The 144,179-nt window shown below is 40.8% G+C and overlaps 6 protein-coding genes across 6 annotated transcripts; 1 reads left to right on the top strand and 5 right to left on the bottom strand.

The window, feature by feature from the left end:
• Positions 1-75,915: 75,915 nt before the first annotated feature.
• Positions 75,916-97,213, bottom strand: LOC122319544. Its single transcript, XM_043206927.1, has 3 exons — positions 97,111-97,213; positions 96,135-96,347; positions 75,916-76,171 (listed from the first exon to the last, which is right to left on the bottom strand). The coding sequence occupies exons 1-3, from the start codon at positions 97,211-97,213 to the stop codon at positions 76,029-76,031; spliced, it is 459 nt and encodes a 152-aa protein (XP_043062862.1). The 3' UTR covers positions 75,916-76,028.
• LOC6539238 (centrin-1) lies at positions 79,084-79,536 on the bottom strand. The gene has a single exon (XM_002086092.3). It carries the CDS (start codon positions 79,484-79,486, stop codon positions 79,091-79,093), a length of 396 nt encoding a protein of 131 aa, XP_002086128.2. The 5' UTR covers positions 79,487-79,536; the 3' UTR covers positions 79,084-79,090.
• Positions 97,214-101,708: 4,495 nt separating the features above from the next.
• On the bottom strand, positions 101,709-121,590 carry LOC122319543. Its single transcript, XM_043206926.1, has 3 exons — positions 121,488-121,590; positions 120,485-120,688; positions 101,709-102,309 (listed from the first exon to the last, which is right to left on the bottom strand). The coding sequence occupies exons 1-3, from the start codon at positions 121,588-121,590 to the stop codon at positions 102,167-102,169; spliced, it is 450 nt and encodes a 149-aa protein (XP_043062861.1). The 3' UTR covers positions 101,709-102,166.
• Positions 104,872-105,878, bottom strand: LOC120321067 (caltractin-like). The gene has a single exon (XM_039372387.2). It carries the CDS (start codon positions 105,861-105,863, stop codon positions 105,315-105,317), a length of 549 nt encoding a protein of 182 aa, XP_039228321.1. The 5' UTR covers positions 105,864-105,878; the 3' UTR covers positions 104,872-105,314.
• Positions 121,591-133,350: 11,760 nt separating the features above from the next.
• LOC122319522 lies at positions 133,351-134,577 on the top strand. Its single transcript, XM_043206903.1, has 2 exons — positions 133,351-133,416; positions 133,755-134,577. The coding sequence occupies exons 1-2, from the start codon at positions 133,411-133,413 to the stop codon at positions 134,205-134,207; spliced, it is 459 nt and encodes a 152-aa protein (XP_043062838.1). The 5' UTR covers positions 133,351-133,410; the 3' UTR covers positions 134,208-134,577.
• Positions 134,578-135,468: 891 nt separating this feature from the next.
• On the bottom strand, positions 135,469-136,460 carry LOC6539072 (caltractin). Its single transcript, XM_002085951.4, has one exon. It carries the CDS (start codon positions 136,458-136,460, stop codon positions 135,912-135,914), a length of 549 nt encoding a protein of 182 aa, XP_002085987.1. The 3' UTR covers positions 135,469-135,911.
• Positions 136,461-144,179: the final 7,719 nt, after the last annotated feature.

The following is a 144,179-nucleotide window of genomic DNA, read 5'->3' as shown; positions in this document are numbered from 1 at the left end:
AGCTCTTCCAGTCGCTCTTTGTAGCGTTGCCGGGACGTCTTGTCTCTGGCCAACTGGATCATTTTCTTGACCAGTCGGCGTTGTTGTAGTAGCTTTACCCTTTTTCCGGAGCGTTTGTGCTTCTTTGGTTCCTTCCTTTCCTGCTTTGCCTGGTACTCAGGTATTGTGAGTGGGCGTGGTCCATCTGCACGGTTTTGCTGCTGAGCTTCTTCTAACGTTGGCAAGTCCCTTTGTATCGTGGGCTGCGCGTTTAAAAATTGTGCCTCCTCTACACTTGAGCTCAAAGTGCATGCTCAGCATTACCACACTCCGCGATCGGCTTAAGCGTTAGATCATATTACTTGAGCGCTGGAACACAATGACAATGACAAAGTGCCACAATGTTTTGAAGATAAGTTTAACCCATTAATTTAGTATATTTATAGGGTAGATATGCTACAGTGCAGTACAGAAAAGGAAATATGAACACAGTAGGGGATGCGCTGTCCAATATCCCCAATACCCATTTGAAGACAATTGAGACGAAGAACTGGTGAGAACAAAAGTTCAGGGAAGTGGACAATAACCAGGACAACAAGGAGTTCCGGATAGAAGAGGGTAGGCTATATAAACTAAACGCGGACCGAGGAGGCCAGCAGCCTTGGAAGCTGTTTGTGAAGATGAACGAGGTACAACAGGTGCTAGCGGACACCTGGGAACCTTTAAGACGTTGAAAAGGGTAAGAGACCGATACTTCTGGCCACGGCTCGTGAGAGACGTCAAAAAATTCATAGAAGGGTGCCTGTGCTGTCAAAGATACAAAGTCTCACAACAGAAAGGAGCAGGGAAAATTCTGACGAAGGTTGCGGAAGCGCCGTTCGAAACCATTTGCGTAGACTTCGTGGGTCCGCTGCTGAAAGAGGTACGAACTAAAGCAACAATACACATAAAGGACGCCGCAGAACAACAAAAGCGCCACTATAACTTGCGGAAAATAGAGTGGAAACCGGCCGTCGGGGATTTAATCTGGTGCAAGACTCATCTATTGTCAAATGCAGCAGACAAATTCAACGCGAAATTGGCACCGAAATACGATGGACCGTGGAAGGTGGATAAATTTGTGTCACCAGTAATCATCCAGGCAAAGGATCCGAAAACACGGAAAACGAAACGGGCATATATTGGGGATTCGAAACCATATATCAATAGCCACGACGCATTACGACCCGCAGTAGACAACACTAAAGCTTCATTACAAAGCAACACTAATTCATTCACACCTTCACACTAACCAATGTACATCACAGTAATACGTTGCACAACACTACATAACAAGAAGAATAACGACGCCATTAAATTCTTTTACAGCGCACACGCAAGTAAGATGCAACGATTCCAAGAAAGCGTAAGGAAGTTTCGAGAAACGCACCGGAAGATAGAGGCCGCTACTGGCAGAACCCAGCTGGTGGAGACAACGGTAAAACCAGGCGGGGCTCGGAATACTACCCGCTGAGACCACAACGGCAAGAACGGCCAGCGGGAGACAAAGAGTGGCGCACTCGCTGCGGGCGACCACGAACCCCAGGATGCCTCAGCTAGGCAACCGGGTGGCAGTCACACCCCAACCGCAGTCGAGACCGATATCGCAGACGCGCCGAAACGCGCACATAGTCTCGTAAGGAAAACATGAAGTGAATACATTGAGTTAAAACATATATTATATTTAAGCAGAGAAACATGGAGTCAATAAATGAAGTAAATTCAATTCATTCAAATTCAAACACAATGCGCGCGCGCGAGTTATGATTAGTAGGTCCTTGTGGATTTGATGGAGGTTATGGGGGAGTTGGTGAGTGATTTCGATTTTGGTAGTTGAATTGAATTTGTTAAAGAATTGAACGTCTGATCTTTTTGCTTTCTATTTTCGGACTGAATCTTTATTTCTATTTTTTTGTTCTTCACAACTCTGGGTTTACATTTTATTACTTAAAGTGCTGATCTGCTCGAAAGGGTGGAGTTTGAGCGGATGCATTTCTATGGTTCGAGGGGTATCGGGTGAACCCCGATGTTGTAGCGACTCAGCATTCCACGTGCCGTTCGATACCAATACTTATAAGTGTCGTCTAAGTCTCAGATGTCAAGAGGGGTCTCGGCGGCAATTGCTGAGGCGACACTTAAGTATCTGATTGACGAGGGGGTTTCGGCGGGGGACCGCCGAGGGCGTATGGTGAGGCGGTAACTCCTCCCTTCTCAGACTGAACTACCGACCATAGCGGGGACAAGGTTGCTGTTACTGTAACAGGTGACGCGATGGTGGGAGTGAAGGTGGCATGCAGTCTCTGGTGTGAAAATTGTTGTCCTCCTCGGAAAACAGGCCACGGCGAATACTGCTAAATATTAATACGTCAAGCATCGTGTAAGTCGCTGTTGTATAGATAGTGGTTCCCCACTGTATCTTGTTGATCTGTATTTTTAGCAATAAGATCCACAGCGCATTTATATCGTCTGTGTGATCTATCATTTTTACGTTATTAACTACATTGGCAGTATTGTCTTTTGCCTGACTAAAATCGCTAAACCATCCCATTTTTATACCCGTTACTCGTAGAGTAAAAGGGTATACTAGATTTTTTGAAAAGTATGTAACAGGTAGAAGGAATTGTTTCCGACCATATAAAGTATATATATTCTTGATCAGGATCAATAGCGTCCGTATGAACGCTGTGATCTCAGGAACTACAAAAGCTAGAAAGTTGAGGCATACAGACTCCAGAGACATAGACGCAGCGCAAGTTTGTCGAATCATGTTGCCACGCTCACTTTTACGCCCACAAACCGCCCAAAACTGCCACGCCCACACTTTTAAAAAATGTTTTGATATTTTTTCATTTTTGTATTGGTCTTGTAAATTTCTATCGATTTGCCAAAAAACGTTTTGCCACGCCCACTCTAACGCCTACAATCCGCCCAAAGCTGCTACGCCCACACTTTTGAAAAATGTGTTGATATTTTTTCATTTTTGAATTGGTCTTCTAAATTTCTATCGATTTGCCAAAGAACTTTCTGCCACGCCCACTATAACGCCTACAAACCGCCCAAAACTGCGTTTAAGACCCTCCTTCTCCCTTCCACTAGCTGAGTAACGGGTATCAGATGGTCGGGGAACTCGACTATAGCGTTCTCTCTTGTTTAGTTTATATTCAATGAAACGTTTTTTGAAGGAAAAAGTGAGAGTTTTTCCACTCATTATTGTTATTGTTTAGCTATTGAGCTTTTTCAATAGCTGTTGCGAATAATAAGTAGCCGAAGAAAGTTTGTTTATTTTCCGATACTATTTATTTTGCGAATTGGTTACGGCAGCTAGGGCCAACAAAGAGCGATATAAAATGCACAAATTGAGTCTTTGCGGAAAAACGAAGAAGTGACAATTGGCGGGACAGACAGCCGAAATGCAGCGCCCAAGCTTAACGTAGGCAGATAACAAAGAGAACAAGGAATGAGCGCCGTACAGATAAATGCGTGCGAGAACAGCGGTTTGCACTATGGGCATCGCAACTGCTACCACTGAATACTTCGGCTTACAATATTAAGAGTATGAGATTAGTCTACTGCACAGTTTTGGCGGCTGCATGACCCAACAATTATATTATTTTCTTCTTCTAGAAAATCAATAAAAATTTGTACGTTTAAGAATTAAGAACTGTTATATTTTGTCATTTAAAAAAAAATATTCAGACGTGGAAATATTAGTTGTTAATAAATGTGGTTGGCTCACATATTTGTTTACAAGAATAAAAAGAAATGTTCAATCGCATTGTTAGTAAAAAGCCTAACAGATATTTGTGTTTTTCAAGCAGCGTTTTCCCCCTCGGCTTGGATTCAGAAATTAAAACTAAGCCAAATTGGGTCATTGGCATTTATTTATGCAGCCCGTTTGCGTTGTTTCGCACCTTGCGAAAGCTCTTCCAGACGCTCTTTGTAGCGTTGCCGGGACGTCTCGTCTCTGGCCACTGGGTCATTTTCTTGACCAGTCGGCGTTGTTGTAGTAGATTTACCCTTTTTCCGGAGCGTTTGTGCTTCTTTGGTGTCACGGTCGCCATATGATGTTTGCAAGGATCCCAAAGAAGGTTTACTGTTTTAGAGTCAGAGCGTCTGCTCAGTTAGAGTTACTTTATTCGAATGTTTCTTATGCGCTCAGCTTGGGCTGAGCTGACCCGTATATATAGTACTTATTATTATATACATATAGTTCCATATACATATACATATGTATGCAGAAGGCATGCATATGTCATGTATGGTCTGACGACTTGAGCTCAAAGTGCATGCTCAGCATTACCACGCTCCGCGATCGGCTTATGTTTAAGCGTTAGATCATATTACGTGAGCGCTGGAACACTTGTGTAATTGTTGGTGGTCTTTTGGGGACTTGAACGTTATGTTTATTATGACAAAGTGTCACAATGTTTTGAAGATAAGTTGTACCCATTAATTTAGTATATTTATAGGGTAGATATGCTACAGTGCAGTACAGAAAAGGAAATGTTCATGCCGAACAGCTGAGCCCGGTATCCCGCCAGCAGAGCATCGCTGTTGGCGGAATGTTTCGGAAGTGGGACACGAAGCCGTTATTTTATGTGAAGAAATCACTCGAAAATAAACCCCGACCAGAGAAGGACGAATTTCAACACCCCTTGTGTTTCTATTAAATTCTGGGACATTTAGCGACATCAGCTTTTTCGGCCCCCGACGTCTACATTTTGGTCCTTCGAGCCGGATCATCCAGCGCTTTGCCGAGATAATTACGGTGCCAAAATCCCCACCATATATGTATATACATACGCATATATATTGCTGCAATCAAAATCCGCTCACTATCAACTAGTGGCCACCTGCGCAATAATATATGTTCGTGTGTATATTCTGTATGCATCCTTTCCCTTTTATGTTATCAACCAATCATCAACTTTCCAATAAAAACACCAAATAAAAAACAAAATTCGCCACCCAAACTTTCACATACACAAAAACATACCGACATTCCATGTATGTTGGCCGATCGATGTACATACATATGTCCATTGCATCTGCATACATTGCGTACATGGCACATACGCAACGTCGTACATCTGCATGGTCATAGGGTGTTTCATTAATTGCCAAAACATTCAAAACATTCAAACAGACATTAATATCATCCAACATATAAACATACATATATTAATGTTATTGTTTATTTTCACATACACGAAAGCTTCCACACACACGACAAGCACAGACGATTTGTTGGACCGGCAGATAAGAACCGGCTGCAGCCAACACTAACGACGAACACATCCACGAACACAACCTCCAGCGCAGTAAGAAAAAAGAATAACAAAAAAAAAACAAATTTTAAAAACAACCATCGGCGCTAATATTTACATATTGCATATATATATGTGTGTACCAGCATATGTACGTATGTGTCAAGGTAGCCACTCTAGCGCCTATTCCAATAAGGGACCGTTCACACTGACACTACTTTTTTCTAGTTTCCCATAGATGGTGTCAATGTGTGTTTATTTTTGTTTCTTTAATACTTTTTTTTAACTCCGTTCTTGATTTATTTGCATATCCGATTCGCATATATCGTCTCAAAACCGAACATCCACGCTTATCCAGCGTCCCACATCAACAATTATAGTCCAGCGTGATCCAGCGCCCTCATATCTGTTTATTTTCTCAATCGATAGCAACATTTATTCCGATTATTGTGTATTCCGCGCTTAATCCAGCGGCCCCAGGTTTTATATAAAACGATAACATAATTTGTAACGATTACCATTGGTTTTTTCAAGCGCAATCCGGCGCCCCCTTACCTTTGTCTAAATCGATTAATTCCGATTATTCATATTTCTTTTGATTTTGTCTCTCGCTCAATACAGCGACCCCGGTGTTTTTTTTTTTTTTGTTCCGATTGTCACATCTTTTTCACGCGTTGTCCTGCGCCCCCACACCCTGTCTAAATTGATGCGATAATTTGGTTCTTAAATTACTTTTGTGCGCCTTATCGAGCGACCCAGTATAACTCCAAATCAACAATCCTTAGCTTTCGATTATTTTGGGTGTCCGCTTTATCTAGCGACTTCAGTTATTTTTTCCAAATACGGAACATTCCGATTGATCCAACTGGTCGCACGCTTATCCAGCGTCCCAATATATAAGTTGTTTCGATCTGGGTTGCACGCTTTTTCCAGCGTCCCAATATATAAGTTGTTTCGAGCTTGGTTGCACGCTTATCCAGCACCCCAATATATAAGTTGTTTTCGATCTTGGTTGCACGCTTTTTCCAGCGTCCCAATATATAAGTTATTTTGATCTTGGTTGCACGCTTTATCCAGCGTCCCAAATACATAAGTTGTTGCGTTTTTTCCATTGGTTGCACGCTTTATCCAGCGTCCCCGTATTTGTCCAAGTGGACAGACTGTTTCGCCCCGCACGGTTTTCGGCTCCTCCGAGAGCTTAATATGCCAATTGGCCACGGTGAGGAGGTAAAAACCCTTTTGACTGTTTCTAAAACGTCTCAACGAGTTAGAGCCAAGAGCGAGTCCTCTGTGCCCTTCAAAAGCCCAAGTCCCACTCGAAGTAAAAGCCCATCGACAACTCCACGAAAATCCACGAGCACGTCGCTCCAAGTTCCACGGTCAGCACCGAACACGAAACCGAATTCAGACTTCTCACCCCAAATTACTAGAGCAACCGCAAAAATGGCGCAAGCTGAGGCTGACAGGGCCTTGATGAAATTCATGACCATAACCGATAGAGTAGGTCAGTTCGGGGCCAGAGTCAACACCCCAGCAGTCACAAGTCCGTCAATCTACACAAGTAGGGTGCGACTCGAGCAGATCAGGGCCCTATGGGACAAGGTGGAGAAGGAATACGAGGCGTGCTCCGAAGCTCTGTCCGGTCTGGGATCCACAGACACAATAACAGCCATGCAGTCCAAGTATGACTACTGTTATGCCGTTTACGAGCGGTGCGCAGCGAGCCTCAACGAGATCATTGAAGAAGGTTCACGCTCGCAACAGGCCTTTCAGGCCTCCATTCCGGCGCCTCCTCAGGGAGGGTGTCGCTTACCCCCAGTCGAGTGCGACAGTTTCAGTGGGGACTATGTTCACTGGCCCACGTTTCGGGATCTTTTCTCAGCCATCTACATACACAACCCTCGGCTTTCAGAAGTTTAAAAGTTGTTCCATCTCAATGCTAAAACTAGTGGTGAAGCTAAATCCATTGTGGCCTTATCACCCTTAACCAATGATGGATTCGAATCAGCATGGAGAAACTTGCAGAATCGTTTCGAAAACAAGAGGCTACTGGTCAACAGTCAGCTTAAGATTTTGTTTAATTTACCTTCTGTTGCCCTTGAATGCGGCAATTCCTTGAAACAGTTAGAGAGCACAATTCAAGGTTGTTTAACAGCTTTGAAAATAGCAAAAATCGACACCTCTAACTGGGATTGCCTGCTCGTTTTTCTGTGCTCTGCCAAGTTGCCAAAGCTAACGCTGTCTCTATGGGAACAATCCCTTATGAGTAAGACAGATATTCCACTTTGGGCTGAATTCCAGGCTTTCTTACAAGATCGTCATCGAACGCTCGAGGCGATTGAAGATTTTAAGCCAAACGCTCAATCCAGAGCACTGCGGACTGACAATAGCCCGCGGGCGATCCAGACCTTTGAGAATAGAGTGACGGTAACTCCACAATCCTGTAAACTTTGTTCGCAAGAGAAACATCCTATCCGAGTATGTCCGATATTCTTACGAATGCCAGTCGGAGAGCGGGAGAAATATATAAAACAGCAGAAGTTGTGCTTAAACTGTTTTGCTAGAACGCAACGGGATTGCACTAGCACGCATAATTGCAATACTTGTAAAGGGCGCCACAACACTCTCCTGCACCGAAACGGCACTCCACCAGTCCAGTTAGCGGTCAATCCTGACCACCAGGCCCACGTATCCACATTTAACCACCAGCAAGATATACAGTCCACTCCATTAACGAATCAACCGAGTGTGCAAACGTTTCTGGCTGTAAACACTCAAGGGGTCTTCCTGAGTACAGCTTTAATAGAGATTTGCCATTTAGGTATCAAATACTCAGCACGGGCACTTATTGACTCGGGTTCTGAGGCAACCTTTATTTCAGAACGCTTGTTCAACTTGATTAAGTTGCCTTATGAATCCATCCATGCTCAAGTTTCAGGGCTCAACCTCATGTTGCGGGTCAGCCCCGTAAGCGCTGTCAACTCAGCATAGGTTCTCCGGTCAAGCCCCACATCCAAATTAAGACTTCTGCATATGTACTACCACAACTGGTCGGGAGTCTCCCATCCTTTACTTTACTTGAGGACTCTTTGAAGCATCTGCCGCCTTTGCAACTAGCAGACCCAAATTTCTACCGGAGTTCGCAGATCGACGTTCTGATCGGTGCCGATATCCTGCCATCGATCGTTCTCAGCGGCTCCCATCCCAATATCTGTGGCGCGCTTTTTGGCCAGGAGACCATATTCGGATTGATTCTTTGCGGTCCGATCGCAACGAATCCCACAAGCAGAATATGCTCATTTTCGTCCCGACTAGCTGTCACCGAGTCCAGACTGGACAACATTCTCACAAAATTTTGGGAGGTGGAGGATGTTTCAGTAAAGCGGGTTAGGGAATCCACCTCGATTTGCGAGGAAAACTTTGTCCAATCTACCAAAACGAACGAGGATGGGAGGTATGTGGTTTCGTTGCCCTTTAAAGAGCCTAACAATATCAATCTTGGGCACTCCAGGTCGATCGCACTGGCTCAGTTCCTCCGAAACGAGATTCGACTGAATAAAGACGTTGCGTCAAAAAAGCAGTACGACTCAGTCATTCAAGAGTATTTAAATTTATGTCATATGCACCAAGTCTCTCCGAACGACTCTAATAATTTTTATTTGCCCCATCATGCTGTCATTAAACCAGACAGCACCACAACGAAGGTTCGCGTTGTGTTTAATGCTTCCAATCCTTCATCAAACGGGAAAAGCCTCAATGATATCCTTCATGCGGGGCCCGTACTGCAGTCCGATCTGACTATCCAGATTCTAAAATGGCGTTTCTTCAAGTATGTGTTCAATGCGGACATCACAAAGATGTACAGGCAAATTCGGGTAAATTCAACCCATACGCGCTTTCAGAGAATCCTCTTTCGCAATAAGGATGGACTATGAACTCGATACAGTCACCTTCGGCGTAAACTGTGCGCCTTTCCTAGCCATCCGCGTACTACAACAGTTGGCTCAGGATATCCGAGGCCAATATCCTTTGGCAAGTGACATCATCTCGAACTTCATGTACGTCGACGATGTGCTCGCAGGCACTCACACTAAGCAGTCGGCAGTTTTAGCCATCGAGGAGCTTCGGCTGGCTCTTGAGAGTGCTGGTTTTCCATTACGGAAGTGGACCTCGAACGAAAGAAAACTCCTACAAGAGGTTCCAAAGAAGCACTTGATTAGCTCAGACTTTGTTGAGCTTGAAGAGGCTAGTACGGCGAAAACTCTTGGGATCCATTGGCAAGCTACATCTGATAGTTTCTTTTTTATTCCAATGGTGATCCACCTCCAAACTGCTTACACAAAACGAGAGGTTTTATCTCAGATAGCCAAGCTGTTCGACCCAGCAGGATGGCTATCCCCTTTCGTAGTCCGAGCCAAGATTTTTATGCAGAAAATTTGGCTACGGGAGCTGGGATGGGATCAGCCACTCCCCAGGGATCTCGCGACCCAGTGGCGGGAGTTCCTAGAAGGGTATCCTGCCCTGAAGGAGATTCGTATTCCGAGATGGGTACGTTTCCATCCAGCTGCGAAACTTCAGTACCATGCGTTTTGCGACGCGTCACAGGACGCCTATGGGGCTGCTATTTTCGTCCGAATCGAAACGAAGGAAGGCTGTTGTACCCATCTACTTACATCCAAAACCCGAGTCGCTCCTGTCAGATCCATCTCCATACCACGGTTGGAATTGTGCGGAGCAGTGCTGCTCACGGAGCTGGCAGCTCTAGTAATTTCTGAAATGCCTCCTCATGTTTATGAGACCTTTTACTGGACCGACTCCACGATCGTTCTTGCATGGCTGAGTATGCCAGCGTGCACCTGGACAACATTCGTTGCCAACAGGGTCGCAAAAATCGAACAGTGTACCGACGGAAGCAAGTGGGGACATGTACGATCCGAAGACAATCCAGCTGATCTTGAAGCCGGGGCGTCTCACCCCAAGAGCTGAAGGACAGCGTACTGTGGTGACGTGGGCCAGCTTGGGTGCACCTCAAACAGGAGCAGTGACCGAGTGAGTTGTTGGTCCATCCGGAGACTGAGCTTGAGCAGCGCCCCGTCAAGTGTCACACGGTCGCAGTGCCCTCAGCAGTTGAAATCCTAGAGAGGTTCTCAGCCTTTGACCGAGCTCTGCGAGTTCTTGCTTATGTGTTTCGTTTTGTGAAAAGTTGCCGGAGGGAAGGTGTAGCCTCATCGGCAGAACTCACTGCGGCGGAGTTGTCGGAGGTGCCGGAGCGGTTAATTGTGCTCACTCAGAAGAATGAGTTTCCCGCCGAATATAAGGTTTTGAGCAACAAGCAACCAGTTCCACCCGCAAGCGCAATTTCTAACCTAAACACCTTTCTTGACGGGAATGGTGTCTTGAGAGCAAGCGGCAGGTTACAAGCATCTGAAATGCTTAGTTATGATGAAAAACATCCGATCATCCTTCCTGCACGGTGTAGGTTCGCCGAACTTCAAGTCTTGTTTATCCATCGCATATCCTTGCATGGGGGGAATCAATTAATGATTCGACTGATCCGTTCCAAATTCTGGATTCCCAAGCTTAAAATGTTGGTGAAACGAACAATACATTCGTGCCGAGTGTGTGTCATTCACAAGAAGAGACTGCAGATGCAGTTGATGGGGAATTTGCCCCGTGCGAGGTCCACGTTCTCCAGACCGTTCACCCATACAGGAGTGGACTTCGCAGGACCATTTGACGTCAAGAGTTACGTCGGTCGAGCCTGCAAAATCACAAAGGGGTACGTGTGCGTTTTTGTGTGTTTTACTACCCGGGCTATCCACCTCGAAGCGACCTCGGACTTGACTACAGAGAAGTTCTTGGCCGCATTCTCCCGTTTTTTCGCTCGGCGTGGGTGTCCACAACACGTCTACTCTGACAACGGGAAGCTTCCACGTCCTTATCAAAGGATTTCATTGAAGCTACCAGAACATCGGTTTTATCGCAGCACAGTCTTCAGAATGTGTCCTGGCATTTCAACCCTCCTGGCGCACCTCATATGGGAGGGCTTTGGGAAGCAGGTGTGAAGAGCTTCAAGTCGCATTTATTCAAGTACACAGCCGCTGGGAAATACACGTTCGAGGAACTGACTACCCTCCTGGCGAAGATTGAGGCCTGTTTGAATTCCAGGCCCATCTTGCCAATGTCCGAAGATCCCACGGACCTTATCGCTCTGAGCCCTGGGCATTTTCTAATCGGTGGACCATTACTTGCGGTAGCAGAACCTGAGGTTAAAGAAGGTCCCAGCTCCATTATCAATCGGTGGCAGAGGTTGAAAGCCCTGAATCAGCAGTTCTGCCTGCGTTGGAAGGAGGAATACCTAAAGGAACTCCACAAAAGGAATAAATGGAAGTTCCCAACGCGAGATCTCCAGGCTGGAGACATGGTGGTGATCAAAGAGGAGAACTTGCCATCCAACGAGTGGCGACTTGGGCGTATCCAAGTGGTCTGTCCCGGCGTGGACGGCAAGGTCAGAGTGGCAGACGCTCTCACAGCACGGGGGGTCGTCCGAAGACCAGTGGCAAAAATGATCCGCCTTCCAATGGACAGCCCGAATGAGTCGAGAGACTCCTCCATACTTTAAGTATTTGAAAACCTTATACTGACGAGTCCTAAGTTGTGTCGTCCTACGTCGTCCATGTGTCATGATCATCCGCATCTATCTCATCTAATTTTTTATTTTGCCCATTTCTTATGTTGCCGCATATACAATGGCTCCAGCGATCCGCCACGATGTATACCGCTGTCGATTGTGCAGGGGGGTTCACCAGCTGCCAGCGATTCCTGCAACTGCCGGCTGTGAAAAGGCTCCGGGCAGTCTTGATTAACAAGTACTGCGCTAACTGTCTGGCCCACGAGCATTCGGGTCGGTCGTGTTGCAGCAAAGCGAGGTGCCGCATCTGCCGAGAGGCCCACCACACTCTGCTGCACATCCGCGGTGAACAGCCAGGGTCTTCCAGGCCTCAACGGAAGCGTGAGCCACAACCAGCGCCTCAGCCTCAACGGCGTTAGGAGATGGGTTCGACCGGGTCACGACGCTCAGCCTCGCCGATGGATAGTTCCCCACCCCGCAGCTCCTTGTCAACGTCGACGGGCGCGCCTAGTTTGGTGCGGACGAGCGTCAGCATCCTTCCGACCGCTGCCGTGCTCATTGGGTCCGAGCAGAAGAGATGTGCGAGTCTTGGTGGATCCGTGCTGCCCCGTGAGTCGCATCTACGTCTCGCTGGTGAAGGCCCTCAACTTGGCCGTCACGGGCGTGGGCAACGAACGGCTGTGCACCACCGAGATTCGCTCAAAAACGTCCCTGATGAGCAAACAGCTGCTGATGCTGGTGGACGAGCAGATGCAGAGCCGGACGCCGGCACAGCCCCTGGATCCGAAGGTGCAGGACATGTTCCACAACATGACGCTAGCGGATGACCGGTGGTTCCACCCAGCGCTTGTCTCGGCTGTCCTTGGAGCAGACGTTTACGCCGACCTGATGCTGCCGGGTATCATCGCGAGCCAGGACGGCCTGCCCATGGCACAACATTCCAAGCTGGGATGGATTCTTTCGGGACGCTGTTCTCTGTCCTAAATTTGCAAGTATTCCTCTTGCAAGGGGGGGAGAATGTTCATGCCGAACAGCTGAGTCCGGTATCCCGCCAGCAGAGCATCGCTGTTGGCGGAATGTTTCGGAAGTGGGACACGAAGCCGTTATTTTATGTGAAGAAATCACTCGAAAATAAACCCCGACCAGAGAAGGACGAATTTCAACACCCCTTGTGTTTCTATTAAATTCTGGGACATTTTGCGACATCAGCTTTTCCGGCCCCCGACGTCTACAGGAAAGATGAACGCAGTAGAGGATGCGCTGTCCAATATCCCCAATCCCCAGTTGAAGACAATTGAGACGAAGAACTGGTGGGAACAAAAGTTCAGGGAAGTGGACAATAACCAGGACAACAAGGAGTTCCGGATAGAAGAGGGTAGGCTATATAAACTAAACGCGGACCGAGGAGACCAGCAGCCTTGGAAGCTGTGTGTGAAGGAGAACGAGGTACAACAGGTGCTAACGGAGAACCATAACACGGCGGAAGCAGGACACCTGGGAACCTTTAAGACGTTGAAAAGGGTAAGAGACCGATACTTCTGGCAACGGCTCGTGAGAGACGTCAAATAATTCATAGAAGGGTGCCTGTGATGTCAAAGATACAAAGTCTCACAACAGAAAGGAGCAGAGAAAATTCTGACGAAGGTTGCGGAAGCGCCGTTCGAAACCATTTGCGTAGACTTCGTGGGTCCGCTGCCACGAACTAAGCACGGAAACACTATTCTGCTGGTCATAGTGGACAAGTTTTCGAAATGGGTAGAGCTGAAGGAAATTCGGCAAACAACGGCAGAATCGAGAACGGATTATATCGAGGATTGGAGCACCAAAAATTCTGATATCAGACTAACCAGAACGGCCATGGAAAAATGGGGCATCCAACAACAATTCACGGCGCCATACACACCCCAGGAGAACCCAAGGGATCGGACAAACAGAACGATAAAAACGATGATCGCGCAGCTTTCGGGAGAAGAGCAAACGACATGGGACGAGCAGGTACCAGAGCTAATGTTGACATATAATAGCAGCGCTTCAGAATCTACGTCAAATGCAGCGGACAAATTCAACGCGAAATTGGCACCGAAATACGATGGACCGTGGAAGGTGGATATATTTGTGTCACCAGTGATCATCCAGGCAAAGGATCCGAAAACACGGAAAACGAAACAAGCATATATTGGGGATACGAAACCATATATCGATAGCCACGACGCATTACGACCCGCAGTAGACAACACTAAAGCTTCATTACAAACCAACACTAATTCATTCACACCTTCACACTAACCAATGTACATCATAGTATACAATACACAACACTAATACGTTGCACAACACTACATAACAAGAAGAATAACGACGCCATTAAATTCTTTTACACCGCACACGCAAGCAAGATGCAACGATTCCAAGAAAGCGTAAGGAAGTTTCGAGAAACGCACCGGAAGATAGAGGCCGCTACGGGCAGAACCCAGCTGGTGGAGACAACGGTAAAACCAGGCGGGGCTCGGAATACCACCCGCTGAGACCACGACGGCAAGAACGGCCAGCGGGAGACAAAGAGTGGCGCACTCGCTGCGGGCGACCACGAACCCCAGGATGCCTCAGCTAGGCAACCGGGTGGCAGTCACACCCCAACCGCAGTCGAGACCGATATCGCAGACGCGCCGAAACGCGCACATAGTCTCGTAAGGAAAACATGAAGTGAATACATTGAGTTAAAACATATATTATATTTAAGCAGAGAAACATGGAGTCAATAAATGAAGTAAATTCAATTCATTCAAATTCAAACACAATGCGCGCGCGCGAGTTATGATTAGTAGGTCCTTGTGGATTTGATGGAGGTTATGGGGGAGTTGGTGAGTGATTTCGATTTTGGTAGTTGAATTGAATTTGTTAAAGAACTGAACGTCTGATCTTTTTGCTTTCTATTTTCGGACTGAATCTTTATTTCTATTTTTTTGTTCTCCACAACTCTGGGTTTACATTTTATTACTTAAAGTGCTGATCTGCTCGAAAGGGTGAAATTGGAGCGGATGCTTGGTTTCTATGGTTCGAGGGGTATCGGGTGAACCCCGATGTTGTAGCGACTCAGCATTCCACGTGCCGTTCGATACCAATACTTATAAGTGTCGTCTAAGTCTTAGATGTCAAGAGGGGTCTCGGCGGCAATTGCTGAGGCGACACTTAAGTATCTGATTGACGAGGGGGTTTCGGCGGGGGACCGCCGAGGGCGTATGGTGAGGCGGTAACTCCTCCCTTCTCAGACTGAATTACCGACCATAGCGGGGACAAGGTTGCTGTTACTGTAACAGGTGACGCGATGGTGGGAGTGAGGGTGGCATGTGGTGCAGTCTCTGGTGTGAAAATTGTTGTCCTCCTCAGAAAACAGGCCACGGCGAAAACTGCTATTAATAACACGCCAAGCATCGTGTTAGTCGCTGTTGTATAGATAGTGGTTTATCTGTATCTTGTTTATCTGTATTTTTGTTTCCAGATCCTCCATCCTCAGCTAGTTTATACCCAACTCCTGGGTTGTCCTGTTCCTCATAATCGTTTCTATCCGCGGTATGTCCAACTTCAATTCTGCTGTGCCAAGCCTCTCCACCGGTTTGTACTGCACGTTGTTCACCATCACCTTGCAATTGGCAAATTTAATCACAACTGATCCATTCAATGTTTTGCTGCCTCCGCAATCCGTCTGCAGTTTGACATTTCTTCCGTTGAAGACTGCGACGTATCCGGCCTCTGGTTCGAAGATTGTTGCGAGTAATCCGACGTCCTTCGTCTCTCATTCTGCTTCCCTTCCACTTAACAGCCTTGTAATACATTTTGAATTAATTTGACTTATACTTCTATCATTTTTACCTTTTTAACTGACATTTTTCCTTATAATAATGTATTTCATTCCCATGAATCGCCACATTATTTGGAGTTATCACAAATTCTGCGCTGTTCATGGGAAGTGGTATTAATCCACTGAATGAAAATATTTCCTTCTTAAATAACGGTAACCTTATTAAAAATACATAATCATTATTGTTCATAATTGCTTTCAACTTTAAAAATTCATACATGTGCTCTTCTGATAAGAGTTGTTACCCCTGACTCTCTAATTCGTGGACACACTTGTTTGTTTCTTCCTTGTCGAATAGTAACCTGGAAATCGCTCCTAGCTTAGCCAATAACAGGCTCTCAGCAATGTCGTTCAAGTTCGATCCTAACATGTCTATCGTAAGCGGGATTCTATTAATATATTCTAGCCTATAAATCCTCCTATCCTCTTCTACAAATGACTTACTTATACCATCGTTGTAATTATTAATAAATGTATTTACCCTACTCTGTTCTTCGTTGATATACCTAGTCAAATTTTTAAACATAAAGTTGACCTTATTGCCTGTTTTCTCTTGTGCGTTTATGCTTTTCGTTAGGCTTTCCCTTTTCTCTCTTATCCCTCTTATTTCTTCCTCTAACTTCTCGGCGTCGTCTGCGTCTAAATTCCCTATTATTGCTTTCACCACGGGACCTGTAAAAATGTTATTCGTTCGATTTATTATTTTCCTTGTGAATTTTCTGCGGTTTGGTTATTGGTAGTGTTATGTTATTGTCTTCCAACACCTTGTTTTTAGAGAACCTAGGAGTGAGTTTATCTCTCCTAAATATCGTATTTCTAACTTGAATTGGATCCGGTTCCTGCCTATCTGTGTTTGCTGCCTCGATTCTCCTAGTTTTCTGATCGTGTACCCGTTGCTTAGTTATGGGATATACTTCTGCCTGGAACGCATTGATTTTTTGTAAATAATCCTGTTCATTATTGAATCACACGTTATTAAGGAATTCGTTTGTTCTGTCTGTAAATAATTCCTGAGGAGTCAGCTTTGTTCCTGCTTTCCAATATTACCAGGTATATTTCCGTAGTAGTGGAGTGCAGTCTTTCGACTGTGGAGTTGCTCGACGATTGTTGAAAAGACGTTGTATGCAGTTCGAGTTCGTACTGCCTACACAAATCCTTAAAGAGGTTCGACGAGAACTCAACTCCTTGATCGCAAATTACATTTTTTGATATTCCGAATAGGGCCATAAAGTTCTTCATTGCTTTGATAATGTTGATACTTCCCTTGGCTGGAATAGTTATTCCCCATGCATATCTTGAGAATTTGTCGATAATCGTGAAAACGTTCTTCCTGTTGACAAAGTACAAGTCAATGTGCACTATTTCCATTGGCTTTCCTGGAGTTTCGGTTACACTATATTTGATCTTGTGGGGTCTTCTGTCGTATTTTTGAATTTGGCAGGTATTGCAATTGTTAACTGTTTGTGCTATCAACTGCTTCATGTGAGGGAAAAACTCCCTTCTTTTTAAATGCGTACTGTCTCCTCTATCCCCCTGTGGTTACTTTTCTGGTGATAATCCTTTATAGCTTCTTCCTGTTGCCCTCTCTCCGTTATATCTGGCAATAAGATTGTACATCTTATAATCTTGTACATCTTATAAGATTATAAGATTGTACATCTTATTGCCCTATACAACTTACTGTACGCAAAAAATTTACAATATACCTCTTGGATGGTTAAGACCAGCTCCTCCGGTATCAGTAATGCTACCGTTCTCTTTGGTTTTAGAATTTCCTTGAGTTTACGGCCAATTGTCTCATCGTCAAAGTTATTTTCTGTCCAAGTTATCCGCATCTTGTTCCAAAATGGAACTTGTTTCGCAACCTTAGACGCTCCCCCCTTTTCTATAACCACCTCAATGTTATATTCATTCAACAGTTTTTCCGAAATTGGGAAGCCCAACTACAAGTCTTCCTCCGCGGAGTGTATTGTCTCCCCGTTTGTTGCCACTTCTGAGGCATTTTCCAGTACGTTCAATTCTGGCTGTACTCTGCTCAAAGCATCGGGCACTACGTTCAACGAACCCTTTTTATATACAATTTCATAGTGTATTCTTCATCTACCTGCACTGGTTTCTTTCCCTTAAGTTGTTTCGTCAACGGCTTTGTTATAGCCGCGAAATCCTTAATAAACTTCCTGTAGTAGCCCAATAACCCTAGGAAGGACTTTATCTGCTTCCTGGTCTTCGGGACGGTGAATTTTTTAATTGCTTCAATTTTCCCAGGATTGGGTTTAATTCCTAGTGGGGTCACTACGTGCTCTAAGTACTCCACCTCTGTAATTTAAAATTGGCTTCCGTGAGCTTTTTAAATACCCTTTTCAAGTCTGTAATGTGCTCTTGCAATGATGCTGAAAACACCATGATGTCGTCCATGTATATGAGGCAGCATTTGCCCAACAATTCTCCAAAAATGTTATTCATTAATCTCTGGAAGGTCGCGGGAGCGTTGTTTAAGCCAAACGGCATTCGAACATACTCGAAGTGACCTCCCTCTGCGGAAAAGGCCGTCTTTGGAATGTCTGCCTCCTGAACTTCGATTTGGTAATACCCGCTTGCTAAATCCAACGTCGAGAAGTATTTAGCCCTTCCTATGTTGTCCAACACGTCGCTTATTATCGGTAATCGATACGATTACCTTTTCATTCAACTTCCTATAATCCACTACCATTCGCCATTTCCTTTCCCCTGAGGCATCCTTCTTCTTAGGCACCAACCATACTGGTGCACTCCATGGTGAATGGCTATGTCTGATAATGTTCTGGTCTAGCAACTTGTCGAATTGGCTTTTCACCTCTTGTCTTTTCTTAAACGCATACCTATACGGTCTAGCATAGATGGGAATGTCACCTCTTGTTCTTATCTGATGTTTGACGGCGTTTGTGAAAGACAAATTGTCTCCTTCCTTATGGAATACCCTTGGGTATTTCCTACAAATTCTAGTCAGTTCTACGAGCTCCTCTCTATTTAAGTGCTCTGTTCTAATCTTGTCCATCGGAACATTACTAACTGAGCTATCAAAGGTTTTTGCTCTTTCTATATTGTTTAGATCGAAATGTTGTGTGATTTTGAATTCTACGACATATATTGGATCCTTTAGGAACACTTTCTGATCCGTCTCTGCATAATTTGTAACTTCCACCAAACTTTGTCCTGACTCTGCCCTGTAAAGGCCTTCTGAAATCTCCACGTCCTTTTTTATTATCGTTCTGTTTAATAGGAATTCTTCCTCTTGCAATTGCACCGGAATAGATATAACTCATTTCGATTCGGCCTCTATTGTATACAGTTCCGATGGTCTATATTTCGCAAACTGAATCCTTTGTTTCATATCTGCTATGTTAAACCATCCGTTCTGTATGTCAATAACCGCCTTCAACTGCTGCCTATAAATCCTCCTATCCTCTTCTACAAATGACTTACTTATACCATCGTTGTAATTATTAATAAATGTATTTACCCGACTCTGTTCTTGGTTGATATACCTAGTCAAATTTTTAAACATAAAGTTGACCTTATTGCCTGTTTTCTCTTGTGCGCTTATGCTTTTCGTTAGGCTTTCCCTTTTCTCTTATTTCTTCCTCTAACTTCTCGGCGTCGTCTGCGTCTAAATTCCCTATTATTGCTTTCACCACGGGACCTGTAAAAATGTTATTCGTTCGATTTATTAATTCCCTGTGAATTTTCTGCGGTTTGGTTGTTGGTAGTGTTATGTTATTGTCTTCCAACACCTTGTTTTTAGAGAACCTAGGAGTGAGTTTATCTCTCCTAAATATCGTATTTCTAACTTGAATTGGATCCGGTTCCTGCCTATCTGTGTTTGCTGCCTCGATTCTCCTAGTTTTCTGATCGTGTACCCGTTGCTTAGTTTTGGGATATACTTCTGCCTGGAACTCTGTAAATAATCGTGTTCATTATTGAATCACACGTTATTAAGGAATTCGTTTGTTCTGTCTGTAAATAATTCCTGAGGAGTCAGCTTCGTTCCTGCTTTCCAATATTACCAGGTATATTTCCGTAGTAGTGGAGTGCAGTCTTTCGACTGTGGAGTTGCTCGACGATTGTTGAAAAGACGTTGTATGCAGTTCGAGTTCGTACTGCCTACACAAATCCTTAAAGAGGTTCGACGAGAACTCAACTCCATGATCGCAAATTACATTTTTTGATATTCCGAATAGGGCCATAAAGTTCTTCATTACTTTGATAATGTTGATACTTCCCTTGGCTGGAATAGTTATTCCCCATGCATATCTTGAGAATTTGTCGATAATCGTGAAAACGTTCTTCCTGTTGACAAAGTATAAGTCAATGTGCACTATTTCCATTGGCTTTCCTGGAGTTTCGGTTACACTATATTTGATCTTGTGGGGTCTTCTGTCGTATTTTTGAATTTGGCGGGTATTGCAATTGTTAACTGTTTGTGCTATCAACTGCTTCATGTGAGGGAAAAACACACTTCTTTTTAAATGCGTACTGTCTCCTCTATCCCCCTGTGGTTACTTTTCTGGTGATAATCCTTTATAGCTTCTTCCTGTTGCCCTCTCTCCGATATATCTGGCAATAAGATTGTACATCTTATAATCTTGTACATCTTATAAGATTAAAAGATTGTACATCTTATTGCCCTATACAACTTACTGTACGCAAAAAATTTACAATATACCTCTTGGATGGTTAAGACCAGCTCCTCCGGTATCAGTAATGCTACCGTTCTCTTTGGTTTTAGAATTTCCTTGAGTTTACGGCCAATTGTCTCATCGTCAAAGTTATTTTCTGTCCAAGTTATCTGCATCTTGTTCCTAAATGGAACTTGTTTCGCAACCTTAGACGCTCCCCCCTTTTCTATAACCACCTCAATGTTATATTCATTCAGCGGTTTTTCCGAAATTGGGAAGCCCAACTACAAGTCTTCCTCCGCGGAGTGTATTGTCTCCCCGTTTGTTGCTACTTCTGAGGCATTTTCCAGTACGTTCAATTCTGGCTATACTCTGCTCAAAGCATCGGGCACTACGTTCAAGGAACCCTTTTTATATACAATTTCATAGTGTATTCTTCATCTACCTGCACTGGTTTCTTTCCCTTAAGTTGTTTCGTCAACGGCTTTGTTATAGCCGCGAAATCCTTAATAAACTTCCTGTAGTAGCCCAATAACCCTAGGAAGGACTTTATCTGCTTCCTGGTCTTCGGGACGGTGAATGTTTTAATTGCTTCAATTTTCCCAGGATTGGGTTTAATTCCTAGTGGGGTCACTACGTGCCCTAAGTATTCCACCTCTGTAATTTAAAATTGGCTTCCGTGAGCTTTTTAAATACCCTTTTCAAGTCTGTAATGTGCTCTTGCAATGATGCTGAAAACACCATGATGTCGTCCATGTATATGAGGCAGCATTTGCCCAACAATTCTCCAAAAATGTTATTCATTAATCTCTGGAAGGTCGCGGGAGCGTTGTTTAAGCCAAACGGCATTCGAACATACTCGAAGTGACCTCCCTCTGCGGAAAAGGCCGTCTTTGGAATGTCTGCCTCCTGAACTTCGATTTGGTAATACCCGCTTGTTAAATCCAACGTCGAGAAGTATTTAGCCCTTCCTATGATGTACAACACGTCGCTTATTATCGGTAATGGATATCTATCTTTTATCACCTTTTCATTCAACTTCCTATAATCCACTACCATTCGCCATTTCCTTTCCCCTGAGGCATCCTTCTTCTTAGGCACCAACCATACTGGTGCACTCCATGGTGAATGGCTATGTCTGATAATGTTCTGGTCTAGCAACTTGTCGAATTGGCTTTTCACCTCTTGTCTTTTCTTAAACGCATACCTAGCGTTATCTAGCATAGATGGGAATGTCACCTCTTGTTCTTATCTGATGTTTGACGGCGTTTGTGAAAGACAAATTGTCTCCTTCCTTATGGAATACCCTTGGGTATTTCCTACAAATTCTAGTCAGTTCTACGAGCTCCTCTCTAATTAAGTGCTCTGTTCTAATCTTGTCCATCGGAACTTTACTAACTGAGCTATCAAAGGTTTTTGCTCTTTCTATATTGTTTAGATCGAAATGTTGTGTGATTTTGAATTCTACGACATTTATTGGATCCTCTAGGAACACTTTCTGATCCGTCTCTGCATAATTTGTAATTTCCACCAAACTTTGTCCTGACTCTGCCATGTAAAGGCCTTCTGAAATCTCCACGTCCTTTTTTATTATCGTTCTGTTTAATAGGAATTCTTCCTCTTGCAATTGCACCGGAATAGAAATAACTCATTTCGATTCGGCCTCTATTGTATACAGTTCCGATGGTCTATATTTCGCAAACTGAATCCTTTGTTTCATATCTGCTATGTTAAACCATCCGTTCTGTATGTCAATAACCGCCTTCAACTGCTGCCTATAAATCCTCCTGTCCTCTTGTACAAATGACTTACTTATACCATCGTTGTAATTATTAATAAATGTATTTACCCTACTCTGTTCTTCGTTGATATACCTAGTCAAATTTTTAAACATAAAGTTGACCTTATTGCCTGTTTTCTCTTGTGCGTTTATGCTTTTCGTTAGGCTTTCCCTTTTCTCTTATTTCTTCCTCTAACTTCTCGGCGTCGTCTGCGTCTAAATTCCCTATTATTGCTTTCACCACGGGACCTGTAAAAATGTTATTCGTTCGATTTATTAATTCCCTGTGAATTTTCTGCGGTTTGGTTGTTGGTAGTGTTATGTTATTGTCTTCCAACACCTTGTTTTTAGAGAACCTAGGAGTGAGTTTATCTCTCCTAAATATCGTATTTCTAACTTGAATTGGATCCGGTTCCTGCCTATCTGTGTTTGCTGCCTCGATTCTCCTAGTTTTCTGATCGTGTACCCGTTGCTTAGTTTTGGGATATACTTCTGCCTGGAACTCTGTAAATAATCGGGTTCATTATTGAATCACACGTTATTAAGGAATTCGTTTGTTCTGTCTGTAAATAATTCCTGAGGAGTCAGCTTCGTTCCTGCTTTCCAATATTACCAGGTATATTTCCGTAGTAGTGGAGTGCAGTCTTTCGACTGTGGAGTTGCTCGACGATTGTTGAAAAGACGTTGTATGCAGTTCGAGTTCGTACTGCCTACACAAATCCTTAAAGAGGTTCGACGAGAACTCAACTCCATGATCGCAAATTACATTTTTTGATATTCCGAATAGGGCCATAAAGTTCTTCATTACTTTGATAATGTTGATACTTCCCTTGGCTGGAATAGTTATTCCCCATGCATATCTTGAGAATTTGTCGATAATCGTGAAAACGTTCTTCCTGTTGACAAAGTATAAGTCAATGTGCACTATTTCCATTGGCTTTCCTGGAGTTTCGGTTACACTATATTTGATCTTGTGGGGTCTTCTGTCGTATTTTTGAATTTGGCGGGTATTGCAATTGTTAACTGTTTGTGCTATCAACTGCTTCATGTGAGGGAAAAACACACTTCTTTTTAAATGCGTACTGTCTCCTCTATCCCCCTGTGGTTACTTTTCTGGTGATAATCCTTTATAGCTTCTTCCTGTTGCCCTCTCTCCGTTATATCTGGCAATAAGATTGTACATCTTATAATCTTGTACATCTTATAAGATTAAAAGATTGTACATCTTATTGCCCTATACAACTTACTGTACGCAAAAAATTTACAATATACCTCTTGGATGGTTAAGACCAGCTCCACCGGTATCAGTAATGCTACCGTTCTCTTTGGTTTTAGAATTTCCTTGAGTTTACGGCCAATTGTCTCATCGTCAAAGTTATTTTCTGTCCAAGTTATCTGCATCTTGTTCCTAAATGGAACTTGTTTCGCAACCTTAGACGCTCCCCCCTTTTCTATAACCACCTCAATGTTATATTCATTCAGCGGTTTTTCCGAAATTGGGAAGCCCAACTACAAGTCTTCCTCCGCGGAGTGTATTGTCTCCCCGTTTGTTGCTACTTCTGAGGCATTTTCCAGTACGTTCAATTCTGGCTATACTCTGCTCAAAGCATCGGGCACTACGTTCAAGGAACCCTTTTTATATACAATTTCATAGTGTATTATTCATCTACCTGCACTGGTTTCTTTCCCTTAAGTTGTTTCGTCAACGGCTTTGTTATAGCCGCGAAATCCTTAATAAACTTCCTGTAGTAGCCCAATAACCCTAGGAAGGACTTTATCTGCTTCCTGGTCTTCGGGACGGTGAATGTTTTAATTGCTTCAATTTTCCCAGGATTGGGTTTAATTCCTAGTGGGGTCACTACGTGCCCTAAGTATTCCACCTCTGTAATTTAAAATTGGCTTCCGTGAGCTTTTTAAATACCCTTTTCAAGTCTGTAATGTGCTCTTGCAATGATGCTGAAAACACCATGATGTCGTCCATGTATATGAGGCAGCATTTGCCCAACAATTCTCCAAAAATGTTATTCATTAATCTCTGGAAGGTCGCGGGAGCGTTGTTTAAGCCAAACGGCATTCGAACATACTCGAAGTGACCTCCCTCTGCGGAAAAGGCCGTCTTTGGAATGTCTGCCTCCTGAACTTCGATTTGGTAATACCCGCTTGTTAAATCCAACGTCGAGAAGTATTTAGCCCTTCCTATGATGTACAACACGTCGCTTATTATCGGTAATGGATATCTATCTTTTATCACCTTTTCATTCAACTTCCTATAATCCACTACCATTCGCCATTTCCTTTCCCCTGAGGCATCCTTCTTCTTAGGCACCAACCATACTGGTGCACTCCATGGTGAATGGCTATGTCTGATAATGTTCTGGTCTATCAACTTGTCGAATTGGCTTTTCACCTCTTGTCTTTTCTTAAACGCATACCTATACGGTCTAGCATAGATGGGAATGTCACCTCTTGTTCTTATCTGATGTTTGACGGCGTTTGTGAAAGACAAATTGTCTCCTTCCTTATGGAATACCCTTGGGTATTTCCTACAAATTCTAGTCAGTTCTACGAGCTCCTCTCTATTTAAGTGCTCTGTTCTAATCTTGTCCATCGGAACTTTACTAACTGAGCTATCAAAGGTTTTTGCTCTTTCTATATTGTTTAGATCGAAATGTTGTGTGATTTTGAATTCTACGACATATATTGGATCCTTTAGGAACACTTTCTGATCCGTCTCTGCATAATTTGTAACTTCCACCAAACTTTGTCCTGACTCTGCCCTGTAAAGGCCTTCTGAAATCTCCACGTCCTTTTTTATTATCGTTCTGTTTAATAGGAATTCTTCCTCTTGCAATTGCACCGGAATAGATATAACTCATTTCGATTCGGCCTCTATTGTATACAGTTCCGATGGTCTATATTTCGCAAACTGAATCCTTTGTTTCATATCTGCTATGTTAAACCATCCGTTCTGTATGTCAATAACCGCCTTCAACTGCTGCCTATAAATCCTCCTATCCTCTTCTACAAATGACTTACTTATACCATCGTTGTAATTATTAATAAATGTATTTACCCGACTCTGTTCTTGGTTGATATACCTAGTCAAATTTTTAAACATAAAGTTGACCTTATTGCCTGTTTTCTCTTGTGCGTTTATGCTTTTCGTTAGGCTTTCCCTTTTCTCTCTTATCCCTCTTATTTCTTCCTCTAACTTCTCGGCGTCGTCTGCGTCTAAATTCCCTATTATTGCTTTCACCACGGGACCTGTAAAAATGTTATTCGTTCGATTTATTAATTCCTTGTGAATTTTCTGCGGTTTGGTTGTTGGTAGTGTTATGTTATTGTCTTCCAACACCTTGTTTTTAGAGAACCTAGGAGTGAGTTTATCTCTCCTAAATATCGTATTTCTAACTTGAATTGGATCCGGTTCCTGCCTATCTGTGTTTGCTGCCTCGATTCTCCTAGTTTTCTGATCGTGTACCCGTTGCTTAGTTTTGGGATATACTTCTGCCTGGAACGCATTGATTTTCTGTAAATAATCGTGTTCATTATTGAATCACACGTTATTAAGGAATTCGTTTGTTCTGTCTGTAAATAATTCCTGAGGAGTCAGCTTCGTTCCTGCTTTCCAATATTACCAGGTATATTTCCGTAATAGTGGAGTGCAGTCTTTCGACTTTGGAGTTGCTCGACGATTGTTGAAAAGACGTTGTATGCAGTTCGAGTTCGTACTGCCTACACAAATCCTTAAAGAGGTTCGACGAGAACTCAACTCCTTGATCGCAAATTACATTTTTTGATATTCCGAATAGGGCCATAAAGTTCTTCATTGCTTTGATAATGTTGATACTTCCCTTGGCTGGAATAGTTATTCCCCATGCATATCTCGAGAATTTGTCGATAATCGTGAAAACGTTCTTCCTGTTGACAAAGTATAAGTCTATGTGCACTATTTCCATTGGCTTTCCTGGAGTTTCGGTTACACTATATTTGATCTTGTGGGGTCTTCTGTCGTATTTTTGAATTTGGCAGGTATTGCAATTGATAACTGTTTGTGCTATCAACTGCTTCATGTGAGGGAAAAACACCCTTCTTTTTAAATGCGTACTGTCTCCTCTATCCCCCTGTGGTTACTTTTCTGGTGATAATCCTTTATAGCTTCTTCCTGTTGCCCTCTCTCCGTTATATCTGGCAATAAGATTGTACATCTTATAATCTTGTACATCTTATAAGATTATAAGATTGTACATCTTATTGCCCTATACAACTTACTGTACGCAAAAAATTTACAATATACCTCTTGGATGGTTAAGACCAGCTCCTCCGGTATCAGTAATGCTACCGTTCTCTTTGGTTTTAGAATTTCCTTGAGTTTACGGCCAATTGTCTCATCGTCAAAGTTATTTTCTGTCCAAGTTATCCGCATCTTGTTCCTAAATGGAACTTGTTTCGCAACCTTAGACGCTCCCCCCTTTTCTATAACCACCTCAATGTTATATTCATTCAGCGGTTTTTCCGAAATTGGGAAGCCCAACTACAAGTCTTCCTCCGCGGAGTGTATTGTCTCCCCGTTTGTTGCCACTTCTGAGGCATTTTCCAGTACGTTCAATTCTGGCTGTACTCTGCTCAAAGCATCGGGCACTACGTTCAAGGAACCCTTTTTATATACAATTTCATAGTGTATTCTTCATCTACCTGCACTGGTTTCTTTCCCTTAAGTTGTTTCGTCAACGGCTTTGTTATAGCCGCGAAATCCTTAATAAACTTCCTGTAGTAGCCCAATAACCCTAGGAAGGACTTTATCTGCTTCCTGGTCTTCGGGACGGTGAATGTTTTAATTGCTTCAATTTTTCCAGGATTGCGTTTAATTCCTAGTGGGGTCACTACGTGCCCTAAGTATTCCACCTCTGTAATTTAAAATTGGCTTCCGTGAGCTTTTTAAATACCCTTTTCAAGTCTGTAATGTGCTCTTGCAATGATGCTGAAAACACCATGATGTCGTCCATGTATATGAGGCAGCATTTGCCCAACAATTCTCCAAAAATGTTATTCATTAATCTCTGGAAGGTCGCGGGAGCGTTGTTTAAGCCAAACGGCATTCGAACATACTCGAAGTGACCTCCCTCTGCGGAAAAGGCCGTCTTTGGAATGTCTGCCTCCTGAACTTCGATTTGGTAATACCCGCTTGCTAAATCCAACGTCGAGAAGTATTTAGCCCTTCCTATGTTGTCCAACACGTCGCTTATTATCGGTAATGGATATCTATCTTTTATCACCTTTTCATTCAACTTCCTATAATCCACTACCATTCGCCATTTCCTTTCCCCTGAGGCATCCTTCTTCTTAGGCACCAACCATACTGGTGCACTCCATGGTGAATGGCTATGTCTGATAATGTTCTGGTCTAGCAACTTGTCGAATTGGCTTTTCACCTCTTGTCTTTTCTTAAACGCATACCTATACGGTCTAGCATAAATGGGAATGTCACCTCTTGTTCTTATCTGATGTTTGACGGCGTTTGTGAAAGACAAATTGTCTCCTTCCTTATGGAATACCCTTGGGTATTTCCTACAAATTCTAGTCAGTTCTACGAGCTCCTCTCTATTTAAGTGCTCTGTTCTAATCTTGTCCATCGGAACTTTACTAACTGAGCTATCAAAGGTTTTTGCTCTTTCTATATTGTTTAGATCGAAATGTTGTGTGATTTTGAATTCTACGACATTTATTGGATCCTCTAGGAACACTTTCTGATCCGTCTCTGCATAATTTGTAACTTCCAGCAAACTTTGTCCTGACTCTGCCCTGTAAAGGCCTTCTGAAATCTCCACGTCCTTTTTTATTATCGTTCTGTTTAATAGGAATTCTTCCTCTTGCAATTGCACCGGAATAGATATAACTCATTTCGATTCGGCCTCTATTGTATACAGTTCCGATGGTCTATATTTCGCAAACTGAATCCTTTGTTTCATATCTGCTATGTTAAACCATCCGTTCTGTATGTCAATAACCGCCTTCAACTGCTGCCTATAAATCCTCCTATCCTCTTCTACAAATGACTTACTTATACCATCGTTGTAATTATTAATAAATGTATTTACCCGACTCTGTTCTTGGTTGATATACCTAGTCAAATTTTTAAACATAAAGTTGACCTTATTGCCTGTTTTCTCTTGTGCGTTTATGCTTTTCGTTAGGCTTTCCCTTTTCTCTCTTATCCCTCTTATTTCTTCCTCTAACTTCTCGGCGTCGTCTGCGTCTAAATTCCCTATTATTGCTTTCACCACGGGACCTGTAAAAATGTTATTCGTTCGATTTATTAATTCCTTGTGAATTTTCTGCGGTTTGGTTGTTGGTAGTGTTATGTTATTGTCTTCCAACACCTTGTTTTTAGAGAACCTAGGAGTGAGTTTATCTCTCCTAAATATCGTATTTCTAACTTGAATTGGATCCGGTTCCTGCCTATCTGTGTTTGCTGCCTCGATTCTCCTAGTTTTCTGATCGTGTACCCGTTGCTTAGTTTTGGGATATACTTCTGCCTGGAACGCATTGATTTTCTGTAAATAATCGTGTTCATTATTGAATCACACGTTATTAAGGAATTCGTTTGTTCTGTCTGTAAATAATTCCTGAGGAGTCAGCTTCGTTCCTGCTTTCCAATATTACCAGGTATATTTCCGTAATAGTGGAGTGCAGTCTTTCGACTTTGGAGTTGCTCGACGATTGTTGAAAAGACGTTGTATGCTGTTCGAGTTCGTACTGCCTACACAAATCCTTAAAGAGGTTCGACGAGAACTCAACTCCTTGATCGCAAATTACATTTTTTGATATTCCGAATAGGGCCATAAAGTTCTTCATTGCTTTGATAATGTTGATACTTCCCTTGGCTGGAATAGTTATTCCCCATGCATATCTTGAGAATTTGTCGATAATCGTGAAAACGTTCTTCCTGTTGACAAAGTATAAGTCTATGTGCACTATTTCCATTGGCTTTCCTGGAGTTTCGGTTACACTATATTTGATCTTGTGGGGTCTTCTGTCGTATTTTTGAATTTGGCAGGTATTGCAATTGATAACTGTTTGTGCTATCAACTGCTTCATGTGAGGGAAAAACACCCTTCTTTTTAAATGCGTACTGTCTCCTCTATCCCCCTGTGGTTACTTTTCTGGTGATAATCCTTTATAGCTTCTTCCTGTTGCCCTCTCTCCGTTATATCTGGCAATAAGATTGTACATCTTATAATCTTGTACATCTTATAAGATTATAAGATTGTACATCTTATTGCCCTATACAACTTACTGTACGCAAAAAATTTACAATATACCTCTTGGATGGTTAAGACCAGCTCCTCCGGTATCAGTAATGCTACCGTTCTCTTTGGTTTTAGAATTTCCTTGAGTTTACGGCCAATTGTCTCATCGTCAAAGTTATTTTCTGTCCAAGTTATCCGCATCTTGTTCCTAAATGGAACTTGTTTCGCAACCTTAGACGCTCCCCCCTTTTCTATAACCACCTCAATGTTATATTCATTCAGCGGTTTTTCCGAAATTGGGAAGCCCAACTACAAGTCTTCCTCCGCGGAGTGTATTGTCTCCCCGTTTGTTGCCACTTCTGAGGCATTTTCCAGTACGTTCAATTCTGGCTGTACTCTGCTCAAAGCATCGGGCACTACGTTCAAGGAACCCTTTTTATATACAATTTCATAGTGTATTCTTCATCTACCTGCACTGGTTTCTTTCCCTTAAGTTGTTTCGTCAACGGCTTTGTTATAGCCGCGAAATCCTTAATAAACTTCCTGTAGTAGCCCAATAACCCTAGGAAGGACTTTATCTGCTTCCTGGTCTTCGGGACGGTGAATGTTTTAATTGCTTCAATTTTTCCAGGATTGCGTTTAATTCCTAGTGGGGTCACTACGTGCCCTAAGTATTCCACCTCTGTAATTTAAAATTGGCTTCCGTGAGCTTTTTAAATACCCTTTTCAAGTCTGTAATGTGCTCTTGCAATGATGCTGAAAACACCATGATGTCGTCCATGTATATGAGGCAGCATTTGCCCAACAATTCTCCAAAAATGTTATTCATTAATCTCTGGAAGGTCGCGGGAGCGTTGTTTAAGCCAAACGGCATTCGAACATACTCGAAGTGACCTCCCTCTGCGGAAAAGGCCGTCTTTGGAATGTCTGCCTCCTGAACTTCGATTTGGTAATACCCGCTTGCTAAATCCAACGTCGAGAAGTATTTAGCCCTTCCTATGTTGTCCAACACGTCGCTTATTATCGGTAATGGATATCTATCTTTTATCACCTTTTCATTCAACTTCCTATAATCCACTACCATTCGCCATTTCCTTTCCCCTGAGGCATCCTTCTTCTTAGGCACCAACCATACTGGTGCACTCCATGGTGAATGGCTATGTCTGATAATGTTCTGGTCTAGCAACTTGTCGAATTGGCTTTTCACCTCTTGTCTTTTCTTAAACGCATACCTATACGGTCTAGCATAAATGGGAATGTCACCTCTTGTTCTTATCTGATGTTTGACGGCGTTTGTGAAAGACAAATTGTCTCCTTCCTTATGGAATACCCTTGGGTATTTCCTACAAATTCTAGTCAGTTCTACGAGCTCCTCTCTATTTAAGTGCTCTGTTCTAATCTTGTCCATCGGAACTTTACTAACTGAGCTATCAAAGGTTTTTGCTCTTTCTATATTGTTTAGATCGAAATGTTGTGTGATTTTGAATTCTACGACATTTATTGGATCCTCTAGGAACACTTTCTGATCCGTCTCTGCATAATTTGTAACTTCCACCAAACTTTGTCCTGACTCTGCCCTGTAAAGGCCTTCTGAAATCTCCACGTCCTTTTTTATTATCGTTCTGTTTAATAGGAATTCTTCCTCTTGCAATTGCACCGGAATAGATATAACTCATTTCGATTCGGCCTCTATTGTATACAGTTCCGATGGTCTATATTTCGCAAACTGAATCCTTTGTTTCATATCTGCTATGTTAAACCATCCGTTCTGTATGTCAATAACCGCCTTCAACTGCTGCCTATAAATCCTCCTATCCTCTTCTACAAATGACTTACTTATACCATCGTTGTAATTATTAATAAATGTATTTACCCGACTCTGTTCTTGGTTGATATACCTAGTCAAATTTTTAAACATAAAGTTGACCTTATTGCCTGTTTTCTCTTGTGCGTTTATGCTTTTCGTTAGGCTTTCCCTTTTCTCTCTTATCCCTCTTATTTCTTCCTCTAACTTCTCGGCGTCGTCTGCGTCTAAATTCCCTATTATTGCTTTCACCACGGGACCTGTAAAAATGTTATTCGTTCGATTTATTAATTCCTTGTGAATTTTCTGCGGTTTGGTTGTTGGTAGTGTTATGTTATTGTCTTCCAACACCTTGTTTTTAGAGAACCTAGGAGTGAGTTTATCTCTCCTAAATATCGTATTTCTAACTTGAATTGGATCCGGTTCCTGCCTATCTGTGTTTGCTGCCTCGATTCTCCTAGTTTTCTGATCGTGTACCCGTTGCTTAGTTTTGGGATATACTTCTGCCTGGAACGCATTGATTTTCTGTAAATAATCGTGTTCATTATTGAATCACACGTTATTAAGGAATTCGTTTGTTCTGTCTGTAAATAATTCCTGAGGAGTCAGCTTCGTTCCTGCTTTCCAATATTACCAGGTATATTTCCGTAATAGTGGAGTGCAGTCTTTCGACTTTGGAGTTGCTCGACGATTGTTGAAAAGACGTTTTATGCAGTTCGAGTTCGTACTGCCTACACAAATCCTTAAAGAGGTTCGACGAGAACTCAACTCCTTGATCGCAAATTACATTTTTTGATATTCCGAATAGGGCCATAAAGTTCTTCATTGCTTTGATAATGTTGATACTTCCCTTGGCTGGAATAGTTATTCCCCATGCATATCTTGAGAATTTGTCGATAATCGTGAAAACGTTCTTCCTGTTGACAAAGTATAAGTCTATGTGCACTATTTCCATTGGCTTTCCTGGAGTTTCGGTTACACTATATTTGATCTTGTGGGGTCTTCTGTCGTATTTTTGAATTTGGCAGGTATTGCAATTGATAACTGTTTGTGCTATCAACTGCTTCATGTGAGGGAAAAACACCCTTCTTTTTAAATGCGTACTGTCTCCTCTATCCCCCTGTGGTTACTTTTCTGGTGATAATCCTTTATAGCTTCTTCCTGTTGCCCTCTCTCCGTTATATCTGGCAATAAGATTGTACATCTTATAATCTTGTACATCTTATAAGATTATAAGATTGTACATCTTATTGCCCTATACAACTTACTGTACGCAAAAAATTTACAATATACCTCTTGGATGGTTAAGACCAGCTCCTCCGGTATCAGTAATGCTACCGTTCTCTTTGGTTTTAGAATTTCCTTGAGTTTACGGCCAATTGTCTCATCGTCAAAGTTATTTTCTGTCCAAGTTATCCGCATCTTGTTCCTAAATGGAACTTGTTTCGCAACCTTAGACGCTCCCCCCTTTTCTATAACCACCTCAATGTTATATTCATTCAGCGGTTTTTCCGAAATTGGGAAGCCCAACTACAAGTCTTCCTCCGCGGAGTGTATTGTCTCCCCGTTTGTTGCCACTTCTGAGGCATTTTCCAGTACGTTCAATTCTGGCTGTACTCTGCTCAAAGCATCGGGCACTACGTTCAAGGAACCCTTTTTATATACAATTTCATAGTGTATTCTTCATCTACCTGCACTGGTTTCTTTCCCTTAAGTTGTTTCGTCAACGGCTTTGTTATAGCCGCGAAATCCTTAATAAACTTCCTGTAGTAGCCCAATAACCCTAGGAAGGACTTTATCTGCTTCCTGGTCTTCGGGACGGTGAATGTTTTAATTGCTTCAATTTTTCCAGGATTGCGTTTAATTCCTAGTGGGGTCACTACGTGCCCTAAGTATTCCACCTCTGTAATTTAAAATTGGCTTCCGTGAGCTTTTTAAATACCCTTTTCAAGTCTGTAATGTGCTCTTGCAATGATGCTGAAAACACCATGATGTCGTCCATGTATATGAGGCAGCATTTGCCCAACAATTCTCCAAAAATGTTATTCATTAATCTCTGGAAGGTCGCGGGAGCGTTGTTTAAGCCAAACGGCATTCGAACATACTCGAAGTGACCTCCCTCTGCGGAAAAGGCCGTCTTTGGAATGTCTGCCTCCTGAACTTCGATTTGGTAATACCCGCTTGCTAAATCCAACGTCGAGAAGTATTTAGCCCTTCCTATGTTGTCCAACACGTCGCTTATTATCGGTAATGGATATCTATCTTTTATCACCTTTTCATTCAACTTCCTATAATCCACTACCATTCGCCATTTCCTTTCCCCTGAGGCATCCTTCTTCTTAGGCACCAACCATACTGGTGCACTCCATGGTGAATGGCTATGTCTGATAATGTTCTGGTCTAGCAACTTGTCGAATTGGCTTTTCACCTCTTGTCTTTTCTTAAACGCATACCTATACGGTCTAGCATAAATGGGAATGTCACCTCTTGTTCTTATCTGATGTTTGACGGCGTTTGTGAAAGACAAATTGTCTCCTTCCTTATGGAATACCCTTGGGTATTTCCTACAAATTCTAGTCAGTTCTACGAGCTCCTCTCTATTTAAGTGCTCTGTTCTAATCTTGTCCATCGGAACTTTACTAACTGAGCTATCAAAGGTTTTTGCTCTTTCTATATTGTTTAGATCGAAATGTTGTGTGATTTTGAATTCTACGACATTTATTGGATCCTCTAGGAACACTTTCTGATCCGTCTCTGCATAATTTGTAACTTCCACCAAACTTTGTCCTGACTCTGCCCTGTAAAGGCCTTCTGAAATCTCCACGTCCTTTTTTATTATCGTTCTGTTTAATAGGAATTCTTCCTCTTGCAATTGCACCGGAATAGATATAACTCATTTCGATTCGGCCTCTATTGTATACAGTTCCGATGGTCTATATTTCGCAAACTGAATCCTTTGTTTCATATCTGCTATGTTAAACCATCCGTTCTGTATGTCAATAACCGCCTTCAACTGCTGCAGCTTATCCATTCCGATCAGTCTTTCAAAGAACTGATGAAATTTAAAGAGAAGCATTCTAATTTTACCGACTCCTCCTAGTTCAGTGAACGTTGGTAAAATTGCCTCTCTCTCGACCTCATGCGCCTGCGTTATGGTCTTAATGGCTATTGGGTCTCTGAGTTTTCTTACGTATTTCGGATGCGCTAGTTCGGGTTGGATAAATGAGAAAGTGGATCCTGTATCTATTAGTAATTTTATTGATTTTCCTGGTTCAACTTTTATCAATAAATAAGGCAGCGTCGAATGACTCTTCCTGGTTCCTAAATATCCTGAGTGTTGTTCGAGGCTGGTTGGGAAAAATTTGAATTGAAAGATCGCTCTGAGTTGTTCGAATTGTTCGAGTTGTACGACTGAATTATTCGAGTTGTGAAAGTTCTTGCACATTCGTGACTGTCCGCTGCCCTCTGTGTTTCTTGGTGCTTCGATTGCTAGCTGACCTCTCTCTGCCATTGTTGTTATTATAGCTATAGTTGTTCCATGGTCGGTCACTGTTTGCCTGTCCCTGATTCCATCTCGAATTCCTATTCTGATAGCTACGATATAGTCTTTGATAATTTGAGGTCTCTCCTTGATTAAAGTTACCTGCCCAAAATGGATTTCCCATGAGAATCCAAATCCAGGCCACCCGTTCATATTTGGCTTAGTAAATGGCATCGGAAACGGAGGTTGGTTGTTTCCTCCCCACTGGTACTGCGACCAGACGGGTCTAGGGTTCTTCTTTCTCCACTTGTTTCTAAACTTCCTCAGTAGCCTTATCTTTTGACTCCGTTGACTCCTGTGCCTTCTGATCTGAGTTGGTTTCTGCCAAGGCTACCAAGTTCTTTCAATGCAAGCTAATTCATAAGCTCTTGCTATGTTCAGCCACTCCATATTCCTAATGGTCACCCCTATCGGACTTTTTAATGATGACACAAAGGCATTTAACTCCATTTCCTCATACCATATAATCTTCTCCCCTTTCAACAGTATATTATGCTCACTAGACTTAACAAGGCTCATCAGCGCCTTTTTCAATGTCATGACCTTGGTATACAAGGCCTCCACTTCCAACTTCCTCTCTTTAATATTGGTCAACTCTATATCAGGTCTTGTTCCGACCTCTTGTCTTTAAAATGGGAAACTAATGTCTTCTAAAACTGGTCCCAATTTAATTCCGTTTCATCTAGATCTAAGACCCTATCTGCTGCTCCTATTATCTTGCTCCTAACTGCTCTGAGCGCTTTAAGTCCCACACTCGACATTTCATCTCCTTTGATTAAACCTAACACCTGTTCCACCGCAGCTATAAATCCGTCTAGCTTACCTCCTTCGCCATCATACTTGGGAATAATCTCTACCAAATCGATCACCTTGATTGCTTCTAGTACACACTGTAGTTGCCATTTTCTGCTAACTCAGCTACCTTTCTACTTGCCTATATGTTTCTTTGAGTGCGTTTGTTTGTGTGTGTGTTACTTAATCTAATATTGTGTCTTATTAATAATTAGTAATGGTAATAGTAACTAAATATGTGTATTTGCCAAAACCGGATCTCCGTGTATATATATGTATGCCAGATATGATAAGTTTATATTGTGAATCCTAAAGTGTCCGTGTGTGAAATGGAGTTTCTGTAATTAATTATCATGAAAAACTCTTTAATATTCACATTATTTTAACAAAATGGGGATTTAAAATTATGTGGCGATTGTTCTATTGTTTTATTCCTGGGTGTTATTTCCCTTTTGCTATTATTTCCCTTCTAATACCTTATTCCTTAAAATACCCTGTATGCTGAAGCTAGCTGTTCAGCTGTGCCATACAGCTTCACAACCAATTGCGGACAGTCATTTCTAAGGCATCCCGTTTGTCTATTCCACTTTGCATGCTGAAGCTAGCTCGTCGGCTGTGCGGTACAGCCTCGGAGCCAAATGCGGACAGTCATTGCACCTCGGTCTTTCCACATACTGGGTATTTTCTTACCCCCTCAGCCATACCTACGGCAGCCGCCCTGTACGTTACAGTGTGCCCAATACATGTGCATGGCTGTGTTGCATATTTTTTTCCTTTATTCTTCTTTTATTAATTTTGTATGCAGTTATTTTTATTTTTATAATTTTTCCATTTCGATATTTATTCCAAATTATTTCTTCGGCTGTATTTTCCTCAATATACGAATATCCATTCCATGCTAAGCAGCCGCCCTGTGCGTTACAGCGCGCCGCCTAATACATGTGAATGTCTATCCTATTCCTACTTGTCTATCTTTGATCTGGTCCTCACGCTAAGCAGCCACCCTGTGCCCCGAACGAGCCCAAAATTTATAAAATTGCTCTACTTCAGGCCCCTGTACTTGTATGCAACGTTCGCTTCCATCGAACCGTTACATACGATCGTTCTCCTACCGTCTCATACCATCAAACTTTCTGTTGCACTGAACCTCGAACTCCGACCGCCCGAGCTGTCCGGCCTGACGTCGACCGACAACCGTCCGCTCGGCGAACTTCCCGTTGCGTCGAACCGCCGATAACCATTATCGCTCGACCGTCGTTCGTCCGCTTGAGCCGTTCGACGCGAACCGCCTGCCAACCTCCGCCACCGACCATTCGTCCGATCGAACCGAACTTCTTCTCCGTGCATTCTATTGTTGATCGAACTTAAAATTGATTAATTTCTTAAACAATTTTATTCGTGTTTTTTTTTTTTCTTTATAATGAACGCTGCTTTTTCTTATTTCTTCGACATATTTAAATTTCTAGATTACTTCCCTTCTATCCTATTTCACCTTGTCATTTTAACTTAATATTTATTATCTATTATTAATTTTTATTCTTATTATAGCAAGCCTTCCTTGCATTTGCTTGTTTTTTTTTTTTTTCATTTGCATTATTTTCTTTTGATTGCGATTTACTATTTCTTTCCATTTCATTCACAATACTCTACTCACTGTTTTTCTATCTTTCCTTACAATGCTATTGTTAAAATAATTTTCCACATCCTTGGTCGTCACGAATCCTTCCTTCCGGTTGAATCCGTCCTTAGGCCAGAGGACTACCGACTGCGCCAGTTATGATTAGTAGGTCCTTGTGGATTTGATGGAGGTTATGGGGGAGTTGGTGAGTGATTTCGATTTTGGTAGTTGAATTGAATTTGTTAAAGAATGGAACGTCTGATCTTTTTGCTTCCTATTTTCCGACTGAATCTTTATTTCTATTCTTTTGTTCTTCACAACTCTGGGTTTACATTTTGATACTTAAAGTGCTGATCTGCTCGAAAGGTTGGAATTGGAGCGGATGCAGTTCTGTGGTTCGAGGGGTATCGGGTGAACGAGCGACTCAGCATTCCAAGTGCCGTTCGATACCAATACTTACGTGTCGTCTTAGTCTCAGATGTCAAGAGGCGGCAATTACTGAGGCGACACTGAAGTCTCTGATTGCCGAGGGGGTTTCGGCGGGGGACCGCCGAGGGCGTATGCTGAGGCGGTAGTTCGCGCCAAGATCACGCGTGAAGGTTCACACTCGCCCCAAATAGATCGGCCACACTAATACAGCATTAAATCAGTTGGGATATGCGGGCACACTATCCTCCGCCAAACTAGTATATAAGGCGCACCCCAGCCCCCTAGAAGGCATTGAGTTCGGCCGGCGATCGGCAAGCTCCAGGAGGAGCTACCAGGACCAGGATCATCGGTAAGGAATCGACAGAGCCATAGGAGGCGGGCAACGACGTGGTAACTAACTAACCATAGTAGTCTTTGCATATTACGTCTCCTTTTCCGCCTCGGTTCACCGACCCGCGTGTACCATTAACAGACCTCATCGGCCTCTAAACTCTTCTTATACATAACAGACCTCATCGGCCTCTAAACTCTTCTCACACTTAACAGACCTCATCGGCCTCTAAGCTCTTCTCACACTTAGCAGACCTCATCGGCCTCTAAACTCTTCTCACACTTAACAGACCTCATCGGCCTCTAAACTCTTCTCACACTTAGCACTCTCTCTCTAAACTCTTCTCATACTTAGGAGACTTAATCGGCCTCTACAACTCTTCTCATAGTTAGCAGACCTAATCGGCCTCTACAACTCTTCTCTCAAATAGCAGACCTAATCGGCCTCTTCCAGCAACCCCACCCGAATCAAATAAATACCTGAGACGACTCCTGGCCATCCTTGAGCCATCCGAGCACCGAACAAGCTCGTCTTTATTCACTTTAAATATTTATTGAACGCGAACGGAGTTTAACGGCAAAAGCTCGAACTTGCCCAGTTCTTATCCGAAAAAAATATTGTCATGCTCCTTCCCAATACACATCTAACAGTAATGCACCATTTGTATATTCCAGGATACCTAATCTGCTCCACCAGGACGGCAAAGCCCATGGCGGCATTTATCAGAAGTCGCATCAAACACCACTTTTGTAACAGAACTTAAACTGGGAAACGTAGTATCTAGTGTATCTGCTTGGAACAGGGGAGGAGCTATTAACATAAATCAACTGGAATAAGGAGATAATATAAGGTTTGCACCCCAAGTTAGGCGTCGTAAGGCAAACAATAAGAAGTTCTTTGAACGGATTCAATGTGGTCCGAGTATTATCGACTTCAAACAGGTCATCCTTACTCATCTTACTCCAATTTAGAAGATCAACAGGTAAACCTAATACCTTCCTTACTAGAAGAGTTAGATTAACAGAGTTGAATGCTTTACTAAAGTCAGTGTAGATGGCATCTATTTAAATATTGTTTTTAAAGCCCTGTATTACCAGGGAAGTTATCTCCAAAAGGTTAGTGGTTGTTTCATAAGACCAAGCTGACATGGTGATAAAATTTACATAAAAAGGTGCTGGATAGTACATTGAAAAACAAGAGTTAAAAAATGTTTTAGGAGCGGTATAAAAATATTTATGGCATTTGCCATTTTGTTGCAGAAGTAAAGATCAGACCAATTAAATCCAGATTAAATTATTGAGTCTCAGAAAGCTTGCCTTTCGAAAACAATGAGATCGTTTAGTTGACTGCTCTGATTTTTCTTTTATCACGGTACCGATGTCAATTGTCACCTCGAAAGTAGAATGAACTTCAGGTTCTGGACAGAAGCACACTTTCAGGACTTGTCACAAGACATAGAAGACTGAGGAATGTAAGAACACGTAAAATAAATAGAGCTCTCAGAAAATGACAGCCGTACGCATATGAATTTAACGTTACAGCAGTCGTCAAAAAGTACTTCCTCTGACGTGAGGGTACCGCAATTAGGACTCCACCTCCCCGTCTTGGGAGACGACCATGCCTGTATATTGTGTTTATACCTGTGAAAACTGGAACCTGGAAGAGGTTAACAATAAAATAATTTTCTTTAAACCTGACACCTTTCGGTTACCATTGTTACAAAAATATTTACTAATGGTGTAAAAATAAAATGAGCACGAGGATACATGTATATATATGAATATAGAGAAAACTCGGGATCAGGGTTCCGTCAAACTTACCCGGAGCGGTAAGATCTCGACGCGTTGGACCCTGGGTGTCTCTATATAAAGATATATCGTGATGGAGTTATACATACATATACCTTCGAGCACCAATTAATTATAACCGAACAATAATAAGATATACACAAGCAAAGATAAATAAATATGCATATATATGAATGAATGAATGAGATGTTTTTTTTTTTCTTTTGTGGCACGCTTTGGCTGCTATTCGGCTCTCAGATTACTTGGAGTATGCACTTGTTAGGAAAGTCTACGCTGTTGCTTGTTTTCGGTGATATATATATTTTAGCGACAATGCACCGGTTCGCTTGTTCTTTATTTAATTGTTTTTCGGATAATATTTTCAATTATGCACTTTGTGGGAAACCGGATGCAATTCTGTCCAGGGTATGGTGATGGTCCCTGCTCCGCTATACGGATCTCTTGTACATTTTCACTAGTTTTAATAGAGCCAGGATGATCAATAAAGCAGGAATGAATTCCGGGGTATGCTGTTCCCCTGATATTTCCTGCTTGTGGTCGACAACCTCCACGGTGTTGATCACATTTGCTGTGTTGTCGGAGGCTTTAGACTCCTTGCCGCCCATCCTAAGAATTTTGTGGAACTATGGTCTTCCTTCAAAGTGGGTTCCTTGTTAGTCCTAGATTTTTCCAAATTAGGTCCTGTTATTTTAAGGTTTGTTAGCGTCCTTGCTCCTCGACATTTTTTTCTCGACTGGAGCTTGAGTCTTCCCGACTATAGACTGACGGATAATTGCCCTGGTATTGACGTACGCATGTTTACCCGGGTATTGACTACGGGTATTTACCCGGGTACTGACTACGGGCCTATTTTATCTGTGGGCCACGGTCTTTTTATACCGGCATAGCGCTTTTGATCTATGATCTATTGGTCTTCTATGCCAAGTGTTCCCACCTAGGAATCATATTTCTAACTTTCCCCTATTTTGGGAGTCAATACGCCTTCGGTGAAGTTTGCCTGGAACTGGTGTTGATTTTTTTTTCTTTCTGCAATATATTGCGGCCGCTGACCGGGTTATCGGAGACTCGTTTATTGCCGACTTGCATTTTTTTTGTCGCAATCCAACTGAGTTAACGCGATGATAGTACCCCTTCCCCTGCTGTTAGACTCTGGTTTTGAATCTTCAAAGTCTTACGATCTCACGAAAAGGGTGTACGTAACAGGCTCGAAGTGTTCGATGCGTTTACGCAAGGAATGACTTCGCAAAGGAAAACCGTACGCCATTTTCTTTTATTTTTGTTGTTTTTTTTAAGTAGATTTTCTTTTCTTGTTCTCATTATGCGCCCATAAGCGTGTGGCTTCGACCCACGACACTCTGCTGACTGCGCTAGCCGGGCTATTATGTATAGATAGATGTTATCGGTTGTAATCCTTTTTTTTTTTGTTCAAGAATGCTTCTGTTAATTTTCAAATTCAACTCGTACTAGCACCGGTATCTAGTTGTGCCAGTATATCTACTCCATCACCCTTAGTGATGTCTTGTTGTACGCTCATCTCCGTGTCCGCGACTTTCTGTTTAAAGCGTAGGTGTTCGGTTATGTTTTCATAAAGTTTTGGTGTCGTGTCAATGTATATTCCTGCTCTCGTTGTGCTTGATCCGTTGTGCTTCATCCATCCACCTCTTCCGGCTGGTTTTCGAAGTTTTGATTAACTTGATAACTCATATAGTCGGGGGGTGTCTCCCGCACTTGCACTTCGCAATGGACGACCCTCTTCTTGTGTTCGCGATCGGGTTACTCTCCCGGTGGCGGGTTGGAACAACACTTTATTTTTTGCCCCCTTCATTTACGTATTTGGATTGCTCTATTTAAGTCTTGTTTTTTGTTCTGCTTGGTATGCAGCTAAATATATGATACGATCACCGTGAACGTTGCTGACTACAACTGTTAAAATAAGATAGGTAAGCCATAGGTTACGCCATTAATAAGTCTCTCCTCAGTCGTTGCTCTGACAAGGTTACACCCGGCCAACATGCCTTCGACTTCCACTACTTAGGGAACTTTTACTAGGTTCCGTAAGTGAACTGGCCCACCTTTTCCAGGGGAGCTTTTACTATGGTTCCATATGTGAACAGGCCCATCTTTTCCAGGGGAGCTTTTACTTGGTTTCATATGTGAACTGGCCCACGTTCTCCTGCAGAGCTTTTACGATGGTTCCATATGTGAACTGGTCCACCTAAGACAGGGTATGTCCGAAAACCCCCTCCCTCCAGGTGTCGCACAATCAGGCTGTTTGACCGATATTTGCGGACTCCACAACCTGCTGCTATTTGACCGATACGTTCGGAATCCACAACAGTTTTCCTATTTCCCTGGTCACGTGCCTCAAACGACCTGGCTACTTGGCCTAGTACGCCGGCAGAGTGAACCAAAGTAACTAAACTCGTCCACCGCCCATCTTAGTCATGGACTCAACCTTCTCGAACGACCTGACTACTTGGCCTAATACGTTGGAAGCGTGAACCACCTTCAAATTATATTTACGTTAATTACATAAAAAAACGTCGATCGGCACTTAGTTGCTTTATATTATAACAAGGAAATCTTCCACATTCTTGATTTAAGGAATTTTTTCAATAGTGCTTGTGGACTCGCGTCGGGGTAAGACGTATTTTCATCGAGCTCTGTATAAAATCAATTTACTTAAGTGAAGTGAATAAATAAAACAAAATAAATTACAAAAATCAGCGAAAAGACGCTATTAGCAATGTTAAATTGCAAATCTATAATATTTGTTGTGTGTGGAAACATTAAATTAAAACAAAAGCTAATTTAAATAGACAACAAACAAATCGACAGTTCCAAAATGAGCCAACGCGATTTGCGCGCTCTGCGGCAAAAAGAGCAAGACGAGCGCCGGCTCTCTCTCCAACGAAACAATGCATACTTCACCGTCGTGCCTGACGCCCGCGAGTGCCAAACAATCCATCGGGTCAATGACCTAGCACCTGCAGAAAGCAAACGATCGCAGTCTTGCTCACCAATGCTTATGACTGCACGATGTGAACCCGAACGCATTAAGAGCGTCTCTCTCGCGCTCTCCTCATTGCAAACGGTGTCAAGCTCTGTAGCTACCAGCACAGTAACTTCGATACTAATATCTACTGCAACTGCACCTATAGCAACAACCACAACAACATCAACACTATGCTCTGTACCGAGAGCTGTGTACATTTCTGCTGAATCAACAACAACCAAAGCAAGTGCACTCTCTCCGACTCTAGAAAACAAAAGCGGACAAGAACCAAAACAAAAAACAAAACTGTTTCAAACAGGGCTGGATCGCTGCATTCAAATAAAGCGAAAGCTAAGCCCACAACACAAACAGGCTGGCAGTCAGCCGAAAATAAATCGCACCAACGTTGAAAACTCAACTTCAAATAGGTTTGCACTACTGGATGACTGCGAAGTGCATCCAATCAAAGAACAGGAGCCGAAGAAGATTAAGCCACCACCAATATTTATACGAGAGAAAACCTCAAGTGCACTGGTTAACAAACTATCTACGATCATCGGAGAAAACAAGTTCCACGTTATACCTCTTACCAAGGGAAACATACATGAAACGAAAGAGCAGACTCCGGATGAGTCTAGCCATCGATCAGTGACCAAGTACCTGGATGAAGCTGGAAAGAGTTACTATACCTACCAGCTTAAAAGTGCCAAAGGATTGCAGATTGTCAATAAAGGAATTGAATCATCAGTGACCCCATCCGAAATTATCGAGGCACTAAAGGAGAAAAACCGAACCGAACTGCGCCAAATATTGCATTTGCAAGTGCACTAAAATCAGGGATCCAAACACCAGCAGCGGACACCCCCATTCATCAAACAAACACTCACGATAACATGCAACAGCAGCCAATTGGCGTTGAAGCGATTATGCTTTCGATGCAGCAAAGCATGAAAGACTTCATGGCCTTCATGCAAACAACTATGCAAGAGCCTATGAGGAACCAAAACATCCTTATTCAAATGCTCGTTTCTTCTAAAACAGTATAATGACTCCCCTAATAATAGCAACCTGGAACGCTAATGGCGTTTCGCGGCACAAGCTAGAACTTGCTCAGTTCTTAGCCGACAGAAACATTGATGTTATGCTACTCTCAGAGACTCACCTTACTGAAAAGTACAATTTTCAAATACCAGGATACAAATTTTACTTTACGAATCACCCGGATGGCAAGGCCCATGGAGGCACTGGCATACTAATACAATCGCGAATCAAACACCACTTTGTTAGTAATTGGCAAGAAGACTGCCTACAATCTACCTCTATAAGCCTCCAATGCTATAACGGTGCTCTCACTCTGGCTGCTGTCTATTGCCCACCCCGCTTCACAATATCAGAGGACAAATTCACAACACTCTTCGACTCGCTTGGTGAAAGGTTTGTTGCAGCTGGTGATTGGAATGCCAAACACATGTACTGGGGATCTCGGATAGCGACCCCTAAAGGAAAACAGCTATACAACGCAATTATTAAACCGCAAAACAAGCTTAATTATGTTTCTCCGGGTACGCCTACATACTGGCCAGCAGATCCTAAAAGCTTCCAGAATTGATTGACTTTGCCATCACCAAAAGGATATCCCAATCAATGATTACAGCTGAGGCACTTTCAGAACTTTCATCTGATCACTGCCCGGTGCTCTTTAATCTTTTGTACCAACTGCAACACATCGAGCGGCCGTATAGACTCACAAGCAACAGGACCAACTGGGAGAGGTACAAAAAATATGTTTGTTAACATACCGACTTCTCTAGCTCATTGAAAACCGAGCAAGACATCGATCAGTTTGCTGGTAGCCTAGAATCAACACTAGTTGCAGCAGCAAAAGCGTCAACTCCACACGACTCCACGGATGCAGTAAAAAGTTCAACATGACAAGTCGAGATACCAAACTCCTAGTGCTTGAAAAACGACGACTTCGAAGGGAGTGGCAGGAGCACAGATCACCTGGCGCAAAGAGTAGATTAGAAGCAGCCTCTCGCAGACTTACTAAAGCGCTTAAGAAAAAAGAAGAGGACGCACAACTGCGTTACATCGAGAATCTCACGCCCATCAACACAAAAAACTCTTTGTGGAAAGCCCACAGTATCTGCAGGCACCAGCAGAAACTGTCGTACCCCTCCGTAACTCTACCGGAAACTGGTCTCGTAGTGACATGGACAGAGCAAGAGTCTTCGCTGATCATCTCAAAAAGGTATTCCAACCAAATCCAGCCACTAACTCATTTACTCTCCCACCCTTAACTGCATCTGACTTAGCACCACAAGATCCCATAGAATTCCGGCCAAGCGAAATAACGAAAGTCATTAGAGAGCAACTGAAGACTGGAAAATCGCCTGGCTTCGATTTAATAACACCGAAGATGATTATCGAGCTTCCAATGTGTGCAGTTCTACAAATCTGCCTACTCTTCAACGCTCTTACCAAAATTGGATACTTTCCTCAAAAGTGGAAGAAATCAGTTATAGTTATGATCCCTAAGCCTGGGAAAGACAAAACACAGCCATCATCATAAAGGCCAATAAGCCTACTTACTTGTCTCTCCAAGTTATTTGAAAAAGTACTGCTGCTACGAATCAGTCCCCACCTTAAAACACACGACACACTCCCATCGCACCAATTTGGTTTTCGGGCAAAAAACTATTAAGCAGGTTAACCGCATCACAACGGAAATTCGCACTGCTTTTGAGCATCGGGAATATTGTACAGCTTTATTCTTAGACGTTGCACAAGCATTCGATAGAGTATGGTTGGATGGACTTATGTTTAAAATAACCAAACTGCTGCCTCAAAACTTACATAAGCTTCTAAAGTCTTAATTATACAAAAGAGTGTTCGCGGTTAGATGTAGTTCAAGCACTACAAGCGATTGTACTATAGAAGCTGGAGTGCCCCAAGGAAGTGTATTAGCTCCTATTCTATACACCGGGCATCCCAATAGACTACCAGTTAACAATATCCACATTCTCTGATGACACTGCAGCTACTGAGTCGATCCAGATGCCCAGTAAAAGCTACGATGCAACTAGCACGCTATTTACCATGTGTAGAGAATTGGCTTGCAAATTGGCGCATACGAGTAAACGAACAAAAATGCAAACAAGTTACGTTTACCCTTAACAAACAAAGCTGTCCGCCCTTGGTTATGAACCACACGCGCATCCCACAAGCCGATGACGTAACATACTTAGGTATTCATCTGGACAAGCGGCTCACCTGGCGGAAACACATAGAGGCCAAGACGACGCACCTGAGACTAAAAGCAAAGGATTTACACTGGCTTATAAACGTTCGGTCTCCCCTAAGCCTGGAGTACAAAGTCCTTTTGTATAACTCCGTTCTTAAACCCATATGGAGCTATGGCTCCGAGCTATGGGGCAATACATCGAGAAGAAACATCGGCATTATACAGCAAGCACAGTCTAGGATTCTGAGAATCATAACTGGAGCTCCATGGCATCTTCGGAACGAGAATATACACAAAGACCTAGAAATAAAACTTGTCATTGAGACAATAACAGAGAGAAAAGTAAAATACAAAGAAAAACTAGGCTCACATCCAAATCCCCTTGCAAGAAAACTTCTTCGAGTATGCAGCCAAAGTCGACTGCACCGCAACGATCAACCAGCCCAGCGTTAAATTTGTTAGGCCACATAGCACAAATCATCTCATAAAATGATAATTAGCTAGCTTAGAATAAGATTTGAATATTTATTGTTAGTCTCTTAAGTAAAAGGGAAGATTCAATAAATAAGAAGATTTAAAAAAAAAAAAGGAATTTTTTCAAACCGATTTTTTTAATGACAAAACAAAGGACTTAAGGACTAAATGGTAAAAGAATTATTAAGCGTACGCTTAAGCGTACGCTCCAATATTCTATATATAGTAAATCTAATTAGGACACTAAAAGATGGAATTTATGCCTATTTTTCGTTTAAACTAATGACACTATTCCTTAACAATTATGACAAATCCTTACGTTGGGCGCCAATTCTGTTACTAATTGAAACTTGTTCGTTTAGACTAAAAATTGTTTGGGGGTATGGAGGGGGATCCATTGGGATTTTTTCCCTTAAAATATTTTTGTATTTTTGCCAGTCTGTTTTCCTTGGGTTTGTGGAAACTGCTGGTTTTGAGAGGTTGGTTGTGAGGGTCGTTTCTATATACTTGTGGTCCGAGAAAGAGTGCTTATCTAGTACCCTCCAGTGAGTTACTGTCTCTAATAGTGGTTTAGACACGAGAGTTATTTCTATTACCTCTTTTTGGTTCTTAATGATAAAGATGGGGTCATTACCTTTATTACATATGAAGAAATTTGAACTAAAGATAAAGGTAAAAAGAGACTCACCGCGGTCGTTTATGTCTGTACTTTCCCATTGTGTATGGTGGCCGTTAGCATCACAGCCTATTAGTAGGCCTATGTTTTGCTTTTCGCTGTCTTCTACCAGTCTCCTTACCAGCTCATCCGGCCGTTCTTACCTTTCGTAGGCCATGTACGATGACAGCACTCGGAACGGAGATGGCTGACTCTCCACAGTGGCTGCCGCGTTATCTGCATCGCTGTAATTATGAAGCAAAAAAATGCTAAGGTGCTTTTTGGCTAAGATGCAGGCCCTTACTTTACCTTCGCTGGGAGCGGTTAGATGCTTACATTCCTTAGTCCTTAATCCTGAAACCTTTCCTTCCACTATCCAAGGTTCCTGGATCAGGACTATGTCGACTCCATCCTCAGCCAGATGAAGTTGAATGGCAGCAGAAGCTGCCTTACTGTGGTGGAGGTTTATTTGCAGAAGCCGTCATTGCACCCATGTTCGCAAGGCTGCGGTTTCCGATGCCTCGATCTCGGAGGCAATCTCCTCGATCACTCCTCCACCGCCTTCCTGATCCTCCTTAGGTGGAGTTCGATTTATAGACCTTTATGGTCACCCCGTGAGCGGCCTTAATGGGAGCTAGGGACTCCTTGCTTAGGAAGAGGATGGCCTGGTTTGTTGGCCCCTCCATCTCGTAAACCTTCACCACTCGCCACTCCGAGGTGGGAAGGTGCGGGTTGCATTGCTGCAGCATGGTGAGGATCTGGTCCGGCGCCTTGATGGATACCGGGATCTAGATCCTTGCACGGGGTCGGCAAGGTACGTCGGACCAGCTCAGCGCAACAAGTCCGGCACCCTCATACACCTCCCCCAGCTCCTTTACTGCGGCTTTGTACAGCTCCACAGAGCGTTCATCGTCATAGGCGATCACCTTGACGCCGCCGTGAAACCATGCCACGTCTTTGCAGACAGGAGGGGCCAGGTTCTTTGGCTACGATCTCGAAACATTTGGTGGCTAGGGCTGCCTCCACCCACTTCCACTTGTTTCGTGGAATCCTGCCACTCGGGTCGTATCTTTCGACCACGTCCAGAAGATCCGCAAAAGATCGCCCTGGCTGTACGCGTTGCCGCTTTGCCGACGGGTCGGAGGGAACGTCCTGGAAGCGCTCCCTCTTAGGTGGAGGGCGGTTTTTGACCTCTGTGGGTTTAGGTGGCTTGGGGGCTTCCTTGCCGAAGTTTGGCCCTTGGCGATGGCTTTGGGCGCCTTGCACTCAGTCGCCTCTGATTTGAGCCGGGGCTCACCCGAACCCGATCCTGTGGTTGGACCAGGCAGTTGGGCTCACTCGCCCACTTCACTGCCTTGAGGGTTGTTCGGCCAGACACAGTCGTCACTGCCGATTGGGTAGGTTTTTTGGGAGACTCCATGCAGGCCCGGCGACAGGGAATACGGGACCGGGGGGAAACACCCCGTCCCCCCCACCGGGCCTGACTCGTGATTCCCACGAGTTGCGGAGAAAAGGAGGATCGACCCGGGCGGAGATCCGCGACGCCCGGGTAAGGCTTCTTAGAACAGGCGGTCGCCAGGTACCCGGTTTGCTTGTTCTTTATTTAATTGTTTTGCCGTTAGTATTTTTCAATTATGTACTTTGAGGAAAACCGGTTGCAATTCTGTCCAGTGTATGGTGGTGATCCCTCCTCTGCCTGCTCCATTTTTACTAGCTTTAATAAAGCGAGGAAGATCAATAAAGCAGCAATGAATGCCAGGGTATGCTGTACCCCTGATATTTCCTGCTTGTGGTCGACAACCTCTACGTTGTTGATCACATTTACTGTCGGAGGCTTTAGACTCCTTGCCGCCCATCCTGAGAGTTTTGTGGAACTATGGTCTTCCTTCAAAGTGCGTTCCTTGTTAGTCCTGGATTCTTCCCAAGTAGGTCCTGTTATTTTAAGGTTTGATAGCGTCGTTGCTCCTCGACATTTTTTTCTCGACTGGAGCTTGAGTCTTCCCGACTCTAGACTGACGGATAATTGCACGGGTATTGACGTACGGAGGATCGAAACTTATTATTGGATAAAAAGCCGCTTCCAAGCCGTTCCCAATTTTAAGAGTTTAAGGCAGAATAAGCAACTCGCAGCTACTGTCAGATGTCAAACATCCTATCTTGCTGCCAAAGTCACATCACAAAGCAACTCGCAGCTACTGTCAGATGTCAAACATCCTATCTTGCTGCCAAAGTCACATTACAAAGATGATTCTAAAGCATGAACACCGGGCAAACCTACATCCAGGAGTTTCTGCACTGTTTGTCATTGTACGGGAAAAATATTGGACCTTTGACGCACGCAATCTAATAAGAAAACGTCCACGACTGCATAAATGCTTTCGGAAACGCACACATACAGCACAAAAATTCATGGCTGATTTACTGAGCATTCGAACTGCAGAGACCCTGCCATTTCAACACTCAGGATGTGATTACGATGGCCCATTTATGCTAAAGAAACAAAAAGTATGCAACATCCGTAAATCAAGCCGATACATATGCCTGCTTGTGTGCCTTGTCACATCAACCATACAACTGGAATTGGCCAAGGATCGCAGCACACTGTTGCCTACACCCTTTTCGTGAGATCGTAAGACTTTGAAGATTCAAAACCAGAATCTAAAAGCTGCGGAAGGGGTAGTATCATCGCGTTGACTTAGTTGGATTGCGACAAAAAAATGCAAGTCGGCAATAAACGAGTCTCCGATAACCCGGTCAGCGGCCGCAATATATTGCAGAAAGAAAAGAAAATAACCATCAGTTCCGGGCACACTTCACCGAAGGAGTATTGACTCCCAAAATAGGGGAAAGTTAGAAATATGCTAAGTGGAAACACTTGGCATAGAAGACCAATAGATCAGAAAAAGCTCTATGCCGGTATAAAAAGACCGTGGCCCAGTCAGTACCCGGGTAATCATCCGTACGTCAATACCCGTGCAATTATCCGTCAGTCTAGAGTCGGGAAGACTCAAGCTCCAGTCGAGAAAAAAATGTCGAGGAGCAAGGACGCTAACAAACCTTAAAATAACAGGACCTAATTTGGAAAAATCTAGGACTAACAAGGAACCCACTTTGAAGGAAGACCATAGTTCCACGAAACTCTCAGGATGGGCGGCAAGGAGTCTAAGGCCTTCGACAACACAGAAAATGTGATAAACACCGTGGAGGTTGTCGACCACAAACAGGAAATAGGAGGAGTACAACATACCCTGGAATTCATCGCTGCTATACTGATGTTCCTGGCTCTGTTAAAGATCGTAAAAATGTACAAGAGATCCGTACAGCGAAGGAGGGACCACCACCATGCCCTGGAAAAGATTGCATTCGGTTTTCCACAAAGTGATTTTTTAAAAATACTAACGGCAAAAGAATTAAAAGAACAATTGAACCGGTGCATGGCCGTTAATGTGAACATCAGCAAAAACAAACAACAGCTAGTGCTCGCTCCAAGTAACCTGAGAGCCGAATAGCCGCCAAAGCGTGCAACAAAATAAAAAAAAAACCGAACTCATTCATACCTTCATATATATGTATACTCCACTTAGTGTATTTTTTTATTTTTGTGTTTGTGTATATCTTACTATTGTTCGATTACAATTAATTGGTGCACGAAGGTATATGTATGTTTAACTCCATCACTATATATAGCAACACCCAGGATCCAACGTGTCGAGATCTTATCGCTCCGGATTAAAGTAGGGTAAGTTTGACGGAACCCTGTTCCTGAGTTTTCTCTATATCCATATATATATACATATATTCTCGTGCTCATTTTATTTCTACACCATTAGTAAATATAAGTATATTTGGGTCAGGTTTAAAGAAAAATATCTTATTGTTAGCCTCTTCCAGGCAATTTATTTCATTAGTATAAGTTAAATATTTTGTGTTCAATTTTGCTTTAAATAAAAAAAAATTACTTTTCAGCGACGAGTATCCGCCTTGTTTTTTGTTGTCAGAGCGATGTTTGTAGTCGTGAATAGCAAACGATTTTTGTTTTTTGTGCCCACCTTTGCTTGGTGATGAATTCGATACTCCTCGCTAACAACAATTATAGCCAACTTATCATAATTTTTGTATGCTAGCTTTTAACTTCTTCTTTTTTGTGTTACATGGCACTAGCCAACAATCTATTACTCAATAAAAGTATGCTATTATTGTAACTGCAACAAAATGAGTAGGTAAACATTTCCAGATGGGGTGTTGACGCGAGAAACAATGACATAACGTTTGACGGACAGCCTTGACAAAAGGGGATCGTATGGCGGGGCCCGCGACGATCCATCAGGCATGCGGATGCGTGAAGTGAAGGGAACGTGGCGGAAACATTGCCCGATCGTTTTACGATCAAGCTAAAGCTTGTGGGGCAGTGAGGACTGCTTACTGACGAACGGTACGAACTTTTTCAGGCACTATTAATATGTTGGAGCAGTAGTTTCAGTTTAAAGTATAAGAGAACTATTATGAAATTCCTTATGTTATGTTCGACCAATTATGTTATCATTCTCATGAAAGCTCTGCTATGTTAAGAAGGGCACTCGTAAAATTGAAGTCGAAGCTGCTGGCTGCGCCAGCGCATTAAAACATTTTGGATCGAACCTCTCGTTTTTTCTATCGGTGGAAATTTCCCAGCTAGGCTGTTAGCGGCCAGTCTTAATTTTCTAACAAATTTTCTTCGGGAAAACTCTCCCGATTTTTCATGGCGCCCGAACAGGGACTACGGCTAACATTTGTTTAATTTTTGCGTGCGAAAAAACGAACAAAATAGTGAATTTTTCGTCGTCTCGGCACTTGTTCTGTTTTTTCTCTATGTTTATGTAGATTGGAAAGGAAAGTCATTGGAAATTATGCCAAATAATAACCAGGTATTCAGTGCCAAAAATTAAAAATAAAAATCACTCCACTTTTTGTGTGTATGGTGTGCGTTATTAATTCTTGGCATATGTGATAAATTGGAAAACCAATTTACATCCCAAACAAACACCACCCCAAAATAAAAATATATAAAAGTGAACTGCCTTTGACAAAACTTATGGTGTTAGTTTCTGTGAAAATTTGGAGAAATTTATGTGCGTTAAATACATACGGTCAAACTGCAAAAGTTCAGTAAACCTACATACATACATATACATAACGCCAGTTGGCATATTGGTACATACTGTGGCAGTGGCTCTCAAACCATACATAGTGGAAAGTTCCTGCAAAACTCGGCAGTGAATTTAAGCCCTGCTCACATTTGTATGTACACCTATGCATTTGCGTGAACATTAATTCGACATATAATATATGGCCTTAGAAAATGGTATTACATTTTTTGAATTTTTCGGCGGTGTTTTGTGGGCATATTTAACCCGAATGGGATCCACTTAAATATTTCGGACAGTTTATGTATCATAAACCTCAAATTTTGTGCATTTCCGGCTTTGGTTTTGCCCATCATCGGTACATACATACACATACAAACTACACATTTTGAGCATTTCGGTGGTTCTTCGGCACAGCTAACCCTCATATAACCCAATTAAATTTATTGTTGAATTGACTTTGGAAATCAAGTTTTTATATTTGGGCATCAATTAAAAAATTGGTTTCGTGCTCATTTACGTGTGTGATTTAACACTTGTTTCGGAAATTTACTAGTATTTGGATTATTTTTATTTATTCCAATTCATTTAAAAAATGGAAAAAGAAAAGGAAGTATCGGCAAAGCTTAATTCTAAATTAATAGTGCTATGCAAAAACACGATAGTGATAAAAAAACTTTAAAGGTCTTTTCGAGAGCTTAGTGCATAATGACCCGTCTCTAACAAATATCGAAAAATTCAACCATTTGCTGACATGTCTAACAGACAATGCACTAGGAACTGTCAAGGCGTTTCAAATTTTGGATTTAAATTATGAGAAGGCATTGGCTAGTCTGAAAAACGTTTACGACAATAAATACTTGATTTTTTTTGACACTATTTCTCAATTGTTTGACCTCCCTCAAGTATCGAAACCATCTGCATCAGGCTTGAGGTCCCTTATTGACGAAATATCGGCCCTTTATTCGTCATTACAGTCGTTGGGTAGTGAAAAGGACATAAATAACGCAATTTTTATTCACATTGCAATGTCCAAGGTAGATCACACTACAAAATCCCGATTTGAAGAACAGCTTAATTATTACACGTTACCGACATGGTCCGATTGTGCGATTCAATTGAATCGAAGATATCAACATCTAGCTGCTGAAGAGTCAACCAAAAGTAAAGGGAAGCCTAGCCAAGCTTCCACTAAGGGATATTCCAAATCCTCCTTCTCATGCATACAGACAGACCGCAGACCGGATTCAAAGGGTCGATATTGCTCAGCCACAAATCACAGTTTAGGCAGTTGTCAACCTTTCATGGCTTTATCGGTAATTCAGCTGTTCGATTTTACAAAACACAATCGATTGTGCATAAATTGTTTAAATCCAGGTCATCCAGTGAAGAAGTGCAAAGCAACAAAGTGTCGTGTTTGCTCTAAGCCTCACAACACACTTCTTCACAGATACGGGGTAGAGCAGCAACCATTTTCGTCGGGATCAGTTCCTCAAGTGCATGTCCAGGCACCTTTAGTAGCAGTTGATCATAATAATCAAGCCCATTCTTGTCATGTTGCAAGTACGGGATAGATTTGGAACACGTTCCTGAGAGATCGAAGGCTGTTTATACAGCTGAACAACTTGCTTGCGAGCAGCACTTTGAGCAAACCGTACATAGGCTTTCGTCTGGTCGTTTTGAGGTGAAGTTGCCATTTAAAAAAGATCCGAGTGTCTTAGGCTTATCCTTCGAATCGACAAAGCACAGATTTCTTGCATTGGAACGCAAGCTTGCAAATAATCGCGAGTTACATGACATGTATCAGGAATTTTTGAAAGAGTACCTTAACCTTGGACACATGTCACTGATTCCAACACCTCCTCCAGAGAAACATTATTACATTCCACTATCAATGTCCTGAGACCTGATAGTAGCACCACAAAGTTGCGAGTTGTTTTTGACGCTTCAAGTAAAACGTCAACCTCGATCTCATTAAATGAGACTCTAATGGTGCAACTATTCAAAGAGAGCTTTACGCCAGTCTGGCAAGATTTCGTTTGCACAAATATGCCTTGACGGCGGATATCTCAAAGATGTATAGGCAAGTTATTATTGCAAATCCGTTAAAACGCTTCGGATGAGATGGAACCCTCAAAATGATGCGTTTCATTATTGCTTGGAGGATTCGTTTCAGTCCTTACCACCAACTAAACGCAACATTTTGTACGCCACAGCTCGTTTGTTTGACCCTTTGGGATTATTATGTCCATTGATTACACGAGCAAAAATCCTGCTTCAGGAACTGTGGCGACAGAAATTGGATTGGGACGAATCGGTTCCCCTGAACTTGCATACCAGTTGGAACGAATTTAAGCAGAATTTACTAGCAATTAACAAGATCTCCATTCCTCGATATATCTGTCTGTCTGGCTATGACACTGTTCAAATCCACGGATTTGCTGATGCATCGAGCCACGCATACGGCTGTTACATTTATATTCGTACCGTGGCTGGGACAAATAGGTTATCAAGACTTCTAACCGCAAAGTCTAGAGTGTCCCCACTAAAAACAAAGTCAATTCCAAGGCTCGAGCTGTGTGCAGCGCATCTGCTGGCCAAATTATGGTCTCAAGTATCTCCTTTGCTTAACAAATTGGAGCATGAAAGCATTAACTTTTGGTCGGACTCACAAGTCACATTATACTGGTTAAGGAGGGATCCATCCACTCTAGCAACATTTGTCGCAAATAGAGTATCTGAAATTCAAGAACTCACAGAGAATGTAGTTTGGCGTCATGTGCCCACGGAAGAAAATCCGGCTAATTTAGTCTCACGTGGAACAGACATAGAAGGTTTGAGGTGTACTCTATGGGAAAATGGACCGGAGTTCTTACTCCGAAATTGAAGCGAGTGGCCTCGGTCCCATCAGATTGAAGTTTCAACGGAGTTACAGTTTTCTGAGAACAAAAAAATCGTGGCAGTATATTCCGTCACAAAAAACAAACCGAATGTCTTTATTGAGCTTGTTGGAAGATGTTCATCATTAAGTAAACTCTTACGGATCATGGCCTACGTAAATCGATTTATTCAAGGGAAGAAGCGTCAACGCGAGGTCGTCATTTCGGCTAACGAACTGAAGTTGTCGTTTCTTAGGATGGTCCAAATATTTCAAAGGGCGGAGTTCAGTTCAGAATACGTCAGGTTGGAGAAGTCTGAATGTTTAAGCCCACATCTACAACGTTTAAAACCTTTTATACATACCAGCGATTTAGAAGGTGTGACGTTCAACCTAATCCGAGTTGGGGGGAGATTGCTAAATGCACCAATTCCGTATGATGCCAAGTTTCCACTATTACTGTCCTCAAAGTCAGAATTTGCGTCGCTATTTCTTCGCAACCTGCATCGGACTTATTATCATGCCGGTGTCAAGGTGATGGTTTCACTTTTGAGGCTGATCAATGCACGAGAATCATGTACAAAAATTGTCCGTAGCTGCGTTCACTGTTTCCGGTATAAACCAGTGCTGATGACCCAGATAATGGGCAATTCACCGCAGTCGGGACGAGCTGAGCGGATACGCAGCTCAGAGAGACGTCGTGTGGTGTTTCATAACGCCGAGGTCACCACACTTCGGAGGACTTTGGGAAGCAGCCGTCAAGTCCGCCAAAACCCGGTTGTTGCGAGGAGTCGGCAACGCCAAGCTCACAACAGACGAGTTGAGCACCCACCTGGTCGACGTAGAGGCGCGTCCAATCCCGTCGCCGGGCAACGATCCCAACGATGGAGAGGCCCTAACACTAGGACACCTACTAATCGGGCAGCCTCTGATCACGCTTCCGTAAAAATTCGGCACAGAAGGAGTTTGCAGCAAGGCCAGTTGCGTGTATTTGAAGCGGTGGCGAATGCTGTCCGCTCTCAAGCAGCAGTTTTGGGACGGCTGGTCCAAGGTCTACATCGCCAGCCTGCAGCAGCGCAACAAATGGAGCGTCGGATACCGCGATCTGGAGGTCGGTTGCCTAGTAGTCGTCCACGAGGACAACGTGCCCCCGCAGCGTTGGCTAACAGGCCGCGTGGTGGCAACAACAGCAGGCGAGGACGGTAGAGTGCGTGTGGCGGAAGTGCGGACGTCAGGAGGCGTCATCAAGCGCGCCATCCACAAGCTGGCATTACTGCCAGTGCATACTGCTCCAGTTGAGGAGGTCAAAGAGCCGGAGGTCTTTAACGGGGCCGGAATGTTGGAGCAGTAGTTTAAATTTAAAGTATAAGAGAACTATTATGAAATTCCTATGTTATGTTATGTTATGTTATGTTATGTTATGTTATGTTCGACCAATTATGCTATCATTCTCATGAAAGCTCTGCTATGTTAAGAAGGGCACTCGTAAAATTGAAGTCGAAGCTGCTGGTTGCGCCAGCGCATTAAAACATTTTGGATCGAACCTCTCCTTGTTTCTATCGGTGGAAATTTCCCAGCTAGGCTGTTAGCCGTCAGTCATAATTTTCTAACAAATTTTTTTCGGGAAAACTCTCCCGATTTTTCAATTATTTTCTTTCGTTATGTTGGAGAGGTTAGGGTCTTACCAAGATCCCACGACCCAAAATCGACGAGCTTACGCCGGCATCTTGGTGCCTGAACATCGGATGCCCCTCCCTCGACCTGAGTCCTTTCCCAGGACACAGGCACGAGTACACCGACGTAACAGGCGGTTCAACGATGTAGCGCCCCCGTATGCAAAGTTGTAGCTGACGATGAATTAGTTCTCATTTTTGATGTGATGACCCATTGGCTAATGTAGAAGTGATTTTACTCAAAACATGTGCCCGTACTTGCATTTTGTTATCTGGGATTCTTGACTGCAACTCCAGTGTGCTGAAGCCTTTAGGGTAACCCTTGTAGGATACTTTAGGAAACACTACCGAAGGAGAAAGAACAAATTTTTTTAAAGCTGCTCGCTTTTCTAAAAAATTAAATATAAATTAAGTGACTGCTACAAAAGGTTGTTTATTATTGCTCTCCTTAGGCCCAAATTAATTAGACCTTAACAATGCTCCAACTTTAAGCATTTAAAGCACAAGAAAGCTCGTCTTTGTTCGATCGATAAGTCAGCAAACTGGGGACATGAGTAGGTCTTGCGTTCTTTCGAATCTTCCTTCAATGATACCAATGCGAGTAAAGATGACTTCTGTTTCAGCTTCACGTTTGCTTAGCTCGAGTTCCTCACAGCGTCTGTCCAAGGACTTGAGCAAGTCGTCAAAAGTTGGAGTATCCAGATCGCGGCTGCCTTTAATCCACTTTCGTCTAATTTCAGCAGTCCCTGTTGTTTTGTCCAGTAGCGTCCAAGCAGCGTACAATTTCAGTAGCTCCATCCCTTACCTTGCGCAAAATTGTGACACTAGTCTTGCTAGCCGAAGATAAGTTTACAAATGTATCTAGCAAAGTGTTCACAATGAGTCGAGGACGGTTCAGTTCGAGGATTATTCAGTTAAACATATATTGAGAGTATCGTAAGCTTAGTCTGTAATAGGCATGTGACGTATTAAATCAGAGGCATATCCTGTGATGTAGGACTTTAAATAGTAATACCTCTGAAAGTCCGTCGAGTGCTGCTTGTTGTAAATAGTACATTCGAAGATGTTTTAAGTGATGCTTATTTCTTGCAGTATCCAGAAAATGTGTTTTTTTTTTTTGGCAAAATCGATCTGAACTCCATTTGCCGCAGAGCTTGCGCACATTATTGTTGCTGTAACTGCTTGTTTATCAGTCAAACGCGCGTTCAGTTCTTTTTGTAAAAAGCGAGCCAAGATCTCGTGATACGTGTGATGCGGCATCATCGAACTCGTCGTTATCCCTATCGTGTAGTTTTTTGTCGGTCTTAGTGGATAGCTCCCGAGACCGCCTTAGGGCTGAAGAGATTAGTACGCTTGCAGGTACTTATCTTCGTATGCCTCGTTGCCGATAGATGAATCAATATACCCTTCATACAAGTCGTAAAAATCATTTGATCTCCCAATTCTTTGAAATCTTTCCGAATTGAACTGAGTCGGTCCAATTGTGAGGTGATTTCCTTTAATGTATATCCATCAGTGACGCCGATAACAGGCGCGTTTTGCTTGTGATTACGTACGAAGTGTCGGGCACCTAGACCTCAAGAGCGGCAAAACAGCAGAAACGAAACCGCCGAGCAGACCATCAAGGTCCGTCCGGGCAAAAAACGGGCGATTGCGCTGAGCGTTTGTAGGTATGAACAGGCATCGGGCGGGACCGCCCGGGACAGAGCGAGGGACAGCAGGTTGCGGCTAGCAAGGCGTTTGCCCTAGTCTGAGAACGGTGACGCTTACCTAAGCCCACAGCTCACCTCCTCGCCACCAATCGCACGTGGTCACGGCAGTACTTGGCAAGCGACTACGTTCACGACGGGGAGAGCAGACTAATCACGAGAACCGAATTACAGTGTGAAATCAAGTTAAATAAAGATCAAGGAACCGAGAACTGCTAGGTGAGACGAACACACAAAATCTTCTGCGCTAGCCGCACGTATCTCGTAGCGAACAGACCAATAAAATCCGTTCGTGACATCTGGCGCCCAAAACGTGATTATCCCGGCAGTATATAAAAACAAGAGAGAACACTATAGTCAAGTTCCCCGAGTATTTGATACCCGTTACTCAGCTAGTGGAAGTGCGAAAGGAGGATCTTCAACACTAACAGTTTTTGGCGGTTTGTGGGCGTTAGAGGGGACGTGGCAAAAAGTTTTTTGGCAAATCGATAGAAATTTCCAAAACTAATATAAAAATGAAAAAATATCAAAACATTTTTTAAAAGTGTGGGCATGGCAGCTTTGGGCGGTAGAGTAGGCGTGACAAAAAGTTTTTTGGCAAATCGATAAAAATTTACAAAACCAACACAAAAATGTAAAAATATATCAATTTTCAAAAGTGTGGGCAGTTTTGGGCGGTTTGTGGGCGTTAGAGTGGGCGTGGCAACATGAATCGACAAACTTGCGCTACGTCTATGTCTCTGGAGTCTGTGTGCTTAATCTTAACATTTAAGCTTTTAGAGTTCCTGAGATCTCGACGTTCATTCGGATGGACAAACAGCCGGACATGGCCAGATCGACTCGGCTTTTGAATATATTGAAGAATATATATGTACTTTATATGGCCGAAAACGTTTCCTTCTGCCTGTTACATATTTTTTAACGGATCTGGTATAATCCCCTTTTACTTTACGAGTAACGGGTATAATTACTAACATTTCTATCATATTTTACTTTTTCATCGGCCTTTGCCTTTTCTATTTATTTAGCTCTTTTTAGCTCTTTTATAGGCTGTTCCTAATCTTAGCTTAACTTATTTTGGATTATTAAATGGGATCTATTCTGTCTATCTCCATAAAATCTATGAACTGTCTTGGTTATCTTGGATGTAGATGGACGCGATAAAGAAGACCGTAAAGGACGGGGAAATTTATATATCCTAGTGAGATCTAATAATTTGTTAAAAACGCTGGTATTGTTCGCTTTAAGAACGGAATTAGGTCCGAATTAGAGATAATAGGATAGAATTGTAAGTCCAAATGGCGAGAAATGTTCTTATACTGCAGGCATAATTTAACATCATCAGCGTACATAAGTACACGTGAATTCTGTATTATTAAGGGAAGGTCGTTTATAAATAAGGTAAAATGGAGCGGACCTAGGTCTCTCCCTTGTGGGACACCGGATGTGACTCGGAGAATACAAGATAGAGAATTTTAAAAAGAGGACCCGTTGCGTCCTGCCATTCAAATAACTTAGAATCCAATTTAGGAGATCAACAGGGAAACCTAATAAATCAAGTTTCCTTACTAAAAGGTAATGATTAACAGAGTCGAATGCTTTACTAAAATCCGTATAGATGACATGATTATATTTGAAGCCCTGTACTACGAAGGAGGCTAGCTCCGGAAGGTTAGTAGGACTTCTTCCAAATATGGGGGAACTGTGAAGATTCCAGAGAAAAGTTAAGCAATTTCAGTAGATGCTTGCACAATAATATGGGATGCAAAGGAAAGGCTCTCTGAATACAATTTAGTTAGCTTACTACACAAGCCCTTTACTTTTGATATCAGATAGTTAGACTAGATTTTAGTTTTTTAAAGAAGAAGTAGAAGTAGAAGGAGGGGGGTGATCTGGCCACATGTGGGAAGTTTAATTCCCACGGACCCTTTTTTCCTATTTTTAATCTTAGCTTCGAACCAGCATACTATCCGGCCAAAAATCACCAGAACATATGGTCGAAAATAGCTCATTAGGGACAGTTATCTTGAAAGATGAAATGTCCGTATCGTAAAAAAAATTTAAATTTTTCCAATTTTATATTGTCGGCTCTTATTTTGTCTTTTATGTAAAACAATACATCAGATTATGTGTTACCAGGGGAGAGCCGAGAAACGAAAATTGGTTTCATAAGTGGAACCACCTGGCACTGCAGGTTGTATTTCTGAAGTGCCAACTGGAGCCGATGGTCCGGACTCAACATTCCTTTGTGGTGGTAAACTATTCAGAGCGGGTGGAATCACCAGTTGAGAAACCAGTGCGGACAAAACGGAATCTTTAATAATCAGAAGCTGGGCTCCACCCACAGCGGTTTGATCGGATTGCTCCGAATCTTTGTTAGCTACCGATCTAAGCAACATTTGAGGGTTTGCTGCGATCGTCAACTGATCAGCTTTGGAGTCCTGTTGATCACTTGCCGGAGGTTTCGGCGCATTCCCTTATGCATCCTACCACCAGCGGCTTTCTTGCGATTTGGAGATTCCTCTAATAGCTTGAGGCTATTAAATTGTGAATCGAGCGCGGAAAGAAGATGTTCAGCTCGACGAAAACTATCTCTAGCCACGCCAAAACTGCTTATCAGTCCCTTCAAGCCACCTTCAGCAGGCCAACAGCAAGCAAACAACGCACGAAAGAGAGAGTAAACAAAACACAAAGACAGAAAGAGAACAGATTGAATTAATTTATTTAAATAGTGCACAATTCACAAGATTTGAGAATAAAGTTTAAAATATAGCCTTAGCAACTGATCTTGCGTATGGGTACCGTTAGCAAAAATTTTGTTAAATCACAAAGTATGCTGTCACTATACTAATATTCATCTTCTGAATTTGGAAGTGCACCAGTTGTATCTGTCATAACTATATCAAATGCTGTTGCTGCCGTTTCAGTTATTGTCATGTTCGTTTTGGTGTGCTTTTCGCTTGCTGGAATTTTAAACATGTCCTAACATATTTACTTATTGCCTTTGTCCTTTGTTGCCAATACTAAAATTTTTTTATTTTCTTCAGGGCTCTAGAAATTTCTGAATGGCCTCATTCTGACGGATCGTCATGATATTTAAACAGTATTGCTTCTATTTGAGCCTTATCATTTATATCCTGTTGACGTCGGGGGCCGGAAAAGCTGTGTGTCCCAAATATTCCCAGAAATAATGAAAACAGGTGTTGGAGTTTGTCCTTCTCGTTCGGGGTTTGATTTCAAAAGTAATTTCCAAACATGAATATGGCGGCTTCGTGCCCCAATTCCCAAACGGGTCAAAAAGTACATTCCGCCAACAGCGATGCTCTGCATCCGGGTCTGCATTTGCTCGTTCACCAGCAACAGCAGCTGTTTGCTCATCCGGGATGTTTTCGAGCGAATTTCGGTGGTACACAGCCGTTGCCAACGGCCAACGCCCGTGATGGCCAAATTTAGGGCCTTTACCAGCGAGACGTGGATGCGACTCACGGGGCAGCACGGATCCACCAAGACTCGCACATCGAATCTTTTCTGGTCGAACCCAATGAGCACGGCAGCTGTCGGAAGGATGCTGAAACTTGTCCGCACCAGGCTAGGCGCGCCCGTCGGCATTGACAATGAGCTGCGAGGTGTCCCGGTTGAAACCGCCTTCTGACGCCGTTGAGGCTGAGGCGCTGCTCGGGGTGTGCGCTTCCGTTGAGGCCTCGAAGAGCATGGCTGTTCACCGCGGATGTGCAGCAGCGTATGGTGGGCCTCTTGGCAGATGTGGCACCTCGTTTTGCTGCGACACGACCGATCCGAGTGCTCGTGGGTCAGACAGTTCGCGCAGTATTTGTTAATTAAAACTGCCCGAAACCGCTTCACAGCCGGCAGTTGTAGGAACCGCTGGCAGCTCTTCAGTGGGTGAACACTCGACATCGGTATACACCGTGAAACGATGAACGACGGACACCGTGGCGGATCGCTGGAACCATTGTATATGCGGCTATATTGGAATTGGGTAAATAATGAAAAAATTAGATGTTATGGATGCGGATGATCATGACACATGGACGACGAAGGATGACACAAACTTAGGACTCGTCAGTAGCAGTTTGTGAAATAACTAAAATATGGAGGAGTCATCCGACTCATTAGGGCTGTCCATTGGGTGGCGAATCATTTTTGCCACTGGTCTTCGGATGCCCCCCGTGCAGTGAGAGCGTCTGCCACTCTGACCTTGCCGTCCACACCAGGACAGACCAATTGGATACGCCCAAGCCGCCACTCGTTGGGTGGCAAGTTCTCCTCTTTGATCACCACAATGTCTCCCGGCTGGAGATCTCGGGTTGGGAACTTCCATTTGTTCCTTTCGTGAAGTTCCTTTAGGTATTCCTCCTTCCAACGCAGGCAGAACTGCTGATTCAGGGCTTTCAACCCCCGCCACCTGGAATTCAAACAGGCCTTAATCTTTGCCAGGAGGGTAGTCAGTTCCTCGAACGTGTACTTCCCAGCGGCTGTGTGTTTGTAAAAATGCGACTTGAAATGCGACGTTTTCCGGTTGTCAGAGTAGACGAGTTGTGGACACCCACGCCGAGCGAAAAAACGGGAGAATGCGGCCAAGAACTTTTCTGTAGTCAAGTCGGAGGTCGCTTCGAGGTGGATGGCCCAGGTAGTAACACACAAAAACGCACACGTACGCCCTTTGTGATTTTCCAGGCTCGACCGACAAAACTCTTGACGTCAAATGGTCCTGCGAAGTCCACTCCCGTATGGGTGAACGGTCTGGAGAACGAGGACCTCGCACTGGGCAAATTCCCCATCAACTGCGTCTGCAGTTTCTTCTTGTGGATGACACACTCGGCACAAGTGTATCGTTCGTTTCACCAACATATTAAGCTTGGGAATCCAGAATTTGGAACGAATCAGTCGGATCATTAATTGATTCCCCCCGTGTAAGGATATGCGATGGATAAACAGGACTTGAAGTTCGGCAAACCTACACCGTGCAGGAATGATGATCGGATGTTTTTCATCATAACTAAGCATTTCAGATGCTTTTAACCTGCCGCTTGCTCTCAAGACACCCTTTCCGTCGAGAAAGGGGTTTAGGTTAGAAATTGCGCTTGCGGGTGGAACTGGTTGCTTGTTGCTCAAAACCTTATATTCGGCGGGAAACTCATTCTTCTGAGTGAGCACAATTAACCGCTCTTGCACCTCCGACAATTCCGCCGCAGTGAGTTCTACCGATGACTCTACACCTTTCCTTCGGCAACTTTTTACAAAACGAAACACATAAGCAAGAACCCGCAGAGCTCGGTCAAGGGCTGAGAACCTCTCTAGAATATCAACTGCTGGGGGCACTGCGACCTTGTGACATTTGACGCGGCGCTGCTCAAGCTCAGTCTCCGGATGGACCCACAATTCACTCGGCCACTGCTCCTGTTTGAGGTGCAACCAAGCTGGCCACGCCACCACAGTGCGCTGTCCTTAAGCTCATGGGGTGAGACGCCCCGGCTTGCCAGATCAGCTGGATTGTCTTCGGATCGTACATGTCCCCACTTGCTTCCGTCGGTACACTGTTCGATTTTTGCGACCCTGTTGGCAACGAATGTCGTCCAGGTGCACGCTGGCTTACTCAGCCATGCAAGAACGATCGTAAAGTCGGTCCAGTAGAAGGTCTCATAGACATGAGGAGGCATTTCAGAAATTACTAAAGCTGCCAGCTCCGTGAACAGCATTGCTCCGCACAATTCCAACCGTGGTATGGAGATGGATCTGACAGGAGCGACTCGGGTTTTGGATGTAAGTAGATGGGTACAACAGCCTTCCTTCGTTTCGATTCGGACGAAAATAGCAGCCCCATAGGCGTCCTGTGACGCGTCGCAAAACGCATGGTACTGAAGTTTCGCAGCTGGATGGAAACGTACCCATCTCGGAATACGAATCTCCTTCAGGGCAGGATACCCTTCTAGGAACTCCCGCCACTGGGTCGCGAGATCCCTGGGGAGTGGCTGATCCCAGCCCAGCTCCCGTAGCCAAATTTTCTGCATAAAAATCTTGGCTCGGACTACGAAAGGGGATAGCCATCCTGCTGGGTCGAACAGTTTGGCTATCTGAGATAGAACCTCTCGTTTTGTGTAAGCAGTTTGGATCTCCATTGGAATAAAAAAGAAACTATGGGATGTCGCTTGCCAATGGATCCCAAAAGTTTTCGCCGTACTAGCCTCTTCAAGCTCAAGAAAGTCTGCACTAATCAAGTGCTCCTTTGGAACCGCTTGTAGGAGTTCTCTCTCGTTCGAGGTCTACTTCCGTAATGGAAAACCAGAACTCGCAAGAGCCAGCCGAAGCTCCTCGATGGCTAAAACTGCCGACTGCTTAGTGTGAGTGCCTGCGAGCACATCGTCGACGTGCATGAAGTTCGAGATGATGTCACTTGCCAAAGGATATTGGCCTCGGATATCCTGAGCCAACTGTTGTAGTACGCGGATGGCTAGGAAAGGCGCAAATTTTACGCCGAAGGTGACTGTATAGAGTTCATAGTCACAGAGCTCTCCGTCCTTATTGCGGAAGAGGATTCTCTGAAAGCGCGTATGGGTTGAATTTACCCGAATTTGTCTGTATATCTTTGTGATGTCAGCATTGAAAACATACTTGAAGAAACGCTATTTTAGAATCTGGATAGTCAGATCGGACTGCAGTACGGGCCCCGCATGAAGGATATCATTGAGGCTTTTCCCGTTTGATGAAGGATTGGAAGCATTAAACACAACGCGAACCTTCGTTGTGGTGCTGTCTGGTTTAAAGACAGCATGATGGGGCAAATAAAAATTATTAGAGTCGTTCGGAGAGACTTGGTGCATATGACATAAATCTAAATACTTGAATGACTGAGTCGTACTGCTTTTTTGACGCAACGTCTTTATTCAGTCGAATCTCGTTTCGGAGGAACTGAGCCAGTGCGATCGACCTGGAGTGCCCAAGATTGATATTGTTAGGCTCTTTAAAGGGCAACGAAACCACATACCTCCCATCCTCGTTCGTTTTGGTAGATTGGACAAAGTTTTCCTCGCAAATCGAGGTGGATTCCCTAACCCGCTTTACTGAAACATCCTCCACCTCCCAAAATTTTGTGAGAATGTTGTCCAGTCTGGACTCGGTGACAGCTAGTCGGGACGAAAATGAGCATATTCTGCTTGTGGGATTCGTTGCGATCGGACCGCAAAGAATCAATCCGAATATGGTCTCCTGGCCAAAAAGCGTGCCACAGATATTGGGATGGGAGCCGCTGAGAACGATCGATGGCAGGATATCGGCACCGATCAGAACGTCGATCTGCGAACTCCGGTAGAAATTTGGGTCTGCTAGTTGCAAAGGCGGCAGATGCTTCAAAAAGTCCTCAGGTCAAGTAAAGGATGGGAGACTCCCGGCCAGTTGTGGTAGTACATATGCAGAAGTCTTAATTTGGATGTGGGGCTTGACCGGAGAACCTATGCTGAGTTGACAGCGCTTACGGGGCTGAGCCGCAACATGAGGTTGAGCCCTGAAACTTGAGCATGGATGGATTCATAAGGCAACTTAATCAAGTTGAACAAGCCTTCTGAAATAAAGGTTGCCTCAGAACCCGAGTCAATAAGTGCCCGTGCTGAGTATTTGATGCCTAAATGGCAAATCTCTATTAAAGCTGTACTCAGGAGGACCCCTTGAGTGTTTACAGCCAGAAACGTTTGCACATTCGGTTGATTCGTTAATGGAGTGGACTGTATAAGTTAACACGCGCAAGCTTAAGTTTGCTGACAACGCTGTTACGCCGGATGCCGTCGTGACAAAGTTGCAGCCGAAACCAGAGACTCGCACGCGTAAGCTGCCGGACCGCCCGTTGCAGACGCTGACTCAACATTCAGCCGACTTTCCAGCGGCAGCGGCGGCTTCGTGGTCCGACGGAGTTGGCCCTAAATTCCAGTTTTAATTTTGTTCTCCAATTGTCAAGTACAATGAATAAAAACAAATAAAGTTACTTTGCCGAGATATAATAAATAATTCAAATTAAGATCCTTTACTTAAAGTAAACGGTCTTGTTAATTGGCGCCCAAACGGAAAATAACCCAGTTACTCTATTATCTAACCGAAATAACTCTTCGAGCTAACGCAAAGAGTCCCGGTACGGTTCAATAAAGTGAATAAATAAATCAACAAGTGAACAGCTACTCTATTATCTTACTGAAATAACTCTTCGAGCTAACGCAAAGAGTTGCGGTACGAAAAAAAAAAAAACAAATTTTGTGAAAAAAAAAACCGCAAAAAAAAATTAGTGCAAAAATAGTGCAAAAAATACGCACTCACAATACACGAAACCAAAAAATTAAGACCCCCAGCCAAAAGAGCTGAACGAATTAAATCAACAATACGAGCGGCCGGCGGGAAACAGCATATCGCAGCGGAGTTAGAATTTCATGTCAAAAAAAATGTAAGTGAGATGTTCATTTTTATTTAAAATAAAGTAAATAAAATACTCATTGCTGTCTAGTGTGAGATTTCAGTGTTTATTAAAACAAACTTAAGTAAATTTCTGCCTGTTGCAATAGAGTGCTGAAGAACCTCTATAAGCCTAAACAAAAATTAATTCCGAAACGATTTGAATCTTTATACCCGTTACTCGTAGAGTAAAAGGGTATACTAGATTCGTTGAAAAGTATGTAACAGGCAGAAGGAAGCGTTTCCGACCATATAAAGTATATATATTCTTGATCAGGATCAGTAGCCGAGTCGATCTGGCCATGTCCGTCTGTCCGTCCGTCCGGCGGTCCGTCTGTCCGTCCGTCTGTCCGTCTGTCCGTCTGTCCGTCCGTATGAACGTCGAGATCTCAGGAACTACAAAAGCTAGAAAGTTGAGATTAAGCATACAGACTCCCAAGATATAGACGCAGCGCAAGTTTGTCGATTCAGGTTGCCACGCCCACAAACCGCCCAAAACTGCCACGCCCACATTTTTGAAAAATGTTTAGATATTTTTTCATTTCTGTGTTGGTCTTGTAAATTTGTATCGATTTGTCAAAAAAATTTTTGCCACGCCCACTCTAACGCCCACAAACCGCCAAAAGCTGCCACGCCCACACTTTTGAAAAATGTTTTGATATTTTTTCATTTTTGTATTAGTCTTGTAAATTTCTATCTATTTGCCAAAAAACTTTTGGCCACGCCCACTCTAACGCCCTCAAACCGCCAAAAACTGTCCTTCGCACTTACACTAGCTGAGTAACGGGTATCAGATAGTCGGGGAACTCGACTATAGCGTTCTCTCTTGTTTATGTTGTGTCCGGGGCAATACCAAGAAAGGGCGGACGACAGTAGTGGCGACGAACTAATACCCTCATACTTAGAGCGGACTTTAGAGCAATCAAAAAAAATGAATACTGAACAGGTTGCCCGGATGGAGGCAAAGGTGCAGGCAGTCCTTGAGGAACAAGGCCGCTTATTTGAAGAGAGAATAGCCTCACTGACAAACCAGCTTAGTAAGGCTAGAGTTTCTGCACCACAGATAGAAATTTTCCAAGAAATTGAAATAGTGTCAGGGACCCGCTGCGACGAGCCCTTAGATGTAGCAAAATCCATCCCCGAGTTTGACGGAATGATAGAAAACTACGTTTCGTGGAGGCAAGCCGCTTCCGCAGCCTATAAAGTCTTCGAGCCATACAACGGCACCTCAAGACACTACCAGGCAGTAGCTATAATCAGAAACAAAGTAAGGGAACCAGCAGATGCTGTGCTGGCCTCATTCAACACAGTGTTGAATTTTAAAGCCATTATTGCTAGGTTAGATTTCACATACGCGGACAAGACACCGGTTCACGTAATCCAACAGCAACTAAGCACGCTTCAGCAGGGCAACTTGCCACTAATACAATATTTCGACGAAGTCGAAAAAAAACTCACACTATTGACAAATAAAACACTAATGACGCACGACCCCGTCGCAGCAGCTATATTAAACGAAAAATTTAGAAACGACGCGCTTCACGTTTTCGTCTCAGGATTAAAAAAATCTTTGAAGTAGGCGGTCTTCCCGGCGCAACCCATAGACCTCCCCTCAGCCTTAGCTCTAGCTCAAGAGGCCGAATCAAGCAACGAAAGAGGCATTTTCGCAACAAATTTTGCAAAACACCTTGAGGAAAAACCCCAAAAACAAAATTCGCAAGTCTCAGAACTGGCGTCAGAACGCCCAACAGGCAAAGGAAGAAAATCCTCAAAACAGGAATCCCTACTTCCAAAAGAACCAAAAAGATAGAAATGACCAGCAAAACCCAAATAGCACAAAACAGCGCTTTAACAACCAAAAGTTCCAGGGGCGAGTCCCCAAGCCAATGGAGGTGGATCCCTCCTCGCGCTATAGGCAACCCGCACAGGGCTACAGGAACAATCACATTTACGTCGATCAGTCCATGAGGACCCAACAAAACCTGAATCATCTACCCCAAGAAGATAGTAGCGGTGACTACGAGTCACGGTCACAGCATGAAACGACACAGGTTGAGGACGATTTGTCCGGAGCCGAAAGCTGTAATTTTTTAGCGGAAGCTCCCTGCTTCCGTTCATAAAACGAACGGTTGCAGGGCGAATTATCAGACTTCTGATAGACACAGGGGCCTCAAAAAATTATATAAAACCCCTTCCCGAACTGGCACATTGGGTGTCAGTTGACAGCCCTTTTCAAGTCAAATCAATTCATGGGCACACTAAGATCGAGCAGAAATGCCTCATCCACCTTTTCGATGTAAAGTCCTATTTTTTCATGCTAGAGTCACTTACTGACATTATTGGCCTTGACATCTTAAAACAGGTCAATGCTCAAATAGATCTGACAAACAACGTCATTAAACATGACCATGGGATAGAAAAAATCGAGTTCACCAAATGTCAACAGGTGAACCATATCCAAATTAATGACGCAGATGTCCCTCCTGCTATCAGACTCACTTTTGATAGTATGATAAAAAAAATGGTAAAGGCATTTGCGGACGTTAATGAGTCCCTACCGTACAACATAAATACGGTTGCCACCATACCAACGGATGACGAACCAGTTTACTCAAAACTGTATCCGTATCCAAAGGGCGTGTCTGACTTTGTCAATGCAGAAGTTAAACAACTTCTAGCGAACGGCATAATACGACCGTCAAAGTCTCCTTACAATAACCCGATATGGGTTGTCGACAAAAAAAGCATCGACGAAGCGGGTCACAAACAAAAGCGCCTGGTTATTGATTTTAGGAAACTAAATCATAAGACAACCGACGACAAATACCCTATCCCATCCATTTCGACTATATTGTCAAATTTGGGAGAGGCTCAGTATTTTACTACGCTGGACCTCAAGTCAGGGTTTCACCAGATCGAATTGGTTGAAAGAGACAGGAAAAAGACAGTGTTCTCTGTCAACAACGGGAAGTACGAGTTTTGTAGACTCCCCTTCGGGCTAAAAAATGCCCCAAGTATTTTTCAACGAGCCATTGATGATGTGCTTCGCGAACAAATTGGTAGGATATGTTATGTTTACGTCGACGACGTAATAATTTTCTCCAAAACCAAAGAAGACCACGTCAGAGACATTGACTGGGTCTTGAAAAACCTTAGGGACGCAGGCATACGGGTGTCTCAAGAAAAATCCAAGTTTTTCAAGAAAAGCGTGGAATATTTGGGATTTACAGTGTGCAGAGGCGGGATTCAGTCCTCGCCCGATAAAATTAAGGCTATTAAGGACTTTCCCCCACCAAAAACACTATTCGCTCTTAGGTCATTTTTAGGTCTAGCACGCTACTATAGCTGCTTCATAGCGGGCTTTGCCAACATCGCAAGGCCCCTAACAGATATCTTGAAAGGCGAAAATGGCAAAGTAAGTGCCAACTACTCAAGAAAGGTGATAATCGAGTTGTCACCAGAGCAATATGAAGCCTTCGATAGGCTAAAAAACATACTGGCCTCCCAAGATGTAATGTTGTCCTACCCAAATTACAAAAAGCCTTTTGACCTCACAACAGATGCGTCTGGCTACGGACTGGGAGCGGTACTGTCTCAAGACGGCCGCCCGATAACGATGATATCGCGAACACTGCGGGGTAATGAGGTAAATTTTGCCACAAATGAGCGTGAGCTTCTCGCCATCGTATGGGCACTTAAGAACCTCAGAAATTACTTGTATGGTGTTAAGAATCTTAACATTTATACAGACCACCAGCCATTAACCTTTTCGGTATCGGACAAAAACCCGAATGCAAAAATAAAGCGTTGGAAAGCCTTTATTGATGAGCACAACGCGAACATAATTTATAAGCCCGGAAAGGAGAATTTGGTAGCAGACGCCCTGTCTCGCCAAAATGTCAATGCACTAGAGGACTCAGTGGACTCGGATGTCGCCACCATCCACAGCGAAGAATCCCTCACGTATACCATTAAAGCCACAGAAAAGCCGGTGAACTGTTTCCGGAACCAAATTATTTTGGAAGAAGGAACAATTCCCCATCAGAAGACGCTTATTTTGTTTAAGACAAAAACTCGTCACATACTACATTTCTCTGACCGCAGCACATTATTGCAAAGCATTAAAGATGCAGTAAACGCTGACGTAGTCAACGCAATTCATTGCGAGCTACCCATACTGGCTTTCATCCAACACGGATTAATCGCGGCATTCCCTTCCACCACCTTTAGATTTTGCAAGAACTTGGTAACAGATATTGTAAACCCAACGGAACAGAGGGAAATTGCGACACCAGAACATAATCGCGCGCACAGAGCAGCGCAAGAAAATGCGAAACAAATACTTAGGGACTACTTTTTTCCAAAAATGGGTCACTTTACCTCAGAAATAGCTGCAAACTGTAGAATCTGTACTATGAGTAAACATGATCGGCACCCAAGAAAACAGGAAATAGGGAAAACCCCGATACCGTCGTTCGCCGGAGAAATGTTGCATATAGATGTTTACTCTACTGCCGGTAAATATTTTCTAACCTGCATCGATAAGTTTTCCAAGTTTGCAGTAGTACAACCTATACGGTCTCGTGCAATTGTGGATATAAAAGCTCCACTTTTGCAACTTTTGAACATGTTCCCCAAAACAAAGGGAATTTACTGCGACAATGAGAAATCCTTGAACTCAGAAACCATTAAATCAATGCTCAACAATAACTTTGGCATCGTGATTTCAAACGCCCCACCCTTGCATAGTCTCTCTAATGGACAAGTCGAGCGGTTCCACGGCACTCTTGGGGATATAGCACGCTCTTATAAGTTGGAAACACAGGTAGAGGACACTGTCGAAAACATTCTCCTTGCAACTATAAAGTACAACAGGTCAATCCATTCGGTGGCAAACGAGAGACCCATAGACATAATTCACGCAGCCTCCAAAGATAGTACAGTCCAGATCAAAGAAAAAATCGCGTCAGCTCAGCAAAAGACACTTGACCAAATGAATATAAAAAGAGTCTATAAGTCGTATCTGGTAGGCGATCGGGTTTGGATAAAAAACAATAAACGATTAGGAAATAAACTATCACCCCTATTCACAGAAGGCATAGTGGAAGCAGACCTAGGTACGACGGTTCTTATTAAAGGGAGGGTGGTCCATAAGGACAATCTTAAATAGGCTTTTAACGTTTGGAAAATCATTTTTAACTAATTACATTTTTTTAGGTTATATCTTTTCAGTTTAATAATAGCAACCATGACCTTGACCGAAGCGACATTGAGACTCAACGACTACTCCCACGCGGACTACATACCTATAGTTGACGGAGACGTAACAATCTGGGACTCGTACACTTACTTGGGACACACGACGAACCTGACATCTTTCGAAACTTACATCGACGAGACATGGAAACTAATAGACAAACTACCCAAAGATCATATGAGACAGGTATTGAAAACGGACGTACAGCACATAGCCACCTTAATAACTTCCTTGACCGTTCATCACCGACAAGCACGTAGCATTAACATGATAGGCAGTGCCCTTAAGGCAATTGCAGGAACCCCAGATGTTGATGACTGGGAACAAATAAAATTCAAACAAAATCAGTTAATAGAATCCGAAAGCAGGCAGATAGAGATCAACACTAAATTCCAAACAAGACTCAATGACGTTTCAAGGGCCATCAATAACATTTTGAAACCAGATGCAGAGGTCGAACATTTTTATGCAACTATTTTGGCAAAGAATAGAATGATAATTACTAACCTTGAGGACTTAATCCTTACTGTTACACTCGCAAAAATAAATTTAATCAGCCCCCTTATACTAGACAGCATCGACATTAAAGAATTATTAAATGAACAACTCACCAATATTAGTATAACCGACCTTTTAGAGGTCTCTCATATAAAAGCTTTTCAAAATTCTGAATTATTGTACTTTCTGATCAAATATCCAAAACCTCTGTTAAGCTGTAAAAAAATAGATATTCTTCCTGTCCAGCATAATAACGTAATATTAGATCTAGAAGAGGGTAATACGGTGGCCGACTGCGGAACAAGGACCTACGCTGTACGTGACTGCGCTGCTACTGTGAGCACCACTTTCTGCAGAAGACTACAAAATACTTCATGCGCGCAGCAACTGGTATCTGGAGCCGTCGCACACTGTGCCACACGCCCCGGTCACCTGGCGCCCGTGATAGTAATCGGAGAGGGCATTGCAGTAATAAACAACGCGACCATTAATGTAGTGGACAGCACTGGACACAAACAGATAATCGCGGGAACCTTCCTCGCGACTTACGACGATTACGTCTCACTGAATGACACCCGTTACGTGAACCACCGAGGCATCCTGAAGAAGAAACCTGCTGTATCCACGTCAACCGTGGTCAACGTCACCCTTTTTAGAGAACATCTGAGCCTCCCATTCCTACATGACCTTACCATGAAGAATCTCCGCCATATCGGGGATCTTAGAATAGGATTATCTTCACGATCATATGGCGGCTTGGCACTCATCGCCCTATTCCTACTCCTCCTGGGCACCTGGAAATTGTACCAGCGCAGAATGAGAAAGAAGAAACCCGAAGACGCGTTTCAAACTAGTAGGGGAGGAGTTAACACGCGCAAGCTTAAGTTTGCTGACAACGCTGTTACGCCGGATGCCGTCGTGACAAAGTTGCAGCCGAAACCAGAGACTCGCACGCGTAAGCTGCCGGACCGCCCCTTGCAGACGCTGACTCAACATTCAGCCGACTTTCCAGCGGCAGCGGCGGCTTCGTGGTCCGACGGAGTTGGCCCTAAATTCCAGTTTTAATTTTGTTCTCCAATTGTCAAGTACAATGAATAAAAACAAATAAAGTTACTTTGCCGAGATATAATAAATAAATCAAATTAAGATCCTTTACTTAAAATAAACGGTCTTGTTAATTACACTTGCTGGTGGTTAAATGTGGATACGTGGGCCTGGTGGTCAGGATTGACCGCTAACTGGACTGGTGGAGTGCCGTTTCGGTGCAGGAGAGTGTTGTGGCGCCCTTTACAAGTATTGCAATTATGCGTGCTAGTGCAATCCCTAAGCAGATGCGTTCTAGCAAAACAGTTTAAGCACAACTTCTGCTGTTTTATATATTTCTCCCGCTCTCCGACTGGCATTCGTAAGAATATCGGACATACTCGGATAGGATGGTTCTCTTGCGAACAAAGTTTACAGGATTGTGGAGTTACCGTCACTCTATTCTCAAAGGTCTGGATCGCCCGCGGGCTATTGTCAGTCCGCAGTGCTCTGGATTGAGCGTAAAATCTTCAATCGCCTCGAGCGTTTGATGACGATCTTGTAAGAAAGCCTGGAATTCAGCCCACAGTGGAATATCTGTCTTACTCATAAGGGATTGTTCCCATAGAGACAGCGTTAGCTTTGGCAACTTGGCAGAGCACAGAAAAACGAGCAGGCAATCCCAGTTAGAGGTGTCGATTTTTGCTATTTTCAAAGCTGTTAAACAACCTTGAATTGTGCTCTCTAACTGTTTCAAGGAATTGCCGCATTCAAGGGCAACAGAAGGTAAATTAAACAAAATCTTAAGCTGACTGTTGACCAGTAGCCTCTTGTTTTCGAAACGATTCTGCAAGTTTCTCCATGCTGATTCGAATCCATCATTGGTTAAGGGTGATAAGGCCACAATGGATTTAGCCTCACCACTAGTTTTAGCATTGAGATGGAACAACTTTTCAACTTCTGAAAGCCGAGGGTTGTGTATGTAGATGGCTGAGAAAAGATCCCGAAACGTGGGCCAGTAAACATAGTCCCCACTGAAACTGTCGCACTCGACTGGGGGTAAGCGACACCCTCCCTGAGGAGGCGCCGGAATGGAGGCCTGAAAGGCCTGTTGCGAGCGTGAACCTTCTTCAATGATCTCGTTGAGGCTCGCTGGGCACCGCTCGTAAACGGCATAACAGTAGTCATACTTGGACTGCATGGCTGTTATTGTGTCTGTGGATCCCAGACCGGACAGAGCTTCGGAGCACGCCTCGTATTCCTTCCCCACCTTGTCCCATAGGACCCTGATCTGCTCGAGTCGCACACTACTTGTGTGGATTGACGGACTTGTGTCTGCTGGGGTGTTGACTCTGGCCTCGAACTCACCTACTCTATCGGTTATGGTCATGAATTTCATCACGGCCCTGTTTGCCTCAGATTGCGCCATTTTTGCGGTTGCTCTAGTGACTTGGGGTGAAAAGTCTGAATTCGCAAGTTTCGTATATCGAATCGGTTGCCTATTATTTGAAACACAAGCAAAAAATTTGTTGACTATTATTTATTTCATATCGAATCGGTTGCCTTTTATTTGAAACACAGACGAAAAAAAATTTTAATAATATTTATTTTAATTTTTTTTAGTATTTTTTCCTTTTTTTAAACAAAAAAAATTTATTCACTGGATATGTTTTGATTGGCGAAAACTTAGAACAAAGAGCCTACTCACATGTTCCTAATTTAATTTTTGAATTTTGTGATTTGCCGACGGCTTTTTGCCACAGGTACTGTCGTCGCTGTCGCTGTCGTCGCTGTCGCTGTCGTCGCTGTCGCTGTCGTCGCTGCCGCTGTCGTCGCTGCCGCTTTCGTTGCTTTAGGGAAATTCTTCCCGTTTCAGTTTTTTATTATCAATTTGTCCAACTCTGCTAAGAGCTTTGTTTTAGGTTTTGCACTGCACTTTGATGATTTTTATTAATTTGTCCAACTCTGTGAAGAGCTTTGTTTTAGATTTTGCACTTTGAGGTTTTTTATATCCCCAATTAGACCTTCTCGGCGGGTTCGTGCCGTTGGGCGACAATTATAAGTCGTTTTAAGTTGATTTATTTATTACCACTCTCCCGTTAGGGCGAGGGTCTTAATATTTTATGTAGGTTTATAGTACGAGGCGTAAGCCACGGAGTATGATTTATAACTGATTAAAAACCTAAACTCGCTGCAACTCCAGGCCTCCGGTTCGTTGCAGCGCTATTGGCAGAGCGCTAGGTCTTCACTCCTGTATCCGGCCGATCACTCGCTCCGCGAGTGTTTCGGGCGGACTCCGGGCAATTGTCCTTGGAATGCGCGATCAGCAATTTCTTCGCTGCGCGTGCAGGCCACCGGATACGGCTTGCAATTCGGCAGTCTCACTCCGTGAGAACTGCTTGTGTTAACTTAAATAATATATATAATTATTGTATAATATATACAGCTGTGTTCACAAAAATAGCAGTGCGAGAAATGCAATCAAGTAATTTTTATACCCGTTACTCGTAGAGTAAAAGGGTATACTAGATGCGTTGAAAAGTATGTAACAGGCAGAAGGAAGCGTTTCCGACCATATAAAGTATATATATTCTTGATCAGGATCAATAGTCGAGTCGATCTGGCCATGTCCGTCTGTCTGTCCGTATGAACGTCGAGATCTCAGGAACTATAAAAACTAGAAAGTTGAGATTAGGCATACAGACTCCAGAGACATAGACGCATGTTTGTTGATTCATGTTGCCCCGCCCACTCTAACGCCCACAAACCGCCAAAAACTGCCACGCCCACAATTTTGAAAAATGTTTTAATATTTTTTCATTTCTGTATTAGTCGTATAAATTTCTATCGATTTGCCAAAAAAACTTTTTTCCACGCCCACTCTAACGCCCAGAAACCGCACAAAGCTGCCAGGCCCACACTTTTGAAAAATGTTTTTATATTTTTTCATTTTTGTATTAGTTTTGTAAATCTCTATCGATTTGCCAAACAACTTTTTGCCACGCCCACAAACCACCAAAAACTGTCAGTGTGGAAGACTCTCCTTCGTACTTCCACTAGCTGATTAACGGGTATCAGAAACTCGACTATAGCGTTCTCTCTTGTTCTTAATATGAACACACCAGTTGTTTTCATGTATAATGTATAATATATATAAATATTTTATAATATATACAGCTGTGTTCACAAAAATGGCAGTGCGAGAAATGCAATCGAGTAATGTTATTTTTTTTCAAGTTCCGTTATGATTATTACAACATCTACGCGTTGTTGTTGTAGAATGGAATGTGTATAAGGAAAAAACAAAAAAATCCCGTTAGATTTGTCAAATTTAAGCAAATGAACAACTCTTTTTGCTAGATGCGCCAGTCCTTGGCTGTTCATTAAATTAGCAGTGTGTATCTTGTACAAGGAAAAGTAGGGTTTGGGTTGCCGATGCCAGCTTCCCGTCTTATTTTATAATGAATTGTTATAAAAACGCTCGTTTAGGTATATATTACTCCATTATTAAAGATAACTTTAATTATTTGCGTAAGCTTTCATTTATTAATAAAACTAGTTGTACATACTTTTGCGAAAAACAATTCCTAATACATTCCATATGTAAAATAAAATATTTAAAACTAGCATACGATTTAATTTATCGAATTTAATAACATATCGGTTTACGTAATAATCTTTTTAAAATCGGATTAAAATTTGATAAGATTCTATTACATGTTGTTTTGTCTTTATTGTTTTTCTTACGATTTCTTAAGATTTTTCTTACTATCTGAAAAATTTATAAATTACATACTTACAATGTGCCACTTTAGTCTTGATACACCACCTTATTTAAACTTAAAATCGAAAAAACTTATATATTTATTAACTTAAAAAAAATTAATGGCGTGTTGTTAAACATATTTATGTAAACAATGTTTAAAAAAAAAATTCCATTTGGTTTTATAAAGAACTACAAAAAATTTATTAAACACGCTCTCTCGGCGTGCCATAAAAATTGTATTAGGTTAGTTATAACAAAAAATTAATATTTTGTCGTATATACCTTTATCTTGATGACTTCATTAAGTCATCTTGGCATTGAAGAAACTTAAGTTTCCAAATAGAATTGGTCCAGTTCCACCCACTTCTTACATAGGGCCGCTTTTAAATCTGATTAGCTTCCTATTTCCTTCTCCCTTAAGTAATGCTCAAATTTATTTCAAATGCTCACTGGGAATTAGATCGGAAGTCTACGGGGGTGTTTTCAAAACTTGATTAATGTTGTAGTAGGTGCGTTTTTAAAGACGTGTGCTTTCGGTCATTATTATGATAAAAGTAAAATTACGACCCAATTCCAAGACGATCTGCGCATTGCTTTAGAGTTCTCTTAAGGATCTCAATGCACATTTTGTGGTCCATAAATAAATTGCAGGTTTCTGACGCCTTATGGCTTATAGGCGTTTTTAGGTTCTCGCCAAACTTTTCAGTTTAAAGCAGATCTTATCAACTATACGGTCATTTATTTTTTTATTTTCAAAACGACCATCTTTGAAACGTCCAATTAGATGTTGACTAGTTGATCGGATTCTGGATATAATTTTTGCGATTTCGGCATGTTTTTCTTTCTTTAACATGTAAGTTTAAATTATTTTTCATTCTTACAGCGTGAGCAGCTCCTTACGCGTCATTTTGTCAAAGTTTGTGATTAAGAAATATTCAGCAACACAAAAAAATGTAACATAAAGCAAACGGAGAAAAGTCCCCTTAAAAAGTCAAAAAGGATCACATAAATAAACCGGGATAAGTTAACTGCATTTTGACTTTTGTGGTACCAAAAAAGCATGTTAAATAAGTTTGTTGTAGTTCTTAAGTCAACCAAATTAAAGTTTCTTTTTAGTTCTTAAGGTAAAAATGTCCAACAACACGTCATTATTTTTTTCTTAATAATAATAATAAATAAATAAATAATAAATAAATAAAATAAAAAATTTGTTTCGATCAGAAATTTAAATCAGCTGGTTTATCAAGACTTAAGTGGCACACTTATTTTCGATTTTAGTATAAAACTGTAAAAAACTAGCGTTGTACCGAAATAACTAATGGAAATTAAAAATTATTTGTTATACATTTTATTGTAAATGTTACTATTTATCGTCATGGAACTTGCTTTTAGAAATGTTTGCACAGGTGATTTGATTTTGCTGCGTTTCTTTGTTATGCCTAGGGAAGAAGTATTTTTGTTTAATATTTAAAACAAGATGACAAATTTTTTTGCTGTTATATTCATATGTATAATTATAATATCTTAATATCTATTAAACTTACTCATTTATAATTAATGACTAACACTGCAAAATATTTTGAGAATGAGAAAGCCGAAAAGCTTTAAGTATTTCTTCCTTAGTATCTTTTTCCGCCATCTTTATAGTCATTAGTTGCAGAAAGACGTTGAACGCAATACGTCCGCTGCAATCCTTGTCAATGTCGGATATCATCCTTTTAATCTCCTCTTTTTTTGGTTCGAATCCCAAAGCCCCAATCGCCACCTTAAGTTCCTTTACCTCAGTGTAGCCCGTGCCTTCGTTGTCAAATAGATCAAAGGCCTCCTTAATGTCGGATTTTTGGGCATCAGATAGTTCGAATTTGGGCCCAGACTTTTTGCGACCTTGTTGCGTCCCCCTTTTGGCAGAAACTGTAGCAGGGTTGGCGTTGCCAGACGCAGTAGAAACATGCTCCATGAATTGATTGGCTTAACCTAAGGAAATATATAAGTATGAATGGATACAAGTTTATAATCAAGTTGAACAAGCGTTCTGAAATAAAGGTTGCCTCAGAACCCGAGTCAATAAGTGCCCGTGCTAAGTATTTGATGCGTAAATGGCAAGTCTCTATTAAAGCTGTACTCAGGAGGACCCCTTGAGTTTTTACAGCCAGAAACGTTTGCACATTCGGTTGATTCGTTAATGGAGTGGACTGTATATCTTGCTGGTGGTTAAATGTGGATATGGCGGGCTGGTGGTCAGGATTGACCGCTGCCTGGACTGGTGGAGTGCCATTTCGGTGCAGGAGAGTGTTGTGGCGTCCTCTGCAAGTATTGCAATTATGCGTGCTAGTGCAATCTCTAAGAAGATGCGTTCTGGCAAAACAGTTTAAACACAACTTCTGATGTTTTATATATTTCTCCCGCTCTCCGACTGGCATTCGTAAGAACAACGGACATGTTTCTCTTGCGAACAAAGTTTACAGGATTGTGGAGTTACCGTCACTCTATTCTCAAAGGTCTGGATCGCCCGCGAGCTACTGTCAGTTCGCAGTGCTCTGGATTGAGCGTTTGGCTTAAAATCTTCAATCGCCTCGAGCGTTCGATGACGATCTTGTAAGAAAGCCTGGAATTCAGCCCAAAGTGGAATATCTGTCTTACTCATAAGGGATTGTTCCCATAGGGACAGAGTTAGCTTTGGCAACTTGGCAGAGCACAGAAAAACGAGCAGGCAATCCCAGTTAGAGGTGTCGATTATTGCTATTTTCAAAGCTGTTAAACAACCTTGAATTGTTTTCTCTAACTGTTTCAAGGATTTACCACATTCAAGGGCAACAGAAGGTAAATTAAACAAAATCTTAAGCTGACTGTTGACCAGCAGCCTCTTGTTTCCCAAACGATTCTGCAAGTTTCTCCATGCTGATTCGAAACCATCATTAGTTAAGGGTGATCAGACCACAATGGATTTAGCCTCACCACTAGTTTTAGCATTGAGATGGAAGATGGAAGAAAAGGTCCCGAAACGTGGGCCAGTGAACATAGTCCCCACTGAAACTGTCGCACTCGACTGGGGGTAAGCGACACCCTCCCTGAGGAAATGCCGGAATGGAGGCCTGAACGGAATGTTGCGAGCGTGAACCTTCTTCACTGATCTCGTTGAGGCTCGCTGCGCATAACAGTAATCATACTTGGACTGCATGACTGTTATCGTGTCTGTGAATCCCAGACCGGACAGTACTTCGGAGCACGCCTCGTATTCCTTCTCCTCCTTGTCCCATAGGGTTCTGATCTCCTCGAGTCGCACACTACTTGTGTGGATTGACGGACTTGTGTCTGCTGGGGTGTTGACTCTGGCCTCGAACTCACCTACTCTATCGGTTATGGTCATGAATTTCATAAAGGCCCTGTTTGCCTCAGCTTGCGCCATTTTTGCGGTTGCTCTAGTGACTTGGGGTGAAAAGTCTGAATTCGCAGGTTTCGTGTTCGGTGCTGACTGTGGAACTTGGAGCGACGTGCTCGTGGATTTTAGTGGAGTTGTCAATGGACTTTTGCTTTGAGTGGGATCTGGGCTTTTGAAGGGCCCAGAGGACTCGCTCTTGGCTTTAACTCGTTGAGACGTTTTAGAGACAGTCAAACGGGTTTTTACCTCCTCACCGTGACCAATTGGCATATTAAGCTCTCGGAGGAGCCGAAAACCGTGCGGGGGCGAAACAGTCTGTCCACTTGGACATATACGAGGACGCGGGATAAAGCGTGCAACCAATTGGATCGATTTAACTTATTGTATTTGGGAGGCTGGATAAAGCGTGCAACCAAGATCGAAACAACTTATATATTGGGACGCTGGATAAAGCGTGCAACTAAGATCGAAACAACTTATATATTGGGACGCTGGATAAAGCGTGCAACCAAGATCGAAACAACTTATAAATTGGGACGCTGGATAAGCGTGCAACCAGTTGGATCAATCGGAAAGTTCCGTATTGGGAAAAAATAACTGGAGTAGCTGGATAAAGCGGACACCCAAAATTAATCGAAAGCTAAGGTTTGTTGATTTGGAGTTATACAGGAATAAACGTTGTTATCGATTGTTAGCGAACGTTGATTTGGAGTTATACAGAGTCGCTCGGTAAAGCGCACAGAAGTAATTTAAGAACCAAATTATTGCATCAATTTAGACAGGATGTGGGGGCGCAGGACTACGCATAAAAAAAATGTGATAATTGGAACAAAAAAAAGACCACCGGGGTCGCTGTATTGAGCGAAAAAATAAAATAAAAAAAAGAATAAAAGGAATAAAATCAAGAACGGAGTTCAAAAAGAGTATTAAAGAAACAAAACACACATTGACACTTTCTATTGGAAACTAGAAGTTGTTGTGTTTTTGGATGTGTTCGTCGCTAGTGTTGGCTGCAGCCGGTTCTTATCTGCCGGTCCAACAAATCGTCTCTGCTCTGTCGTGTGTGTGGGAGCTTTCGTGTATGTGAAAATAAACAATAACATAAATATATGTATGTACATATGTTGGATGAAATTAATGCCTGATCCCTTTTCACTTTGCCAATTGAATGTTTTGGCGATTGATGAAACACCCTATGACCATGCAGATGTACGACGTTGCGTATGTGCCATGTACGCAATGTATGCAGATGCAATGGACATATGTATGTTCATAGATTATGCCCACCATACATGAAATGTCTGTATGTTTATGTGTATGTGGATCTGTGGCGGATTTAAATTATGTGTTTTTATTGGGAAGTTGAGTTGTTTGGACGAAACACAAATGGGAGTGGATGCATACAGCATATACACACGTACATATATTATTGCGCAGGTGGCCACTAGTTGATAGTGAGTAGATTTTGATCGCAGCAATATATATGCGTATGTATATATGTACATATATGTACGGTTGGGAATTTGAAACCGTACTTATCTCGGCAAAGGCGCTGGAAGATCTCGGGCGAAGAACCAAAATGTTGACGTGGTGGGCCGGAAAAGCTGTGTGTCCCAAATATTCCCAGAAATAATGAAAACAGGTGTTGGGGTTCGTCCTTTTTGTTCGGGGTTTTATTTCAAAAGTAATTTCCAAACATGGAATGGCGGCTTCGTGCCCCAATTCCTAAACGGGTCAAAAAGTACATTCCACCAACAGCGATGCTCTGCTGGCGGGATACCGGACTCAGCTGTTCAGCATGAACATATCCCTTTTAGTACCCTTGTTTAATAGCGGTATTTATACCCGTTACTCGTAGAGTAAAAGGGTATACTAGATTCGTTGAAAAGTATGTAACAGGCAGAAGGAATTGATTCCGACCATATAAAGTATATATATTCTTGATCAGGATCAATAGCCGAGTCGATATGACCATGTCCGTCTGTCCGTCTGTCCGTCAGTCCGTCCGTCCGTCTGTCCGTCTGTCCGTCTGTCTGTCCGTCCGTATGAACGCTGTGATCTCAGGAACTACAAAAGCTAGAAAGTTGAGACTAAGCATACAGACTCCAGAGACATAGACGCAGCGCAAGTTTGTCGATTCACGTTGCCACGCCCACTCTTACGCCCACAAACCGCCCAAAACTACCACGCCCACACTTTTGAAAAATGTTTTGATATTTTTTCATTTTTGTATTGGCCTTGTAAATTTCTATCGATTTGCCAAAAAACTTTTTGCCACGCCCACTCTAACGCCCACAAACCGCCCAAAGCTGCTACGCCCACACTTTTGAAAAATGTTTTGATATTCTTTCATTTTTGTAATGGTCTTGTAAATTTCTATCGATTTGGTAAAAAACTTTTTGACACGCCCACTCTAACGCCCACAAACCGCCCAAATCTGCTACGCCCACACTTTTGAAAAATGTTTTGATATTTTTTCATTTTTGAATTGGTGTTGTAAATTTCTATCGATTTGCCAAAAAACTTTCTGCCACGCCCACTGTTACGCCTACAAACCGCCAAAAACTGTGTTTAAGACCCTCCTTCTCCCTTCCACTAGCTGAGTAACGGGTATCAGATGGTCGGGGAACTCGACTATAGCGTTCTCTCTTGTTTTAAATTTTTTTTAATTTTATTGCCCTTTTCTTTTCTCGACCGGCTCTTCACCACAATTCCCGCAGCTTACCTGGATTCTTTTTAGGTTTGAGCCCGCCTGTTAAACGCTTTCGGACTCGCCAAAATAACGCCAGGGGCTGTTTTTGATTCGCGGGGTAGCAAGTAGCCTTAATTAACCGTGCTTCGCCTACTGCTACCTCAATGCGGAGACTTTCCTTGTCCCGAACGTCTCGACGTAGCGATCTTTCTCCTTGCTGACTATCCTGGCTGCAGCTCCCTTGATGTTCTAGCTTCCGGCGTTCGGCCTGCTTATAGAGGCCTCCTTTAATGGTTATTTCTTGATGTCTCCAGTCTTTGAATCCAAAGTACTTGGTTTTATTGTTGGCCTCAGCCAAAGTCCAGCCATGTACCGTTGCTTTCCTTAACCTGTAACATCGACGCTTACTGTTTTGTTCCAGTCCTGCTCCTGTTCGTGCCGTCTCACTCTCGCTCTCCATATTTCTCCATACCCTATTTCTCCAATCTTTCTACAGGTTCCGTTTCTACAACTCTCTACGGATTCCGTGTCTTCAAAGTCTCTTCGAATATAGTTTCTCTAAACTTATTTGTTGAACTTATACCCTTCGACCGACGCTCGACAAAAGGCGGTCATATTTGGAGCCATCGAACTTCAAGTTGTCGGAGATGCGGAACCTTTTCCGCCCAATTTGGAATGCAGAACGATTGGACAACTTTAAGAGACGCCCTTATCACGGAATTCAAGACTCAGACGCCCCTGCAGGAACCACTAGGAAGATTGAATCTAACACTTTTTAATTAGAAGATAAGTCAATTGTAATTATAAATAAGTTAGCATTAGAGAATGACCGAAATAATATAGCGGTCTATACACAAGTAATGGCAACTACTATAAAAAATACAATTCAACGCTCACTCCCCGATAGGTTGTTCATGACCTTAGCGAGGTATGACATTTCAACCGTTCAAAAATTAAGACAAACTAAGAAGACAAAAATTTCCAAAACATTCGATAATCAACCAAGACTTAACTCAAATTCACCTAACACCCATAAACATACTAACAGTAATCACATCAGAAACACTCACCCCAACCAACGATTTATTCGCCCCTTTATTCCATTAACAAATCCCACACAGACCCAAAACACTAACGTAATCAACCCCAAACCCCTTTTAGACAAATTCCTCCGACCAGACATCAACAATTTAATCAGTACAGAAATTTATACAACGGATTCAGACTTACTTCAAGACCGCCAAAACGACACCCGAAACTACTATCAGCCCTCCAACAACCAAGATTGCCGAATAAGCGTTTTAGAGAAAGCAGCGAAAAATCGCTTATACAGACAAATGAAAATTTTCAACAGCACGAATTAGCTTACGACAACGAATCTGAACACTACATTAATAACGACGAACAGTTCCACGAAGATCAATTACAGAATATTCAGACAGAAATGTTTACAGATCAGCAATATCAACAAGCTGAAAATTTCCAATGCCAACCTGGGATCCCACGAATACATAGAGATCATGTTTAATAACCACAGATATAGATGCATTGTTGATACTGGCTCCTCAATAAACCTGATTAGCTCAAACTTTTTCAACCTTCAAGTTAAAATAACTGTCCGTAGTATGACAGGATATTATAAATTAAATAAATATGTAGACCTTCCAGCCAACGGTCTTTTCCAACAAACCCAAAAATTTTATATTCATTCATTTTCACCTTATTATGACATTCTATTAGGTAGAAAAATACTAATGAAGAATAACGGTTTGATAGACTACTCTCGGATGGAAACAATAATTAACAAAAGAACATTTATTCACAAAAAAAACTAGATCCATGTGATGGGAACTCTTCAAAAAACTTTAATGCACTCTTACAAGAAACCAACTAAACTATGCCGTTGACAACAACATAGACTCAGAACACACACACAGACTAGAACATTTAAATAGTAAGGAAAAATGCAGACTTACAAATTTATTAAAAGAGTTCAGTGATATTCAATATTGCAAAAATGAAAACCTTACATTTACAAGTATAATACGTCATGATATAAAAACCGCTCACGAAAACCCAGTTTACAAAAGACCATACTCGTATCCGTTTGCCTACGAAGCAGAAGTAAATAAGCAAATTGAGGAAATGTTAAAACAAGGTATTATACGCGAAAGCGTATCCATTTTGTCCATTATGGATTGTCCCCAAATAGATGAATGCCTCTGGCAAACCGAAATTCAGGTTGGTCGTGGACTATCAAAATCTAAATGAAATAACAATAAATAATAAATTTCCGATTCCTAATATGGACAAAATACTAGGCAAATTAAGAAAACGTCAGTATTTTACTACAATTGAATTAGCAAAAGGCTTTCACCAAATCGAAATGAACCCTAGTCTATACCAAAAACGGCGTTTTCGACCAAACATGGTCACTATGAGTACATTCGCATGCCATTTGGCTTAAAAAATGCTCCTGCTACCTTCCAACGGTGCATTAATTACGTCCTCATAAATAAGCATTGCCTTGTTTATTATATTAATAAGCATTGCCTTGTTTATTTAGATGATGTGATCATCTATTCAACATCTCTGAACGAACACCTAGACTCACTGAGAACGACTTTTGAGAAACTAAAAGAGGCCAATCTTAAACTCCAATTGCACAAATGCGAATTTTTAAAAAAGCAAACAAATTTCTTAGGTCATATTATAAGTCCAGAAGGCATACGACCTAATAAAGAGAATTTCCTCTCCCAAAGACACCAAAAGAAATCAAATCTTTCTATGGCTTATGCGGATATTACCATAAGTTCATTCCAGACTTTGCAAAGATTGCAAACCTATGACAATATTTCTAAAAAAAAGGAGCTAAAATAGACACAAGAAACAAAGAATACAATAAATCATTTGCAAAATTGAAAACACTCATAATGAACGACCCAATTTTGATTTGTCCTGATTTCACAAAAACATTTCAGGGGACTACTGACGCTAGCAATTTCGCCATAGGAGCCGTATTATCGCAAGATAATAAACCAATAAGCTTTGCAAGCAGAATATTAAATGATCATGAACAAAATTATAGCACTATTGAAAAAGAAATACTAGCAATCGTTTGGGCAACCAAATATCTCCGCCCATATCTTTATGGAGTTCCCTTTGAGGCTTTGAGCGAACACAAACCCCTTGTTTGGCTAAATAATATTAAAGAACCTAACATAAAACTACAACGTTGGCGAATTAGACTTAGTGAATATAATTTCAAAATCAAATATTTAGAAGGTAAACTTAATCGTGTAGCAGACGCTTTATCTCGCGTCAAAATTGAAGAAAACATGGTAGGCGAAGAAGAAACAAGAGAGAACGCATAAAAATAATTTACAACCAGTCCAATTCTTTGAAAATAGGACAAAAAATTAATTTATTAATATTTAACATTGAACATTTTACCAAATATATCGAGGACATTGAAATGGGTTCACAACTAACACGACTAGGAATATTTAATTCTAAACTACTAAAACATGACAATATTGGCAAATTTAATTACAAAAATCTGATAAACAAAAAAACTTCCGCTTGGTATAACGTAGCTACTAATGAAATATTCCTAATGTCCCACATTCCTATGAATTCAATTGAACGACCAACTTTCATAATTGCACCTTACCTCAACAATAATGGTCAAATTGTTAAGGAAAATATTGAAGGCAAATTCTACTCACATAACAACTATGTTCTAAATACACTAACAAAGAATATTGTTAAAGACCATTGCATAGCTAACATAATAAAACAAGAAACACCAACTTGTACTTTTCAAAAATATCGTAAACAATCCTATATTCAATACATTAAACCAAATATTTTAATAACGTGGAATATGAAAAGAGAAAAACTTTATCACAATTGTAACGGTCAAGAGATTTATATTGAAAATAATAAAATTATAAAAATATCCAACTGCACAGCAGTATTAAAACAAATTACAATATCTAATAGTATTCAACAATACACAAATGTAATATATACTGAGAACAATGTAACAAAAATCGAACCAATGCCACACATAGAAATTAAGGAAATGATTTTGTTAAACAATAAGAGTAACACAATTTACAGAAACATACTAATAATCTTCATATCTGTTTTAGTTTTAATTTACATATTTTACTTTTATATGAAATGTAAAACAGCGCCACACAATACTATTATCTCTTACCTAAAACCAAGTAAAACCACTAACAAAAATATAGAAAAAGAAACAGAAATAGCTGAAATTGAAAATCCAGTACCACATTTATATCCAGAAATAATCACTTGAGGGCAAACTAATATCTAAAAGGCGGGGGAGTGACATATTCACTCTTCATATAAGAAAGCTAAAGCCGATCTTTTGGAAAGCTTTACTCTTCAAAAGACTCATAAATAACATTCTCCCAAGATACGAACCGCTTAACGGTAACGAGCTTAACGATCCGATAAGCTTAACATATCATATAAAGCTAAGTAGAACTTAAAAGGCTTATGTTATTCCTCTGTAAAAGGTTTGCTGGGCCGAAAGAATACATTTGTAAATTAGTTCATAACTGACCTCTGGTGAAAACTTATCAAATAAAGATTATAAAAGGAAAATATATTTTTATACCCATTACTCGTAGAGTTAAAGGGTATACTAGATTCGTTGAAAAGTATGTAACAGGCAGAAGGAAGCGTTTCCAACCATATAAAGTATATATATTCTTGATCAGGATCAATAGCCGAGTCGATCTGGCCATGTCCGTCTGTCTGTTCGTATGAACGTCGAGATCTCAGAAACTATAAAATACTAGAAAGTTTAGATTAAGCTTACAGACTCCAGAGACATAGACGCAGCGCAAGTTTGTCGATTCATGTTTCCACGCCCACTCTAACGCCCACAAACCGCCCAAAGCTGCCACACCCACACTTTTGAAAAATGTTTTGATATTTTTTCATTTTTGTATTAGTCTTGTAAATTTCTATCGATTCGCCAAAAAACGTTTTGCCACGCCCACTCTAACGCCCACAAACCGTCAGTGTTGAAGACTGTCCTTCGCACTTCCACTAGCTGAGTAACGGGTATCAGATAGCATTTACAAGTATAATACGTCATGATATAAAAACCGCTCACGAAAACCCAGTTTACAAAAGACCATACTCGTATCCGTTTGCCTACGAAGCAGAAGTAAATAAGCAAATTGAGGAAATGTTAAAACAAGGTATTATACGCGAAAGCGTATCCATTATGTCCATTATGGATTGTCCCCAAATAGATGAATGCCTCTGGCAAACCGAAATTCAGGTTGGTCGTGGACTATCAAAATCTAAATGAAATAACAATAAATAATAAATTTCCGATTCCTAATATGGACAAAATACTAGGCAAATTAAGAAAACGTCAGTATTTTACTACAATTGACTTAGCAAAAGGCTTTCACCAAATCGAAATGAACCCTAGTCTATACCAAAAACGGCGTTTTCGACCAAACATGGTCACTATGAGTACATTCGCATGCCATTTGGCTTAAAAAATGCTCCTGCTACCTTCCAACGGTGCATTAATTACGTCCTCATAAATAAGCATTGCCTTGTTTATTATATTAATAAGCATTGCCTTGTTTATTTAGATGATGTGATCATCTATTCAACATCTCTGAACGAACACCTAGACTCACTGAGAACGACTTTTGAGAAACTAAAAGAGGCCAATCTTAAACTCCAATTGCACAAATGCGAATTTTTAAAAAAGCAAACAAATTTCTTAGGTCATATTATAAGTCCAGAAGGCATACGACCTAATAAAGAGAATTTCCTCTCCCAAAGACACCAAAAGAAATCAAATCTTTCTATGGCTTATGCGGATATTACCATAAGTTCATTCCAGACTTTGCAAAGATTGCAAACCTATGACAATATTTCTAAAAAAAAGGAGCTAAAATAGACACAAGAAACAAAGAATACAATAAATCATTTGCAAAATTGAAAACACTCATAATGAACGACCCAATTTTGATTTGTCCTGATTTCACAAAAACATTTCAGGGGACTACTGACGCTAGCAATTTCGCCATAGGAGCCGTATTATCGCAAGATAATAAACCAATAAGCTTTGCAAGCAGAATATTAAATGATCATGAACAAAATTATAGCACTATTGAAAAAGAAATACTAGCAATCGTTTGGGCAACCAAATATCTCCGCCCATATCTTTATGGAGTTCCCTTTGAGGCTTTGAGCGAACACAAACCCCTTGTTTGGCTAAATAATATTAAAGAACCTAACATAAAACTACAACGTTGGCGAATTAGACTTAGTGAATATAATTTCAAAATCAAATATTTAGAAGGTAAACTTAATCGTGTAGCAGACGCTTTATCTCGCGTCAAAATTGAAGAAAACATGGTAGGCGAAGAAGAAACAAGAGAGAACGCATAAAAATAATTTACAACCAGTCCAATTCTTTGAAAATAGGACAAAAAATTAATTTATTAATATTTAACATTGAACATTTTACCAAATATATCGAGGACATTGAAATGGGTTCACAACTAACACGACTAGGAATATTTAATTCTAAACTACTAAAACATGACAATATTGGCAAATTTAATTACAAAAATCTGATAAACAAAAAAACTTCCGCTTGGTATAACGTAGCTACTAATGAAATATTCCTAATGTCCCACATTCCTATGAATTCAATTGAACGACCAACTTTCATAATTGCACCTTACCTCAACAATAATGGTCAAATTGTTAAGGAAAATATTGAAGGCAAATTCTACTCACATAACAACTATGTTCTAAATACACTAACAAAGAATATTGTTAAAGACCATTGCATAGCTAACATAATAAAACAAGAAACACCAACTTGTACTTTTCAAAAATATCGTAAACAATCCTATATTCAATACATTAAACCAAATATTTTAATAACGTGGAATATGAAAAGAGAAAAACTTTATCACAATTGTAACGGTCAAGAGATTTATATTGAAAATAATAAAATTATAAAAATATCCAACTGCACAGCAGTATTAAAACAAATTACAATATCTAATAGTATTCAACAATACACAAATGTAATATATACTGAGAACAATGTAACAAAAATCGAACCAATGCCACACATAGAAATTAAGGAAATGATTTTGTTAAACAATAAGAGTAACACAATTTACAGAAACATACTAATAATCTTCATATCTGTTTTAGTTTTAATTTACATATTTTACTTTTATATGAAATGTAAAACAGCGCCACACAATACTATTATCTCTTACCTAAAACCAAGTAAAACCACTAACAAAAATATAGAAAAAGAAACAGAAATAGCTGAAATTGAAAATCCAGTACCACATTTATATCCAGAAATAATCACTTGAGGGCAAACTAATATCTAAAAGGCGGGGGAGTGACATATTCACTCTTCATATAAGAAAGCTAAAGCCGATCTTTTGGAAAGCTTTACTCTTCAAAAGACTCATAAATAACATTCTCCCAAGATACGAACCGCTTAACGGTAACGAGCTTAACGATCCGATAAGCTTAACATATCATATAAAGCTAAGTAGAACTTAAAAGGCTTATGTTATTCCTCTGTAAAAGGTTTGCTGGGCCGAAAGAATACATTTGTAAATTAGTTCATAACTGACCTCTGGTGAAAACTTATCAAATAAAGATTATAAAAGGAAAATATATTTTTATACCCATTACTCGTAGAGTTAAAGGGTATACTAGATTCGTTGAAAAGTATGTAACAGGCAGAAGGAAGCGTTTCCAACCATATAAAGTATATATATTCTTGATCAGGATCAATAGCCGAGTCGATCTGGCCATGTCCGTCTGTCTGTTCGTATGAACGTCGAGATCTCAGAAACTATAAAATACTAGAAAGTTTAGATTAAGCTTACAGACTCCAGAGACATAGACGCAGCGCAAGTTTGTCGATTCATGTTTCCACGCCCACTCTAACGCCCACAAACCGCCCAAAGCTGCCACACCCACACTTTTGAAAAATGTTTTGATATTTTTTCATTTTTGTATTAGTCTTGTAAATTTCTATCGATTCGCCAAAAAACGTTTTGCCACGCCCACTCTAACGCCCACAAACCGTCAGTGTTGAAGACTGTCCTTCGCACTTCCACTAGCTGAGTAACGGGTATCAGATAGCATTTACAAGTATAATACGTCATGATATAAAAACCGCTCACGAAAACCCAGTTTACAAAAGACCATACTCGTATCCGTTTGCCTACGAAGCAGAAGTAAATAAGCAAATTGAGGAAATGTTAAAACAAGGTATTATACGCGAAAGCGTATCCATTATGTCCATTATGGATTGTCCCCAAATAGATGAATGCCTCTGGCAAACCGAAATTCAGGTTGGTCGTGGACTATCAAAATCTAAATGAAATAACAATAAATAATAAATTTCCGATTCCTAATATGGACAAAATACTAGGCAAATTAAGAAAACGTCAGTATTTTACTACAATTGACTTAGCAAAAGGCTTTCACCAAATCGAAATGAACCCTAGTCTATACCAAAAACGGCGTTTTCGACCAAACATGGTCACTATGAGTACATTCGCATGCCATTTGGCTTAAAAAATGCTCCTGCTACCTTCCAACGGTGCATTAATTACGTCCTCATAAATAAGCATTGCCTTGTTTATTATATTAATAAGCATTGCCTTGTTTATTTAGATGATGTGATCATCTATTCAACATCTCTGAACGAACACCTAGACTCACTGAGAACGACTTTTGAGAAACTAAAAGAGGCCAATCTTAAACTCCAATTGCACAAATGCGAATTTTTAAAAAAGCAAACAAATTTCTTAGGTCATATTATAAGTCCAGAAGGCATACGACCTAATAAAGAGAATTTCCTCTCCCAAAGACACCAAAAGAAATCAAATCTTTCTATGGCTTATGCGGATATTACCATAAGTTCATTCCAGACTTTGCAAAGATTGCAAACCTATGACAATATTTCTAAAAAAAAGGAGCTAAAATAGACACAAGAAACAAAGAATACAATAAATCATTTGCAAAATTGAAAACACTCATAATGAACGACCCAATTTTGATTTGTCCTGATTTCACAAAAACATTTCAGGGGACTACTGACGCTAGCAATTTCGCCATAGGAGCCGTATTATCGCAAGATAATAAACCAATAAGCTTTGCAAGCAGAATATTAAATGATCATGAACAAAATTATAGCACTATTGAAAAAGAAATACTAGCAATCGTTTGGGCAACCAAATAACTCCGCCCATATCTTTATGGAGTTCCCTTTGAGGCTTTGAGCGAACACAAACCCCTTGTTTGGCTAAATAATATTAAAGAACCTAACATAAAACAAGAGAGAACGCTATAGTCGAGTTCCCCGACTATCTGATACCCGTTACTCAGCTAGTGTAAGTGCGAAGGACAGTTTTTGGCGGTTTGTGGGCGTTAGAGTGGGCGTGGCAAAAAGTTTTTTGGCGAAAAGATAGAAATTTACAAGACTAATACAAAAATGAAAAAATATCAAAACATTTTTCAAAAGTGTGGGCGTGGCAGCTTTGGGCGGTTTGTGGGCGTAAGAGTGGGCGTGGCAAAAAGATTTTTTGCAAGTCGATAGAAATTTTCAAGACCAATACAAAAATGAAAAAATATTAAAACATTTTTCAAAAGTGTGGGCGTGGCAGTTTTGGGCGGTTTGTGGGCGTTAGAGTGGGCGTGGCAAAAAATTTTTTTTGCAAATCGATAGAAATTTACCATACCAATACAAAAATTAAAAAATATCAAAACATTTTTCAAAAGTGTGGGCGTCGCAGTTTTGGGCGGTTTGTGGGCGTTAGAGTGGGCGTGGCAACATGAATCGACAAACTTGCGCTGCGTCTATGTCTCTGGAGTCTGTGTGCTTAGTCTCAACTTTCTAGCTTTTGTAGTTCCTGAGATCTCGACGTTCATACGGACAGACGGACAGACGGACAGACGGACAGACGGACAGACGGACGGACAGACGGACATGGCCAAATCGACTCGGCTATTGATCCTGATCAAGAATATATATACTTTATATGGTCGGAAACGCTTCCTTCTGCCTGTTACATACTTTTCAACGAATCTAGTATACCCTTTTACTCTACGAGTAACGGGTATAACTACAACGTTGGCGAATTAGACTTAGTGAATATAATTTCAAAATCAAATATTTAGAAGGTAAACTTAATCGTGTAGCAGACGCTTTATCTCGCGTCAAAATTGAAGAAAACATGGTAGGCGAAGAAGAAACAAGAGAGAACGCATAAAAATAATTTACAACCAGTCCAATTCTTTGAAAATAGGACAAAAAATTAATTTATTAATATTTAACATTGAACATTTTACCAAATATATCGAGGACATTGAAATGGGTTCACAACTAACACGACTAGGAATATTTAATTCTAAACTACTAAAACATGACAATATTGGCAAATTTAATTACAAAAATCTGATAAACAAAAAAACTTCCGCTTGGTATAACGTAGCTACTAATGAAATATTCCTAATGTCCCACATTCCTATGAATTCAATTGAACGACCAACTTTCATAATTGCACCTTACCTCAACAATAATGGTCAAATTGTTAAGGAAAATATTGAAGGCAAATTCTACTCACATAACAACTATGTTCTAAATACACTAACAAAGAATATTGTTAAAGACCATTGCATAGCTAACATAATAAAACAAGAAACACCAACTTGTACTTTTCAAAAATATCGTAAACAATCCTATATTCAATACATTAAACCAAATATTTTAATAACGTGGAATATGAAAAGAGAAAAACTTTATCACAATTGTAACGGTCAAGAGATTTATATTGAAAATAATAAAATTATAAAAATATCCAACTGCACAGCAGTATTAAAACAAATTACAATATCTAATAGTATTCAACAATACACAAATGTAATATATACTGAGAACAATGTAACAAAAATCGAACCAATGCCACACATAGAAATTAAGGAAATGATTTTGTTAAACAATAAGAGTAACACAATTTACAGAAACATACTAATAATCTTCATATCTGTTTTAGTTTTAATTTACATATTTTACTTTTATATGAAATGTAAAACAGCGCCACACAATACTATTATCTCTTACCTAAAACCAAGTAAAACCACTAACAAAAATATAGAAAAAGAAACAGAAATAGCTGAAATTGAAAATCCAGTACCACATTTATATCCAGAAATAATCACTTGAGGGCAAACTAATATCTAAAAGGCGGGGGAGTGACATATTCACTCTTCATATAAGAAAGCTAAAGCCGATCTTTTGGAAAGCTTTACTCTTCAAAAGACTCATAAATAACATTCTCCCAAGATACGAACCGCTTAACGGTAACGAGCTTAACGATCCGATAAGCTTGACATATCATATAAAGCTAAGTAGAACTTAAAAGGCTTATGTTATTCCTCTGTAAAAGGTTTGCTGGGCCGAAAGAATACATTTGTAAATTAGTTCATAACTGACCTCTGGTGAAAACTTATCAAATAAAGATTATAAAAGGAAAATATATTTTTATACCCATTACTCGTAGAGTTAAAGGGTATACTAGATTCGTTGAAAAGTATGTAACAGGCAGAAGGAAGCGTTTCCAACCATATAAAGTATATATATTCTTGATCAGGATCAATAGCCGAGTCGATCTGGCCATGTCCGTCTGTCCGTCCGTCTGTCTGTTCGTATGAACGTCGAGATCTCAGAAACTATAAAATACTAGAAAGTTTAGATTAAGCTTACAGACTCCAGAGACATAGACGCAGCGCAAGTTTGTCGATTCATGTTTCCACGCCCACTCTAACGCCCACAAACCGCCCAAAGCTGCCACACCCACACTTTTGAAAAATGTTTTGATATTTTTTCATTTTTGTATTAGTCTTGTAAATTTCTATCGATTCGCCAAAAAACGTTTTGCCACGCCCACTCTAACGCCCACAAACCGTCAGTGTTGAAGACTGTCCTTCGCACTTCCACTAGCTGAGTAACGGGTATCAGATAGCCGGGGAACTCGACTATAGCGTTCTCTCTTGTTTTTAATAATTAATTTTTCTTTATATGAACACACCAGTTGTTTTCATGTATAATATAAATTATAAGTCGTGGTGTTTTAAGTTGATTTATTTATTACCACTCTCCCGTTAGGGCGAGGGTCTTAATTTTTTATGTAGGTTTACAATACGAGGCGTAAGCCACGGAGTATGATTTATAACTGATTAAAAATCTAAGCTCGCTGCAACTCCAGGCCTCCGGTTCGTTGCAGCGCTATTGGCAGAGCGCTAGGTCAGCACTCCTCTATCCGGCCGATCACCCGCTCCGCGAGTGTTTCGGGCGGACTCCGGGCAATTGTCCTTGGAATGCGCGATCAGCAATTTCTTCGCTGCGCGTGCAGGCCACCGGACACGGCTTGCAATTCGGCAGTCTCACTCCGTGAGAACTGCTTGTGTTAACTCCTCCCTCTCTTAAGTGGTCACCGTCTCGGGGACCCGCTTGCTCTACGTCGGTGTTAACTCCTGGCTCTGCGCGGCTTTTGGCTCTCAGGTGGTGGTAGCCAAACGAAATGGTAGAGCAGAGCAGTAGGGCGGCAAGTACGGCGAAGGAGTTGCTGAGGAGGGACCCCAAGGTAAGTTTTTTTCCTAAGGGTCCCGATATGATGGAGATTCCTCAAACTCAACTCATGAAGGAGTGGGAGGCTTAATCGGTTGTGATGAGCCGTGACGTTTACAACAGCCATGGCCGAGTAGTGTGGAGCAATGCGCGATAGATCCGGAAATCTGCTGAGCGCAAGTGCCGTTCTGCAGTTCTTTGCAAAAGGTGGCACCGACTGTCGTCCTGCAGTACCCGATGTTGATGTTCCGGGATTTGCATTCGGCCACTCTGTCTCCGTCCTCGAAGTTCGGGATCTTGTTATTACGTTGGACCGGAAATACAGTAATTTTCTTACATATAACTCTAGGGTTAGGGAGTTTAATTAGAAAATGTATGATTTCGAAATTTTGAAAAACGCTTATGCTAGATACTTCTAACAGTTCTATTAAACTAACGTCAATAAGCTGTCTGTCCTTGAATTCGCCAATATCGGAGTTGTCCAAAATCGCTGGACTTACAATATTTAATTTTGCTAGGGTTAAGCCCATTAAAATATTTTCGAGGTCTGTGATAACGATTCTATTTTTTGCTAAAATAATTTCTAAAAGGTGAGTTTCTTGATTTGGTTCGAATTTTTGTATGTGATTCATTGCAGTTGTGAGTTCACTTAGGCGATTTTGAAATTTAATATTTAATTCTTGATTAAATTTTATCTGTTCCCAATCGTTAAAGTCGGGGGGTACCGGCAATAACTTTAAACGCCGTTCCGATTAAGTTGATACTCCTAGCAGCCCTATGGTTGGTCTTTAGAGTGGCTATTAACTTGTGTGTACTAACGAATGTGTATCAAGTCCGTCATGATTACCGGTGTCCTGTGGTCGTCTGTAAATGTCTTTGTCATTGTCTCTGTCTGGTCGGCGTAGTCTTCGTACGTTGTCATGTTCGTTGAATGTTGTAAGTATTCGTACGATTCTCAGATGACAATTTCATTGTCTTCTATTGGGATGTAGTCCGCGTTCGTATAGTCGTTAAGTCTTACCGTCGCGTTTGTCCTACCGATCGTTAGTATAAGAACTAGGATATAATGACGTAACCTAAAAGAAATATAAAAAGGATAGGAAAAGGGGTCAGAATCTCGCGAAGATGGTTAGCGTAGATTGTCCTTGTGGACCACCCTCCCCTTTATTAAAACCGTGGGTCCCAGGTCTGCTTCGACGTTTTCCTCTGAACATAGTGGAGAAAGCTTGTTTCCCAGGCGCTTGTTTGTCTTTAGGAAAACCTTTTCACCAACTTGATAGTCCTTATAAGTCCTATTTTTATTTACTTGGTCAAGGGTTTTTTCCTGAGCCTGTTTAATCTTTTTGCTAGTTTCACTTTCGAATTCTGCGGGCCTTACGTGGATAATTTCTATGGGTTTTTTTTGGTTACCGAGTGGATCGAATTGTTATATCTGTTAGTTGCCAAAAGAATTAATTCAGTAGTGTCATCTAAGTTTGTTTCTAGTTTCAAGCATCTGGCTATTTCTACCAAGGCACTATGAAACCTTTCTACTTGACCATTTGAGGTGCTATGTAGAGGTGGAGCCTTTGAAATGGTAATATTGAAATGGTTAAGCAGAATTGTTTTAATGGTTTCGGAGTTTAACGATCTCTCGTTATCGCAATAGATTGGTTTTATTTTTGGAAAAAAGTTTATTATGTGTAGTAAGGGAGATTTTACGTCCACAATAGCCCTCAATGCGATGGCTTGCACCGTGGCAAACTTCGAGAATTTATCAACGCAAGTGAGAAAAAGAGTTCCATCTGTTGAAAAAATGTCAATGTGTAGGATTTCCCACACAAAGGACGGTATCGGTGTTTCTGCTACCGCTTGTTTTGATGGATGAAGTTTGTATTTTGCCATTGAACAGGTCTTGCAATTTAACGTTGTTTCTGTTGCCAGCCGAAGCATTTTAGGGAAGAAGTAGTCCCTCAAGATTTGCTTAAGAGGCTGATGATCGGTAAAGATCTGCAAGCCTTTTACACCGTACAAGTAGTTCCGTAGGTTTTTTAATGCCCAAACTATGGCGAGGAGCTCTCGCTCGTTGGTCGCATAATTTTTTTCACTATCCCAGGGCGCGTGATATCATTGTGATCGGGCGGCCATCTTGGGATAGTACTGCTCCTAAACCGAAGCCTGACGCATCCGTTGTTAAATCGAATGGTCTCTTAAAATCTGGGTATGAAAGTAAAACGTCCTCCGATGCTAAGATTTCTCTCAACCTGTCAAACGCTTCTTTCTGTTCTTTAGTCATGTCAATGTCAATTTTCCTTGACTGATATTTGCTGGCTTTTCCGTTGTCTCCTTTTAGGATACTCGTAAGAGGCCTTGCGATCGTCGCAAAATCTTTTATAAAGCACCTATAGTAGCTTGCTAACCCTAGAAATTATCTGAGTTTGAAAAGCGTTTTAGGTAAGCGGAATTGTTTTATGGCTTTGACCTTTTTAGGTGATGTTCGTAGTCCCCCTTGTGACTCTACGAACCCCAAGTACTCAACGCTCTTTTTGAAGAACTTTGATTTTTCTTGAGATACTCTCATGCCTGCCTTCAATACCTTTTTTAAAACCCAGTCCACGTCTTTAACGTGGTCCTCTTTTGATTTGGAGAAAATTATGACGTCGTCGACATACACGTAGCATATCTTAGAAATTCCATCCCGCAGGACATCGTCGATGGCCCTTTGGAAAATGCTTGGGGCATTTTTAAGACCAAATGGTAATCTACAAAATTCGTATTTACCATTGTTTATTGAGAATGCTGTTTTTTCTCTGTCTTTTTCTGCCAGTTCTATCTGGTGAAAACCTGACTTAAGATCAAGTGTCGTATAAAAATTTGATTCACCCATATTCGACAGTATTGTCGAAATTGTTGGGATAGGGTATTTATCATCGACTGTTTTCTGATTTAGTTTCCTAAAATCGATAACTAGTCGCTTCTTTTTCACCCCATTTTGATCTGTTCCCTTTTTATCTACAACCCAGGTCGGGTTGTTGTAGGGAGACTTGGATGGCCTTATTACGCCGTCCGCAAGAAGTTGTTTAACCTCTGCATTGACGAATTCAGTCACACCCATGGGATGCGGGTATGATTTTGAATATACCGGCTCCCCATCTGTTTTGATCATGGCGATAGTGTTTACATTAAATGGTAGTGCCTCGTCTGGATCAGTGAAGGCTCTATGATTTTTTACGATCATTTTGTCAAACGTATTTTTGATTGCAGGAGGGACGTCTTCATCGTCAATTTTAATGAAGTTTACGTTTTCTGCTTTACTAAATTGGATCTTTTCAGTTCCATTATTAGTATTTAGAACATTTTTTGTAAAGTCGAGCTTCGCATTCACTTGTTTAAGCAAGTCGAGTCCGATTATACCGTGAAAGTCCTTAAGATTGTTTAAAATAAAGAAGGGTGTTTTTACGATAAACACTGAAACGATGCATTTTTTATCTATTCTAGTAGAGCCATGGATTGACTTTACTGTAAAGGGATTCTCCGCTGCCACGACGGCTTTCTTAGAGGTACCTGTATCTAGTAATTTTATCTCTCCTCCTGCTACCTTACGAGTAATGTAGGGGAGCAGGGATTTTACCCTAAAAAATTGCAGGAGTCTTCTGCATCCAGATCGTCCTCTATTTCTATGGCACTTGCTTGAGCAACGGTGTCATAATCTTCTTCATCGGATATTTCTTCCGGCATAAAGTTAACTTTTTGGCGGGACCGAGACGACTGGCCTCTGCCGTGGGTTGCTTGAATCGGGAGGAGGTGTCGACCTCCATCGTTTCTTGCGCTGGTTGGCCTTGGCCATTCCCTGCGCTGTTGGTTGGCCTTTGTTTAAAGGAACCACCTTGGTTTGCTCCATTTGGAGTTCTGACAAAATGAGGGTTCTTTTTTATTGCCCCCAAATTTTGATTTTGCTCGTAGTATGAATTATTCCAACCCGCTTTTTGCTAGTTGTTTGACCTATAGGTTTTTTCTTCATTGTGCCGGGCGAAGGTGGCCGCAAATACACTTCTCTCATTACTCGACTCAGCTTCTTGGGCTAACGCCAAAGCTGAGGGTAAGTCTCGAGGTTGTGCCGGAAAAACGGCAATTTTTAATTTAGCCCAGATACAAACGCGTGTAAAGCGTCTCTCTGTGCTGCTCATTGAGGAACGCCGCTGCGGCTTCGTCATGGGTCATAATCGTTTTATTAGTGAGGAGCGTTAGCTTCCTTTCTATCTCGTTGTAGTATTTAAGCAGGGGTAATTCTCCCTGTCTTGATAGGCTTAACTCCTGCTTGATCACATGTGTCGGAGTATTGTCCGCATATGTAAAATCGAGACGCGCCAATATGGCGTGAGAATTTAAAGGAGTGTTGAACGAGGCTAATACAGCTGCTGCTGGGCCTCTGACTTTATTCTTTAAAATACCTACGGCCTGGTAATGCCGACTGCTACCCGGGTAGGTCGCAAATATCTTGTAAGCCGCGGTAGCAGCCTGTCTCCAGGAGACGTAATTTTCTTGTTTTCCGTCGAATTCTGGAACAGACTTACCATATTGAGGGGCTCATTACACAGAACCTCTTCTGGTTTATACTCGATCTCTTGGAATGTCTGGATACTTGGGGTTTTACGCTTGAGTAAGCTTAGCTCCCTCATAATCTTTGATAATTTTGCTTCGAAAATTTTTTTGCCTCTGGAGTGCACCGGCTATGGCGGCCCCCATACTCGCAATTTGATCTGCCTGCATCTCGGCTGCCTGTTGGGTTTTTTGATTTTCAAGGTCGAGAACGCTGTCTCGAATGAGAGGTGCCCTACTGCTTGACGGTTGGGTTTGATTTTTCACTGGCGTTTGCGTTATGACCCTTGTTTCTAAAAGTTTCCTGTATTCCTCTAAAACTTCGTCGTCTGATTCGACGGTATCGGTATTTCTATACATATGTCAGAACTAAACAAAAAAAAAATTGTTGTGTTATGAATTAAAAAAAATATTGGAGAATATGTTGTTTTCAGTGTCGGCGACATGGGTCCGAATAATAAAAAATTGGGTATTATAAAATTCGATCAAGAACTCTATAGAACATTTGCAAAATATTTGTAATACGTATTAAACCAGTTGCCTTTTAGTTGAAACACAAGCAAAAAAATTTGTTGACTATTATTTATTTCATATCGAATCGGTTGCCTTTTATTTGAAACACAAGCAAAAAATTTGTTGATTATTATTTATTTCATATCGAATCGGTTGCCTTTTATTTGAAACACAGACGAAAAAAAAATTTTAATAATATTTATTTTCATTTTTTTCAGTATTTTTTACTTTTTTTAAACAAAAAATATTTATTCACTGGATATGTTTTGATTGGCGAAAACTTAGAACAAAGAGCCTACTCACATGTTCCTAATTTAATTTTTGAGTTTTGTGATTTGCCGACGGCTTTTTGCCACAGGTACTGTCGTCGCTGTCGCTGTCGTCGCTGTCGCTGTCGTCGCTGCCGCTGTCGTCGCTGCCGCTTTCGTTGCTTTAGGGAAATTCTTCCCGTTTCAGTTTTTTTATTATCAATTTGTCCAACTCTGTTAAGAGCTTTGTTTTAGATTTTGCACTTTGAGGTTTTTTATATCCCCAATTAGACCTTCTCGGCGGGTTCGTGCCGTTGGGCGACAATTATAAGTCGTTTTAAGTTGATTTATTTATTACCACTCTCCCGTTAGGGCGAGGGTCTAAATATATTTTATGTAGGTTTATAATACGAGGCGTAAGCCACGGAGTATGATTTATAACTGATTAAAAACCTAAACTCGCTGCAACTCCAGGCCTCCGGTTCGTTGCAGCGCTATTGGCAGAGCGCTAGGTCAGCACTCCTCTATCCGGCCGATCACCCGCTCCGCGAGTGTTTCGGGCGGACTCCGGGCAATTGTCCTTGGAATGCGCGATCAGCAATTTCTTCGCTGCGCGTGCAGGCCACCGGATACGGCTTGCAATTCGGCAGTCTCACTCCGTGAGAACTGCTTGTGTTAACTTATATAATATATATAATTATTGTATAACATATACAGTTGTGTTCACAAAAATAGCAGTGCGAGAAATGCAATCGAGTAATTTTTATACCCGTTACTCGTAGAGTAAAAGGGTATACTAGATGCGTTGAAAAGTATGTAACAGGCAGAAGGAAGCGTTTCCGACCATATAAAGTATATATATTCTTGATCAGGATCAATAGTCGAGTCGATCTGGCCATGTCCGTCTGTCTGTCCGTATGAACGTCGAGATCTCAGGAACTATAAAAACTAGAAAGTTGAGATTAGGCATACAGACTCCAGAGACATAGACGCATGTTTGTTGATTCATGTTGCCCCGCCCACTCTAACGCCCACAAACCGCCAAAAACTGCCACGCCCACAATTTTGAAAAATGTTTTAATATTTTTTCATTTCTGTATTAGTCGTATAAATTTCTATCGATTTGCCAAAAAAACTTTTTGCCACGCCCACTCTAACGCCCAGAAACCGCACAAAGCTGCCAGGCCCACACTTTTGAAAAATGTTTTTATATTTTTTCATTTTTGTATTAGTTTTGTAAATCTCTATCGATTTGCCAAACAACTTTTTGCCACGCCCACAAACCACCAAAAACTGTCAGTGTGGAAGACTCTCCTTCGTACTTCCACTAGCTGATTAACGGGTATCAGAAACTCGACTATAGCGTTCTCTCTTGTTCTTAATATGAACACACCAGTTGTTTTCATGTATAATGTATAATATATATAAATATTTTATAATATATACAGCTGTGTTCACAAAAATGGCAGTGCGAGAAATGCAATCGAGTAATGTTATTTTTTTTCAAGTTCTGTTATGATTATTACAACATCTACGCGTTGTTGTTGTAGAATGGAATGTGTATAAGGAAAAAACAAAAAAATCCCGTTAGATTTGTCAAATTTAAGCAAATGAACAACTCTTTTTGCTAGATGCGCCAGTCTTTGGCTGTTCATTAAAATAGCAGTGTGTATCTTGTACAAGGAAAAGTAGGGTTTGGGTTGCCGATGCCAGCTTCCCGTCTTATTTTATAATGAATTGTTATAAAAACGCTCGCTTAGGTATATATTAGATAAGATAAGATAACTTTAATAATTTGCGTAAGCTTTCATTTATTAATAAAACTAGTTGTACATATTTTTGCGAAAAACAATTCCTAATACATTCCATATGTAAAATAAAATATTTAAAACTAGCATACGATTTAATTTATCGAATTTAATAACATATCGGTTTACGTAATAATCTTTTTAAAATCGGATTAAAAATTGATAAGATTCTATTACATGTTGTTTTGTCTTTATTGTTTTGCTTACGATTTCTTAAGATTTTTCTTACCAACTTAAAAATTTTATAAATTACATACTTACAATGTGCCACTTTAGTCTTTATACACCACCTTATTTAAACTTAAAATCGAAAAAACTTATATATTTATTAACTTAAAAAAAATTAATGGCGTGTTGTTAAACATATTTATGTAAACAATGTTTAAAAAAAAATTCCATTTGGTTTTATAAAGAACTACAAAAAATTTATTAAACACGCTCTCTCGGCGTGCCATAAAAATTGTATTAGGTTAGTTATAACAAAAAATTAATATTTTGTCGTATATACCTTTATCTTGATGACTTCATTAAGTCATCTTGGCATTGAAGAAACTTAAGTTTCCAAATAGAATTGGTCCAGTTCCACCCACTTCTTACATAGGGCCGCTTTTAAATCTGATTAGCTTCCTATTTCCTTCTCCCTTAAGTAATGCTCAAATTTATTTCAAATGCTCACTGGGAATTAGATCGGAAGTCTACGGGGGTGTTTTCAAAACTTGATTAATGTTGTAGTAGGTGCGTTTTTAAAGACGTGTGCTTTCGGTCATTATTATGATAAAAGTAAAATTACGACCCAATTCCAAGACGATCTGCGCATTGCTTTAGAGTTCTCTTAAGGATCTCAATGCACATTTTGTGGTCCATAAATAAATTGCAGGTTTCTGACGCCTTATGGCTTATAGGCGTTTTTAGGTTCTCGCCAAACTTTTCAGTTTAAAGCAGATCTTATCAACTATACGGTCATTTATTTTTTTATTTTCAAAACGACCATCTTTGAAACGTCCAATTAGATGTTGACTAGTTGATCGGATTCTGGATATAATTTTTGCGATTTCGGCATGTTTTTCTTTCTTTAACATGTAAGTTTAAATTATTTTTCATTCTTACAGCGTGAGCAGCTCCTTACGCGTCATTTTGTCAAAGTTTGTGATTAAGAAATATTCAGCAATACAAAAAAATGTAACATAAAGCAAACGGAGAAAAGTCCCCTTAAAAAGTCAAAAAGGATCACATAAATAAACCGGGATAAGTTAACTGCATTTTGACTTTTGTGGTACCAAAAAAGCATGTTAAATAAGTTTGTTGTAGTTCTTAAGTCAACCAAATTAAAGTTTCTTTTTAGTTCTTAAGGTAAAAATGTCCAACAACACGTCATTATTTTTTTCTTAATAATAATAATAAATAAATAAATAATAAATAAAATAAAAAATTTGTTTCGATCAGAAATTTAAATCAGCTGGTTTATCAAGACTTAAGTGGCACACTTATTTTCGATTTTAGCATAAAACTGTAAAAAACTAGCGTTGTACCGAAATAACAAATGGAAATTAAAAATTATTTGTTATACATTTTATTGTAAATGTTACTATTTATCGTCATGGAATTTGCTTTTAGAAATGTTTGCACAGGTGATTTGATTTTGCTGCGTTTCTTTATGCCTAGGGATGAAGTAGTATGACAAATTTTTTTGCTGTTATATTCATATGTATAATTATAAAATATCTATTAAACTTACTCATTTATAATTAATGACTAATACTGCAAAATATTTTGAGAATGATCCTTTGTTGTTAAAAGTGTACCTTCACATGTCTTGAATGTTTCATGGGCAGGAAAACACGCAATATATATTTAAATATAGCTAAGACATAGCTTTTTAATACAAACTGGTCTTCTTCATGATTCGCAGAAATTCTTCTTGATTTACCTCTCCGTCATTGTCCAAATCGGCTTCGTCTATCATCTCTCGTAGTTCCTCGTCGGTCAGTGTTTCACCAAGTTCGCGAGCCACCCTCTTTAGATTTCTAAAGGAGATTTTTCCAGTCTCGTCATCATCGAAAAGCCGAAAAGCTTTAAGTATTTCTTCCTTAGTATCTTTTTCCGCCATCTTTATAGTCATTAGTTGCAGAAAGACGTTGAACGCAATACATCCGCTGCAATCCTTGTCAATGTCGGATATCATCCTTTTAATCTCCTCTTTTTTTGGTTCGAATCCCAAAGCCCTAATCGCCACCTTAAGTTCCTTTACCTCAATGTAGCCCGTGCCTTCGTTGTCAAATAGATCAAAGGCCTCCTTAATGTCGGATTTTTGGGCATCAGATAGTTCGAATTTGGGCCCAGACTTTTTGCGACCTTGTTGCGTCCCCCTTTTGGCAGAAACTGTAGCAGGGTTGGCGTTGCCAGACGCAGTAGAAACATGCTCCATGATTTGATTGGCTTAACCTAAGGAAATATATAAGTATGGCGGGCTGGTGGTCAGGATTGACCGCTGCCTGGACTGGTGGAGTGCCATTTCGGTGCAGGAGAGTGTTGTGGCGTCCTCTGCAAGTATTGCAATTATGCGTGCTAGTGCAATCTCTAAGAAGATGCGTTCTGGCAAAACAGTTTAAACACAACTTCTGATGTTTTATATATTTCTCCCGCTCTCCGACTGGCATTCGTAAGAACAACGGACATGTTTCTCTTGCGAACAAAGTTTACAGGATTGTGGAGTTACCGTCACTCTATTCTCAAAGGTCTGGATCGCCCGCGAGCTACTGTCAGTTCGCAGTGCTCTGGATTGAGCGTTTGGCTTAAAATCTTCAATCGCCTCGAGCATTCGATGACGATCTTGTAAGAAAGCCTGGAATTCAGCCCAAAGTGGAATATCTGTCTTACTCATAAGGGATTGTTCCCATAGGGACAGAGTTAGCTTTGGCAACTTGGCAGAGCACAGAAAAACGAGCAGGCAATCCCAGTTAGAGGTGTCGATTATTGCTATTTTCAAAGCTGTTAAACAACCTTGAATTGTTTTCTCTAACTGTTTCAAGGATTTACCACATTCAAGGGCAACAAAAGGTAAATTAAACAAAATCTTAAGCTGACTGTTGACCAGCAGCCTCTTGTTTCCCAAAAAATTCTGCAAGTTTCTCCATGCTGATTCGAAACCATCATTAGTTAAGGGTGATAAGACCACAATGGATTTAGCCTCACCACTAGTTTTAGCATTGAGATGGAAGATGGAAGAAAAGGTCCCGAAACGTGGGCCAGTGAACATAGTCCCCACTGAAACTGTCGCACTCGACTGGGGGTAAGCGACACCCTCCCTGAGGAAATGCCGGAATGGAGGCCTGAACGGAATGTTGCGAGCGTGAACCTTCTTCAATGATCTCGTTGAGGCTCGCTGCGCACCGCTCGTAAACGGCATAACAGTAATCATACTTGGACTGCATGACTGTTAACGTGTCTGTGAATCCCAGACCGGACAGTATTTTGGAGCACGCCTCGTATTCCTTCTCCTCCTTGTCCCATAGGGTTCTGATCTGCTCGAGTCGCACACTACTTGTGTGGATTGACGGACTTGTGTCTGCTGGGGTGTTGACTCTGGCCTCGAACTCACCTACTCTATCGGTTATGGTCATGAATTTCATCAAGGCCCTGTTTGCCTCAGCTTGCGCCATTTTTGCGGTTGCTCTAGTGACTTGGGGTGAAAAGTCTGAATTCGCAGGTTTCGTGTTCGGTGCTGACTGTGGAACTTGGAGCGACGTGCTCGTGGATTTTAGTGGAGTTGTCAATGGACTTTTGCTTCGAGTGGGATCTGGGCTTTTGAAGGCACAGAGGACTCGCTCTTGGCTCTAAATCGTTGAGACGTTTTAGAGACAGTCAAACGGGTTTTTACCTCCTCACCGTGACCAATTGGCATATTAAGCTCTCGGAGGAGCCGAAAACCGTGCGGGGGCGAAACAGTCTGTCCACTTGGACATATACGAGGACGCGGGATAAAGCGTGCAACCAATTGGATCGATTTAACTTATTGTATTTGGGACGCTGGATAAAGCGTGCAACCAAGATCGAAACAACTTATATATTGGGACGCTGGATAAAGCGTGCAACCAAGATCGAAACAACTTATAAATTGGGACGCTGGATAAGCGTGCAACCAGTTGGATCAATCGGAAAGTTCCGTATTGGGAAAAAATAACTGGAGTAGCTGGATAAAGCGGACACCCAAAATTAATCGAAAGCTAAGGTTTGTTGATTTGGAGTTATACAGGAATAAACGTTGTTATCGATTGTTAGCGAACGTTGATTTGGAGTTATACAGAGTCGCTCGGTAAAGAGCACAGAAGTAATTTAAGAACCAAATTATCGGATCAATTTAGACAGGATGTGGGGGCGCAGGACTACGCATAAAAATATGTGATAATTGGAACAAAAAAAGACCAATGGGGTCGCTGTATTGAGCGAAAAAATAATATAAAAAAAAGAATAAAAGGAATAAAATCAAGAACGGAGTTCAAAAAGAGTATTAAAGAAACAAAACACACATTGACACTTTCTATTGGAAACTAGAAGTTGTTGTGTTTTTGGATGTGTTCGTCGCTAGTGTTGGCTGCAGCCGGTTCTTATCTGCCGGTCCAACAAATCGTCTCTGCTCTGTCGTGTGTGTGGGAGCTTTCGTGTATGTGAAAATAAACAATAACATAAATATGTATGTACATATGTTGGATGAAATTAATGCCTGATCCCTTTTCACTTTGTCAATTGAATGTTTTGGCGATTGATGAAACACCCTATGACCATGCAGATGTACGACGTTGCGTATGTGCCATGTCCGCAATGTATGCAGATGCAATGGACATATGTATGTTCATAGATTATGCCCACCATACATGAAATGTCTGTATGTTTATGTGTATGTGGATCTGTGGCGGATCTGAATTATGTGTTTTTATTGGGAAGTTGAGTTGTTTGGACGAAACACAAATGGGAGTGGATGCATACAGCATATACACACGTACATATATTATTGCGCAGGTGGCCACTAGTTGATAGTGAGTAGATTTTGATCGCAGCAATATATATGCGTATGTATATATGTACATATATGTACGGTTGGGAATTTGAAACCGTACTTATCTCGGCAAAGGCGCTGGAAGATCTCGGGCGAAGAACCAAAATGTTGACGTGGTGGGCCGGAAAAGCTGTGTGTCCCAAATATTCCCAGAAATAATGAAAACAGGTGTTGGGGTTCGTCCTTCTCGTTCGGGGTTTTATTTCAAAAGTAATTTCCAAACATGGATATGGCGGCTTCGTGCCCCAATTCCTAAACGGGTCAAAAAGTACATTCCACCAACAGCGATGCTCTGCTGGCGGGATACCGGACTCAGCTGTTCAGCATGAACATATCCCTTTTAGTACCCTTGTTTAATAGCGGTATTTTTAAATTTTTTTTAATTTTATTGCCCTTTTCTTTTCTCGACCGGCTCTTCACCACAATTCCCGCAGCTTACCTGGATTCTTTTTAGGTTTGGGCCCGCCTGTTAAACGCTTTCGGACTCGCCGAAATAACGCCAGGGGCTGTTCTTGATTCGCGGGGTAGCAAGTAGCCTTAATTAACCGTGCTTCGCCTACTGCTACCTCAAGGCGGAGACTTTCCTTGTCGCGAACGTCTCGACGTAGCGATCTTTCTCCTTGCTGACTATCCTGGCTGTAGCTCCCTTGATGTTCACGTTGACTGTCTAGCTTCCGGCGTTCGGCCTGCTTATAGAGGCCTCCTTTAATGGTTATTTCTTAATGTCTCCAGTCTTTGAATCCAAAGTACTTGGTTTGGCCTCAGCCAAAGTCCAGCCATGTACCGTTGCTTTCCTTAACCTGTAACATCGACGCTTACTGTTTTGTTCCAGTCCTGCTCCTGTTCGTGCCGTTTCACTCTCGCTCTCCATATTTCTCCATACCCTATTTCTCCAATCTTTCTACAGGTTCCGTTTCTACAACTCTCTACGGATTCCGTGTCTTCAAAGTTTCTACGAATATCGTTTCTCTAAACTCTCTTTTTGCTACTCCTCGGTTTTGCATTGCCGTTACTACGCTTTGATTTGTTGCGTAACTGCTTACCAGCCCTCCTTTAGCAGTCGATTCTGCATTTGTGCAGAGTTTCAACTCCTCATATTTCCCCTTTTCTTCGAGAAACAATAAACTCGTGCTTGCAGTCCTCATTGAACACTCCTGAGATCCCGTAGGCGCTCACAGCTCTGTCTTGAGTTCCACAGCACCGATCTCCTCTCAGCGCACTGTTCCATTCAATCATTTGAAGTTTTCCGTCGTGAAGCCACTTCTTGCTTCTCTTTTCTTTCAGCATGCCGTATTCCTGTTCTTCTGTCATTTGGTCACACTACCTTCTGTCGATCGATTGTTGCCCCGTCCATTCTCGGGTACTGTTGGCTCTACTTCATACTCTCTCTGTTTCCTCCCGTCGGATCCGCATCCTCGTTCTCGCCATCATCCTCACCCTGATCCTGTGGCTTTATGTCGCTGATGTGTACCGTGCGTTCCTTTTAGTCCTTCCGGTGGCGAATCTTACGGATCACTGGCGATGCAGAATCCACAATCTGGTACGGTCCATCCAACCTTAGAGCCAGTTTGGCCGCGATTACCATTTGGTTTTAAAATGGGTTCAAATTATATAAACAACTTAATTAAAATCAACATCCAAAAAAAAATTCATTTTCTTTATGAAAGATGTTACTTATTTAGGTCACAAATGTACTGACAAAGGGGGTAAAAAATTACCCCCCCACAGTGAAGACCAAGCTAGACAATTCGTAGCATTTTGCAATTATTACAGAAGATTTATTAAGAACTTCTCTGAGAAATCACCCCACTTAACGAGAATTTGTAAAAAGAATGTTCTATTTGAATGGATAAACGAACGCATTGAAGCATTCGAATATCTTAAAAGGGAAATAATGAAACCTACACTTCTTCAGTACCCAGATTTCACCAAACAATTTTGCATAACCATAGATGCTAGTAAACAGGCATATAGAGCGGCACTATCTCAAGACCATAACGGTCAATAGCTACCAGTGGCGGAAGTAATAAGTCTACTACAGAAAAATACCTGCGTAGGTACAAAATTGCAAGAACCAAAAAAGAACGAAGAAAATATATAAATACTCAATACCTATCAGGTAGTCAATAACATTGATGGCAAAAAATATATTGTTCTCAAAATAGACAGACATAAGTGTATGTTAAAAAGAGGCAAAAATATTATAACACGTTTCGAAATGACTATTTTATATTCTAATGAAATAGATTTAGATCAGTTAAAGGCAGTAAAGTTAATGGAACATTATTCAAACGCAATTGTTCTTTTGGTGACATTATATTTCTAGAAGAACTACTGAGCAACGGAGAAGTGCTTGGCAATTCCGAAATTCAAGCCATACCTGAAGGGCTACCACTTCGAGGTAGGGACGGATCACATGGGACCGAAGTGGCAGTGGCAACATAGAAAGCCCTTCGGGAGAAATTGCAGGATGGGCGTTAGAGGCACTACCAGAATCGGTGGCCACGACACCACAGACACTGCGAAGAAGTATAGAGAGATTAAAGCAGAGTGCAACTAGATCACGGAGAAGCGAGAGAAAATAATGGCACATCCTTAGAAGTTCCCAGACTATGTATGGGAAAGCAGCACCCTTTACAAGCAGATTCCGCATAGAGCAGGGAACGAAAATGTTTAGGGAACGCATATTCGCGAGGTTTGAAATCCCGATAGAGGTGATTACGGACAACGGCGTGCAGTTTACGAGCCGGGCGTTCAAGAAGTTCCACAACAGCTTGGGGACAAGGCAGCAGTTTACTGCACCATCCGACGGAGAGAGCGAACCGCATTGTAAAGACAATGATATCACAGTTCGCTTGGCAGAACCAAAGGAATTGTAATGAAAGATGGCCCGAATTTATGCTGGCTGTCTACGAGCAACTCTTCAGCGTTTTTCACACAAGACCGCGAGCCGAGGCTACCGGGCGCACTATACGACAGAGAAACGCTAGGTACACGAAGGCAACCAGATTCGCCGGTAAGAAACGCGGAGAAGATGAAGGAGATCTTTGAGATAGTGCGGAAACACCGGCATAGTGTCCCAAGACCAGTAAAAAACACTAGAACATACGAAGAAAGTAATGGATGTCAAGGATTGGCAACGTGCTGTCGGCCAACGATCACCATTTGTTGAAAGCGTCCCATGGATTTGCGGCCAAACTGGCTCTAAGGTTGTATGGACCGTACCAGATTGTGGATTCTGCATCGCCAGTGATCCGTAAGATTCGCCACCGGAAGGACTAAAAGGAACGCACGGTACACATCAGCGACATAAAGCCACAGGATCAAGGTGAGGATGATGGCCAGAACGAGGATGCGGATCCGACGGGAGGAAACAGAGAGAGAATGAAGTAGAGCCAACAGTACCCGAGAATGGACGGGGCCAGTCAACCGTTTCAATAGATACGCCGCACGCAATCGGAATACTGCGTCCTAAAAATATAGGAACTATCGGCACATGACGGATCACATTGCGAAATTAGTAAGGTCATCGAGTGGCAACACCGCACCAACGAAAGTTATCGAGAGGTGGCAACAATCGATCGACAGAAGGTAGTGTGACCAAATGACAGAAGAACGGAATACGGAATGAATGAATGGAACAGTGCGCTGAGAGGAGATCGGTGCTGTGGAACTCAAGACAGAGCTGTGAGCGCCTACGGGATCTCAGGAGTGTTCAATAAGGACGGCAAGCACGAGTTTATTGTTTCTCGAAGAAAGGGGGAAATGTGAGGAGTTGAAACTCTGCACAAATGCAGAAGTCGACAGCTAAAGGAGGGCTGGTAAGCGTAGTAACGGCAGTAAAGAGAGTTTAGAGAAACGATATCCGTAGAGACTTTGAAGAAACGGAATCCGTAGAGAGTTGTTGAAACGGAACCTGTAGAAAGATTGGAGAAATAGGGTATGGAGATATATGGAGAACGAGAGTGAGACGGCACGAACAGGAGCAGGACTGGAACAAAACAGTAAGCGTCGACGTTACACGAAGAAAGCAACGGTACATGGCTGGACTTTGGCTGAGGCCAACAATAAAACCAAGTACTTTGGATTCAAAGACTGGAGACATAAAGAAATAACCATTAAAGGAGGCCTCTATAAGCAGGCCGAACGCCGGAAGCTAGACAGTCAACGTGAACATCAAGGGAGCTACAGCCAGGATAGTCAGCAAGGAGAAAGATCGCTACGTCGAGACGTTCGGGACAAGGAAAGTCTTCGCATTGAGGTAGCAGTAGACGAAGCACGGTTATCGAGATCAGACCCTGGTGTTATTTCTGCGAGTCCGAAAGCGTTTAACAGGCGGGCTTAAACCTAACAAGGATCCAAGTGAGCTGCGGGAATTGTGGTGAAGACCCGGTCGACTGTGTCGCAGATCCAGGCGATTACTTGGTGCGTCCGAGAGAACCGAGTAGGCGTGGTACCGGCGAAAAGTGGGAGCAGACGTGGCGTGGACGTGTTGTTGTTTCACCAGGCGGTTGTCTTATGGCACCCAGCAACGCGGTTCACACAATCTGGACGACAAGAGCGGCAAGACAGCAGAAACGAAACCGCCGAGCAGACCATAAAGGTCAGTCCGCACCAGCTTGAGGAAAGGGTAAGGAAATGTTCGTCTTTTACTGGGCGTCTTGCTACAGGGACTGCGGCGTAAAACGGGCGATTGCGCTGAACAGGCATCGGGCAGGACCGCCCGGTACAGAGCAAGGGACAGAAGGTTGCGGCTAGCAAGGCGTTTGCCTTGAGAGCCCAGATCCTGTTTACCCTAGTCTGAGAACGGTGACGCTTACCTAAGCGTGGTCGCGGCAGTACCAGTCGAGCGATTACTTCCACGACGGAGGAATAAGTCGAATTCAAATAATGATCAAGAAAATGAGAATTGCTAAGTGTTGTTAATGGTACCATGTGATCACGTTTTATATAAATTTGGTGTGAAGAACACACGAACTTTGCTGAGCTAGCCGCACGAATCTCGTAGCGAGCAGACCAATAAAAACAGTTCGTTGCAATATATTTTTGATAAGTATCGACAGTCGAGTAGATTTTTCCATATTTTCTGTCCATCTGTCCGTTTCTACAAAAACTTAGTTTCTCGCAGTTCGAACTATCCTCATGAAACGTGTTCTTTCTATAGAAGGTGGTATATAAGTTGGAACGGAACGCCCGTAAAATTATATTTTATATCAAAAATTTTATGAAAGACAATTAACATACTTTCGTTGTTTTTGATCATAGTATTGTAACCACTGGTTAAAGTGTGCCAAGGCGATTTCTACATATAATTAAGGAAATGAAAATCTGATGTGCTTGTCTGAGAAACTATAATAGAGTGGGCGTGGCAACATGAATCAACAAACTTGCACTGCGTCTATGTCTCTGGACTCTGCATGCTTAATCTCAACTTTTTAGCTTTTATAGTTTCTGAGATCTCGACGTTCATACGGACGGACAGACGAACATGGCCAAATCAACTAGGCTATTGATCGTGATCAAGAATATACGTGGCAGTATTGGCTGGTTTGTGGGCGTTGGAGTGGGCGTAGCAAAAAGTTTTTTGTCAAATCAATAGAAATTTGCAAGACTAATACAAGAATGAAAAAATATCAAAACATTTTCCAAAAGTGTGGGAGTGGCATTTTTGCGTGGTTTGTGGGCGTGAGTAACTTGCATTGCGTCTATGTATGTGGAATCTGCATGCTTCATATTTATTTTCCTGAGATCTCGACGTTCATACGGACGGACAGACGAACATGGACAGATCGACTCGGCTATTGATCCTGATCAATAATATATATACCTTATATGGTCGGAAAAGCTTCCTTCTACCTGTTACAAACTTTTCAACGAATCTAGTATACCCGTTTACTATACGAGTAACGGGTAAAATAATTAAAAGAATAAATAGCCCAAAACTAAATTTTTCCTAAAATTAAAATGAATTGTTTGCCAATCAAATACTTGCGTGAGTTGATACGGTAACTAATAAGTATCAAAAAGGATCGTGAACACTTTAAACACTAAATTATTAGATGTTGCTTTTGCTAAATGATATAGCGTTTTTTTACTAGTAAGGTAATTTTTTACTTTGTCTAGGCGTTTTTATTTTGGTTTAACATTATTTGATTTTCGTTTTATCTAAATCGAAATCGGCAAACTTTTTCATGTAGCTTTTATAGAAATAGATGGAAAACTTATTGAAATGCAAATTTCTTTATTATACCCGTTACTCGTAGAGTAAAAGAGTATACTAGATTCGTTGAAAAGTATGTAACAGGCGTGTCCGACCATATAAAGTATATATAGTGACATATTCACCCTTCATATAAAATAGCTAAAGCCGATCTTTTGGAAAGCTTCACTCTTCAAAAGATTCATAAATAACATTCAACATCCAAGATACGAACCGCTTAACGGTAACGAGCTTATCGATCCCATAAGCTTGACATATAAAGCTAAGTAGAACTTAAAAGGCTAATGCTAATCCTCTGTAAAAGCTTTGCTGGACCGAATAAATACATTTGTAAATTAGTTCAGAACTGACCTCTGGTATATATATTTTTTTTTTCATTAAATCAATCACCAAAAAAGTTTATTGGCGCAGTCTGTAGGATACTGAAAAAAGTCCTAGTAAACTCGTTATCCTATGACAATCTAGTGAAAAGAGGAAACTTGTACGACCAAGTAACCTTTTCTGATTGTACCCGCGAATCGGCCGCAACAAAGTGATTTGGGTTCGTTTAAAGTGACTAAAATCGGTATCCGCACAAGAACCTGTGCGATCGGAGTTAATTTAAAGACCTAATTTTGTGGACCGCTTCGTGAAGTGAGACCTCCACTAAGGTATAATACAATTAAAAGGGGTACAGTGCAGTTCACTAAGACATTAGTCTCGACATACTGTAGCTGTCTGTGAACTAAAACAGTAGCCCACTAAAATCAAAAGTGCGACCGCTACTATTGTATAAAACAACAAAAAGTTAAAACAGTGCAGTTCACTAAGACATTAGTCTCGATAAACTGTAGCAGTCTGTGAAGAAAAACAGTATCCCACTAAAATCAAAAGTGCGACCGCTACTATTGTATAAAACAACAAAAAGTTAAAACAGTGCAGTTCACTTAAGGCATAAGTCTCGACATACTGTAGCAGTCTGTGAACAAGAACAAAAAACAAGAGAGAACGTTATAGTCGAGTTCCCCGACTATCTGATACCCGTTACTCAGCTAGTGAAAGTGCGAAAGAGAGTCTTCAATACTGACAGTTTTGGCGGTTTGTGGGCGTTAGAGTGGGCGTGGCAAAAAGTTTTTTGGCAAATCGATAGAAATTTACAGGACTAATACAAAAATGAAACAAGAGAGAACGCTATAGTCGAGTTCCCCGACTATCTGATACCCGTTACTCAGCTAGTGGAAGGGAAAAGGAGAGTCTTAAACACAGTTTTTGGCGGTTTGTAGGCGTTATAGTGGGCGTGGCAGAAGGTTTCTTGGCAAATCGATAGAAATTCACAAGACCAATATAAAAATGAAAAAATATCAAAACATTTTTCAAAAGTGTGGGCGTATCAGCTTTGGGCGGTTTGTGGGCGTTAGAGTGGGCAAGGCAAAAAGTTTTTTGATAAGTGGATAGAAAATTACAAGACTAATACAAAAATGAAAAAATTTTAAAACATTTTTCAAAAGTGTGGGCGTGGCAGTTTTGGGCGGTTTGTGGGCTTTAGAGTGGGCGTGGCAACATGAATCGACAAACTTGCGCTGCTTCTATGTCCCTAGAGTTTGTATGCTTAATCTCAACTTTATAGCTTTAGTAGTTCCTGAGATCTCGACGTTCATACGGACGGACAGACGGACATGGCCAAATCGACTCGGCTATTGACCCTGATCAAGAATATATATACTTTATATGGTTGGAAACGCTTCCTTCTGCCTGTTACATACTTTTCAACGAATCTAGTATACCCTTTTACTTTACGAGTAACGGGTATAAATATTTCAACAGCAGCAACAAGTTCATCACAAAGCAACGAAACCTACATTGAAATACAGAAAAACCCATAAACTATTTTGCAAGACAAATTGAATTTAAAAAAGATACCGTAGACCAAGTAGAGACAACGAAATACTTTTTCAAAATAAAACTGACCATCAAATTCACTGACATGACCCTGACAAAGGCAAAAGATATACTTATTAAATACTTCTTAAATAATAACAGCGTTATTTACATGGAAAACGATAAAGACTTTTTAGTTTTTCAAAAAGCATATCGAGAAACCATTAACCCACATAGTAACGTGAAAATTTTGAAAAGTATCATAATGTTAAAAGACATAAAATCTTATCCTGAATTTAAAGAATTCATTATCACTCAACATTCTAAATTGTTACACCCTGGTATTGAAGAAATGATACGCTTATTTAAAGAAACTCACTATTTTCCCGATTTTAATAAATTAATTCAAAACATTATCCTTGATTGTGAAATTTGTAACCTTGCAAAGACAGAACATAGACTAACAAAACTAGTTTTCGAAATAACTCCAGAGACAAATAACCTACGCCAAATTTATGTTATTGACTTTTATGCTATTGACAACGAACAGTATTTATCTTGTAAAGACGTATATTCAAAATTTGCTTCACTTATTAAAAAAAACAGTAGAGATTTGTTAGAGGCAAAACGAGCCCTTACTAGAATTTTTAACGACATGGGAAAACCACAGAAAATTAAATCAGACAAAGACTCCGCGTTTATAAGCACTTCTTTAAAAATTTGGCTAAACAACGAAGACATACAAATAGATATTACCACAAGTAAAACAGAAATAGCAGACATAGAACGCCTTCATAAAACCGTAAATGAAAAAAATCAGAATTATCAGTACTGAAAACAATAGAGAAATTAAAGAAACACGAATGGAAGTGTATACATATACAACCACAAGACTAAATATAACACAACCGGACAGATACCGGCTAACATCCTTCTTTAAGGAGACCTACTTATGGTACCCAGATGATTAAAGAAATTAAAATCAATAATCTTAACAAAAAACGACAGGATTTCGAAATCGACACAAAATTTAGACAAGCACCCTTAACGCGCTCAAAATCAAAGAATCCCTTTAGAAAAACAGGCAGAATAGAACAATTAGACGAAAAACATTATAACGAAAATAATAGAGGTCAAAACGTTATTCATTATAAAAGCAAATTTAAAAAGAAAAAGAAAGTTAATGACAGAAAATACTTGCAGCAAACCGACACCTCCCAATCATCGGACTCATAATCACCATAATAACTTGTTCTGCGACACAAACTACAGCAGGAACAATCGAAATCAACCCAATAAAAACCATAAAGGATTTATATTGTTTAAATCTGAAACAATACAAATCCACATCACCTTTATGCATCACTGTCTCATAATAAATATTAGAGAAGTTGAAGAAACATTTATTAGTATAATTAAACAATGTCAAGAATTTAAAAATGTCACACAAATTAAATATTTAACCGAGAAAATAGAAAGAGAAATTTATGGCATACTCATCTCAAAACGAAACAAACAAGGACTGGTTAACTTTGTAGGTTCCACTTTAAAATATCTTTTTGGCACACTAGACGAAGACGGCAGACAACATATTTCGACTCTATCTTATGACACAGTACAGATCAGCACCATTAACCACGTTATTGACAGTCTCAATAATGGCATAAAAATAATTAACAACCAGTCCAATTCTTTGAAAATAGGACAAAAAATTAATTTATTAATATTTAACATTGAACATTTTACCAAATATATCGAGGACATTAAAATGGGTTCACAACTAACACGACTAGGAATATTTAATTCTAAACTACTAAAACATGACAATATTGGCAAATTTAATTACAAAAATCTGATAAACAAAAAAACTTCCGCTTGGTATAACGTAGCTACTAATGAAATATTCCTTATGTCCCACATTCCTATGAATTCAATTGAACGACCAACTTTCATAATTGCACCTTACCTCAACAATAATGGTCAAATTGTTAAGGAAAATATTGAAGGCAAATTCTACTCACATAACAACTATGTTCTAAATACACTAACAAAGAATATTGTTAAAGACCATTGCATAGCTAACATAATAAAACAAGAAACACCAACTTGTACTTTTCAAAAATATCGTAAACAATCCTATATTCAATACATTAAACCAAATATACTTAAAACCTGGAATATGACAAGAGAAAAACTTTATCACAATTGTAACGGTGAAGAGATTTATATTGAAAATAATAAAATTATAAAAATATCCAACTGCACAGCAGGATTAAAACAAATTACAATATCTAATAGTATTCAACAATACACAAATGTAATATTTACTAAGAACAATGTAACAAAAATCGAACGAATGCCACACATAGAAATTAAGGAAATGATTTTGTTAAACAATAAGAGTAACACAATTTACAGAAACATACTAATAATCTTCATATCTGTTTTAGTTTTAATTTACACATTTTTCTTTTATATGAAATGTAAAACAGCGCCACACAATACTATTATCTCTTACCTAAAACCAAGTAAAACCACTAACAAAAATATAGAAAAAGAAACAGAAATAGCTGAAATTGAAAATCCAGTACCACATTTATATCCAGAAATAATCACTTGAGGGCAAACTAATATCTAAAAGGTGGGGGAGTGACATATTCATTTCTTCATACGACATATTCACTCTTCATATAAGAAAGCTAAAGCCGATCTTTTGGAAAGCTTTACTCTTCAAAAGACTCATAAATAACATTCTCCCAAGATACGAACCGCTTAACGGTAACGAGCTTAACGATCCGATAAGCTTGACATATCATATAAAGCTAAGTAGAACTTAAAAGGCTTATGTTATTCCTCTGTAAAAGGTTTGCTGGGCCGAAAAAATACATTTGTAAATTAGTTCATAACTGACCTCTGGTGAAAACTTATCAAATAAAGATTATAAAAGGAAAATATATTTTTATACCCATTACTCGTAGAGTTAAAGGGTATACTAGATTCGTTGAAAAGTATGTAACAGGCAGAAGGAAGCGTTTCCAACCATATAAAGTATATGTATTCTTTATCAGGATTAATAGCCGAGTCGATCTGGCCATGTCCGTCTGTCCGTCCGTCTGTCGAGATCTCAGGAACTATAAAATACTAGAAAGTTTAGATTAAGCTTACAGACTTCAGAGACATGTTCCACGCCCACTCTAACACCCACAAACCGCCCAAAACTGCCATGCCCACACTTTTGAAAAATGTTTTAATATTTTTTCATTTTTGTATTGGTCTTGTAAATTTCTAACGATTTGCAAAAACACTTTTTGCCACGCCCACTCTAACGCCCACAAACCGCCCAATACTGCCACGCCCACACTTTTAAAAATGTTTTGATATTATTAATTTTTGTATTGGTCTTGTAAATTTCTATCGATTTGCCAAAAAACTTTTTGCTACGCCCACTCTAACGCCCACAAACCGTCAGTGTTGAAGACTGTCCTTCGCACTTCCACTAGCTGAGTAACGGGTATCAGATAGCCGGGGAGCTCGACTATAGCGTTCTCTCTTGTTTTTAATAAATAATTTTTCTTTATATGAACACACCAGTTGTTTTCATGTATAATATAAATTATAAGTCGTGGTGTTTTAAGTTGATTTATTTATTACCACTCTTCCGTTAGGGCGAGGGTCTTAATATTTTATGTAGGTTTACAATACGAGGCGTAAGCCACGGAGTATGATTTATAACTGATTAAAAATATAAGCTCGCTGCAACTCCAGGCCTCCGGTTCGTTGAGCGCTAGGTCAGCACTCCTGTATCCGGGCAATTGTCCTTGGAATGCGCGATCAGCAATTTCTTCGCTGCGCGTGCAGGCCACCGGACACGGCTTGCAATTCGGCAGTCTCACTCCGTGAGAACTGCTTGTGTTAACTCCTCCCTCTCTTAAGTGGTCACCGTCTCGGGGACCCGCTTGCTCTACGTCGGTGTTAACTCCTGGCTCTGCGCGGCTTTTGGCTCTCAGGTGGTGGTAGCCAAACGAAATGGTAGAGCAGAGCAGTAGGGCGGCGAAGGAGTTGTTGAGGAGGGACCCCAAGGTAAGTTTTTTCCCTAAGGGTCCCGATATGATGGAGATTCCTCAAACTCAGTTCATGAGGGAGTGGGAGGCTTAATCAGTTGTGATGAGCCGTGACGTTTACAACAGCCATGGCCGAGTAGTGTGGAGCAATGCGCGATAGATCCGGAAATTACCTGCTGAGCGCAAGTGCCGTTCTGCAGTTCTTTGCAAAAGGTGGCACCGACTGTCGTCCTGCAGTACCCGATGTTGATGTTCCGGGATTTGCATTCGGCCACTCTGTCTCCGTCCTCGAAGTTCGGGATCTTGTTATTACGTTGGACCGGAAAGACAGTAATTTTTTTACATATAACCTTAGGGTTAGGGAGTTTAATTAGAAAATGTATGATTTCGAAATTTTGAAAAACGCTTATGCTAGATACTTCTAATAGTTCTATTAAACTAACGTCAATAAGCTGTCTGTCCTTGAATTCGCCAATATCGGAGTTGTCCAAAATCGCTGGACTTACAATATTTAATTTTGCTAGGGTTAAGCCCATTAAAATATTTTCGAGGTCTGTGATAACGATTCTATTTTTTGCTAAAATAATTTCTAAAAGGTGAGTTTCTTGATTTGGTTCGAATTTTTGTATTTGGTTCATTGCAGTTGTGAGTTCACTTAGGCGATTTTGAAATTTAATATTTAATTCTGTCTGGGCTTTCTCTGTTTTTACTAACTGTTCTTGATTAAATTTTATCTGTTCCCAATCGTTAAAGTCGGGGGGTACCGGCAATAACTTTAAACGCCGTTCCGATTAAGTTGATACTCCTAGCAGCCCTATGGTTGGTCTTTAGAGTGGCTATTAACTTGTGTGTACTAACGAATGTGTATCAAGTCCGTCATGATTACCGGTGTCCTGTGGTCGTCTGTAAATGTCTTTGTCATTGTCTCTGTCTGATCAGCGTAGTCTTCGTACATTGTCATGTTCGTTGAATGTTGTAAGTATTCGTACGATTCCCAGATGACAATTTCATTGTCTTCTATTGGGATGTAGTCCGCGTTCCTATAGTCGTTAAGTCTTACCGTCGCGTTTGTCCTACCGATCGTTAGTATAAGAACTAGGATATAATGACGTAACCTAAAAGAAATATAAAAAGGATAGGAAAAGGGGTCAGAATCTCGCGAAGATGGTTAGCGTAGGTTGTCCTTGTGGACCACCCTCCCCTTTATTAAAACCGTGGTCCCCAGGTCTGCTTCGACGGTTTCCTCTGAACATAGTGGAGAAAGCTTGTTTTCCAGACGCTTGTTTGTCTTTAGGAAAACCTTTTCACCAACTTGATAGTCCTTATAAGTCCTATTTTTATTTACTTGGTCAAGGGTTTTTTCCTGAGGCTGTTTAATCTTTTTGCTAATTTCACTTTCGAATTCTGCGGGCCTTACGTGGATAATTTCTATGGGTTTTTTGTTGGTTACCGAGTGGATCGAATTGTTATATCTGTTAGTTGCAAAAAGAATTAATTCAGTAGTGTCATCTAAGTTTGTTTCTAGTTTCAAGCATCTGGCTATTTCTGCCAAGGTACTATGAAACCTTTCTACTTCACCATTTGAGGTGCTATGTAGAGGTGGAGCGTTTGAAATGGTAATATTGAAATGGTTAAGCAGAATTGTTTTAATGGTTTCGGAGTTTAACGATCTCTCGTTATCGCAATAGATTGTTTTTATTTTTGGAAATAAGTTTATTATGTGTAGTAAGGGAGATTTTACGTCCACAATAGCCCTCGATGCGATGGCTTGCACCGCGGCAAACTTCGAGAATTTATCAATGCAAGTGACAAAAAGAGTTCCATCTGTTGAAAAAATGTCAATGTGTAGGGTTTCCCCCACAAAGGACGGTATCGGTGTTTCTGCTACCGCTTGTTTTGATGGATGAAGTTTGTATTTTGCCATTGAACAGGTCTTGCAATTTAACGTTGTTTCTGTTGCCAGCCGAAGCATTTTAGTGCTTTACATTTTCTTATGCTGCCCGGTGGACCCTGTTGTGCTCTGTTATAACGATTTCCCTTTGCTCGGTTGCATCTGCAATATCTTGAACGAAGCTTTTCGTATATTTGAAGGAGGTACCTGGGAACAGTTCGACTAGTCGGTGTTGAATAAATGCCAGGATTGGTAGAGAGCAATGTATTGCGTTAACCACCTCGGCATTGACTACGTCCTGTAATGTACAAAGCAGATTTGTTCGGTCGGGAATTTGTATAATATGTCTCACCTTGCTTTTAAACAAGATGAATGTGTCTACCGAAAAGCTGTTTCCTTCCTCAATTATTATTTGATTCCTGGAACAGTTTACCGGGTTTTCTGTTGTATCTAGGGTATACGTCAGTGATTGTTCGCTATGTATGGTTGCTACATCCGATTCTTGTTCGTCTTCCAAGGCGTTTTTGTTCTGGCGGGAGATCGCGTCTGCCACAATATTTTCTTTCCCTGGTTTGTAGACCAATTTAGCGCCGTGATCGTCGATAATTCCCTTCCAGCGTTTTAGTTTCGCGTTAGGGTTTTTGTCTGAGACGGCAAAGGTAAGAGGCTGATGATCGGTAAAGATCTGCAAGCCTTTTACACCGTACAAGTAGTTCCGTAGGTTTTTTAATGCCCAAACTATGGCGAGGAGCTCTCGCTCGTTGGTCGCATAATTTTTTTCACTATCCCGCAGGGCGCGTGATATCATTGTGATCGGGCGGCCATCTTGGGATAGTACTGCTCCTAAACCGAAGCCTGACGCATCCGTTGTTAAATCGAATGGTCTCTTAAAATCTGGGTATGAAAGTAAAACGTCCTCCGATGCTAAGATTTCTCTCAACCTGTCAAACGCTTCTTTCTGTTCTGTAGTCATGTCAATGTCAATTTTCCTTGACTGATATTTGCTGGCTTTTCCGTTGTCTCCTTTTAGGATACTCGTAAGAGGCCTTGCGATCGTCGCAAGTCTTTTATAAAGCACCTATAGTAGCTTGCTAACCCTAGAAATTATCTGAGTTCGAAAAGCGTTTTAGGTAAGGGGAATTGTTTTATGGCTTTGACCTTTTCAGGTGATGTTCGTAGCCCCCCTTGTGACTCTACGAACCCCAAGTACTCAACGCTCTTTTTGAAGAACTTTGATTTTTCTTGAGATACTCTCATGCCTGCCTTCAATAGCTTTTTTAAAACCCAGTCCACGTCTTTAACGTGGTCCTCTTTTGATTTGGAGAAAATTATGACGTCGTCGACATACACGTAGCATATCTTCGAAATTCCATCCCGCAGGACATCGTCAATGGCCCTTTGGAAAATGCTTGGGGCATTTCTAAGACCAAATGGTAATCTACAAAACTCGTATTTACCATTGTTTATTGAGAATGCTGTTTTTTCTCTGTCTTTTTCTGCCAGTCCTATCTGGTGAAAACCTGACTTAAGATCAAGTGTCGTAAAAAAATTTGATTCACCCATATTCGACAGTATTGTCGAAATTGTTGGGATGGGGTATTTATCATCGACTGTTTTCTGATTTAGTTTCCTAAAATCGATAACTAGTCGCTTCTTTTTCACCCCATTTTGATCTGTTCCCTTTTTATCTACAACCCAGGTCGGGTTGTTGTAGGGAGACTTGGATGGCCTTATTACGCCGTCCGCAAGAAGTTGTTGACGAATTCAGTCACACCCATGGGATGCGGGTATGATTTTGAATATACCGGCTCCCCATCTGTTTTGATCGTGGCGATAGTGTTTATATTAAATGGTAGTGCCTCGTCTGGATCAGCGAAGGCTCTATGATTTTTTACGATCATTTTGTCAAACGTATTTTTGATTGCAGGAGGGACGTCTTCATCGTCAATTTTAATGAAGTTTACGTTTTCTGCTTTACTAAATTGGATCTTTTCAGTTCCATTATTAGTATTTAGAACATTTTTTGTAAAGTCGAGCTTCGCATTCACTTGTTTAAGCAAGTCGAGTCCGATTATACCGTGAAAGTCCTTAAGATTGTTTAAAATAAAGAAGGGTGTTTTTACGATAAACACTGAAACGATGCATTTTTTATCTATTCTAGTAGAGCCATGGATTGACTTTACTGTAAAGGGTTTCTCCGCTGCCACGACGCCTTTCAGCCCCGGGAGTGGAGTTATATAATTCTTAGAGGTACCTGTATCTAGTAGTAATTTTATCTCTCCTCCTGCTACCTTACGAGTAATGTAGGGGAGCAGGGATTTTACCCTAAAAAATTGCAGGAGTCTTCTGCATCCAGATCGTCCTCTATTTCTATGGCACTTGCTTGAGCAACGGTGTCATAATCTTCTTCATCGGATATTTCTTCCGGCATAAAGTTAACTTTTTGGCGGGACCGAGACGACTGGCCTCTGCCGTGGGTTGCTTGAATCGGGAGGAGGTGTCGACCTCCATCGTTTCTTGCGCTGGTTGGCCTTGGCCATTCCCTGTGCTGTTGGTTGGCCTTTGTTTAAAGGAACCACCTTGGTTTGCTCCTTTTGGAGTTCTGACAAAATGAGGGTTCTTTTTTATTGCCCCCAAATTTTGATTTTGCTCGTAGTATGAATTATTCCAACCCGCTTTTTGCTAGTTGTTTGACCTATAGGTTTTTTCTTCATTGTGCCGGGCGAAGGTGGCCGCAAATACACTTCTCTCATTACTCGACTCAGCTTCTTGGGCTAACGCCAAAGCTGAGGGTAAGTCTCGAGGTTGTGCCGGAAAAACGGCAATTTTTAATTTAGCCCAGATACAAACGCGTGTAAAGCGTCTCTCTGTGCTGCTCATTGAGGAACGCCGCTGCGGCTTCGTCATGGGTCATAATCGTTTTATTAGTGAGGAGCGCTAGCTTCCTTTCTATCTCGTTGTAGTATTTAAGCAGGGGTAATTCTCCCTGTCTTGATAGGCTTAACTCCTGCTTGATCACATGTGTCGGAGTATTGTCCGCATATGTAAAATCGAGACGCGCCAATATGGCGTGAGAATTTAAAGGAGTGTTGAACGAGGCTAATACAGCTGCTGCTGGGCCTCTGACTTTATTCTTTAAAATCCCTACGGCCTGGTAATGCCGACTGCTACCCGGGTAGGTCGCAAATATCTTGTAAGCCGCGGTAGCAGCCTGTCTCCAGGAGACGTAATTTTCTTGTTTTCCGTCGAATTCTGAAACAGACTTACCATATTGAGGGGCTCATTACACAGAACCTCTTCTGGTTTATACTCGATCTCTTGGAATGTCTGGATACTTGGGGTTTTACGCTTGAGTAAGCTTAGCTCCCTCATAATCTTGGATAATTTTGCTTCGAAAATTTCTTTCCCCCATACTCGCAATTTGATCTGCCTGCATCTCGGCTGCCTGCTGGGTTTTTTGATTTTCAAGGTCGAGAACGCTGTCTCGAATGAGAGGTGCCCTACTGCTTGACGGTTGGGTTTGATTTTTCACTGGCGTTTGCCTTATGACCCTTGTTTCTAAAAGTTTCCTGTACTCCTCTAAAACTTCGTCGTCTGATTTGACGGTATCGGTATTTCTATACATATGTCAGAACTAAACAAAAAAAAAATTGTTGTGTTATGAATTAAAAAAAATATTGGAGAATATGTTGTTTTCAGTGTCGGCGACATGGGTCCGAATAATAAAAAATTGGGTATTATAAAATTCGATCAAGAACTCTATAGAACATTTGCAAAATATTTGTAATACGTATTAAACCAGTTGCCTTTTAGTTGAAACACAAGCAAAAAAATTTGTTGACTATTATTTATTTCATATCGAATCGGTTGCCTTTTATTTGAAACACAAGCAAAAAATTTGTTGACTATTATTTATTTCCTATCGAATCGGTTGCCGTTTATTTGAAACACAGACGAAAAAAAAAATTTTAATAATATTTATTTTCATTTTTTATTCTGTATTTTTTACTTTTTTTAAACAAAAAAAATTTATTCACTGGATATGTTTTGATTGGCGAAAACTTAGAACAAAGAGCCTACTCACATGTTCCTAATTTAGTTTTTGAGTTTTGTGATTTGCCGACGGCTTTTTGCCACAGGTACTGTCGTCGCTGTCGCTGTCGTCGCTGCCGCTGTCGCTGTCGTTGCTGCTGCTGTCGTCGCTGCCGCTTTCGTTTAATGATGACTGCACTTTAATGATTTTTATCAATTTGTCCAACTTTGTTAAGAGCTTTGTTTTAGATTTTGCACTTTGAGGTTTTTTATATCCCCAATTAGACCTTCTCGGCGGGTTCGTGCCGTTGGGCGACAATTATAAGTCGTTTTAAGTTGATTTATTTATTACCACTCTCCCGTTAGGGCGAGGGTCTTAATATTTTATGTAGGTTTATAATACGAGGCGTAAGCCACGGAGTATGATTTATAACTGATTAAAAACCTAAACTCGCTGCAACTCCAGGCCTCCGGTTCGTTGCAGCGCTATTGGCAGAGCGCTAGGTCAGCACTCCTCTATCCGGCCGATCACCCGCTCCGCGAGTGTTTCGGGCGGACTCCGGGCAATTGTCCTTGGAATGCGCGATCAGCAATTTCTTCGCTGCGCGTGCAGGCCACCGGATACGGCTTGCAATTCGGCAGTCTCACTCCGTGAGAACTGCTTGTGTTAACTTATATAATATATAATTATTGTATAACATATACAGTTGTGTTCACAAAAATAGCAGTGCGAGAAATGCAATGGAGTAATTTTTATACCCGTTACTCGTAGAGAAAAAGGGTATACTAGATGCGTTGAAAAGTATGTAACAGGCAGAAGGAAGCGTTTCCGACCATATAAAGTATATATATTCTTGATCAGGATCAATAGTCGAGTCGATCTGGCCATGTCCGTCTGTCTGTCCGTATGAACGTCGAGATCTCAGGAACTATAAAAACTAGAAAGTTGAGATTAGGCATACAGACTCCAGAGACATAGACGCATGTTTGTTGATTCATGTTGCCCCGCCCACTCTAACGCCCACAAACCGCCAAAAACTGCCACGCCCACAATTTTGAAAAATGTTTTAATATTTTTTCATTTCTGTATTAGTCGTATAAATTTCTATCGATTTGCCAAACAAACTTTTTGCCACGCCCACTCTAACGCCCAGAAACCGCACAAAGCTGCCAGGCCCACACTTTTGAAAAATGTTTTTATATTTTTTCATTTTTGTATTAGTTTTGTAAATCTCTATCGATTTGCCAAACAACTTTTTGCCACGCCCACAAACCACCAAAAACTGTCAGTGTGGAAGACTCTCCTTCGTACTTCCACTAGCTGATTAACGGGTATCAGAAACTCGACTATAGCGTTCTCTCTTGTTCTTAATATGAACACACCAGTTGTTTTCATGTATAATGTATAATATATATAAATATTTTATAATATATACAGCTGTGTTCACAGAAATGGCAGTGCGAGAAATGCAATCGAGTAATGTTATTTTTTTTCAAGTTCTGTTATGATTATTACAACATCTACGCGTTGTTGTTGTAGAATGGAATGTGTATAAGGAAAAAACAAAAAAATCCCGTTAGATTTGTCAAATTTAAGCAAATGAACAAATCTTTTTGCTAGATGCGCCAGTCTTTGGCTGTTCATTAAAATATCAGTGTGTATCTTGTACAAGGAAAAGTAGGGTTTGGGTTGCCGATGCCAGCTTCCCGTCTTATTTTATAATGAATTGTTATAAAAACGCTCGCTTAGGTATATATTACTCCATTATTAAAGATAACTTTAATAATTTGCGTAAGCTTTCATTTATTAATAAAACTAGTTGTACATATTTTTGCGAAAAACAATTCCTAATACATTCCATATGTAAAATAAAATATTTAAAACTAGCATACGATTTAATTTATCGAATTTAATAACATATCGGTTTACGTAATAATCTTTTTAAAATCGGATTAAAAATTGATAAGATTCTATTACATGTTGTTTTGTCTTTATTGTTTTGCTTACGATTTCTTAAGATTTTTCTTACCAACTTAAAAATTTTATAAATTACATACTTACAATGTGCCACTTTAGTCTTTATACACCACCTTATTTAAACTTAAAATCGAAAAAACTTATATATTTATTAACTTAAAAAAAATTAATGGCGTGTTGTTAAACATATTTATGTAAACAATATTTAAAAAAAAATTCCATTTGGTTTTATAAAGAACTACAAAAAATTTATTAAACACGCTCTCTCGGCGTGCCATAAAAATTGTATTAGGTTAGTTATAACAAAAAATTAATATTTTGTGGTATATACCTTTATCTTGATGACTTCATTAAGTCATCTTGGCATTGAAGAAACTTAAGTTTCCAAATAGAATTGGTCCAGTTCCACCCACTTCTTATATAAGTTAACAACAAAAATGTTTAAATCCAGAACAATGAACCCCAATAAGCAAGCTTCAATCTGCAAGCTCAGCGTCTGCATAATTTCCTGCACACGCCGAGCTGCCAAGCAGAATTCGATAATTTCCTGCACACGCCGAGCTGCCAAGTAGAGTTCGAAGAATCTGATTGGTAACAACATCCGCTCCCACCAATGCAAGTGATTCCAAGAAGACTGCACTGATTTGACCAGCAAAACATCAGCCGATGTCGTGGCCTATTGGAAAGCTACGGAGCCGACGCCGATCCTCTGCCACCAAGGGCAGCGCAGCTCACAGCCAAAGACTCACAGCTTGCTAGGGACAGCTTAGGGTAATTTAGTTGCAAATTGGATTTATACAAATAAAGTCGTTCTTAACTGAACTCCAATTTATTTTATTATTTTTTTTACCTTGCTAACCGCAAAGTAATTAACTGGCGCCCGAACAGGGACCGGTGCGCGTACGATACAACAAAACGTTTTGTAAGTTCGCGGCTCGCAATAACATTTGCGGCAACCGGCCTAATCGCGAGTGACAAGAACGCGCAACTCACGGAAAATTAACATCTTTCGTTCGTTCAAATTCCCTCTGGCATATCGAACTTAACATGTTCATTTGCCCATCGGTGGACTCCAAGGACTGAAGGCAGGGCCACAGACCACCCCTCAACCCTGTACGCATCGCTGGATCCCAAGTAGTCTTCGTTAGATAAACAGGATGAAATCCGGATCGTCGGAGGGAGGAGCCACATCAAAAAGAATACCCATAGTACTGTAAGCTTAACCAACCAAATTTAAAAAAAAAAAACTCAAAACTAACAAACAAATTGAACAAAGAAACATATAAATTTAAGTGATCAATGAAAAAATAAATAGAATAAATCACCTTTCAATGCTGTCTCAGTAGGCGGCAGCACAGTAATTACGCATCATACGGTAGCAAACCTTTTTAATATTCAGGATGTTGAAGTAAAATTTTTTCTGTTGCCCAATTAAAATCTTTCGATGCCATTTTGGGCAATGATAGTTTAAAAGAATTAGGGGCAGTAATAAAAATCAGCAAAAATATTATGATATTAAAGAACGGTCTCTCGATCCCCATAAAAGAAAAAACATTCGAAGCAGTCGACACAATTATTCCGAGAACATCCCACTTGTCCGACAAACAAAAAACCAAGCTAAGCGAACTACTCAAGTCGTTTCCAGACTTGTTCGCAGACCCAAACCAAAAACTGACCTACACAACTAACGTAAAGGCAACTTTCCGAACCTCGTCCGATAATCCTATTTACTCAAAATTCTATCAGTATCCAATGACACTGAAAGATGAAGTAAACAAACAGAGAAAAGAACTTTTAGAAGATGGTATAATTCGACCTTCTAGGTCTCCGTACAATTCACCAGTGTGGATTGTACCCAAAAAGGCAGACGCTTCAGGCGAAAAAAAATATCGCATGGTTATTGATTATCGCAAACTCAATAAAATAACCATTGCAGATAAATACCCTATTCCTGAGATAAATGAAGTTCTTACCCAATTAGGAGTATAAAGTATTCTCCGTTTTAGATCTGAAAAGTGGTTTCCATCAAATCTCGTTAAAAAATAGTGACATAGAAAAGACCGCCTTCTCCGTAAACAACGGAAAATATGAGTTTACACGACTCCCATTTGGTCTTAAGAATGTGCCCTCAATTTTCCAACGTGCATTAGATGACATACTTCGTGAACATATTGGAAAAATATGTTTTATTTACATAGACGATATCATCATATTTAGCAAAGATGATGATACGCATATTGAGAACTTGGCTAAAATTTTTCAAACTTTACAGAACGCCAACATGAAATGTCAGCTAGACAAATGTGAGTTCATGAAAAACAAAGTCGAATTCCTTGGATTTGTTGTCTCCGATAGGGGAATAGAAACAAACCCGAGTAAAGTGGCAGCGATAGCAAATTATCCCTGCCCTAAAACTTTGAGGGATCTAAGATCCTTCCTAGGCCTTTCCGGCTATTATAGAAGATTTATACAAAATTATGCCAAATTAGCAAAACCCCTAAATTCACTTTTAAGAGGGGAAGATGGACACGTGTCCAAAAGAATGTCATCCAAAAAAATAATTTCATTAGACAAAGAAGCTCTAGAATCTTTCAAGAAGCTTAAAAGTAACTTAGTGTCAAAAGAAATAATTCTCCGTTACCCAGATTTCAAGGAGTTCCATTTAACTACTGATGCTTCAAATTTCGCGATCGGCGCAGTTCTATCGCAAGATAACCACCCTATATCATTTCTTTCTAGAACACTTTCCAAAGCCGAAGAGAACTACGCGGCGAACGAAAAAGAAATGTTAGCCATAATTTGGGCACTCAAGGCCGTCAAAAATTACCTATACGGTAAAGCAAAGGTTAAGATCTTTACAGATCATCAACCTTTAACACATTCTCTGAGTAGCTGGAATGGAAGCGCCAGAATCAAGAGATGGAAAGCTTATTTGGAGGAATATGATTATAAAATATTTTATAAACCAGGAAAAGAAAATGTTGTTGCAGACGCGCTCTCAAGAATACCTTTAGAGCAGATTAACTCTGTTGCCTCTACACAACATAGCGCCGAAAGTTCTAGACATGACCTAATCCCTAGCGTCGAAGCCCCAATAAATGTTTTCAAAAATCAAATATTCTTTTATAAATCAAATAAATATGACTACAAGTTCACCATCCCATTTCCTACTTTCCATAGACATGAAATATACAGACTCGAATACACCACGGACGATATACTAACAGACCTAAAAAAACACCTAAAGCCTTCCGTAATTAACGGCATTCACACGACTGAAGACATTATGGGAAAAATACAAACAACCTACAGAAGTCACTTTAAAGGAATCAAAACTCGATTCACCCAATTCAGGGTAGAAGACTTGACAGACGAAACTGAACAGGAAGAAAGAATTCTTCAAATACATAGGAGAGCACATCGAAACGCTCTAGAAAATCAAAAGCAACTAGCAGAAACCTATTATTTTCCAAGAATGAAACAAAAAATTATACATTTAGTTAAGCAATGTAAACTTTGCAAAAAAGCTAAATATGACAGACACCCCCCAAATCCGGAAATTCAAGAAACTCCTATTCCAGAATATCCCGGTCACATATTGCACATTGACATTTATTCTACAGAACGACACTTAGTACTCACTGCAATAGATAAGTTTTCTAAATTAGCGCAAGCACGAATTATAAATTCAAAAGCAATAGAAGATATCAGAACGCCTTTGCGTGACATTATATTTTATTTCGGAGTCCCAAAACATATCGTTATGGACAACGAAAAAGCTTTCAATTCCCAATCAATTAAGTTCATGTTGGAGCAGCTACAGATAGAAGTCTATACTGCCCCACCATACAAAAGTTCCGTTAACGGTCAGGTAGAACGATTCCATTCAACACTCTCAGAGATAATGAGATGCCTCAAGAAAGAGGGCACTGAGAGAAATTTTAAAGAACTTTTAGAAAGGGCAGTTTACGAGTACATTTACAGTTTTCATTCGGTTACAAAGAAACGACCATTAGAAGTATTCTTCGGTAGGAGAGTAACAACAGACCCGGACCAATACGAGACAGCCAGACAAGACAATATTGAAAGACTTAAAAATAAACAGGAAATTGACCGAACAAACCACAATAAGAAAAAAAACGAAATACTAAACTATCAGCCAGGAGAAGAAGATATAGGAAAGAAATAGTTAAGGAAAACAAGCACACTACAGTAACAACAGAATCGGGAAAAACGGTACATAAAAGCCATATCAAAATCTAAAATTTTTTCAGAATATTACTATGGATTACGAACGATGTCAGTGGAACGATGAACCTTACAAACTATACGAACGCACAGATACTGACAATGAACAAGGGGATCGGAAAACTACAAACCTCAACAACTAAACTAATACACCTCATTAACCTCGACCAAATCCAAACCGCTTTAGATATTTTACATGAACATACGGAAAATAGCCTTAAACGCAGTCCATTATACGCTACCCTTCACCATGAGATAAACACAACTACTCACATATTCCGAACAATCACAGCCTTTCCCAAAACTCGAAAAACTAGGTCCTTAAATTGGCTAGGGTCAGGATGGAAGTACATAACGGGTAGCCCAGATCATGATGACCTGGTTATGATAGAGCAGAACTTAGATAAACTTATTGACAATAATATTAACAAACAGTTAGAAGTTCTTCCTTCTAAATAAACTAACTTCAGTATCTAATGCTCTCAGCAATTCTATTAAAAAAAGCAGTTCAGTAAGTATCGAGACGGCTATTAGTTTGCACAACCAGATTCGCCTTTTAAAAGAAGAAATTATTAACATTAAATATGCCATTCAATGGGCACGATTAAACGTAGTTAACACACTTGTATTAAATGAAGATGAGCTAATTGAAATCGAGAAAATTTTTAAAAGAAATAATATGCCAACCCTATCAATGGAAGAAATAATGGAGTTTTCCGATGTGTCAATTCTACATAATAAAACAACACTTCTGTATATTGTAAAAGTTCCAAACTTAGAAGAAATACAATACCAAGACCTTATTATAAAACCCATAGTAAAAAACAATTCAATCATACACTTAAACTTTCAAGAAATCTTTGTTAACAAAAACATTACCTATGGCATTCCCCAAACTTGTAAAACCGTAGAATATATAAAAATATGCGATAAGAAAAAAATTGTTAATATAAGTAATTCAAAATGTATACCAAAGCTAGTTCAGGGACAGAAAGCGCTGTGTAGTTTTAGCAATGCCGACCATGTACCCAAAATAGAAGAAGTCGACGATGGAATCATTCTACTAAACGACTACGATGGAAACGCAACATGGAACAACACAGAACTTCACCTAGAGGGCACCTATCTGGTTCAACTATCAAATGACTCGATAATTATCGACAACCAGCAGTTCAGCAACTTGGAACCTACAGTCTCGACCCCCGGAGCACCTCTTGTGCAGTTTACGGCCGAAGAAAAAGAAAGACTTAAGGTTCTATCTCTTGAAGCATTGGAAGCATTGCACATAAACAACACTGGACAGCTGATGAACATAAGAACACATTCAACAGTTAACAGCATTACTTTGTTAACGCTCTTTGGGATTGTGCTGGTTCTCATCCTGGGTTTGCACATCTATAGCCAACGGAAGAGGAGGGGGAAGAGTTAACAACAAAAATGTTTAAATCCAGAACAATGAACCCCAATAAGCAAGCTTCAATCTGCAAGCTCAGCGTCTGCTGCCAAGCAGAATTCGATAATTTCCTGCACACGCCGAGCTGCCAAGTAGAGTTCGAAGAATCTGATTGGTAACAACTTCCGCTCCCACCAATGCAAGTGATTCCAAGAAGACTGCACTCATTTGACCAGCAAAACATCAGCCGATGTCGTGGCCTATTGGAAAGCTACGGAGCCGACGCCGATCCTCTGCCACCAAGGGCAGCGCAGCTCACAGCCAAAGACTCACAGCTTGCTAGGGACAGCTTAGGGTAATTTAGTTGCAAATTGGATTTATACAAATAAAGTCGTTCTTAACTGAACTCCAATTTATTTTATTATTTTTTTTACCTTGCTAACCGCAAAGTAATTAACTTATAGGGCCGCTTTTAAATCTGATTAGCTTCCTATTTCCTTCTCCCTTAAGTAATGCTCAAATTTATTTCAAATGCTCACTGGGAATTAGATCGGAAGTCTACGGGGGTGTTTTCAAAACTTGATTAATGTTGTAGTAGGTGCGTTTTTAAAGACGTGTGCTTTCGGTCATTATTATGATAAAAGTAAAATTACGACCCAATTCCAAGACGATCTGCGCATTGCTTCAGATTTCTCTTAAGGATCTCAATGCACATTTTGTGGTCCATAAATAAATTGCAGGTTTCTGACGCCTTATGGCTTATAGGCGTTTTTAGGTCCTCGCCAAACTCAGTTTAAAGCAGATCTTATCAACTATACGGTCATTTATTTTTTTATTTTCAAAACGACCATCTTTGAAACGTCCAATTAGATGTTGACTATTTGATCGGATTCTGGATATAATTTTTGCGATTTCGGCATGTTTTTCTTTCTTTAACATGTAAGTTTAAATTATTTATCTTTCTTACAGCGTGAGCAGCTCCTTACGCGTCATTTTGTCAAAGTTTGTGATTAAGAAATATTCAGCAATACAAAAAAATGTAACATAAAGCAAACGGGGAAAAGTCCCCTTAAAAAGTCAAAAAGGATCACATAAATAAACCGGGATAAGTTAACTGCATTTTGACTTTTGTGGTACCAAAAAAGCATGTTAAATAAGTTTGTTGTAGTTCTTAAGTCAACCAAATTAAAGTTTCTTTTTAGTTCTTAAGGTAAAAATGTCCAACAACACGTCATTATTTTTTTCTTAATAATAATAATAAATAAATAAATAATAAATAAATAAAATAAAAAATTTGTTTCGATCAGAAATTTAAATCAGCTGGTTTATCAAGACTTAAGTGGCACACTTATTTTCGATTTTAGCATAAAACTGTAAAAAACTAGCGTTGTACCGAAATAACAAATGGAAATTAAAAATTATTTGTTATACATTTTATTGTAAATGTTACTATTTATCGTCATGGAATTTGCTTTTAGAAATGTTTGCACAGGTGATTTGATTTTGCTGCGTTTCTTTATGCCTAGGGAAAAACTAGTATGACAAATTTTTTTGCTGTTATATTCATATGTATAATTATAAAATATCTATTAAACTTACTGATTTATAATTAATGACTAACACTGCAAAATATTTTGAGAATGATCCTTTGTTGTTAAAAGTGTACCTTCACATGTCTTGAATGTTTCATGGGCAGGAAAACACGCAATATATATTTAAATATAGCTAAGACATAGCTTTTTAATACAAACTGGTCTTCTTCATGATTCGCAGAAATTCTTCTTGATTTACCTCTCCGTCATTGTCCAAATCGGCTTCGTCTATCATCTCTCGTAGTTCCTCGTCGGTCAGTGTTTCACCAAGTTCGCGAGCCACCCTCTTTAGATTTCTAAAGGAGATTTTTCCAGTCTCGTCATCATCGAAAAGCCGAAAAGCTTTAAGTATTTCTTCCTTAGTATCTTTTTCCGCCATCTTTATTGTCATTAGTTGCAGAAAGACGTTGAACGCAATACGTCCGCTGCAATCCTTGTCAATGTCGGATATCATCCTTTTAATCTCCTCTTTTTTTGGTTCGAATCCCAAAGCCCTAATCGCCACCTTAAGTTCCTTTACCTCAATGTAGCCCGTGCCTTCGTTGTCAAATAGATCAAAGGCCTCCTTAATGTCGGATTTTTGGGCATCAGATAGTTCGAATTTGGGCCCAGACTTTTTGCGACCTTGTTGCGTCCCCCTTTTGGCAGAAACTGTAGCAGGGTTGGCGTTGCCAGACGCAGTAGAAACATGCTCCATGAATTGATTGGCTTAACCTAAGGAAATATATAAGTATGAATGGATACAAGTTTATAATTTTGTGCAGGCTTCAGTTATATCTGAAACTCACGTAATTTCAGATGTTAGTTAAAGTTGATTTACGTCACATATACTATTCTATAATAGCGGGGGTTGATTTGTTGGAGGCTCCTTAGTTTATGTTATAATAAATAAACATTAAGAGCTCTATGCAGCCCCACCCTGATACTAGCGCAACATACAAATAGTTAACAACTTAGAAGTGCAAGCAAGTTATACGTCGTTCACTTGTAAAACAGCTCTTTAATGCTCACTAGAGGAGACGCAGAAAACAAACACAATCACTCTGTTAAAGGCCTGTTTACACACGCGAAAATTCTCTTCTACAACAGGAAAGTCACAATAGTAAGGTCTCTTAGTTACTGTTATATACATTACATTGCAAAACGCTTTTTTGTTTTGTGACAGATGTGAAACATCGTTTGCTACAATGCAGCTCTGTAGAAACATCAAATGAATATGTATTATTATTTAATTCTTTTTTTTCTTTCCTTCATTATTTTTAATCAACTACTCACCAGATAGTATTCTTCTCTAGAACTTGCTTACCACTCAATTTGTATGAATGTCTTAAGAATTAATCATAAGAATTTGTCATACTGTCATATAACATTTACAAACTTGGCTGTGTCTATGTCTCTGGAGTCTGTATGCTTAATCTCAACTTTCTAGCTTTTGTAGTTCCTGTGATCTCAGCGTTCATACGGACGGACAGACGGACATGACCAGGTCGACTTGGCTATTGATCATAATCAAGAATATATATACTTTGTATGGTCGGAAACGCTTCCTTCTGCCTGTTACATACTTTTTTACTCTACGAGTAACGGGTATAATTATCTAATTTCAAGTCTTATTTACTAATAAAAGTTTATAAACTTTATTTTGCTTATTCAATAAATTCATGCAAAACACTTAAACTTTATCGCATATTGAAAATTCCGGAGTCAAGGGTCCTGAGGTTTTAACTCCTAGCAATTTTGTCTGAGCTCTGTGTTAAGGACGGCGCAGTTTTTTGTATTATGCTTGCCATATATCTCTATTTTTTTGGACCACCGGTGGTACATGCCGCCAAATAAAACATTCATATTTTAGCGACCAGTGATAAACTAGAGCAAAGAAAATATCAATAGTGACGTCATTCTATATTTGATACTATCGATAGTATCGCACTTAAAAAAAATAAAGGCAATTCCAAATGTATTTCTTACATGTTATTTGTATGTATGTATATATATTATATTTTTTATGTTAATATTTATATAAATAAATTAAAATATTAGAATATTAGCTTCTTTTAGCTTCAAAGCGAACGGTCGTGTTTTTTCTGCGCTCCGAATTTATTATTGTTTTGCCAAATCCAGCGGTGGATTTTAATAAGTTCTTGAATAACTCAATTTCGTTATCACTACTAGTAAAAGTTCCGTTTGCTTCGCGAGTGAATCTCTTGTGATTTGCTGTCTCGCTTTCCCACACAAAATCCTTAAGTGCAGACTGCGCTCTTGCGGTACATTTTTGATTTTGTCTTTTGGTGCAGTGGTCAAAACCCAATTAAATATGGAAACCATTGTTGTCTGCTTCCAAAACTAATGCCGTCAGGTAATAAAGCCTGAGCAGTCAAAAATGATAGAATGGCCGAACAAGTGATGACCTTGCAAAACGCCCTAATCTAAAATGCCGTTGTGATACTTGCCTAGGAGTTGCGAATGAAATGAAACTCTTTATGCGCCAAACTAAAGGTGTCTTGAATAGACTGATCAGCAGTTTTGGCGTGGCTACAGATAGTTTACGGCGAGCTAATGATCTTCTTTCCGCGATAGATTCACAATTTAATAGCCTCAAGCTATTAAAGGAATCTCCAAAGCGCAAGAAAGCCAGTGGTGGTAGGCTGCCTAAGGGGAATGCCCCGAAACCTTCGGCAAGTGATCAATAGGACTCCACAGCTGATCAGTTGACAACTGCAGCAAACCCTCAAATGTTGCTTAGATCGGCAGCTAAAAAAGATTCGGAGCAATCCGATCAATCCGTTGTGAAGGGAGTCCAGTCTGGGATTGCTACAGATTCCGTTTTGTCCGCACTGGTTTCTCAACCGGTGATTCCACCTGTTGAGGGACTTATTAATTTGGGCCTAGGGAGAGCAATAATAAACAACCTCTTGTAGCAGTAACTTTATTTTTATTTAATTTTTTTTAGCAAAGCGAGCAGCTTTAAAAAACTTTGTTTGTACGACTTGTGTCGTACAAGTGTAGGCAGATCATGGGTAACACTTTTCCAAAGGTTTTCAGGGTTAATCTTAGGGCGGTTTGAAGAGATTCGTCGTTGAAGTTGTTTGTTGGGCAGATTGTTTTCAAAACAGTTTTGACCGATCTGACTAGTCGTTCCCATGCGCCTCCCATATGAAGTGCTGCAGGCAGGTTGAAGTGCCACTTAATTGCTTCGTATTTTATGGTGATTTCATCAAAGTCGATCTTTTGTAGTTCTTCTTTCACAATTTTCTCCGTGGCTTTAAAGTTTGTGCCGTTGTCAGAAAAGATTTATTTTGGAGTCGCGCGACGTGTTATAAAGTTCCGCAGACACATATACATGAGCTTACTTCGAGTTTATGGGCTACTTCTATGTGTACGGCTCCCGGTGCTCTACGGTGAAATGGACTCCCCACCGTTTTTTCTTGTGTCTGCCAACGTTGACCAGTATGGGACCAAAGTAGTCGACTCCCGTGTATGTAAAGGTGCTCTCGAAGCAAGCTAGTCGGGCGACTGGTACAGGATCCATTTGAGGTACTTCGGGGCTGGAGGAGGCAATTTTGCACAGTTGACAGGCCTTTCGAACTGTTTAATACAGTAGTCGTAGACGAGTTATGTAGAAATAGCTTCGAATGCGATTTATCGTTGACTCGTGCATCATGTGATGTCATTTTTCCTGGTAATATTTTGTAATTTAAAATGCGGTTTTTCAGCTGAATACGCCCTGGATTGCGCCTGTTTATATAGTCACGATTTTGCTCTATTTATGATTTCGGGGTCTGACGTTTTCGGCAGTTAATTTCCGAGATATTTAGCACGAACTCTTTGAATGTATAGCATGAATGTTGCCACAGCTCTGTATATGCGTCTCCAATCAGAGAAGTATTCTACTGCAAAATCAAAAACTTTAGTTTGTTTACAACGAAGATATGCTTACGTACTTCACACGGTTCGCTGTTATCGAGAATAATGTCTTGTAGTGGCCATTCGCTATCTGGCTTGACTAGGAACTGAGGGCCTTTTAACCAGCGATTAGCGTCAGGAGTTTTGATGAATTTGGTAGCTGAGTCCGCAACGTTTCGCTTTGTGGGAATCCATCGCCATTGGTTTCGACTCGTGTTATCGATTATCTCCCCAACTCGCATTACGAAGGCTTGTAATTTCCGTGGGTCCATATCAAGCCACTGTAGAACGGTCTTAGAGTGTGTCCAGTATGTACTTAAATTGATGTTGAGCCTTCTAACATTCATGGTATTTTTGGCGAGGCCCACTCCAATTACAGCCGCCAGTAGTTCCATGCGTGGTATTGAGACTGGTTTTAGTGGGGCTACCTGACATTTGACTGCTACCAGTACTGTGTCGACGTCTACTCCTCGCCTGATACGAAGATAGGTGACTGCTGCGTAGGCGTACTCGCTCCCGTTTACAAACGTGTGCAAATTAATTTGGTCGGCATTCGGCAGCAAAGTGGAGTAGAAGCGAGAAAATTAAAATTTGATAGCTTGAAGCAGGACCGTTTTCCATTGTTGCCATGACGTGAGCAGTGCGAAGGGCAGTTTTTCGTCCCAGTCTATGCCTGCTCGCCATATATTTTGCAGTAGCATATCGTGTAGCAGGATAAGAGGGCCAGGAGATAAAAATCGACATTAATACTTGTAGAGCTTCTCGTTTTGTTGGTATGGATTCTCCATTTAGGACGTCTCTTTTAAGTCTCGCGAATCTAGAAGTATACTTAAAAACGTCGTTTGAGGGTTTCCAATACATACCAAGAACCTTTTCCGGGCCACAAAGTTCTTTGGGATGTTGTTCGGCTATTTGGCGCTCTCCAAATTGTTTGAGGATGGCGGTAGAGTTCGTGATCCAATTTCTTATAGTGAATCCTCCCTCAGCATGAATGTCTCGGACTTCTGATGTTACTGCGATCGCCTCAGAGTCGTCGGTGTAGCTGTCTATAAGGTCGTCCACATAATGAGCTTTTGTAATTGACTCGAAAGCTCGGGGAAATTGATCCTTAAAATCCTGTGCGTTTTTGTCGCGCAAGTTATAGTTCCGGGGGTAGTTGTCGAGGAAATAGATCGGCTGTAGTTTTAAACTTGTAGGGTAATTCAGTTTGTTTGAAAGAATACTTGTGAAGAACTTGGATGTCAAAATCAGACTGAGTTTATATTTTAGCTTTGGCCACAATGAGACCTCCGCCGTTTAAGTACATACAAAGGGATACATAGTCTTAAGCATAAATACAAATGTAAAATAAACTGCTGTGTCGGATTGTCTTGAGTTGGAGTGGGGACCTGTTGCTGACTCGTAACTGTGGATTCCTGGTACGCTGCGGAGTGGGGGCATCCTGCCCAAGTGCAGCGTAGACATATTTCATATTTAGGCAACGGCCGGTCGTTGAACGGCCGTTGTTCGGGTTTCAAAGTTTATGTGTTTGTTGTTCCGATTCCAGGGTAAGCCTGGGTGGCTTAGCTGGTGGGTCGGTATACCGGTTGGAACCGGTAACTCCTCCCTCCTTGGATTGAAGTGATGGCCAGAACGAAGGAGTGGTCATCACGAAAGTTTCCGGTTGGACAGAAGGTGAAAAGAGTATCTTTTTATACCCGTTACTCGTAGAGTAAAAGGGTATACTAGATTCGTTGAAAAGTATGTAACAGGCAGAAGGAAGCGTTTCCGACCATATAAAGTATATATATTCTTGATCAGGATCAATAGCCGAGTCGATCTGGCCATGTTTGTCTGTCCGTCCGTCTGTCCGTCCGTATGAACGTCGAGATCTCAGGAACTACAAAAGCTAGAAAGTTGAGATTAAGCATACAGACTCCAGACTCCGGACTTTAAATCATGTTTTGATATTTTGTCATTTTTATATTGGTCTTGTAAATTTCAATCGATTTGCCAAAAAACTTTCTGCCACGCCAACTATAACGCCTACAAACCGCCAAAAACTGCGTTTAAGACTCTCCTTCTCTCTTCCACTAGCTGAGTAACGGGTATCAGATAGTCGGGGAACTCGACTATAGCGTTCTCTCTTGTTAGTTTTGGTGACGATGATTAAGCATGCTATTATTGTGATGCTTCCCAAGATGTATATAATGGTGAAATTTGTTGTCGTTACATTTTTCCAATAAATTAGATCATTTTGATCTTGAATTGTTTGTAAGTTAAGTTTTTGCAGATTTAAATCTTCTATGTTATTTGTTAGGTTGATACTTTGAATGGAGGTGAAGATTAATTCTGGCCTTTCTTCTTTGGTGTAAAGCTGTTTGTCATAGGTAATTCCATTTATAGATATTGTGCAATTCTGGATTTCTAGGATTGCTGATCCCATTATGACGTTTGGTGTTGAACAATCAGATTCGATTGTTGTCTTCCTGGTGTTAAAAATGAAGATATATCCGACTTCTTCCTCCACGATGGATTCCTGCTCTCCGACATCCTTACTCAGACAATGCGCAGTTTTGTTATTTAAAATATCGATTATACAAGTGGGTTCAAAATTGTTTGAGCTTATAGGTAGGCTTTCGCAGAATTTGTATTTGCAAACATCTTTTATCGAAGTTCTTAAAATTATTTGGGTCGTGATAAGCTATAAATTTAGGTAGTATTAAGTACTTTGATATATTGACAGGTAAAGGGATAATATGTAAGAATTCATAATAAAGTTTGCTGAAGAGTGGTATTTTTACTTTGAATGTAATCTTTTTGTTCTGTATAAATGTTTCAAGTTCTAATAGTTTTATTATTTCTTCATTATTCATGTTTTGGATCTCGTTGTCTTGTATTTCTTTCTTTATTAGTTCAATTTCTTGTGTTGATAAAATGAATTTAGGTATAATTCTTAGTTTAGATAAAAGAATACTTTCTTCTATATTATTTAAAAAGTTTGATAGAATATCAATGTTAATACTTATTCTAGTTACGTATTGTAGGAGGTGTATTTGTTTAAATTCTGTATTTATTGTCTTAAAAATCATGTTTTTATATTTATTTATGAAAGTATTAATGTTTTCTTGCTCTTCATTTATGTGTTTAGTGATATTTTCAAATCTTTCAATTACTTTGTTATTAAATGTCATTTGTTTATTTGAATTGGCTACTAGCTCTCTTTCGTTTTCTCTAATAATTTTGAAATTCTCTTTGAGTCAGATGGTCAACTCATCTAAATTTCCTGTTACTGTCTTTATGATACTGCCTAAACCGTTTATTAATCCTCTCCTCTGTCTACCTTTGGGTATTAGAATATTTACTCTATCCTTTAATTGATTTATTTTTAGGAACAGACTACCTACTACCTCTCTAGAATAGGAAATTTCTTTTAAATCATACATGGCTCTATCGAATTTGTCTATTGTGTGTGCAAGTTCTTGTATATCGATTTGATGATTTAAATAGGTGTATGATTGAATTAATTTTGCTTGTCCCACCTTTATTTTGACCAAAGAGTTAGTTCCGTCCAATTGAATTAGATTAATTTGGTGTGCGTAGATAGTAAAGAACCTGAAAAATGGATTTATTATTATTTTTACGAATTAAGCGCTTTATTTTGGATTTGTGTAATTTCTGTAGTCTAGTCGATATAAGTGTGATATTATTATCTTTTGCGATTTTGTGTTTGGAAAACCTAGGAGTGATTTTGTTTCGCCTATTTTCTTTTCGAAAAATTATATCCCCTGGTTTTACTGTCATTGGTGTCTTTCTGCCTTTGTTTAATTTATTGATATTTTGGTTCATTTTGTCCTCCATTTCTTTTTGTACTACTGGATATATGGTTTTTTGGAATTCATTTAATTTTTGTAAGTAATCGTTTTGGTTATTAAAGTTTGTTTGTCTCAAAAACATGTGTGTTCTCCCTGTAAATAGTTCGTAGGGTGTATGTTTGGTTGATGAATGAATAGCATTATTATACGTAATAAGTGTTTCCAAAAGGAATGTCTTCGTGTAAACATTCCAATTTTTCGGATTTTTTTGTTTCCAATATAATTCTGTAAATTTCTGTTAACGAAGAGTGAAGTCTTTCTACTGGGGAATTACTTGAAGATTGTAAAAAAGACGTGACATGGATATTTATATTAAATTGTTTACAAAAATCGAGGAACACTTGTCCAGAAAATTCCGTACGGGGAATCCCGTGGATACTGAACAAATGTTTAAGAGATTTTACTACGCTTATACAATTTCTAGATGGTTACTTTTGGTATGATAATTAAGAATGACTGAATTTTGGTTATGAACAAATTATTATTTAATAGGATTTGGGGACAAAAGAACGGGCCATCTTTAATTGTAACTGGTAGATTTATCAAAGATTTGGATTCTTCTTGAACTAACTTGATTTCCGACGTTTGATTTGTTTCGAAAAACAAGGCGTATTAAAATTTTGGTGAAGTTAATGTTAGACTTGCCATGTCGACAACCG

This window comes from Drosophila yakuba, chromosome 2R (assembly GCF_016746365.2).
Source record: "Drosophila yakuba strain Tai18E2 chromosome 2R, Prin_Dyak_Tai18E2_2.1, whole genome shotgun sequence".
Lineage (NCBI taxonomy): Eukaryota > Metazoa > Arthropoda > Insecta > Diptera > Drosophilidae > Drosophila > Drosophila yakuba.
Note: the sequence above shows the minus strand (reverse complement) of the source record. Positions and strands in the feature narration are given on the sequence as shown.

Bases quoted from the DNA above. Each gene is read 5' to 3' on its own strand.
- LOC6539238 (XM_002086092.3), bottom strand. From the start codon at position 79,486: ATGGAGCATGTTTCTACTGCGTCTGGCAACGCCAACCCTGCTACAGTT.
- LOC122319544 (XM_043206927.1), bottom strand. From the start codon at position 97,213: ATGACAACGTACGAAGACTACGCCGACCAGACAGAGACAATGACAAAG. The intron at 96,348-97,110 runs GTTAGTACACAC...GTTGAGTTTGAG, and splicing joins GACGGACTTGATACACATTC to GAATCTCCATCATATCGGGA. The intron at 76,172-96,134 runs TTAACACAAGCA...ATATTATTTAAG, and splicing joins CCACTTAAGAGAGGGAGGAG to TTAACACAAGCAGTTCTCAC.
- LOC120321067 (XM_039372387.2), bottom strand. From the start codon at position 105,863: ATGGAGCATGTTTCTACTGCGTCTGGCAACGCCAACCCTGCTACAGTT.
- LOC122319543 (XM_043206926.1), bottom strand. From the start codon at position 121,590: ATGACAATGTACGAAGACTACGCTGATCAGACAGAGACAATGACAAAG. The intron at 120,689-121,487 runs GTTAGTACACAC...ACTGAGTTTGAG, and splicing joins GACGGACTTGATACACATTC to GAATCTCCATCATATCGGGA. The intron at 102,310-120,484 runs TTAACACAAGCA...ATATTATATAAG, and splicing joins CCACTTAAGAGAGGGAGGAG to TTAACACAAGCAGTTCTCAC.
- LOC6539072 (XM_002085951.4), bottom strand. From the start codon at position 136,460: ATGGAGCATGTTTCTACTGCGTCTGGCAACGCCAACCCTGCTACAGTT.